This window comes from Tamandua tetradactyla, chromosome 10, assembly GCF_023851605.1.
Source record: "Tamandua tetradactyla isolate mTamTet1 chromosome 10, mTamTet1.pri, whole genome shotgun sequence".
In the NCBI taxonomy this organism is placed as follows: Eukaryota; Metazoa; Chordata; class Mammalia; order Pilosa; family Myrmecophagidae; genus Tamandua; species Tamandua tetradactyla.
Window position 1 is genome coordinate 38,973,697 of NC_135336.1, and position 144,179 is coordinate 39,117,875.

Genomic DNA, 144,179 nt, shown 5'->3' on the forward strand with positions numbered 1-144,179 from the left:
CAGCATCGTGACTATTTCATGCATTAATAGATTTAAGAGCTTGTAGCAGTGCTTGCAGATGGGCAGGCAGGTGGTTTATTAGGGAGCACTCTTGAAATCCACACTAGGAGCAGTGAAGGAAAGACAGCAGGATGGAGTTGGAGATGTTGATGTGTGATGAAGTCAGCCAAAGCCTCTTCAGGGACCCTCCAGACCTGTCCTGAGCTGGGGCAAAGGGGCTGGGCCTTGATACCCCTACATCAAGTAGTCACCCAATGAAGACCATCCCTGGAAGTGGGCGTAGCCTTTGTGTGGCACTGTGAGCGTCACCTCTTGGATCTCCTAAAGCAGACCCAGCCTATGAAAATGTCCAAACTAAGGCATCCATGGAAAGATAACTAAATTCAAGAAAGGCCAATGAGTCTGGAATACCTCTGCCATCTGGGAAGGCATGTGGTTGGCATCTGCTGGTCACTTGTTCCTGGACTCTGCTGCTTTTGGCCTGTTTCTCTGGGAGCTCCTCATTTTGCTTCTCTAGGGCTGGCTTTCATCTCTTGGCTTCCCTTGGCTCTCTCTAAGTCCTGGCTTAGCATCTAATGAAGATCTCTGCTGAGCTCCAAGCATCTCCAAACATCTTTGTCTCTGTTCTGCAAGTGTCGGCATCTGTGTCAGCTCTGCTCTGAACTTTCTTTTGGCTCTCTCTTCTGTGAATTTCTCTAAAGTGTTTCCTTTTGTAAAGGAGTTCAGTGAACTAATCAAGACCCACCTGGAATGAGTGGAGTCCCATCTCTGTCTAATCAAAACGTTACATCCACATTTCGGTGTATCACATCTCCGTGGAGTTAATCTAATCAGAAGTTTCCAATTTACAGTGCCGAATCAGGATTAAAAGAAATGACTGCCTGCACAAGGTTGAATCAGGATTAATACATGGCTTTTCTGCAGTACATAATAGATTCAAATCAGCACAGATGGCCTCTGGACTTTAATATGGGATGTCTTTTTAAAAAATATTTTTACTGGCAAATCTTCCTACACATACAGTCTATACATGGTTCACACACAATGGTTCACAATATCATCACATAGTTATGTATTCATCACAATGATTATTTTTTAGAACATTTGCATCACTCCAGAAAAACAAATAAAAAGAAAAAAGTAAAAACTCATACATCTCATACCCCTTGTCCCTCCCTCTTATTGACTACTAGTATTTCAATCTACTCAATTTGTTTCACCTTTTGTCCCTCCATTATTTATTTATTTATTTATTTATTTATTTATTTATTTATTTATTTATTTATTATCCTTGTTTTTTTCACTCATCTGTCCATACCCTGGATAAAAGGAGCAACATATACAAGGTTTTCACAATCAGGCAGTCATATTGCAAAAGCTACATAGTTATAAAATCTTCAAGAATCAATGTTACTGGAACACAGCTCAACAGTTTTAGGTACTTTCCTCTAGCCACTCCAATACACCATAAACTAAAAAGGGATATCTATACAATGCATAAGAATAACGTCCAGGATAACTTTTCGACTCTGCTTGAAATCTCTCAGCCACTGAAACTATATTTTGTCTCATTTCTCTCTTCCCCCTTTTGGTCAAGAAGGCTATCTCAACCCCATGATACTGAGTCCCAGCTCATTCCAGGAATTCTGTCCCCACATTGCTAGGGAGATTTACACCCCTGGGAGTCATGTCCCATGTAGTGGGGAGAGGGCAGTGAGTTCACCTACTGAGTTGGCTTACAGAGAGAGGACTCATCTGAGTAACAAAAGAGAATCTCTGGGGTTAACTCAGACATAATTATAAGTAGCCTTAGACTATCCTTTGAAGGGGTAAATTCCATAGGGGTGAACCCCAAGATCGAGGGCTCAGCCTATTGATTTGGCTGTCCCCACTGCTTGCAAGAATATCAGAAAATCTCCAAATGGGGAAATTGACCATTTCCTCCTTTTGCAATATGGGGTGTCTTTTAATTTTCAATAAAATTCTATACAGAAGAATTAAATACATGATTTGTGAGTACTTAGAGAAAGAAGAAATGATCACTACAAATCAACATTTATTCATTAAGAACAGGCCACACTATATCAGAATACAGGGTAAAGAACGATATCATCCATATTTTAAAACTTCAAATTCTGTGTGAGACTAAAGGGAGAGATGTTTACCGGGTGCAAAATTTATATTTTGGGTGGTGAATTTCCTAATTTAACTTGTATGGTCAGTTTGGTTGAACACCATAAATTCATGGAATCATGGATAGGGCATGAGATTTTGATGGTTTGTCCAGGTTAGTGTGCTGCCTTGATATATCCCAGAGTAATTTTAGCAGTGAATAAAAATGTTTTTGCAAAGTCCCCTTGGGGGAATGGGGAGAAAGGAGGAAATATTCAACTTACCCATTTGGAGAATTTTTTATATCCTTGCAAGCAGTGAGAATAACCAAATCAATAGGCTGAGCCCTTGATCTTGGCATTTGCCCCTATGAAACTTATTCTTCAAAGGATAAGCTAAGCCTACCTAAAATTAGGCCTAAGAATCACCCCCAGAGAACCTCTTTTGTTGCTCAGATGTGGCCTCTCTCTCTCTAAGCCAACTTGGAATGTGAACTCACTGCCCTCCCCCTTATGTGGGACATGAGTCCCAGGGATATAAATCTCCCTGGCAAATTGGGACAAAAATCCTGGGATGAGCTGGGACCTGGCATCATGGGATTGAGGAAAACTTCTTGGTCAGAAAGAGGAAGAGAGAAATGAAACAAAATAAAGTTTCAGTTGCTGAGAGATTTCAAACAGAGTTGAGAGGTTATCCTGGAGGTTATTTTTATACATTATTAGACATCCTTTTTTAGTTTATGGTATTTTGGAGTGGCTGCAGGGAAATACCTGAAACTGTTGAGCTGTGCTCTAGTAGCCCTGATTCTTAAAGATGATTGTATAAAAATATAATGTTTACAGTGTGACTGTGTGATTGTGAAAACCTTGTGTGTGATGCTCCTTTTATGCAGGGTATGGACAGATGAGTGAAAAAATATGGATAAAGAAACAGATAATTAATAGGGGGTACAAAGGGTAAAATAAGTTGGATAGATGGAAATACTAGTGGTCAATGAGAGGGAGGGGTAAGTTGTATGGTATGTATGAGTTTTTACTTTTTTCTTTTTAATTATTTTTCTAGAGTAATGCAAATGTTCTAAAAAACGATCATGGTGATGAATGCACAACTTTGTGATGATATTGTGACCCATTGATTATGCACCATATCTAGAATGTATGTGTGTGAAGATTTCTCAATAAAAATATTTTTAAAAACAATAAAAAACATAAAAGTAAAAATAAATTTAAAAAAACAGAATAGGCCACGCAAAATACATTTCTCCTCAGTGGTGAACTTCAAAGATTAATGTAATCTAATTACAACAAAGTATTTGAAAAAGTCTATCATATTGGTTTCATGGTTAAAATGGGGAGATATAAATTGTGTTATTAGTTGATTATGGCATAGTATTCTTTCTATTCTTCATTTTCATTTGTGCATTCATTCTTTCATTATTAATCATCATCTAGCACTGTACTAGACAACCACAGTATCCTATCAGAATTAATGAACATGCACTGTCAACACAAATGTATTGTCAACACACTCATTAATTTAGACTTAAAGGGGATTTCTAAAAACGATTATAACTTGTGATCTAGAACCAAAAGCATCAACATCATATGTGGTGCTTGTTAAAAAATGCATGTTTCTATGACTTTCAGGGATGTAAGTCTCTCTGGCAATGTGGGACACAACTCCCAGGGATGAGCCTGGCCCTGGCATAGTGGGGTTGAGGATGCCTGTTTGACCAAAAGCAGGGAAGGAAATGTAACAAAATAAGGTTTCAGTGGCTAAGAGATTTCAAATAGAGTTGGGAGGTCATTTTGGGCGTTACCCTTACGCAAGCTTCAGTCAAATATTACAAATTGCCAAAGTATGCCAAGCCCCAACCAACAGTATTCCTGAAAATTTTAAAGAAAACCCGGGCTCAATGTAAGACTCTATAAAAGTTTTACTTTTTAAGTTTATTTTTCGGAAACTTAAAACCTCCAGATGGTTCCTAGGCCAGATAAGCCCTGAACTTAAGAGGTTCCAGTCTCTCCAAGAGCATCAACCGGATGCATTCTCCTACCCCATAATGTCAAAAACTCTTTTCAACATGAAGTTAGAATGGTCATTGCCCAAATATCCTGAAGATTGAGAGAATGATCAAACGAGAGGAAGGAGTTATAACAGAGAAATTAGGATCTAACAATCATGACTACTGAAGCATTATATAGATATGTCTTTTCAGTTTCTAGTGTAATAGAACAGCCAGAAAGAAAAACCTAAAATTGTGGAACTATAACCCATATTATACTTTGAAATTTGCTCTGTAATTACTTGTTAAACTGTACTTTGAAATTTATCACTCTTCGGTATATGCTATATTTCACATAAAAATTGTTTATAAATAAATAAATACATTATGAATTTTTAATTAAAAATGCATGTTTCTGGAGTCACATCCCATGCTTACTGAATCAAAGTTTCTGGAAAATGAGACACAGGAAGATGCATGTATAATAAATGCTCAGGTGATTCTTTTGCATACTAAAGTTTGAGAACCACTACTAAACATGATTCTCTGCCTCTGTCCTAAAATCTGAAGTATTTAAATCAGCAAATTGGATGAATTCCAATATAAATTTTGCCTATCAAATTTGCAGATGACTGAAAGTCAGAGGTAGAGTCGATAAACTGTATTATAAAATCAAACTTGAAAAAGACCTTGACAAAGTAGAGGGATGGAATGGAATTAGAAATATACCACTTAATAGGGTTAAATGTTAAATTCTACATCTAAGTTCAAACAATCAACTGCTAAAATACAAGATAGAAAAGCTCTGGACTGACAACAGTTCATTTGAAAACAATTTAAAGTTCATTGAGAGTCAAAAATGTGATAGGATTTCCAAAAAGCTAACACAGTTTTAGGCTGTAATAGTAGAAACCAACTGCCTAAAAATTAAGAGGAGGGGCAAGGCTGAACCCACCTTCTTCTACATTGGCAGAGCATATCTATCCTACATTATTAGGTTTAATTATACTGGTTTAAAAAAAGGAATTAGAGTATGTCCAGGGGAAGGTGACTAGGTAGTAAAAAAAAAAAAAAAAAAAAAAGCCCACATCAGTTGAAGAATTAATGAAGGTATAGAATATATTACACATAGAAAAGTGAAGACACAATAGGTGTCATGATAGCTGATGCTATGGATTTGAAAGGCTATTATGTTGAGGAAGGTATAGACTCTTTCTGTATGGTTTCACAGGAAAGATTTGGGACGTTGGGGTGAAGCAACTTTTGGTTTAACGAAGAAAAAATTATATAATTATTAGAGGCCTTTATATAGAGAACAAGCTGCTCCCTAATGAGTTAATAGGTTCAGACACTTTTCAGAGATATTAGGGAAAGGATTCCAATCAATTAAGTGAAAGGTTTGCATAAGCCAATAATGATAGTGGGCTATAAACTAACAAAATGATTAACTCAACCATCTGTAACTGAAATACTAAACTTTTTTTGAAAAAAGAAAAATAAATAAGAAAGGTACTTTCTTCTGAATCACACAAGTCAGCATGCTAGTGTTTTAAATATATGTTGTTTGACAATAAAATTGAACACATGCTACAGAATAATGCAATTTAATGTTAAAACCCTACTATGCTAATTTGTAAATATTTTTATATCTTCCTGTATGTTAGAAGTAACTTTTAAAAATTTTTTAGTAATTTGTTTGTTGTTTTTCTTGGATCAGTTTTAATTTCCTTCCACTTTTTTCTAAGCCTGAGGAAGTTCATCTTTTTATCCATAAGCCTTACTAAATAAGTAATGGGGGAAAAGGGAGAGAAAGCAGCAAATAAGAACAATAAAAAGAGAACTGAAGGTGAGGATTAGAACTGAAACTTGGAGAGGGTGTAGAGTTTCCTGTAGAATAATTATGTCTATGATATTTTATTTTAAAACAAATCATGTTAAAAATTAAATGTTTTTATATGCTGACATCTCATTGGTATTTATTATTATTATTACTGAAATCCAAATAAGAATTGGACACAAATCAAATATTGACTCCTAATAAATTAAAGTAATTACGCCTAATATTAATGGAAAATGATTGTAAGAGGGGGGAGTCCATTGCAGAAATCACTTTTATAAAAAGTTTTGTATGTACAAATAATTTGCTAAAATACAATTTTCCAAGCCATGATTTTTTGCTATTGCTAGCTAGTGTCTACTTTCTTCAGAAACTGGTTTATGCCCCCCAGGTACTACTACAACCAGTGAAATTTACTGCAACCCATTAATGAAAGCACACACAACAGTTCTTTTGAAAATCCTTTATTGGACCAGACTATGTACGTGCCAGTCACCATGACAGAAGTGGACTAAAACATGCCTCTGCTTTCCAGGAGCCATGGCCTGGGGAGAGGGAGGGACTTGTAAACATAATCATAGTGCAGCATGATAATGCAAGAGGGGAAATATGTATAAAACATCAAATCACGTGGCTCACAAAAGTCTTTGCAGATATAGTGATCCCAGATAGGATTTTGGGAAGGCCTTTGACCATTGAATATTAGAGAGAAGGATTCCAGGCAAAAAAAGCATCAAGCCAGTGCAAGGTGTGAAGCAGCATGGTGTGTTAGCAGGAGAGATGTTGTTTCAGTATGACTGGCAGAGGTTAAAGACAATAGGAATTGCAGAGTCAGTAAGAAAAGAAATGGGGCCAAGGCTAGATTTGTCTTTTCTTCCCTCTTTGTGACCTTAGGCAGACTACCAGATTTCTAGCAGCCTTATTTTCTTCATTTATAAAGTTTCTTCCTAGAGTTACTGTGAACATTAAGTGAGACCAAGTAGTTTAAGAATATAGACAAGAATGGCCAATAGCACTCACAAAGACTCACAACTCATGATGTTTGCAGAGTTTGACAATTAAATACATGAATGGAACACCAGGCCCATGATCACATGGGACCAACTAAACTCACTGCTGTGTAAAGTGTATAAAGTGTAGCATAGCAGAGATCTTGTGTTCTTGTGTGTATGTGTGTGTGTGTGAGAGAGAGAGAGAGAGAGAGAGAGAGACTGACTGAGACAGAGACTGACTGACCCTGGGGCAGGGAATTCATTCAACCTGGAGCTTTTACTTTCTGATACCTACATACTTATACTACTTAAAGCAATTTGTAATAAAATAAAATAAATATATTAAGACCCCCCTTTCCTCCTCAATAACTTAACACCTGGACTGGACAATCATGGAACATGTGAGGTTTGTACATGTTCCTCTTTTACTCTCTTGGAGATCCATTTAAGCATGGGAAAAGAACAAACCTATTTGAGTGATGCCTGTTATAAGGGAAGACAATGATACACTCAATCAAAAAAGCTCACATTAAAGTCCAGTTGCTTATTGTTTTCTGATAGTTAAGGTACCTCAAACTAATAACTAAAAGTTAATCCCCCTAAACTTTCCCCACTACCTCCAAGCTGGCATCTCCTTCTCTGTTCCCTGTGTTGGTCGATGCATCATTACATATCCAGAGGTACAAACCAGGTACGTGCAAGTCATCCTTAATCCTCCCTCTCCATTATCACCCATACCCCATCAATCCCCAAGTCCTAGTAAATTTAACTACTAAAAACCAGGCCTGTGGGGGTGCGAGGGAGTTCAGTGGTAGAATCCTCATCTGCTGTCTGGGAGACCCAGGTTCAATTCCCAGCCCATGCACTTCCCAAACAAACCAACAAACAAGCAAACAAACAAATGAAAAAAACAAAAATTCAACAACAGGTGCCGCAATGAGGGGATACTCACTTGGAAAAAGAATGAAATGTGACCCCTGCCATACAGCATACAAAGAAAAACAAAACAAAGCACACAATCATAAAAAACCAGGTCTCTCTTCTTCTTTTCATTTTTTACTATGGTTTCCTCAGTGCAGATCCTCATTATTCCTTGGCAACATACTGGAAAAGCCTCCTAAGAGGACTTTGCCTCTAGCATAGCCCCCTCCAAGCCATCCCACATAGTGGCAGAGTGATCTCCATTGACATATCTCTGCTTAAAAGCCTGTCAGGGCACACCGTGGCCTACAAAATGAAGTTCAAACAGGGTAGACCAGCTCCTGTATCATGGGCGATCCTACCGCCCCCTCTGACCTCATTTCCCACGGTATCTCCCAGTTTCGGCTCTGATTACACCAAGTTACCTGCTGTCCCTCAGAAAAACTCTCTCAAGCCTCCAAGACTTCAAATCTGTAATTCCCTCTGCCCACAATTTTGCAACTCACAGTGTGGTCCAGGGACAGCAGCAGTGTCTTCCCCAGGAGAATTAGAATGCAGTCTCTCAGGCCTCCCTACAAGCCGACTGAATCAGAGCTCACATTTTACCAGATCCTCAGGTGATTCTTGGGCACTTTAAAGTTTTAGAGGTGCCACCTTGAATGCCTTTTCCACCGAATTTTTCCATCTCACAGGTTCATGGCTTTCTAGACCCAATGCCTCATTTCTACATATTTAAAAAAATGACCTGCTCTTTACCATCCTGAAATAAATTTTGTAGATAATATATGCTATCTATACTCATAACTTTTAAAAGCCAATATAGTGCTTTAATGGTTATATAATAAAAAGGCAAGTAATACAGAATAAAATATCTATTTCTGTATCTAAACTCCTGGACACAGCTATACTCAAGAATATAATGAAGTAATGAAATCCCACTGAGGAATGACAAATGCAAATGAAGGTCCATTCAGGTGTATCATACTGGCAACACAAATGCCACGAGCAATGAAACAGTGATGTGATTTTTCAAAGTGGTGAACAACTCTTGGAAAAGTTCCAAATAGAGCAAAGTACAATATTCTTTTGATTCTCGAGGGGGTTGTATTCCTGGAAAATGCAGTTTTCATTAAAACTGTGCAAAGCCTATTTTACGTTTATATGTGAAGTGAGTAAGGCTTTAGGGTAGGATCATTATAATCAGATTTTCACCTACATGAATGTCTGGTGGGACATTCAAGCATCAGGCAAGATGTAGGACAATTCTTTGTTGTTAAAACTGCACAGGAATAAACTACACACAGTAGGACGTTTAGCATCTCCCATTAAATCCCAGAGCTACCCTCCAATCAAATTAGCAATACTCCTAAATATTGTCAAGACTTCCCTGAGGGGACAACACCTCCCCTGAAGAGATTTGTCTGCCTGGTACACTCTAAGACTTCCTTTCAGACTCAGATTACAGGGTCACCTTCTCCATCACAGGTGCTCCTCTGGCACTTTCTCTTTATACCCTTGAATTAATTCAAGCCCAGCCCCTCTAGTGCAATAGGCCACTTGCAGGGCAGGAATGTTTCTTACTCACTTTTGTAACCGCAGGAAATTCACAGTCTGAAACTTAGTATATGATCAACAAAGGTTGTCGAATATACTACTAAAAAAAAAAAAAAGCAAAAAAAAACAACTCTCAGAGAATATAGATTGGCAATATTGTCATCCATTAAAACTGAATGTTTTCTAATACATTACCTTACCCTGAAGATGATATAAAAATGAACAACATTTTGGTAATCTTCCTTTTTAATAATTTCATGTGTTTCTGCAGAGTCTTTATTCTTTCCTTCAATGTATTCAGTGTAAATCATGTGCCCAGGTACTGAGCTACACAGCCCTCTGAGGCATTCATAATGCTTGTGGAACAGTTAAGTACATAACTTGGTATATTTAGCTGTGACTTTATGCTTCCCTGGTGGCAGCAAGGGATAGAGTAATTAATTCTGACCAGCAGATTTGGGGAGAACTTTTCAGAGGTTGGGATCTGTCCCTTCTATGTATATTAGCGCAAATATATATATTCTGAGACTCTCATATAAATGCAGTGTGAAGAAACACATGATCCATTAACTGATGGCACTGTTCAAAGTCTCTCAAAAATAACTGAAGATAAGCATTTTCCCAGTGATTCACTGTTATGGGTATAACCCACAAATCTTCTGTTGGGTGACTTGGGACTGTTCAACACACTTTATTTTTTTATTTTTATTTTTTTTACATGGGCAGGCACCGGCAATCGAACCCGGGTCCTCTGGCATGGCAAGCAAGCATTCTTGCCTGCTGAGCCACCGTGGCCCGCCCATGTTCAACACACTTTAGACCAACTATTAAAACTGGTCATTCCAAGGGGGATGGGACTATCATTGTCCTGTCCTCTAAGAAGCATCTGGAAATTAATATCACTGTTCTTCCCCACTAAAGTTTTGAGTTTGGTACATATGCCTTGAGAAAATTTATCACCAAAAAAATATTCTTCTTTAGTTCAAATAGTAAACAAAATAGGTTTTGAATATATTTGTACTCAGGAGTGGGTTGTGGGATGGTGGTAAAAATTAAAGCCAAAATACTTCTGACAGGTCTAGTACTTAAGAATTACAACAAACACATTTTCCCTCGTTTATCTTGTCGCCCCAGTGTTCCACAGTTCCTGTCATGTCCAAGGAATGTAACAAACATTTGTTGACTGAATGCATGCATGCATAATGAAATGCTCTATATTTTCATTTGTTCTGGGCCTCGGAATTATTAAGATTACTAAGGCTTTAAGGAAGTCAAAAGTTTTAAGGAAAACAACCTCGAAGTGTTTTTCCCTGCATCCTAGAGCGAATGCAGTCTTTGAGGGACCAAGGACTCACAGCCAGGGAATGCTGTCCCCTCCCCTAGCATAAAGACTGGCTTTTTTTCTCCTTCTCTTCTCTGGCCTCATGAACTGGTGCCAGCTGGGTCGAGATGGTACACACTTTACCCTTGAATGAAACATTCCCTGCCCTCCGTTCTGGGAGCTCCACTCCGCTGCTTCCATCTGCTGCTTCTGATAAATGCTCATATTTTAAATATATTACTATCAGCTCACTCCCAAAGTGGTTTGACAATTTTCCATACAGCAAACAGCCCCACTGGCACAGAGCCATTTTTTGGGTGGAAAGAATTTAGGCAGACAGAAGACATAAAGTCCAGTGAGGGGAGATGAGAGAGAAGAGGAGGAAAATTGCTAAAGCAAAGACCTGGGATTTGTGCTGCAGGCCTCCAGAGGCCACACAGGAAAGCACCCAGCTTGGGGCAGTCTCTGCGGAGAGGGAACAGGTCGGATGTATGGCAGTTCTGAGGGTGGAGCGGATGTGGGTTAAGAGGTTTTTTATCTCTTCCCCTGAAAAGGAGTTGAACATTTAGAGCCTGGTAGGTTGATAACCACCCATCATGAATAACCTCCAGGAAACTAAGAAACACCGGAACTTGCCTCCAGCTCTCAAAGCTTCCTTGGGCACACACCCCATTTATGTCATCCTTCCCAGACCCCCTGCTAGTTTCACCTGGCAGTTGCCTCCCTTTCAGTGCTTCCTCTTTCCAGCAACTGCTCTCTAGCCAGCACAATGGCCAACTGCATTTTGTAAAGACAGAGTAATGCAGTAGGAAAGGTCTCCCCGAAGAGCAAAATCACAGCAGAAGTCATTGGGGCACATGTTTATTCTCTCACAGTTGCAGAATCACAGAATATTAGAGCAAGAAGCAGAGTTAGGGAACATCTAATCCAATTCCTTCATCATAAAGGTATCTTGAATTTTCAGGTCCCACCCTGCCTCCACCCCAACCTCTTCATCAGTTTTCCTCATTTCAGTTAATGGTGACTCCATTTCTCTAGGTTAAACAGCTCAGGCTGTTTTAAAAAACTTGAGGTCATCCTTCGCGCCTTGGTTTCTCTCATATCCCACATCGGGTCCCATAACAAATTCTGTTGGCTCTACCTTCATAATGTAGCCAGTATCTGACACCTTCTCACCCCTTCCACTGCTACAACCCTAAGGCAAGTCATCTTCATCTCCTTTCTGGACCACTGCAATAACCCAAGGGTCACTTAACAAATCTGGCCTGTTGCCTGTTTTTGTAAGTAAAGCTTTTTTGAAACATAGCCACATTCGTTACTTTACCTTGTATGTGACTGTGGTTACTTTTGTGCTACAATGGCAGAGTCTACTAGTTGAAACAAACCATTTTTTTAAATATATATATATACATATTGCATACCAAATTTTACTATCTCTGGCCCTTTACAGTAAAAGTTTGCTGACACCTAAGTAGGATAAGTATAAATAGGATATCACTGCATTGCTCAAAGCCTTCGCACTCAGAGTAAAAGCTCAAGTCTAATAAGACTTGTGTAACCCAAACCCCATGATACCTCTGACCTCATCCTTGCTATTCCCCCTCTTGCTCACTACCCTCTGTTTAAGCTCACCATCCTCCCCTCACCACTGCCTATTTTATTTTGCAAACCCATTTTATTTTGCAAACAAGCCAAGCACACGCCTGACTAAGGGTCTTGCATTTGCCATCTCCTCTGCCTCAAATGATCTTTGTGTTGATGTCGACAAGGTTTGCAAACTTTTCACTCACCCATCATCATGTCACCTTCTTGTAAGCCTTCTTGACCATGTTATTTAAATTGAACCTACCTCCCACTCTTTATCTCTTCATTGTTTAATTTTTCTCCAAAACATCTATCAGCATTTAACATGCCCTATTTCTCTAATTTATCGGGTCTATGGTCTGTCCCCATCTCCCCACTAAAATGTAAGCTCCATGAAGACAGGGGTTTGAGAGACTTAATTTCCAATGGACAATGACCAAGAAACTCTGACCCACTATCAGCAGTAACCAGACAAGAAACTCTGGCTTACTACCAGCAACAAGTGGTCTAGGAAGCTGGGCATTATCTATAGCATATATCCTAGGAATTCAGACCACAGTCTGTGTACAATTGACCCAAACTAGACAGGACTTGACTGAAAACTGACAGCTTTCTTAATTTCACCCCCACTTCCAAATTAGGACCAACCAGAGAAAGCCAAATATGACCCCTAACCTATCACACAGGATGATCTGCTTCTAGTTAGTTACTTCTGGCTTCCTCATGCCAGCAACCTCCCATGAGGGCATACCTGAAGTCTTCCCTTTAAAGCCTTCCCACTTCTGCTTGTTTTTGAGTCTCTGCAAAACACAAGTGATAGTGACTGTCTCCCTTGCTAGAGCAAGCAATGAATAAGTAGCCTTTGTTCTAATCTGGGTATTCTTCATTTATTTCACAGGTTTTTCTTTGTTTGTGTTCTGATATATCCACAGTACCTAGATATGTCCTTAGCATCAAATAAATCAATCATCAATCAACCCTTGAAAGTAGTGATGCTACAGCAAAGATGAAATGTTATCAGTGTCTTGGCAAGTTTATATGTACCATTTAGGAAAGAATTGCTGGGAGCTCTAGGTAGAAACGTCCTGTGGACTTGTGAAGGAACTTCATTTCCCACTTTCCTCTTTTCTATCCTTTTTCTTGCCATGTAACCAGTGTCCTCATCCTAGTCCTTGACTCTATGGCTATAGTTTCTATAGTATTTCAGAACTTACTCTTTCTCTTCTGCCTATCATTATTAAAACATATCTCTCTGACCTCTATTACTAAAGGCCCTAATCTGTTCTCTTCTAAGCTGATAAATTCATTAAAGCCCAAATAGTAATGAATAATAATGTCCCTACCTCCTAGAAAATAATTTGCATTTAAACAACTTTCAATGTCTCAATCCAAAGAGGTAAGTGATGTGGGAATTCCCAGCAGGTACTCAGTCTGTATCAGCTGGAGTAGCCATGAAAGATCCTTGCAGTGAAAGCAAATCACAGCCCATTGGTACTGCCCACTCTGCTTCTCCAAGGTAAGACCAGCTATGTATATCCCCATCAGAGTGTGTGGGCATACAGATCTGCAGTGTGTGTCAATTAGTGGCATCTCAACTTGCATGAAAATGAGCCTGTCACTTGTGATATATGTACAAACACATACTACCATCGATTCCTTCTCCTGATGCTGATAGCTTTTCATCTAGTTTACAGTTTCACTGGCACAAAGCCACACCTTAGGAAGTAAAAGGAAACTGGACAGGCATAGGGCTCAGCCCAAAAGAAGACAAGGAAAGGAAAAGGGGGAAACTACTGGAGCACAAATCACAAATGTGTCCTATTGGCCTCCCTCCTTGCACCATACTTGCCACACTCCAAATTCCAGTGGGGGCTTCTGTATTAGTTTTTAAGCTGCCAGAATGCAATATACCAGAAATGGAACAGCTTTTAAAACAGGAATTTAATAAGTTACAAGTTGACAGTTCTGGTACCTAGAAAATGTCCAAACTAAGGCATCAACAAGAGGTTACCTTCACTCAAGAAAGGCTCATGCCATCTTGAACACCTCTGTCAGCTGGGAAGTCACAGGGCTGGCATCTTCTGGTCCATTGCTCTTGGGCTCTTTTGCTTTCAGCCTGTTCCTGAGGGGGGTTCTCACTTTGCTTTTCTAGGACTAGCCCTCATCTCTTGGCTTCCCTTGGTTCTCTCCAGGTTCTGCCTTGCTCAACTTCTCATGGCTCCAAGCACCTCCAAACATCCATGTCTCTGTTCTGTTGGCTCTGAAGCAACTGCCCTCCAAACATCCACATCTGCTATGCTCTGAGGTTTCTCCAAAATGATTCCTCTCTTAAAGGACTCCAGTAAACTAATCAAGACCCACCTTGAATGGGCGGTGTCACATCTCCATCTAATCAAAAGGTCACACCCACGATTGGACGTGACACATTTCCATGGAGATAATTCAATCAGAAGTTTCCATCCTACAAATTGAATCAGGATTAAAAGAAATGGCTTCCCCCACAGGATTAGATCAGGATTAAAACATGACTTTTCCAGGGTAAATAACAGATTGAAACTGGCATATTCTACCATCTGGACCAAAAAAAAGACATGTTCCATCCATATACAAAATATATTAACTCCATTACAATATCACAAAGTCTTAAAACATTTCAGTAACAATGCAAATACAGAAGTCGAAACAGTACAAAATCTCACCAAGGTCAGTTACAGGTATGGTCTGCTCTAAAGCAAAAATTCTCCTCTGGCTCTGGACCTGTGAAACCCAGAACAAGTAATCTGCTGCTGACATACAAAGGAGGGACAGCCATAGGATACATGTTTCCATTGCCATAGGGAGAAATTGAAAGGTAAACAAGGGACATCAGACCCAAATAGTCCTGAAAACCTGCAGGGCAAACTCCATTGCATTTCAAAGTCTGAGAATCATTTTTTCTCAGGCTTTAGAAAGTGGCTGTCTCACACTTTCCAAAGGCCTATGCAGTGGTCTTGCTCTCTCTCCAAACACTTGGGTGGGGACCACCTTTTTCTCAGCTCTACCCTCTGCAAACATTGGAGGAACACCTGGAATCTGTCAACTCTGGAGCACATGCTCAACCTCTCCAGCACAAAGGGGTGACAGCCAGGCTCCCCCAATCCCCAGTTTATGCGCACCACCCTCTCAGAGGTCTGAGGCAACACAACTCTTCCTGAGCAAAGCAATGGAAGGCCCACCCTCTGCTTCCAGAGCAAACTCACCCTCCCCATGTGAATGGGTCCATTTACTCTCCTGGCCCAACATTTCCTGGCTCGAGCCCTTAGCTTCCATGGTTCTGTCTCTGGAGCCATTTTTCCTTCAATCTGTCCCTTTTCTTTCCCTTTTAGTCCAGACTAGCAGTGGGGTCCATTCATACAGATCTTACAAAAAAATCTGCTGATCTTCCATGTAGTACACAAGGGTCAAAATCATCAGACAACAGGACTTACCACAAATCCTTTCTGTATAACTCCATTTCAAATCCTTTCTTGTCCTATAATGGCTGACTGCTTCCATGTTTGGTTAAATTCTCATATGAAGCCCTATTCACTGGGGAATCACTTTTGAGAAGCCCAGAATTTTCCACAATGCCAATTTCTGTTTTCTTTACACACAAGAGTTCAGTTCTCAACTAATCTCTTTCCTGTTGCATTTTAGTATAAGCTGCAAGGAGCAGCCAGACTGCATTTTCCACAGTTAGTTTGGAAATTTCTCCTGCTAAATATCCAGAATCTCAAATTTTGGTTTCCATCCATAAAGAATGTCTTCCTTCCAGTTTGCAATGACACAAAACTCATTTCTGTCTAAAGCCTTGTCAGGGTTATCTTTAGAGTCCACTTTTCTACCAACAGTGTCTTCAAAGCGTTCTAGGCCTTCTCTATCAAGATTATCACAACTCTTTCAGAATCATCCCTTTATCCATTTAAAAAGCTATTCCAGCATGTTTGGTATCTGCAAACTGTAGCAGCACCCCACTTCTCTGGTACCAAAATCTGTATTAGTTTGTTAAGCTGCCAGGTGCGATATACCAGAAGTGGAGTGGCTTTCTAAAAAGTGAATTTGATAAGGTACAAATTTACAGCCTTAAGGCCATAAATATGTCCTAACTAAGGCATCCAGAGAAAGATACCTTGGCTCAAGGAAGAGTGATCTGGGAAAGCACATCGCTGGCATATGTTGGTCCTTGTTCCCGGTTCTGTTGCTTCTAGCTTCTGATGCCAGTGATTCCCTAAGCATCTGTGGACCTTCACTTAGCTCCTCTGGGACAAAATTCTGGGTTTCATCTCTTAGGTTAGCATCTACCAAGTCCAGATATTTCTTCTCTTCAGGTTCTGGCTATTTCTGTGAGTCCTGCTTAGCACCCAGGCTATTTCTGCCTTGATCCCCAAATGTCTACATTGGCTCTCTCTGTCAGCTATGAGCTTTCTGCCCTCAAAATGTCCACATCTGCTATGCTCTGAGGTTTCTCCAAAATGTTTTCTCTTTCGAAGAACTCTAGTAACTAATCAAGACCCACCTTGAATGAATGGAGTCACATCTCCATCTAATCAAAAGGTCATACCCAAAATTGGGCATGACACATTTCCGTGGAGATAGTTTAATCATAAGTCTACATTTTACAATATTGAATCACGATTAAAAGAAATGGCTGTTCTCACAAGACTGAACTAGGACTAAAACATGGCTTTTCTGGGATATATAGGGTTGAGAAGAGCAAAGATCTTCACTTTTCACCACAAAAGGAAAAAGGAAATCTTGGTTCACAAGATTTTGTGCTATATACAGAAACCCCTGGACTTTCTCAGGGAATGCAGTACTATCAGACAAAATGAATAGAATCACTTGAACAATTGAGGAAGAGGAATTTATCCATCTTTGTCAACCAGGAGCCTCTCTTACAAATCCAGAGGACGTCACATACCCTGTTCATAAGCATACTAATTGTCTTGGAGGATAAAGTAGGTTAGGATGAGCCTTTACCTTAGCTTACCAGAACCATGTCCAAGCTGTCTAGCCCATATGAGTGTTGAAAATGAATAAATCATTTTCTTATGAATTATGATAGATTGTGATTCATTTTTCTTCTCTACCCCATGTTGACACATAGCCCCACTAAATTTTCCACCAGGTAAAATATTGATCCATCATCCCTCCAGGGAATCCCCATGTTTCTTTTATGTCATCCTCTAGACAAAGGGACAATTGTGCAAGCATATGGAAGTTTCTGACATTTGATCAAAATGGCATCCCGTAAGTGAAAATTCACAAGAGATTAACACAGATTTCAGACATCAAGCACCTTGACAGACAAAAAAAGGAAAAACAGGAACTTGTAAACGACAGTGAAATCTGTCTCAAGTTACTTCTAAGCACACTAAAGATAGAACTAAAGAGATTCTCAAGCCACTTTGAAGTATATATTAGTTTCTATATCAGAATGAAAGTAGAATATTTGCTCTTTGACGTGAGACATTAGAGAAATCCTGCTGCACACAAGTGAAGCCTCTTGTAAGCTGACTTGCCTCTGTCCCTTGGGCCCTGCCACAGCCCAAGTAACACTTGTGACATGCAGCTGATACAAAAGGCCCAGGAACCCAGTAGGCAACTGAGGTTCCAAGAGATTCCCCAATATCCTACAGGTGGGTCTTTCCCATCAAAGCAAAAGGACAAAAAGGATTACCTTCTGATGTCAGATGGTAAGCCAGTGGCTTTCAAGCCTGTGCATCAGAATCATCTGGAAGATTTGCTAACACAGTCTCCTGGACTCCACCCTCAGAGTTTCTGATTCAGTAGATTGAAGACAGGACCTAAGAGTTTGCATTTCTAATAAGTTCCCAGGTGATACAGATGCTCCTGGTCCAGGGAACAGCTTTGTATAACTTTTTCCTTGCTTCCTACTGCTGTGGGTCACTGTGCCTCTGCTGGATGTGGAGGGGGTGGAAGTTGCAGAGGCAGTAGGAGTTGCAGCTGTGGCAGCAGTACCTAGCATGCACGTGCCATCAAGTCCGGTCGACAGATAAGTAAGGTTAAAAAGACACTTAACACTTCCGGAGAAGATGGCGGCTTAGTAAGACGCGCGGGTCTTAGTTCCTCCTCCAGAAAAGCAACTAAAGAAACAGAAACAATACGAAACAGCTCCTGGAGTCACGACAGAGACCAAAAAGACAGCGTACCCCATTCTGGAACAGCTGAACGGGCAGGGAGAATCTGCTGCGGTGAGATACCCGAGGGGCGCGCGTTTTCCCAGCCGGGGCGGCTGGCAACTGGGGTCCCCTCCACGCACGTGGCTCCCCGGTCTGACTGGGAACGTTGGATAGCGGGGCCCTCCCGTCACGCTTGGCGTTTCGGGCCAGCTGGGCAATTAGGACCGGCACTCTCCCAAGCCGTGGCGGCCAGCGACCCCCGCCTCCACGCGCGGTTTCCCGGGTGACTGCCGTGCAGACAGACGAGCGCCACGAGCGCCACCTACTGGGCCAGAAAAGAAAAACAGAGCCCAGAGATTTCACAGAAAAAGCTTTCAACCAGCTGGGTCCCACACCCAGGGAAATCTGATCAAATGCCCAGACACCAGCAGAAAATAATGGATGACGCTCGGAAAATTGAAGATATGGCCCAGTCAAAGGAACAAACCAATAGTTCAAATGAGATACAGGAGCTGAGACAACTAATGCTGAATATACAAACAGAAATGGAAAAACTCTTCAAAAACCAAATCAATAAATTGAGGGAGGACATGAAGAAGACATGGGCTGAACAAAAAGAAGAAATAGAAAATCTGAAAAAACAAATCACAGAACTTATGGGAGTGAAGGACAAAGAAGAAAAAATGGAAAAAACAATGGATACCTACAATGGTAGATCTAAAGAAACAGAAGCTACAATTAGTGAACTGGAGGATGGAACATCTGAATTCCAAAAGGAAACAGAAACTATAGGGAAAAGAATGGAAAAACTTGAGCAGGGAATCAGGGAACTGAATGACAATATGAAGCGCACAAATATACGTGTTGTGGGTGTCCCAGAAGGAGAAGAGAAGGGAAAAGGAGGAGAAAAACTAATGGAAGAAATTATCACTGAAAATTTCCCAACTCTTATGAAAGACCTAAATTTGCAGATCCAAGAAGTGCAGCGCACCCCAAAGAGAATAGACCCAAATAGGCGTTCTCCAAGACACTTACTAGTTATAATGTCAGAGGTCAAAGAGAAAGAGAGGATTTTGAAAGCAGCAAGAGAAAAACAATCCATCACATACAAGGGAAACCCAATAAGACTATGTGTAGATTTCTCAGCAGAAACCATGGAAGCTAGAAGACAGTGGGATGATATATTTAAATTACTAAAAGAGAAAAACTGCCAACCAAGATTCCTATATCCAGCAAAATTGTCCTTCAAAAATGAAGGAGAAATTAAAACATTTATAGACAAAAAGTCACTGAGAGAATTTGTGACCAAGAGACCAGCTCTGCAAGAAATACTAAAGGGAGCACTAGAGTCAGATACGAAAAGACAGAAGAGAGAGGTATGGAGTAAAGTGTAGAAAGAAGGAAAATCAGATATGATATATATAATACAAAAGCCAAAATGGTAGAGGAAAATATTATCCAAACAGTAATAATACTAAAAGTTAATGGACTGAATTTCCCAATCAAAAGACATAGAATGGCAGAATGGATTACGACCCAGCAATACCACTGCTAGGTATCTACTCAAGGGACTTAAGGGCAAAGACACAGACGGACATTTGCACACCAGTGTTTATAGCAGCATTATCTACAATTGCAAAGAGATGGAAACAGCCAAAATGTTCATCAACAGACGAGTGGCTAAACAAACTGTGGCGTATACCTACGATGGAATATTATGCAGCTTTAAGACAGACTAAACTTATGAAGCATGTAATAACATGGATGGACCTAGAGAACATTATGCTGAGTGAGTCTAGCCCAAAACTAAAGGACAAATACTGTAAGGTCCCACTGATGTGAACCGACATTCGAGAATCAGCTTGGAATATATCATTGGTAACAGAGACCAGCAGGAGTTAGAAACAGGATAAGATAATGGGTAATTGGATCTGAAGGGATACAGACTGTGCAACAGGACTAGATACAAAAACTCAAAAATGGACAGCACAATAATACCTAAGTGTAATGTAACTAGGTTGGAACACTGAATGAAGCTGCACCTGAAATATGGTTTTTTGTTTGTTTGTTTGTGTGTTTGTATCTTTTGTTTTTGTTTTTTTCTTTTTCCTTTTTATATATATATATATTATTAGTATTATTATTTTAATTCTCTTCTCTATATTAACATTCTATATCTTTTTCTGCTGTTTTGCTAGTTCTTTTCCTAAATCGATGCAAATGTACTAAGAAATGATGATCATACATCTATGTGATGATACTAAGAATTACTGAGTGCATTTGTAGAATGGAATGATTTCTAAATGTTGTGTTAATTTCTTTTCTTTTTTTTGATTAATAAAAAAATTAAAAAAAAAAAAAAAAGACACTTAAAGGGATAGTGAAGCATGCCCCTAGGTTGGAGGAGAGAACAAAGGTTTCTCAATACATACTCCTGCTGCTGCTGCTGCTGCTGCTGCTGCTGCTGCTGCTGAGGAACTCCTCCGAAACCAGAGACAGACCTGTCAGCCTGAAATGCAGATAGCTAGTCCGCAGCTATTCTCAAAGAACATCTATCCATTCTAGCCTTCGTTTTTCTTTGTTCTAGAACAACTTGCTAATCTAAAAGATACAAAAGGCAGTCTTTAACATCTATTTCTTTCTACAGCTTGCCCCCAAAGACAAACTATACTGCAGTAAAATGTTGCCATTGGAAGTGGGACTAAGAGAAGCAATGGAGTCTTTCAAGGGTGTTTTTGTTTGTAAGGAAGTAGGGAGCCATCATGGATGCTGGACTGGGGTATCTAAATATAAGGTACATGGCATCTGTCAGGATAGGTGAGACGTGTATTTCTCATTCTTGTAACATTTCCTTTGTAGTTCAGCAGGAGCTCTGCTCTGCCTCATCCTTACTCCAGGAACAACAGGCTGAAGCAGCAGCCACCATCTGGAGCTGCTGACTTCCATGGAAAGGGGTAGAAATGGTGGCAAATTGCATGCTAGGTCTTAAGTTTTGCCCAGAAGTAATACCATTGCCTATAGTGGGAAGAAAAGTGTCACCCCAACCCCACCCTCAAATTCATGTCCATTCAGAACCTGAGAATATGACCATATTTGGAGATGCAATTAGTTAAGGATCTAGAGATGATATCTATGCTGGTTTGAAGCTGTTATGTACCTCAGAAAAGATCATGTTCTTTTAATCCATTCTTGTGGGGATAGACCTATTGTTGTAGGTTTCTGGAAAGTTACCCTAGTGCAGGAAACTTTGTAGCATCTTATATAATGCCCTAGGAGTTCTTTAGGATTGGCTGGAACGGTTTTGGTTGGGGGTTGGCAAGTTATAATAGGTAGCAATGTCTAACTGAAGCTTGCATGAGCATGACCTTTTGGTTAAATTATTTCAATAGAAATATGACCCAGCCCATTCAAGATGGGCCTTAATCCTTCTGCTGAGCTTCTTTATGAGGGGATAAAAGACAGAAACACCAGCAGAGAGGGCTTCAAGAGAAACACCCAGGAGAAGCTAAGAAAGGACCCACATTCTATAGCACATAATCTAACTCAAACTATCTGGATAGATCATTTAAACAATCCAAACACAGGGAGCCCAGAATAAGAAGGAGGGTCTTTAATTCTGTATAGCTTAATGTAATGCCTAGATACATCCCAGAGTATGTTAAGCAAATAATCAAAAAGTATTGGCAAAATCCCTTGAGGGATGGGAGGAAAAATATGGAACTATTAAATTTTACCACTGGGGAAACCCCTGATACTGTATCAAACATTAGGGACACCCAAATCAATACACCAAGCCCATGATCTTGAGGTTTGCTCTTGTGAAGTTTATGTATGTAACAGAGAAGCTTAGCCTACCTATAGACATGCCTAAGAGTCACCTCTGGACAACCTCTTCTATTACTTGGATGTGACCGCACACTCTCTAAGACCAACTCTGCAAGTGAAACCATTGCCCTCCCCCCTACATGGGACATGACATCCAGGGGTGAAAGTCTCCTTGGCAGTGTGGGAAATGACCCCCCAGGATGAGTCTGGCCCTGTCACTGTGTGATCAACAATGCCATCCTGACCAAAAGAGGGAAAAGAAATGGAACAAATAAGGTATCAATGGCTGAGAGAGCTCACATAGAGTTGAGAGGCTGCTCTAGAGGTCACTCTCATGCAAGTTTCAGTTGCACATTGCTACATATCATAACTAGCCAAACCCCAACCAAAACCTTTCCAGCTAATCCTAAAGAACACCTAGGGCAATATATAGGATTCTACAAATGTTCCTGTACTAGGGTAACTTTCCAGAAACCTACAACCTCCATGTGGGTCCCTGGACCAGATAAGTCCTGAAATGCAGAAGAGCCAGCCTCTCCTGAACATCAACTAGCTCTAGTTCCCCATCCCATATTACTGACAGTCCCTTCCAACACAAAACATTCAGAATGGACATAGCCCAAATACCACTAAAGAGCAGTAGAAAGATCAGAGGTGATGGTAGAGTTACACAGAGAAGATAAGGTTTAACAAATGAGTATGATTGCTGGATCATTACAATGATATTCCTTTTAGTCTCCTGTATCTTAGAGCAGCTAGAAGTAAAAACCTAAAATCATGGAATTGTAACTCATACCAAACTCTGAAATCTGTTCTACAACTAATTGTTGTGATGTGCTTTGATGTTTATTGCTTTTTAGTAAATATGTATTTTTCACAAAAAAAAGGAAAAAAAAGTCCATAGTGATGATAAAAAAAAAAATTCCTTCTAGCTGTCTATATTCTGGAGAAGCTAGAAGGAAAAATCTGAGATGATGTAATGGTAGCCCGTGGCAAACTCTGGGATCTGTCCTGTAACTACTTGTTGAAGAGTACTTTGAAAATCATTGCTTTTTTCTTTCTTTACTTGGTATATATGTCATACTACACAACGAAAAAGTTAAAAAAAAAAAGGAGAAGAGGTCACTGGAACCAGAAACTGAAAGCAACAAGACCCAGGAGTGAAGGATCAGCAGATATTACCACATGCCTTACCATGTGACAGAGGAACCCAGGTGCCAGTACCTTTCCTCAGAGAAGGTATCTTCCTCTGGATGCCTTAATTTGGACATTTCCATGGCCAAATTATAAATTTGTAAACTAAAAATCCACATTGAAAACACCAACCCATTTGATTGATATTGCATTTTGGCAGCTTTAGCAAACTGAAACAACATCACACTGGAAATAATGCAGGCCCTAAATCCTAAGACTGGTGTCTTTATAAGAAAAGGAGAGGGCAGAGAGACAAACAAAGAAGAAGGCTATCTGGAGGCAGAGGCAGAGATGGCATGATGTAGCTACAAGCCAAGGAATGCCAAGGACTGCCAGGAGCCACCAGAAGCCAGGAAGAGGTACGAGACCATTCTCCTCTAGAGCCTTCAGAAGGAGAATGACCTTGCTGAGGCCTTGATTTCAGACTTTTAGCATCCCGAATTGTGAGAACACAAATATCTTTCATATGAAGCCATACAGTTTATGGTAATTTGTTATGGCAGCCCTAGGAAATTAATATACTGGGCCAAACAAGTCATATTGCCACATACAATTTCAAGGAGGTGCTGTCCTGCAGTGCTGGATCTCCTCCCCTCAGGGACACAGTCCACCTCGGATAGTCCTGAAAAGCTAAACTTCAGGCATTGCATTCACAGGCCTCAGACTTCTGGTTGAGATTAGTCAGTAGTAGATCAGAGGGTGGGAGGAAAATGAAGTCAGAGAACATACTTTGCCACCTTCCTATCAGTCTGGTAGTGACTGTGTTCCACTGAAGGCCGCAGCTTCTGCCAGGCAATCTCCTCTGTCAGTTCCTACTTTCTGGTAACCTTTTCCTCCCCCTCCCCTTTCAGACCTAGAGCTAATAGCTGTTGCTAGTTTCAGCATTCCTTGTTGGTTTCTTAAACCCTACCCACACCCTTGTTAACAGTCTCTTCATTAAACTCCCCTCAATACCTTCACTTGAGGATGCCATTATGTTGGGACCCCAATGGATACATATATTGTGTACCCAAAGAGTCGGAAACCTTTGACAGACACAGTGGTAACTATCTCGCTAAGTTGAGAAATAGCATTAGCGGAAACCACAGTGGGAATTTCAGTGACAGACACCCATCCCACGATTGCCGTGACCTTTCTCTCACAGAGGAAGGAGTGTGAGCTCTGAAGCAAGATTCATCCCCAGAGCCACCATTTATTAGCTATGATATTAAACTTTCGGAACCTCAGTTTCTTCATATGAATAATGGGTATAACAATGCTTCCCTTATTGGACTACCTGTGAGGATCAAGGGAGATACCTATGTAAAAAAACAAGCTGAGGTGGGCAGAATGCCCCACCACCCCAAAGATTTCCAAATCCTACTTCATATGAATATGTTGCCAACTCATTTACATGACGAAAGGGACCCTGTGGATATGATTAAGTTACAGACCTGAAAATAGGGCAATTATCCTGGATTACCTGTGTGGGCCCAACCTAATCCCGGGAGCCCTTAAAAGTAGAAAGGGAAGGCAGAAGAGTATAAGAGTCAGTCGGAGAGATATGACAGATGAAGAGGAGGCAGAAGAGAAGCAGCAGCATGAGGAGGATTTAACACACTGTTTCTGGTTCTGAGATGTGGGGGTTACATGCAACTGACTTGAAAGAGGCCTCAGTAGCTAAGGGTGGCCCCCAGATGGTTGCCAGCAAGGAAATGGAGACCTAGTCCTACAGACACCGGATGCTGCCAACAGCTCCAATGAGACCGAAATCTGTCAGTTCAAGAAGGGAAAGAAGCCCATCCAGCAGCTTGAGTTCTTCTTTGTGGAACTCAAAGCAGAGAAATCAGCTGAGCCCACTGGACTTGTGACCTACAGAACTGTGAGATCATACATGGATGGTGTTTCAAGGTGCTAAATTTGTAGTAATTTGTTATAGCAGCACTAGAGGATGAATACACTAGCACAATGAGGTCTCGGTGCACAGCATCCACCTACACATGAAAGTTATCTGTTCTTAAAGAGGACAGGCAAGATACAAGGGGGCCTCCCCAGGGCTCAAAACATTATGTGTTCTCAAAGAAATAAGCCTGCTGCAATTTTACAACCTAACCTAGAAACTGCCTTTCTCCAGCACTTTCAAGCTGTCATTGGTATGGGCACTCTACATAAGTAGCCTCCAGAAGGAGCAGCAGGGGGAGGATTAAAAAAAAAAAACGCTGCATTTCTCCCTGGCTTTGGCAAAAGGATCCTGCACACATCTGACATCCAGAAGGAAATTCACACCAGACCAGCCTGTCATCTGTGTGGTAGGATACCCTTTCCTAAAATTCCTCAGTCCTACCACCCTCCTACCTGAAACAGTTTTTGCTTCTAGTTTTTGCCCCTAACTGAAGCACAGGCTGGGAAGAAGATCATTCCCTGCTGCTGGAGCCTTCCTTCTGTTCCCCTAAGCCAAATCCATCTCTCCAACCATGTCGATATCTGCCAGCTGCCTAACCATCCTAACCTAGTCTTCGCCCAGACTGCACAGATCCTCAGTGCCATGCTGCTTTATTTCATGATTAAGGCTCTGATGCATTTACAGCCGGGTCAAGTTGAAACAACTCTCCAGGACACTGGGCTCTGGGCCAGGTATCAGAGACATGGATTGCTCAAAATTCTTCACTAATGAACTGTGCAGATGAGCAAGCAGATTAAGGACTACCCGCCATGTACAGACACGTGCCTCTGGCTTGAATAAAAATTTTAGGCCCTTTCCCAACTCATGGTGCTCTTTCAAAGCTCCAGACCATGAACTGATTCTCCTTCGGATCATAATTTTCACAAGCCTTCTAGGAGACTCATCATAAGAAGACTATAATAGGGACTAATATTTATTGGGTGGTACTGTGAATGGGACACTACTGCACTATGTAATTGTAATAGTGTTAACTTAGTATATTCTCAAGGCAGTTCTAAGAGTTAATTTCTACTACTATTATCATCCTAGCTTAAAAATCAGGAAACAAGAGCCTAGAAAATTTATGTAACTTGTCCTATGTTAACAGGTAGTAAGTGACTTGAGTTGTAATTCAAACCTAGCCTAGAGTACCTCTCTAAACTATATACCACACTTTGGTTTCTCTTGATTTATTCAGCAAATGCACACTGAGCATTTGGGTCTCAACCAGGCACTGTGTTAGATCCTGGAACTACAAATATACATAAGACAATTTTGTTTTCTTTGAGCTATATGGTAGAAAAGGAGAAAGATATGTAGAAACAATCATAAAATGATACATTTAATTAGCAGTACGGACAAAGCATAAGAGAGGATATTAGATCTCCAAGTGAAGGGGAGTTACGGTAAAGAGGAAAAGTAGGCTTGAGAAAGGCTTATTGGAGAAGGCAACATTTGCACTAAGATGAGCTGGAATTCTCTGACTTAAGGAGGGAAAGAAGGAACAGCAGGGAATAGTGTATTAAGCAGAGGAAACAGCATGATTGAAGCATGGAAGCCTTAAAGTAGAATAGTCAGGGCATGAAATAGTCTGGTGTTGCTAGTTTAAAGTACCTGGTCATAGAACAGAAGTTAGTTAGGATCACAATGGCCAGAAGTGTTAAAAAAAAAATACAAGTTAAGAATCTTTGTTACAGAGAAGAAAAATACCTAATCAAAGATACTAAGAAAAAAAGAGATAATATCCATGAACTATTCCCAGCATGATGACTTAAATACCAAAAGATAGGGGGCGGGCCACGGTGGTTCAGTTCTCGCTTGCCATGCCAGAGACCCAGGTTCGATTTCCACTGCCTGCCCACAGCAAAAAAAAAAAAAAAAAAAAAAAAAGATAGGAATTTAATGATAAGAACCTCTGACATGTCAGATCAACTTCAGGGTTAATTCAGTAGTTCAGTGAGTGCACAGAAGTTTACTGAACACCCCTTTATGCTATTCACTTTGCCAGTGTCCCAGCCCGCAGGGGACTTTCCAGCTGCGAAACTAAAGAAAGCACCAGGTACGGACTGAGACATGACCTTTATTATAGGAATTTACCTACAGGAGTAAAGAAGAAAGCTAATCAGGGAATCACGCTGCTCCAAAGGTGGTCCATTCAGAGCTAGGTGGAAGTGCTCCACCCTTCGGCAGGAATCTACAGGACCAGTTATCGGGGCCTGAGACAGACATTCCGTTGAATGTGAGAGCATGGGTACAGCAGAGGGGTCTCGTGACACAAGGGTAGGACTGATTATAGTTTGTGTGCACAGGCTGCTCTATAGATAACAGTAAACATGATAACATCACAAGGGCCCAAGGCAGGAAGTAGGGGATAGATTAACATCCTACGCAGGGAAGGGTCTGGTCTCTTACATACGTTGACCTTTTGTACACTCCTCCTTCCACAGGGAGGTCAGTTTAAACACTAACTGACCCAGGGCATGCAAGCGCTGCGTGCTTTCAATCTTTATAAAAACCGAGGGAATGGCTCAGACTTGAGGTTCCCACAGCCAGATACTGATGGAAAAAGAATGCAAAAAGACACAGTTCCTGACCTTGAGAGGTTTACTTTCATTCATTCATTCATTCATTCATCTTTTTAACAACCGTTTGTTGAATATCTTCTATGTGCTATGCACTGGAATTAACAGAAAACAGGACTCATATGGTCTCTCCCCTTATTTAGTTTACAGTCTAGGAAAGAGTAACTATTAAATAGGGAGACAGCCCCATAAACTGGTACTTTCCATATAATATGGTAATTGATATGCACTGAGCATGACTAAAATACAGAGAAAGGGCACTTAATACTGGGGCTTATTTTGGGTTTTGGTGTACTGTAGGATCCTTTGATTTTCCACCAACTTATTTTAGCTATATAAGTAATACCTATGCAAAAAGAGCCTCTGGCCCTGCACAAAGCACAGACCATATAGGTACATACAGTTCTGAGCCAACTGACAAGGTTATGAGGAGAAAGTGTATATCCCATTGCATGGCATACTGACATGGGGCAAAAAAATACTCATTGAATAAAAAAGTATAAGGATACAACTGTCTATTTTTAGACAACATCTAATATATGGAAGGATGTAAATGTCATTGGGGAGGAAGTTAAAAGTAGATATGTTGTGGGACAGAAAGCAAAGGAAAGGAAATTGGCATGAACTGCAAAAAGAAGCTTGTGATTGATTTCACTGGAGTCAGGTAGATTTCAGGTCCAAAGGTAGCTCCTTCCCTAAGAGTGATAATATTTAAAAAAAAAGAGTGATAATAATAACTAACTGGTGGGGCTGTTTGGGAGTGTGCTGGTTTGAAGGTCTTATGTACCCCAGAAAAGCCATGTCCTTTAATCCTCATTCAATATTGTTGGGTGGGATCTTTATTCATTGTTTCCATGGAGATGTGACCCACCCAATTGTGAGCAGTAACTTTTGATTGGATGGTTTCCATGGAGATGAGTCTCCAGCCATTCAAGGCTGGGTTGCTTACTGGAGCCCTTTAAGAGGGAACCATTTTGGAAAAAGCTTTACAGTCCACACAGTCAGAGACCCTTGGAGATGAACAAGGAAAACACCTCCAGGGAGGCGTCACGAAACAAGAAGTCAGAGAGAAAGATAGCAGATGTCACCATTTGCCCTCCCAGCTGAGAGAGAAACCCAAAACTCCATCAGCCTTTCTAGAGTGAAAATAACTTCTTGTTGGTGCTTCTGGACACGGTCACAGCCTTAAAACCGTAAACTTGCAACTTAATTAAACTCCCCTTTTAAAAGCCGTTTTGTTTCTGGTATATCACATTCTGGCAGTTTTCAAACTAGAGCAGAGGGCTTTAAGATTATTCATCTATAAAGTGAAAACTATAAGAACTTCATAGTTACAGGGTGGTGAAATGAAAAAGTAGGGAAAAGTGGACGAGGAAGATAGTCATCAACTAGAGAGAGAACAGTATCAAAGCACATCCCTCTTCCCAGGTGTTTCCTCATCTCCAAAATGGAGATCACAAAACATAATCCTCACAAGGTTGCCATGAAGATTAATTTAGGTATTAGAATGAATACTACTTCTGTACAAAATATTATAATATGCATGACTACACTCCCTCCTCCCCCCAATCTCTTACCTAAATATACAATAAGCTTAAAAATCTAAATTAAAATGCTCAGAAATGTTAAAAGGTAAACATACATGGAAGATGATTAAAGACTAGAGAAAAGGGTCCAAGGCTATCTCAGAGACAGTATAATTAAACCTGGACAGGTTGCTTTGGATAATGTCTCCTAGAATAGGTCTCCCTGCTGCCCACCAAAACATATTCTGACTAAATTCGTATGAGCAGAAGTGGTAACCCAGGTGGTCTCTCATTCACCTAGCTTAAGCCATTCAATTTTCTGTACAAAGATACATTTAGTGTATAGCCATCAACAGCCTCCAGTGGAAAAAAGTATGTAAATCACACAATCTCTACTTCTAAAGGTTGGGGACAACCTTTCCTAGTCACTCTTCAGCTTTAGAGGGTCAGTTTCAGGGACAGCTGATGGCTATCCCCCGGTGCTGTGTATACAATGTCGCGGATGCTCCAAGTCTGGGGGATGATTTCCAGCATATTAGCAGCAGTTGGAGAAGAATCGATCAGTCCCTTTATAGCTTCAGGGCTGAAGACTGCCATTCAAATCATTACCACCATAATTATTAACCGCTATTTTAGTGAGATGTCTGCCAGACAAATGTTGTTCTTCCTTTCTTAATCATTAAAAAAAATAAAAATTCACTAGAGCAATGCTTGCCTCAAGTCATATTAACACATTTATTAAACCCCTTCTGTTTGCCTAGTTCAACAGAAAGTCTTGGAGAAATATTTAAAATGCTCTCTGGCTAAAAGCAAACAATGTGTAGGAAAGCGTTTCATACAAAAAAACAATTACAGGAAAGGGTTATATAGCATATAATACACTGCTACAATGTGTCACAGAGAGTGGCAATTTGGTTTCCTGCATTTTATGACTGTGAAGATGGGTGTGATGGAAAGGAAGCCCTGGGTAGATGGTTTGGAGAATATTGTGATAAGTTATTTTCTTTTCCAGCAGATGAGGGAAAAAACAACCAAGAGAATGAACAAGATATGCACCCCATTAGAGCAGCCACCAGAGCCTGAATTTGACAAGGGAGTTCATCATTTAGGATAAGCATTAAAGTTACTTTCAAAGGGCTTCTGCCTCAGGATGAGTGATGTGTCCTATGTGATTCAGTGAGAAATTCAAAGGCCCTGTCCACTCTGCATCCCAGAGTCGCATTCTGAACCCATTTTTCAATCATGCTAAACCCAAACACAACTCAACTGGCTGCACGCGATCTCATCAACCCTGGGGTGACAATTTTAAAAACATCTAAAAACGTTTATTAACATGGATGGAACTTGTCTGAATAATCCTCTTCAGAGAATAAAGATACTAAAGAAGAAAGTGAAAAAGAGGGAAGAGAACTGCGTAGGAAACAAATGAAGGTCGGGCAGGTGAAACAAGGGCAGCGCGGGGAGCCCACCGGGGCGAACCTTGGCTTCCCGTGGGCAGGGATCCGGCCACCGCCCCCACCCTCGGCGCGGCGGCCCCGTGGCCCACTGGCATGGGAAGCGCAGAGACACCCCCACGCAGGTGTGCGCTCCAGGGCCGAGCGGCGGAATTTATTGCGAGGAACTGAAGAGGACTGAGACGCTAGGAGGCGGCTAGATCGACGAGCGCAGATGATTTCGGACCCCGGAGAAGGCAGGAGAAAGACGCGGGGCTCGCGCCGGGGCGTGGAGGCTGCGCGGGACGAAGTCGGAGTGAGCAGAGAGGAGTCCTTGAGGCGTCAGGGAAATGAGAGTGAAAGCTAGAAAACAAGGGCTGGCAGGATAGTGTGACCCAGGGAGGTGCGAGTAGCAGAGAAAGAACTGCCAACAAGGAGGGTGCAATGAGCTCTCCCGAGAGCGCGTTCTACCTTCCGGACTAACGGGCTTGGAGCGGGCGGGGACACGAACCCCGGGAGCTGGCAGGTGCAGCGAGGCGTGACCAGGAAGCCAGGCACAAGCCACCACCTTCGAGTGAGCGCCGGGCCTCGGCGGAGCCGGAGGGAGCCGGAACTCCAGCCTGAGAGCGGGAAAAGCGCCGCGTCAACAGCCACGGCGGCGGGCGGGGGCGAGTGCGCGTGCGCGGCTCGCGCGGGTGGAGAAGACGGCGGCGAGAGCGCGCGTGCGCGCGGCCGGGCAACCACGGCGGCCGGTCCTGCCTGTGTCTGGCGGTGGCGTCCGGTCCTGCTAGTGACTGCGACGGCGGTTCCGGACACCTGCGGCGGCGGATTGGGCGCGCGGCGACCTCGCGGCGGACGCGGAGATGTGGCCCCTGGTGGCGGCGCTACTGCTAGGTTCGGCGTGCTGCGGTGAGTGGCCCTTTGCTCCTGGCCCTGCGGCTCCCTCTCGCCGCCCCCGCGGGCGCCCTCGCCGGCTTGTTGGTTGCGCTTCGGCTCGCCGGGCGCGCCCTGGAAAGGGTGGCCCGGGCGCTGGGCGCGCGGGGTGTGCCGGGCCTGTGCGCCCCGAGTGCGGACGTGAGAGGGCTCCGCGGGTAATCAGGGGCACCCCAACCCCTTTCTTCCCCTCCTCTACCTCCTCCCCCTGAGTGAAGAGCGGGGCTCATCTCCTTCACGCTGTTCTCAGCCTCCAGATGCACACACCGAGAAAGACTCCAAACCTCGCGGAAAAATTAACCGCGAGGAGAGAGCGAGATCGGAGGCTAGAGGGTAGCTGCTGTCAGGGTTCCCCTTCTTTCGCACTCCTCTCCCTTCTTAGTGCTTAGACGCATTCGGGGATGAAGGAGTGGGAGTGGGAGTGGGAGTGGGAGGGCCCGGGCCTCTTGCGATGAAAGTGCGCATTTTGGTGAAGTCGGTGAGACTGGGTTTCCGCTGTTTGCCCTGCCACATGAACATACAAGCGAAGGGGATGTAAAGGACACAATTTCATTTACAAGCTAGCATTTAATTAGAGGAATTTTCTGGCCGCCTCCCTTCCCCCCCCACACCCCGTTTTTTAACCCTAGAAACTCTCTCTTTCAACCCCACGCCCCAGCAACCACTTTAATACATCCTAAATTGTACATTCAAGTTTTCTCACTTTTCGAGGATGATCGTTTTTAAAGTAATCCAGGTTACGCTTGAAATATGAAGCAGTAACCTCTAGTCAAAACACATTTGTAGCAGCGTGGAATTTGTTGTCGCCAAGGGCGTTTTGGCCCCCCAAGATTTGGAATCCATTTCGCCTTTTAAAACTGTGTGCTTCCTATGTAAAAACTGAGAAAGGAAAAGGAATGAATATTCGTGGCTCTACAGTGCCCGTCTCATTTCACTTCTATATATTGAGGCTTTCGTGAACTTTTTTTGTCAGGTTCAGAATGCAGTTTGAGTACTAGTTAAGGCAATCATTACATTTAATTCCATTTTAAACTGATGGTTAGCTTAGTGTGCTGTTCATAAAGGATTTGCACTTCGATCTGTTTCCAGGATGCCGTTGAGTGCCTGCTTGTCACTTTTTTTCCCCTAAAGCATCCAGGGATGGTAGACCTGTTAATATACGTGAGATGTCCATTATCTGAAGGGTTGATTTAAGGTGGTTTCCTGTCAGCTTCATTAGTATGCTTGTTACCATCATCATTCTCATTATAACTAAAATAATACTGCTTTCAGATACCTGTTGTATAATCAGAAAGCCTTCTTATTAAATAAGACTATACATTGCTAATAAAATATCACTAATTCAGAATGTTGGCATGAGAGCTAGTCTGAATAGTAAATGTAAATCACATACTGTTTTAAAAATGGATGCTAATTTCAAGTTGATTAGAAAGAACTGCAGGAATGGTACTTTTGTGGACAGGGAGTTCTGTTAGGCCTCTCTTAGTAATAGTTAGGATCATATATCATTAGCACTCATTTACATACAATGTGAAGGTGCTTAAATCCCTACAGAGTCCTAGAATTCAAATTTGGGGTGTTTTACTGTACTTCGTTAATATTAGCCTGAAAAAAATAAAAGGCATTATGCATCTGAGTTCTCTTAAGTGTTGAATATAAAACAGAAAGAGATAGTGTCTATCAGGGTAAGATATAATGGATTTTTGTGTATGCTTAATATCTGTCTTTAAAAGGACATGTATGAAGAGATGCTAGCAGTTTCAGATCACAAGGATTTTGGAGACTGGATTTAGAAAAAAGGTCATGGATTTGGAAGTTCCTCTCTATTGAAGTTTGTATTTGCTTTCAGTTTCATTTATAAAGGGGATTGATAATCCAGGAGCTATTGCTTAGTAACTACTACAGTTTCAGTGATCTTTGTAGTAAAATAAGTTATCATCTCAAATACCCCTTCCATCTAATAACAGTCAAACTGCGACCCACTGTACTGGTTTACAAGATACAGAAACAATTACTGTGTTCCTTCCCCACCTCCCAATTACATTTTGTTTAAAACTGCATCAACTATTTCAATGTTATTTATTAACTGGTAAATAAAATGTTAAATAAATAATGACAGTGATATGAATGGGCCTTTTCAGTGGTTGAATGATTTTCCATTGTTCAATAAATGTTTTAAATTAGGGGTACACATGATTAAAAAAAATCTTATTTTCCAAGTCTAGTCGTAATTTGGCTTGCTAAATGAAAATGTTTTCTTTTCTCCTAAAGAATATATTCCTTTTAAATACAAGTTGCCATTTTAAGAAAGTAAATGCCTATTTAAAAGTACTTATTTATGGGGCTGCCCCAGCAGTCTAAAGGCAGTGTGTTAAAGCATTACACTAAATGCCTACCATTAGGACACTTGCTCATGCTGTCATCTGTGTTTTGGCAGATGTTTTGTCTTTGCCACTGAGTTGTTAATGGAGATTTGAAAGGCCAGGTTATAAAGATGAAAAATAGATGGGTTTTTTTTTTTACCCAAAATTGAAAATATTCTAAATCCAAAATAATCACTTATATTACTAAAACTAAGTTTACATTCCTTAATATTAATTCAGCTAAGCTAATATAGGCTTGCATTGTTTTTATAAATGTGTTCTTTTGTGATAATAATTTTCAGACTACCATTTTACCTATCTTTTTGGTTTTTCCTGTCAGACTTTTTAATATAACTTAAAATCTATATATTTATATTTTGTCTCAGCCTAATGTAAGAGTTCTGACTTTGTGTACAAGTGCAAATATGATTAAAAAAAATAAGAATAATAGTGTAGTATCATTTTTACTAAACTCATGGTAGTACTAAAGTAGAAAATTTAGAGCACCCAGCAAATTTGATTCTGCTATACCTAGACTAAGAAAATAGAACCTGGATTTTCCCTCTTTGTGCTTTTATCGTACTGAAACAAGAAATTAGAAACTGCACCCTCTGTTGAATGTTTCGTTCCAAGTTTAAGGAGTAGTTGCATAAGACTCAGCATCTAGTCAACCCCTGTATTGAGATATAGAATGTGAATATTTGACTGCATATCACACCTGTAGGTTAGAAGGGAAAACAAGGGGTTTGATACCAAATGGTCTGTCATTACGTTTTCCTTTTCAAGGAAATATGAATCCTGGTATGCTCTAAGCACTTTGTAAGGCTCCCTTGGGTATATAGACAAATTTCAGTGTATAGGCCTCTTAACAACTTAAAATGTAGTGTTTTCTTTTTTAATCCCTCTATGGTACTTAATATGTTTTAAGTGTTTGATAAGGCCATAGTTTTGGATGTTATTGGCTTTAAACTGCCCATGCCCTATAATTTTAGGTCAAATTGCTTCCATTTTTGTGGGGCCATTTTTAAATCAACTGGGTGGATTGATTGCTTTGAGATTTAGAACTAAACAATTTAGGGATGACCCACTTTACCCCAGTCCTTTATTTCACTCTCCCTTGAGGAGATAGCTCGCTAAACTTTCCTTTTTGTCCCTAATCTAACCCAATTCAATTTTAAACTCCAGTTATTTGTAACAATTAGGTCTGATGGCGGAAATTGATAGGACTCATTTTTGACAGCATCTGTACTCATTGGCTGTGCTTCATTTAACTTAGTGATTGCTGAAGCTTCTTACTTCATTCCTAAACACCCCTTCTGAACAGAGAATCACCTTCCTACTCAACTGAAAGCAAACAGACAGTGGTGTCTACTGTGAACTCCTTCAACTTTCCTGCCACCATTTCTAAACTTATCTATAATATGTTAGGCAATCTTAATCTCATTCTCCCTCATCCCATTGCAGAATACTTCTTTACCTCTCCAAGGCAAGGATAGCCTGTGTATTACAGCTCTTTCACTTCCATCATCTTAGAGACCTGCCCAGTTAGTTTGGGTCTTCAACATTGTTTCTTAAATCTCCTTCTCCATTGACTCCTTCCTCTTAGCTTGAAGAGGTATTCAAGCTATACCCCATGTTAGGAAAAACAAACCAAAAAACGAAAATAAAAAATAACCCACCTTGCCTTTGACCTTGCTTCCACATTCCCACGTAATCATCTCCTGTGCTGGTTTGAAACTGTTGTATACACAAGGAAAACCATGCTCTTTACTCCTATTGTTGGGTGGGATCTTTTTGATTAAGTTGTTTCTATGGAGATGTGACCCACCCAGTTGTGGCTAGGACCTTTTGATTTGGTGGTTTCCATGGAAATGGTCTCCATCTGTTCAAGATGGGTCACTTACTGGAGTCTTTATTAAGAGGGGACCATTTTGGAAAGTGCTTTAGAGCTGACATAGACAGAGGCATTTGGAGATGCAGAGAGAAAATGCCCCTGAGGAAGCTGTTTGAAACCAGAAGCCAAAGGACAAGAAGACGCCAGCCACATGCCTTCTGTGATAAGTCTTTCTTGAGTCAAGGTATCTTTTTCTGGATGCCTTAGTTTGGACATTTTTATGGCCTTAGAACTGTAAACCTGTAACTTAATAAATTTTCTTTGTAAGAGCCACCCTATTTCTGGGATATTTCATTTTCCAGCAGCATTAACAAACTAACATACCTTCTCTCTGTGCTTTTTCACACTGCAAATTTATTGAAAGATTTACTGCCTCTACTTTTCCCCCTTCTTTTACTTTCCAAATGGGATCTGATTTCTGATCCCCCTATTCTGTTGACATTGCTATAGATAAAGAGGCTAGGGATGTTATAATTTTTCAGTCCAAGAGATCTGTCTTCATTCATCCCACATAACATCATTTTATCCACAATAAGACTCCCTTGGAATCTATAATGATGTTCCCTGCTGGCTTTCCTACTTCTCTCTGCTTTTTCTTACTTTCTTAGCTTCTATTTAACTGTACTTATTTTCTCCATAAATATTGATGTTCCACAAGATTTTATTCTGTCACCTTCTTTGTTTGCTTTATAAGATCTCTCTGGGCAATCTTGCTTATGTTCATTGTTTCAATTACCAGCTATATTCTTGGTGATTCCCAGGTCTTTATAGTTCCCACCTTTTAAAATCCAGATCCATATATACTGGGAATCTACTGGACATCTCCACTTCATTTTGGGTAAGCCTGTTCAACATTGAAAGAATATTCACCCCAAATTGTCTAAATCTCTCTTCTCTGTAGTTAATCCATGATTTAACTAGTTCGATGCAATATTTTGGTGATTAACTTTATGCCCTCACCTTCAGCCTCACCTTCCACATGTGACTCCTGTTGATTTTGTTTCTTTGATTTTTACTGTAATTTTTAGTTCTCCTCTCCAGTGGCCATTGCCTGGACCACTGTAGTAGTCTCTCAGTGATTCTCCCGTTCTCCTTCCTTTTCTCCCCTCAATCCACCTTCCAAAGGTAGATGCAGCTGTCAGTGTTATTTTTCAAATGCAAATCTGAGTGGTTTATAGTTGCTTATGTTTACCTGTCCAAACTCCTCAGTACAATTTGCAAGGAAGGCCTTTTACAATATTTCTCAAGTGACCTTTTCAACCACATTTCCTAGAGCTCACCTGACTAATGTGCTCATTTTCTTCATTCCTCTGTATACGTGTGATTTACTCCACCTAGAAAGTCCTTTCCCAAAGCATTCCTATTCATCCTTCTCATGATGGAGAGTTTAAATTTTACCTTCTAGGAAGATCATTGTAACACACATTCATGTAATTTAAAATTCTTCTATCCATCCATTCAAACTGAATTGAGATTTTCCATTAAAATGCACAGTTTTGTAATTCCATAATCAGGCCTATAGAAATGAAAAGCAGTGGAGAATTATCTTAAAATATGGAAGTGAATTCTGTCCCATGCACTATTTAGATTTTCCTTTTGGAATTTATATTTTAAAATTTTTGTATTCATAAGAAACATCCTCTCTGCTGGACCCTGCAGTAGATTCTGAGTTTTTTGGCTTGTTAAAGCTGCTTACATATTATAATTCTAAGGCTATGAAAATGTCCAAATTAAGGCATCAGCAGGAGGATACCTTTTTCTGAAGAAAGCTGCTGGCATCTGGGACACCTCTGTCACGTGGGAAAGCACATGGCTGGTGTCTTCTGGTCCTTCTCGCCTAGTTTCATTGCTTTTAGCTTCTGGCTTCAGTAGCTCTCTCTCAGCTCCTCTAGGAACTTTTCCTCTTTTTGCTTTTTATGTCCTTTATTCTTTCATAAAGAGCTCCAGTAAAAGGATCAAGACCCACCATAAATGGGCCAGGTCACATCTCAGTTGAAATGCCTAACCAAAAGGTCCTACCCACAATAGGTGTATATCACAGCAATGGATGAAAAGAACATGGTCTTACTGGGGTACAGAACAGCTTCAAAACAACATGCTAAGGATGCCAACTGAAGACATTGTCTTTGCTTTTATAGCTTTATAAGCCTAATGGAGAGGACAGTTATTACAGTATTCTTTAATCAGTACAGTGGTAACTGATGAACTGGGGGCAGTGGGGAGAAGTAAGAAGGGGCATGAGTATAGCCGAGTGATGGTACAGAAGGGGGCAGGATTGTACATCTCAACTATTTTAGTATTAAAAGCAAAAGTTAGCCGATTGTAACTGCCATTTATTGAGTGCTTGCCATGTATGTGAAAGTCACTGAATAAGAACTTCATGTTCATTATCATTAAATCTTAACAAAATCTCCATAAGTATATACCATTACTGTTCACTTTTTTTTTTGTATGCTGTATGTCAGGGTCACATTTCAGTATTTTCCCATGTGAGTATCCTGTTATTGCAGCACTATTTGTTGAATTTTTGCTTGTTTGGTTTTTGTTTGTTTGTTTGCTTGGTTTTTTTGGAGAGGTGCATGGGCCAGTCACATTTTATAAACAAGGAAACGGAGGTACAGAAATTAGTAGCTTGCCAAAGGTTATACAACTAGGAATTGCTTAAGCTGAGACTTGAGCCTGGGTCTTACTCCACAGTTTGTGCACTTACCTACTACATACCCAGTTACCTAGTGAAGGGTATTGACCTTTTTAGTTTGGGGAAACAGCAAATGCAAAGGCCTTTAGATGAAAGTGTATTTGGGTATTTGCGGATTGCAAGAATGTCTTGTGATTGAAGCTTAGTTTGGAGATGGGGGAGTACAGGAGGTGGAACTGGAAAGAATCTTGAAGGACTTAATTTATAGTCCATGCTAAGGCACATAATATTTAGTCTGAAGGAGAGAAGGGGGACTTGTTAAAGTATATTAGGCAAAAGAGTGTATATTTGCATTTAGAACAGTTATTTTGGAAACAGGCAAGTTTATTGGGCCTGACGTGGGGAAGTGTTGATGCTCGAGGCAGAGGGCCAGTCAGGAGTGTATAAAAATGGTTCAAGGGAGACATGATGAGTGCCTAATTCATTTATTCATTAGGCGTTGGATTTAGGTTGAGCCTACTAAGAAGTCTCTGTGGGTAAGGAGATGGAGAAATCCAGCATTTATTCCTAAGTTCCAGGTCTGGTTGACTAATAGGTAATAGAAAATACTTTGAGGAAGTGAGGATTTGGATGCAGGGCAAGGTGAGGGTGAGTAGAGCTTTGAACGTGTTTGGTTTGGAGTAACTGTAGTACATCCAAGTAGAAATGCACATTAGACTGTTGACTTGCAAAGGTCTGTGGTTAAGAAAAAAGGTGGGGCCTAGTTCTTAAAAATTGTGTAGCTAGTTAAAACCAGTGGAGTAAGGGGAAATATTGGGTGGGGGTGGGGGAGTGTTGTATATGAGACTGTGAAGCCATAGAAACAGTAACATTTAACGTGATTCAAACTGGAAAAGGGAGGACAAAGCAACAGAAAAAAAGTCAGTGATATCAAGGACAAGAGAAGGAAGGGAACTGCTCACTGCTTGAGAATTGCAGAGAAGTTAAATGATGGTGAACAAAGACATTTGATTTTCCATATGGGATGGATTATGGTGACTAGCAAAAACTGTTGTAGAGAGGAGGTAGAAGTGGAGGAATGGCAGAGATTTAAGGGTTGAATCGGAGGTGAAAAAATGCTTAGATATTATTTTAGGATGCTTGGGAAGAAGAAGAAGACAATTTGAGGGATTTTTTGTTTAACTAGGTGATTTTTTCAAGCATCTCTTAAGAAAAAGCTAAGGTTAGAAAAACTAATAGGTGGAAAGGCTGCAAATAGGGAGGAAGCTGATATTAATAATTAGGGAAAGAGGAGATTGATAGATGTGAAGGCAGATATGGAAACTTGCTCACAGATTCATTTCTGAAGAGGGGAAAATGGGAGGAAAAGATGTGCATCATTGTGGTTGCAGCTAAGTTTATAGGTGGAAATATAAGACATTCTGGCTTCGCATCTGAAGAATTTAATTTTAATTAATTAGGAAGAGAGGGCTTCTTTGGGGAATATAGGAAAAGGGGAAAAGGAGAATAACTTAAGAGTTATTAAAATTAAGGGACAAGTTATGTGGAATGCACTAGTCAAGTGGTGGGTTTTCTGTCCATTGTGCTGAAATGACCAATTCCAGAGATACTGGGGTTTCACAGAGAGAATTTATTGCTCAGAGTGAAGCAGGAAGTCAGATGACCCATTGACCTCAGAATTGGTCTCACTAAACTCCAGTAAATCCAATAGTTTTATATTTTCAAAAGATGAGCAGGTTTTGGGGTAATGGGCACAGTGGCTTGAGATGATAAGATTACAGGTGATCTAATTATCGAACATGTGCAGATTGATTACATGCTTGGTCACAGAAGGTATGTAAGAAAATGGCAGCCTTAATATGATGATGAATGTGTAATGTTTAAGCTACTGCGCATGTCAGGTGGGCCAATTTTGGTTAGATCCAGCTCTTTCTAGCAAGATGGTTTTGGAATTGGGGTAAGTTAATTCTGGGCTTATTCAAGTCCCTTCATTAATAAATATTAGGGGCTTTAGCGATCATAAGACTCCAGAGGTGTGAGAAACAAAATAAGGGGCTACAAGTGGAAGTCAGCCACAAGCTTTTTACAATTACAAGATAAAGGCTATATGGTTCTCCAGTCATTATCAGAAATCAAGGCAGCTGAATTACAGTTCAGAAATTTCAAGTATTTCCCTCTGGCCACTCTAAAACACCATGAAGTAAAAAGAAATATCTGCATAATGATTCAGTATCCTAATCATTTATTAAATCCTAACTTATCAGTTACAGGAACATAGAAAAAAATAAAAGATTGGAGGACCAGATGGGGTTGCAGTCTTCATTTGTCTTGGGAATTCTTAAGACTCAATTACTCTTCAGTCATCCATAATGCTTTTTTTTTCCATACAAGAGGGATGGCACTTTGTAAAAAGTATGTTTCATTCCCCAAAAGCATGGCAGGGAATGAAATTACCTAAAAGGTAATTCTTAGATTTTTTTTCATCATCGTATCCCAACCCTAGCATGTTTCATATGGGGTAATTCTCAGTAAACGTTTATTGCATTTTTAAATTTCTGAGCTGCACCCATCTTTGTGACTGCTATGTATGATCCCTTCTCTGCAACTACGTAGATACTTTCAGGACTGAGGTATAAGATGTTTTGATTGGTGGCCTGTATGTATTCATAGAGGCTGTAAGTTTCAATATTTTTGGCCTTGATGTAAAATCATTTTTTCCATCACAATTTATCCATAACTAGCATCACTGTTCATTAAATATGTATCTTGATTATTCAGAATTTCCTTATTCATGTTATCTGTGGTCCTTATTTGTTCCCTGTATTCTAATCTTTCCTTCATTTTGCTATTTCATCAGAAGGCAGTAGGCAAAGGAGAAAAGAAGTCAAATCAGATATTTTCACTATTCAGTAGTTCTTTGTAAGTGTTTATGGAGAATGAAGTTGTGGTTAACAGCTGGAGCGACATTTTTGGACTGCCCTTATTTGTTAATTATTTGCGCAAAGATTATTCAAATTATGGTTTATTCAGGTCAATTTTACTTTGAATTTTATTGATAGCATTTATTCTAGCTATTAAACTTTTTATTACAACAGATAATCCAGGGAAATTAGTGCTTTCCTGCATTCTTTAGAAAATTCATTCTCTAGATGTAAGTTATGAAAGTGGGGGGTGTTTGCAGACCACTTCTTACTTATCTAGAGCCTTCTAAAAATCGAAGTTAGAAGGGATAGCTAAGCTCTTCACTTGGATCTTTTTTATTAAAAGATAACTTCTGAAAGGTAAGATCATGCCACATACAAATATAAAATGAATACATGTCAAAGGATATATTTTACTCATTACTTAAATGAGTGGAAACAGTAAGATGGTAAAACCCTCTCAAAAGAAAATTGAAAGAACAGGCCCATTTAGAGACCATCAGGAATGTTGAAATGGATTTGCAAATAGATGCAAAACTGGACACTCTCAGGGCAATAAAATGGGATTGTTTTAAATCTTCTCTTCCACTGGGTGGAAATCAACCGCAGAACAAAATTTATTTGCATCTCTGTAAATATGACTTATTTGTATTACCTTTAGTTTCCTACAATGTACAGAAATGTTCAGTAGCCCAATTAAAGACAATGAAAGGCACAGGCCCCTGTGGAATCCATTGTCTGATAGACAGTGCTCAGCTTTGCATTGAAAGGAAATCTTTTTGTCCATTGCAGGACTTTTCACCATATTTTCCAACACTTTTCTTCCTTTCTAATTTAGACATAGAGCCCCTTTGTTCTCTCCTTGTTGTGCGCTATAGTCTCCCCTTCAAGGCTTCTCTCTCAGGGGAAATAATTCCTTCTCAAACCTAGAATTTGCTATGAACTATGAGAAGTTCACAATTCCATGGTTTTGGAGACTGCAATTGGAAGTCCAGGTTTTGCCTGGGGCTTTTATAACCAGAAATTAAGAGTTAAATAAATACGATTATACTCAGTCGTCATACTGATGCTTTTTTCTTATTTTCTGGTATATTACAGAGTAGCCAAAAAGAACTACTTGAAATTAAGAAACTCACTGAACCGTACGTAACCCAGATGCCTTGATCTTTGATAATGATTGTATAACTAGATAACCTTTATCTCGTGGTTGTAGAAATCTTGTGACTGACCCTGCTTGTACCCTCATTTTCTGTTTTATAACTTTGGAGTCTTATGATCACAGACAACCCCTTAATATTTGTTAATGAAGGAACAAAAAATTGAGCCAGCCCAGAGCTAGCCTTCCACAATCCCTACGCTATCTTACTAGATGTATTGGCTAGGGTTCTCTAGAGAAACAGAATCAGCAGCAGATATCTGTAAATATAAAATTTATAAAAGGGTCTCATGTAACCATGGAGAAGTAGAGTACAAGGTCTGTAGGGCAGGCTGCTAGCTGGCGGCTCCAATGAAGGTCCTCCACAAACTCTCAGGAGAGGCTGGCTGGCTGAAGCAGGAAGAGTGATTGTCTCTTCTGAATCCTCCTTAAAACCCTTCCAGTGATTAAATTAAGTATCACTCATTGCAGGACACACTCCCCTTAGCAGATTGCAGATGCAATCAGCTGTAGATATAGCCAACATGGTCATTATTTAAGTCCATGAAATGTCCTCATGGCGACAGACAGGCCAGTGCTTGCCCTACCACTAACCAGGCACCACCACCTGGCCAGGTTAACACATGAACCTGGCCATGACACTACTAGATGAAGCCAGATCTAGCAAAAATTGGCCTTCTTAATAAACCTACCTATCTATGGATACTATGAAATTGTCAGAGTGTAGTTGGGGAATACAGATTTTAGGCCCATTGGCCAGTTGTTCTCCTTGCTTCATGTAGAAGTAAACTCTTTCTCCTTTGAAGTCCCTGGTGCCATGGATTGGATGGAATGTGCTTCAGGCAGAGAGCCCCACATTTGATCAGTAACAATTCCTAATATTTAAGTGGCTTAGAAATTTAGGGAGTGGGAAGAGGTCAGCTGAAGATGCCCACAAGATTGGTTCAGGTTGCAGATTCCTGGAACTGTAACAATTTGGATCTGCCAGTCAATGAAGAGCCACATCATTACATTAAAATGCCATGTTGTCCAGTTTTTATAGATCACCCTACATTTTTATAGCACAGTGTAGTTTACAGAGCAGTTAACCATGTATTTTCTCCTTTGACGCTCACCACAGTTCTGTGTAGTGACCCGGTAGTCATTATTGGTTTTCATTTTTAGAGACAAACCAAGGCATTGAAAAAGTTAGTTGAGTTGCTTAAATTCATGTTCTAAAGAGTAGCTGAAATAGAGTTTGGACTCAGGCTCTTGCTGAACACTGCCCAGTTCATGTTCTACTGTGCATTTTAGCATTCAATTCAGTGGGCATTTATTAACTAATAATTATATTCCAAGAATAATAATCTCTTATGCCTTTGATTTTTATTCCATTCTGTAAAAAGGTAGAAATATTAAGGATGGACTGGTAACAAAATTGATAGTTCTTACTTATATATATGAGTCCTTTGTTTTTTTTCTGAGGGAGAAGTCAACTAACTATTTAGATAAAAGAATTGATAAAACAGATCTCTACCAGTGGTCCTTTAATGGCTGAAGAATGTAGAAAACAACTGTGACTTCCCTGCATTTTTGCGCTTTTTAGATGAATGAGGATCATTGCATTCACTCTCTCACTCCTTTTATAAGAAAACATGTGATAATTATCCTATTGAGAAGAGTTGGTGGTATATTTATTAGCAGTACCTTTTCTTGGTTTTATCTTGTTTCTTAGCTTAATTTTGAGTAATCTATGCTATCGTGGATGAAGGAATCATTCTGTAGTCTCAAAAAAATGTGGGAGTGGGAAAATGTCATTCAATTGTATGTAACCCTTTATAAAGCTTGCATTAAAAATGTCTACTGCTGTCTGTATTCTGCAATGGGAAAACAGCTACAGAGAATATTTTATCTTATTAGCATTCTTAAGACTTTCCATCCTAGTGGAAAGATGTGATGTGATTCATCCAATTTATTTTGTGTATTAAAGTACAGTTGAACTGACCATTTTTCTGAGAATGTAGAATAAGGGTAGAGAGACGCTTCAGATCTGTTTTTCAAGTTCTATTTAGAAGTGTATAGTTGTTGAGAGTGAATATATTTGGTTTGATTTTCTCATTAAAATTTTCCCATGGTAAGAACAGTTTTTTTCTACATATACCAGTAGGTAGTAAAGACTGCCTCAAAGTTTCCAAAGCCAGAAACCACACCTGCATATTTTAACACAGTGGCTGAATTCATTCCCAAGATGCATGGTAATATATGCTTTGTATTAATGAGATTAAATAAGAAAAAGTTAGTCTCTTCTACCAGCCTTGTATGTTAATATTAAAATAATTTTTTCTGCTTTTTACCTTGCTGATCTCTTCTGTATTACTGCACTGCTTATTTAAGTGAACAATTGAAGCATGTTTAATGGTTTAATGGTTTTTTTGTTTGTTTGTTTTTTACATGGGCAGGCACCAGGAATTGAACCCAGGTCTCCGGTGAGCCACCGTGGCCCACCAGGAGCATTGCTCTTTATCTTAAGAACTCATAACATATACCTAAGAATTTATGGTATAGAATTCTAAAAGCTAAGTGAAACATTTTTTTCTCTTTCTTTTCCAGGTTCAGCTCAGCTAACATTTAATGCAACCAGATTTGTAGAAGTAACCATTTGCAATAAAACCGTTGTCCTCCCCTGCATTGTTAATAATATTGAGTCAAAAAACATTAAAAATATATTTGTTAAGTGGAAATTTAAGGGAAAAGACATTCTCATCTTTGATGGAACTGAACAAAAGCCCACTTCCAACCATGATTTTAAGACTGCAAAAATCACACCGTCAGAATTACCAAATGGAATTGCCTCTTTGAAGATGGAAAAGAGTGATGCCGTCTTTGGAAACTATACTTGTGAAGTAACAGACCTAACCAGAGAAGGGGAAACCATTGTAGAGCTAAAATACCGTATTGGTAAGTGTCTATAAAAGCTTCTTTTATTTGTTCTGCAGCAACCTGATTCTACTAAAAAGAAGGCAGAATGGGACTAGGAACTCCTTTAAATAAAAAAAAACAGCCTTTAAGAATAAATGTTGATGCAGTTTTTAGCAGCTCTAAGATCATGTGTTTTATCTTATTTAAAACTTTTGTACTTTCATGGAAAACTCATTTGCTATTTGTTAATTTGTATAGAATGTGATTCTCAAACTTTTTAGTCTGAGATCATTTTATTGGATTGAGTTTGTTGCTATTCAAAGTACTCTCTTTCACGACATTAATTTCCAGTGTTTTCTTTCCAGTCATTTAGCCTCTTTTTATCCTCACGTTTTGATGAGTAACCTTACATCATTGACAAGTCCCAGCCATGGTACTTCCAGAAAGAATGGATTAGAAGGATATTTAGATTAAAGACCAGGGTATCACAGGTGGTTGTTTTGAGTTTTCCTGTGCTTAACCTTGCTTTGGTGTTCTTTCCCTTTGCCAGAGTGTGGGAGAGCTAGGGATCCAATTTAATTTCTTTGAATTCAAACTTGGTTATAGTACCATTATTCTGCCTTCTGTTCACAAGCTTTGGCTGATAAATTGAATAAAGCAGTAAAGTTAGCTTAAGGAAACTGACTCCCTTCTTTTCTGTTTCTTGCTCTACTAGCTAATTTCTTCAACCAGATACAAGTGCATCCTCACTTTCAATTTTGAAAGTTCTATTTAGAATCATCAGTTTATTACTGATCTTGAGATTTTAGAACCTTTGCTTTAGAAGGGTCAGAACAGTTCAGTTGGATCAATTACTTGCCTTCCATTGTTGTATCATTAATTTAATGTTGCAGAATGTCTGTTAACAGATTGGGAATGGAGTACTTGGTTTGATGAGATATTTTGACACTATTTAGGACTGGGAGTCAGAAGATCTGTGTTATATCCCGTCTACAATTTATTGTTCACCTATATGACATTGAGAAATTACTTCACTAAGTTCAAAAATTACCTCATCTCTAACATGAGGATGAAAATAGATACTGTCAGTCCTCGTTATTCATGGATTCCGTATTTGTGAATTTTCCTGTTTGCTAAAATTTATTTGTAACTCCCAAATCCATACACGTGGCTAATTTCATGGTCATTCTTGGGCGTACAAAGTAGCAAAAAACTGGAATTGCGTGACCTCTACATCAGATGCTCTGCTTTCTTTTTTTAGCTCTCCTAAGTTTAAATAAATATCCTTTTGGGGGTATATTTACTGTCATATTTTCACATTTTTTATACTTTCCCTTGGTGATTTCAGTTTAAAATAGGCCCTAACCATAGTGCTGAAATGCATTGTTCCTGGATGCACAAAGACTGTAATTTGGCTTCTAGAGAAAGTACATGTGCTAGATACAAGCTTCATTCAGGCATGCATCATAGCGTAATGTAGGTCACTAAGAGGTAAACTCAAGGTAGGAGGCTTGAAAAGCCAGGAGATGGAGTGAAGATGGGTGAGAAAGGAGTACCAGGATATGTGATAAAGAGATTAGAATGTATATAATTTTGTGTGTGTGTGTGTGTTTTATCTTTCTTTGTTTTCAAAGTACCTTATCAAAATATGAACTATGCTTACTTTTGGGGTCATTAAAATAAGGAAGTATTGTTTTATTGTAGAGAATGTAGAAAATTCTACCATGGGGTTTCAGATATTTGGGTTTTACATCCATTATTCTTTTTTGAAATTATTATAGATTCATAGGATGTTGCAAAGATAAAGCAGAGAGGTCTTATGTATCCTTTACCCAGTTTTCACCAATTAATACCTCTTATGTAACTTAAGTACGATATCAAAACCAGGAAATTCACATCGGTATATGGTTTTTTCATTTTAACACATGTAGATTTGCGCAGCTAGCCTCACAATTGAGAAATAGAACTGTTATATCACCACAGAGATTTCTCTTATGTTACTCCTTTTTAGTAATACTCATCCACTACCCACCCTGATTCCTAACTTGACAAGGACCAATTTATTCTTTTTCTGTATAATTTGTTTTTCCAATAATGTTACAGAAATGGAATCATACAGTATGTGACCTTTCAGCATTGGCACTTTTCATGCAGCATGACACCCTTGAGATGTATCACATTGTTGCATGTGTCAATAGTTTCCGTTTTATTGCTGAGTAGTATCCCTTGGTATGTGTGTACTATAGTTTATTTATTGTAGTACATTTTGGTTGTTTATAGTTCTTGGCTATTACAAATGAAGCTGCTATGAACAATCATGTACAAGCTTTTGTGTGGACATAGTTTTCATTTTATCTGGATAAATGCCCAGGAGTGTAATTGCTAGATTGTGTGGCAAGTGTGTGTCTAGTTTAAGAAACTGCCAAAGTATTTTCCAGAGTTGCTGCTCCATTTTATATTCCCTTCAGCACTGTATGAGTGATTCAGTTTCTTCACATCCTCACCAATTTTTAGCGTTTTCATGTTTTTGACTAGAAAAAAACTTCTCTATACAGAAAGGTTAAGTGGTTCAGGACTCTTACTGTGGAATACAAATTTATTGTAATAGTGATATTTACCCATTATGTGGACTTTAGGGATTTGGACACTAGAACCCATTTTCTCTGTGTTGTACTTTTTTTTTTTTTTTTTTTTTGCAAATATAGCCATGAACAAGAAATAGAAATTGCTTGTAAAAAATTCCACTTAATACAGTGCTGGGTAACAGTGACAGATTTGTGCTTTTTTTTTTTTTTTTTTTAGAGTTGTAGGACTGAATACTATCCATGAGATATAGGCTTATAAATCTCTGATGCTTCTGTATAGCATAGTACCATGGAAAGGGCACAGGACTGAAATTTAGAAACCTGCTTTTCTATATTTTGTCATTTTCTAGTTTAAGAAAACTTGGATAAGAAACTTGACCTAGAAATAGGGATGCCATCTCCATTTCAGGATTGTGTGAGGCTTAAATAAAATAGTGTCTCTCCTGCTTAACACAGTATTTATTAAGTGTCTACTATGTGTCAAGCACTGTGCTGGGCACCATGGATTCAGTGATGATAAAATGTGGTCCTTGCTTTCAAGGAAGTGATAGCAATAAAAAAAATGACCTAACATGCATTAGAGCATGTGCCAGATGCTTTATTTATGTTGCATCCAGTGATCCTCCCAAGAACTCTGGGAGATGGATAATAGGCATTACATTGAACAGATGAAAGAACTGCAAGAGAGATTTAGCTAACTTGTTCTCATGTTTTGACAGGTCAGTTGTCATGGCCTGTTTTTTAACCTAGCCCCGTCTGTCTTCTAGAGCCACTATTTTTACCACTATGTATATAGTTGCTATAAAAACATTTAGTAAATAGGCAAATGCTAAATGTAAATAATAGTAGTTACCATTATAAAGTTTTATTAATATTTATGTTTGTATTATTAATAATGTACCAATGTAGAAGCATAAAAATTTACCTTTCTCCCTATGAAAAATAAACTAACAATTAAGTAAGGTATTAGGGTTTTATTTAAAAAGGACAGTTCAAGATCAGCAGAGTTGCTAAATCCATCCTTACGAACATATATATATATATATATATATATATATATATATATATATATGCACATAATGATGACATGAAGGTGCATTGCAGGATTCTTGTATCAGTTTTTAATGTGGTATAACAACCACAAACGCAGTGGCTTTAAAACAACACCCATCTGTTAGTGTACAGTTTTGTAGGGCAGAGTCAGGACATGGTATGACTCTCTTCTTGGAGTCTTACAAAACTTAAGTCAAGGGCAGGCCACAGTGGCTCAGCAGTCGAGGACGCTTGCCTGCCATGCCAGAGGACCTGAGTTCGATTCCCGGTGCCTGCCCATGTAAAAAGAAAAAAATAAAAAACTAAAGTCAAGGTGTTGGCTGGGCTGTGTTTTCATTTGGAGCTCAGGGTCCTCTTCCAAGGTCACATGATTGTGGCAGAATTCAGTTCCGTGTGATTGTAGAACTGGAATCTGTTTCCTTGCTGGATGGCTGGCTGGGACCATTCCCACCTCCTAGTGGCCACTCCCGTTCCTTGCCACGTGACCACTTCCACCTTTAGAGCCAGCAAAGGAGAATCTCCCTCTTTTTGAATGCCTCTCGTGAGGTGAATTTCTTTTGCCAGAAAGAGCCCAGTCCCATTAGGACACCCCTGATGAGGCCTGCTCTTGCCCTCCCAAGGTTAATCTTCTTTCTTAGTTGATTAGAACCTTAATTATATCAGCAAAACCTCTTTTGCCATGTGATATAACATAATCATGAGAGTGAAGTCTCACCCTTCTTGGAGTAGGGAATTCTACAAGGCTAGTATGTTGAGGCAGGGATTTGGGGGGGCCATCTCAGCATTCTGGATTTAATTAAGTAACTGGGACTGTCGCATAGACAAGATTAAAGCAGCCATCACAATTCTGAAACATCAAGTAAAAATTGAAATTCCAGAATTATAAATTGTATTGTGACTTTTGTGGAAATGGTGTTCTCTCTGTGTGGAGGTTTACTTGTTTATACTTGAGGGAGAGACATACTTAGTAGATTAGAATGGTCCCATCACTCTTTTTCAGATTGTCCTATGTTGAGCAAGGTCATAAGAGTAATGAGACCCTGGTTTTAATAATACTTGGTCTTGGAAGCAAAATTTAAACGCATCCATTGGCTACACCCTCTTAATATAATTTCTCTGTTTCTTCACAAATGAGAAGTTTATTCTCCTGGGATCCATCTCCTAACCGGGAATTGGGAGAGAGTAAGGTACAGAGTATCAGCCATATCTTGGGTAGTGTAGATGTCCTTGGCTTATCCTTCTTCATCTGGAGGTGAAAAAATATCTCATATTATTCTTAGTCTGTTTTAAACTTAATTATAATTTTTTAGTGCCATGGAAATTCAGAGCTGAAAGGGGTCTTAGAAAATTATCTTGTTTTCTTCTCCTCTTGAAACTCAAGAGTTCAAGACATCTGATGATATTGCCATAGCAAATCAATGGCTTATTGGGCATATGAGAGTTTTTATATAAAACATTTGTTGTTTTTTTTCAGCATTTCAACTGGTTCTTGAATAATCCAGTGCAGTGATCCTCAAACTTTTCCTGCCATGACAGATTAGAGAGAGGTAGCACATTCTCTCCAGAAGAGGTAAACTTTAACAGAAATATACAGCAGTGATTTTAAACTGAGAGAATCGTGGGCCCCCTTTCACTTCTTCCTTAAGTCAAGGTAAAACCTGTTACCCTGCAATTATTCGCTCACTGAATATGGTTTATAGTGTTTCCCCTGAGTTTTCTCTTTACTAGGGTAAAAATCCCCAGTTCTTTTGCCATTGCTCTTGGTTTCACAGTCATCATTCTAGTCACCTTCCTTTGGAACAATTTCTTATTCTGTCTTTACATGTGATGAGTAAAACTGAACTGTGTTTGTGAAACAGTTCCCTCTACCTCCCTGCCACTGCCCTCGTCAGAACCACCATCATTTCTCTCAGACTGCTGCAGTAAGTTTCTGACAAGTCCTGGTTCTCTATAATCCATTATCCACCTAACTACCAAAGAAAATTTTAAATGAATCAGGTTATTTTTCTCCTCTTTTTGAAGCCCTCTAGTCATCTGTTATTGCTCTTAAAATAAAATGCATACTCTTACACCATCAAAACCCAATATAATCTTGCCCTAGTAAACTTTTCCCATCTCATCTTGTCTCATTAAATTCCAGTCACAGTGACCATTATTCAGTTCCTTGAACTGGCTCTTCCTATGCCAGCCAGGCTTATTTCCATCAAAGGCTCAGCTCCAGTTCCTCTCCTCCCAGAACTTTTCTTACTACCCTTGAGACAGTGTTCCTCAACTCCTCCCCCTCACCTAGCTCCAGGCTCCTTTGCATTGTTCTCTGCTGTACTTCCCATGTGTGTAGAAGAGTGCTTGACCCCTTGGGATTTTCAATAAATGTTTGTAGAATAAGTGAAAAATGAGTGGTCAGACCAAGGTCAAATATTTCTCCTATTTTGATTAATAATTTCTGTTGATACATCTGGAGATTGATTAGTTGAATAGGGAGAAGGGCAGGTTGGAACATTTCATTCATTGTTGACTTGTCTTGAACTAGACTCCTTGGATTTTTTTAATCAGTGAACTGCTTTCAAAACAAACTTTCTTCATTCTGACTTGGGTATTTCATATTTTTAATTTTTGAGTAGGATTTTATTTTTATGTGAAATGTCATCTTGGTTTTTTATAACCCCCCACTCCAGTGAACATTTTCTTTTAGCTGAGTTTTATTTTTGATGGTTATAAGCCTAGCAAATTTTCATTGCAAATAAGAGGAGAGTACCACACAGAAGATCATTTAAAACATCCAGATTCTACTGTCATGAGAGAATTGCTTTTTTAAAAAAAATTTGATATGTATTTTAATGATTTTTTTAAAACTGTACCTTTTTTAGTGTGGATATATTGTTATACATACTATATTACAATCTGCTTGCAAAATTTTTCATATCATTAAACACATATAAAGTATAGTGCTTAATAGGCATGAAATATTCTGTTCAACATTGTTTCAGTTTGCTAAAGCTGCTGGAATGCAATATACCAGAAATAGGCCTTAAAAAGTAGATTTATTAAGTTACAAATAAACAGTTCTAAGGCCATGAAAATGTCCAAATTAGGGCTTCCAGAGAAAAATACCTTAACTCTGAAGAAAGGACGCTGACATCTGGAATACCTGTCAGCTGGGAAAGCACATGGCTGGCATCTGCTCATCTTTGCTCCTAGTTCATTGCTTTCAGCTTCTGATTCCAGTGGTTTTCTCTCTAAGTATCTGAGGGTCCTCACTTAGCTTCTCCAGGGCAAACTCTGGATTTCATCTCTTAGCTTAGCATCTCCAAACGTCTCTGTCTATTGGTTTCATCTCTGCCCTCTGTGTCAGCTCTGAGGTCTCTGTGTGTTTTTTGTCTTTTATTCTCTTTATACAGGACTCTAGTGAAAGGATTAAGACCCACTTGAATGAGTGGGATCCCATCTGCATCTCGCAATAGGCCCCACCCACAATTGGACGGATCACATCTCCAGGGGAACAACCTTTTCAATAGGTCCCACCCAGCGATAGGTCTGCCCCAAGATTGGATAAACAGAATGTGATATCTACACCCAATGGATTATTATTCAGCCTTAGAAAGGATTAATTTCTGATACATGCAACTGCATGGATGAACCTTGAAGATGTCATCTTGAGTGAAATAGGACAAATAATGTATGATCTCACTGATATGAAATAATCAGAATAAGAAAGCTCATATAGTCAGAATCTAGAATATATATTACCAAGGGACAGGGTGGAGGGAGGGAAAAGGGAATAGGGCTTAAAATGTACAGTTTCCATTTGGGATGACAGATGTTTTCATATTGGATGGTAGTGATGGTGGCACTGCATGGTGAATATAATGAACAGCCATGATTGTACATTCGTATGGGTTTAAAAGGGAAAATTATACATTGAATATATGGTACTAGAATAAAAATTTAAAAATAATCTATGGAACTGCACAACACAATGAACCCTTAATTAAACCAATTACAATTATAAAAATGTATTTTCATCAATTGTAACAAGTATATCACACCAATGCAAGGGTGTATATGGGCATAGGGTAGTATATGAGAACTCTGTATTTTATGCATGATTTTTCTGTAAACTCATAACTTCTTTTTTTTTTTTTTCTTTTTTTATATACATGGGCAGGCACCAGGAACGAACCCAGGTCCTCTGGCATGGCAGGCAAGCATTCTTGCCTGCTGAGCCACCGTGGCCCGCCCTCTTATAACTTCTTTAATAATAATAACTATTAAAATAAAAACTCTTTGTGTGCATTAACTCATCAAATCCTTGCAGTTATCATATGGAGGTTTATATATATATAAAGCCCTCTTTAAGACTAAGGAAACTGAGGTACAGGGAATTTAGTAACTTGCTCCAGGTCCTTATCCTTTAAGTGAAAGACGTCTCTGCTGGTTTGAAGCTGTTACATACCCCAGAAAAGCCATGTTCTTTGAATCCAATCCAGGTCATGGACACTTGTGTTGCTTCTATCTTTATGCAGTTGTGAGTAATGCTGCTGTGAACATCGTTGTGAAAATATCTGTTGATTGCCTACTTTCACTTCTTTTGGGTATATACCTGGATATGGGATTGACAGGTTGTAAGGTAATTCTATACTTAACTTTCTGAGAAATCACCAAACTGTCTTCTACAACAGCTACACCACTTTATATTCTTACTAGCAATGATTGAGTATTCCTTTTTCTCCACATCCTTTCCTACACTTGTACTTTTCTTTTTTTTTTTAATGGTAGTCACTCTAGTGGGTATGAAATGGTATCTCATTGTAGTTTTGATTTGCATTATCTAATGGCTAATGATATTGAGCATCTTTTCATGTGCTTTTTGGCCATTTGATATCTTCTGTGGAGAAATGTGTTTTGCATTTTAAAATTAAAAATGAAGAAAATTGGTTGTCTGTCTTTGTGCTGTTGAGTTGAAAGATTTCTTTATATATTTTGGATATTTAACTCTTATTGAGTATGTGGTGTCCAAATATTTTCTCCCATTTTGTAGGTTGTTGTTTTACGTTCATGATAAAGTCCTTTGAGGCATAAAAAATTTCATTTTTGCTGCAATCCCAATTAACTATATTTTCTTTTGTTGCTTGTGCTTTGTGTGTAAAATAAAAAAAAACTTTAACACAGGGTCCTGAAGATACTTTTCTACATTTTTTTCTAGGAGTTTCATAGTTTTGTCTCATATGTTTAGGTCTTTGATCTATTTTTAGTTGATTTTTGTCTATGGTGTGAGATGGTGTCCTACTTCATTCTTCTGCAAATTGAGATCCAATTTTCCTAACACCATTTGTAGAAAGACTATGTTTTCCCAATTGAGTGATCTTTGCCCCTTGTCGGAAGTCAGTTGGCTATTTCTGAACTCTTAGTATGATTCTATTGGTCTTATGTCTGGTCCTTGTTCCAATACCATGCTGTTTTTATTACCATGGTGTTCTAGCTTGCTAACTGCCGGAATATAATATACCAGAAATGAAATGGTTTTTAAAAAGGGGGAAGTTTATAGTTCTTAGGCCATGAAAATATCCCAATTAAAGCAAGTCTATAAAAATGTCCAAATTAAGGCACCAACAAGAGGTTACCTTCACTCGAGAAAGGCCAGTGAAGTCCAGGGTTTCTCTCTCAATTGGAAGGGTGTATGGCGATGTCTGCTAGCTTTATCTCTGAGCTTCTTGTTTTGTGAAGCTCCCCTAGGAGCATTTTCATCTCCAGAGGTCTCTGGCTGCATGACCTCAAGTGGTTCTCATGGCTGTCTTGTGGCTGTCTCTCTCTCCAAAATGTTTCTTCTTTTAAAAGATTCCAGTAAACTAGCTAAGACCCACCTGGAATGAGTGGAGTCACATATCCCTCTAATCCAAGGTTATATACCCACAATTGGACAAGTCACATCTCTGTGGAGATAATCAAATCAAGTTTCCAATGTATAGTGCTAAAGAGGGATTAAAACCCATATAATGGATCAGGATTAAAATATGGCTTTTCTAAGGTACATAATCCTTTCAAACTAGCACACATGGCTTTGTAATAAGTTTTAGAATTAGGAACTGTGAGTCCTCCACTTTCATTCTTCTTTTCCAAGATGGTTTGGCTGTTCAGGGGCCCTTATCCTTCCACATAAATTTTATGATTGGCTTTCCCATTTCTGCAAAGTAAGCTGTTGGAATTTTTATTTTTATCGGGATTGTGTTGAGTCTGTAAATTTTGTTGGATAGAACTGACATCTGTTTCAGTTTGCTAAAGCTGCCGAAATGTAATATACCAGAAATGGATTGGCTTTTACAGAGAGGATGTATTAAGTTACAAGTTACACTTCTAAGGCCATGAAAATGTCCAAGTTCAGGCACCTTCTTGGAAGAAAGGCTGCCAGCATTCCGATCAGGGACACCTCTGTCAGCTGCGAAGGCACGTGGCCGTTGTCTACTGGTCCTTTGCTCTTGAGTTCCGTTGCTCCCAACTTCTGATTCCAGTGACCTTCTGAACATCTGTGTCTGTCTGCCATCTGTATTGGCTTTGAGCTCTTTGTATGTTTTCTTCCTTAGGTCCCACCCGAACAATAGGTCTGCCCCCATAAGACTGGATTAAATTTAGAAGGACATGGCTTTTTTGGGCTACACAACAGTTTCAAACCAGTACAATGTCTTAATATTTAGTCTTCCAATCCATGAAGTGGGAATGTCCTGCCATTTATTTAGGTCGTCTTTGATTTCTTTTAGATGTGTTTTATAGTTTTCTGTGTACCAGTCCTTCCCATCCTTAGTTAATATTATTTGTAGATATTTAATTCTTTTAGCTGCTGTCATAAATGGAATTGTTCTGTTGATTGCTGTTTCTGATTATTCATTACTGGTATATAGAAACTGTTATTTTTACATGTTGCTCTTGTACGCTGCCACTTTGTTGAAATCATTTGTTACTCTAGAAGCTTTTTCTGTATGTAGGATCATATTATTTGCAAATAGTCCATTTTTTCTACTATTAGTATAGCTATCCCAGCTCTTTTTGTTGCTACTGGCATAGTATAGGTATTTTTTCCATCCTTTCACTTTCAGCCTACTTGTGTCTTTGAGTTTAAGCTGAGCGCCATGTAGCCAAAAAATAAAAACACATCAAACTTTTGATTGATTCTGCCAAACTCTGCCTTTTGACTGGAGAGATTAATCCATTCACATTTAAAGTCAATTTTTCTTTATGTTTTTCTGTTAAGCCATGTTTATCATGTTTATCCTGTTCTCTGGGTTGCTTGTATGTATATATTCACAACTTTTGCTAAGTTTGGGAAGTTCCCTGTCATTATTTCTTTGAAAATTTCTTCTTGCCCTTCCTCTCTTCCTTCTGGTACTCCCATAGTGTATATATTGTTACACTTAGTGGTGTTCCTGAGGCCTGTTACGCTCTTTTCACTGTTTATAATAGTTGTTTTTTTCTGTTCCTCCACCTGACTTATTTCAGTTGTCTTCTCTTCAAGTTTCCTAATTCTTGCTTCTCCAATCTGCTGTTGAAACTCTCCTGGGAATTTTTTTTTTTTCCAGTTACTGTGGTCTTCATCTCCAGTGGTTCTCGCTGGTTCCTTTTTAAAATTGATGTCTGTTTATTGAGACTTTCATGTTATCCATTTATTGTTTTCCTGATATCCTTTATCTCTTTCTTATTATTTTCCTTCATCTCCTTGAACATATTGAAGACCGATTGTTAAAAGTCTTTGTCTGATACGTTCACAGTCTTGTCTTCATTGATGCTGTCTTTATTTTTATCCTTTTCCTTTGGAGGAGCCATCATTTCCTGTTTCTTTGTTTGTCGTGTAATCTTTTGTTGCACACTGTATAATTTAATGTTTTAAACTGTTACCTCTGGGATTTATTCCCTGTAGATGTCTTTTTCTTGAATTTATAGCCAGCTGGTGATAATTTTGTCAAATAATTGACGTATTTTCTTGAGTGTCAGTAGCTAACAAAACCAACCAAATAAGTGAAAAACACTTAACCATCCTTACAAATTTGTTTTGCATAGCCTGGTGCTCTCGGTCAGAATTCGACCCTTCTATCAGGAAGGTCAGCCCTAGGTGAAAGCAAAATATAGGATCCTCCCTCTCTTTGCTGGCCTATGTCTTGTCCTGTCCTGGGCTCGCTGGGAGCGTCAGGAGTTCCCCTGTTTGTAGAAATTAGAATGCTCCCTCCTCTACCCAGGACTCAGACCTTCTTTCTCTCTAGGGTTTTTCATTGCAGAGTTTAGAAACAGTAAACTTTTGCCCTAGGATGCCTTCCTCTATTGTTTTTTAATTTACTTTGTTATCTCAAATTACTTTTGCCTGGAGGACAAATTTTGGATTGTGGGCATACTATCCTAGAGAGAAGTCTCTCAAGTCAGGCTTTCTCAGTGGGAACAAGGCTAGGAGCCCACAAAGGCTGACTAGGTTCACAGCCTTGGGAAGGGCCTGAGGGGCACCAGGAGCTTCTTCTTTGGCTCCCCAGAACCACACATTTGTGACTCGGCACCTGGCATGCAAATGTAGCATCCCAGCTGTCCTTGTCAGCTCTGAGGGAGGATACTGTTTTTAAGTCTCTCTCTCCCACCTTGGTCCAGGGTGGATTGGACCAGTGGTCTCTGTCAGCCAGGACCCTAATGTTCCAGAGTAGCTAATCAGGAGTGCTCCAGGATCAGTCCATGCCTCTTCTCCACCTCGATCTTGGAGAACTGGATTTTTATGTCCCTTTGTGGCAGCAGCAACTTACACAGTGGCCACACCCTGCAGCTGCCTGTAGTGACAGTGGGGAATGGTAACAGCCATGCAGAGGGTAATTTACTGTAATTTATCATAGTTTACTACTCTCTTCCTCCTGTTCCTCCCTGGATGTTGTACAATGTTTGACTAGACTCTGGAATTGCAAAATAGTTGATTCTGATGGTTTCTGCCTGTTTAATAGTTCTGATGGAGGGATTGATTCCTGGAGCTTCCTATGTAGCCATCTTCCTGGAATTCTCTCTACAAAGAGCTTTAAAAACTACCTGGTACCCTGTAAGCACTCAGTTAAGTGTTAGGTGCTATTGTATGAATGTACAAAAATTTATACTGCCATTTCCTTATTCTTGCTTAATTAGGTTTTGTCCATTTCTGCCATTTCATAACTCTCTGGTAAACTTATTAGAATTATTTTGAATCTTAATTTTGTCTTCCACTTTTTCCATTCATCCTGAATCCGCTTTGAGTAATCTGTGTAATTGATATATGTTCTTAAAGTGTTTAAGTTATTAATAATATTGCTGCATAGGAAGACATTTTGGCATAACATTGGGGACCATTCTCCAGATTGACGGCGATGCATTAATTAATGCTCTTTTAAAGGATTTTGCTGTTCATTCAGCTGCACTTCTCATCTATAGCTTTCTCATGTCTCCATCTTGTCCACAAAAATACTGTGAGAGATTTTGTCAAATACATGGCTGAAAAAATGGTTCTTTAATCTTCTAGTTTTAGAAGTACTATCTTCACCCCCAAAAAAGAAGAAGCATATAATGTGCCTTTCACCAAATGATGTCCCAGGAGTGAATTTTTAAAATAGAAAATAATATCTGATAACATAGATAGCAGATTTATATTGTAATGTCAAATTTGAATACATTGAAACATCATTTAGATAAGTCCTTAATGTTGCAGGATAAAGCAGCTTTCTAAGTTAAGAAAGTTTTGTTTAAAGAAAAGAAAGATTTAACAAAAAAATGTTTTTATTAGCTATTCACTAGGTGTGTGCATTGAAAAATAAGCTCAATTTTACATATAAGTAGTATTGCCCTAAACAGTTCAATCTTAAATGTATTTTATCTTATTTAATATTTACTTTATACGTAAGCATTTCCAACATTGTGATACAATTAATTTTGTGTTTGCATTTCACCCATCCTCTCATGCATTGTTTCCTTTCAATGTAGACTTCTCCTTTAGTTCTTTTTTTTTTTTTACATGGGCAGGCACCGGAAACGAACCCGGGTCCTCGGGCATAGCAGGCAAGTACTCTTATCTGCTGAGCCACAGTGGCCCTCCTTTAGTTCTTAATCCTTGTTCATTTGCTGTTTTCCTCTTAAGTCCAAATGGATGAATGAAATTGTTAGGTTTCATAAATACGTCCTCTCTCTCTCTCTCTCTCTCTCTCTCTCTCTCTCTCTCTCTCTCTCTGTATGTATAGTCATTCTACTAAAGAAAAAATATTTTTAAATATAATGACTTACAGATTAAAAGATTGATAAAATCCTGTGTTGTCCAAGCTGTGGTAGCAGTCTTATATACCATCGGTGTGAATGTAAGTTGGTACAATCTTTTGCAAATGAATTTTGGCACTATCTGTCTAAAATTTATAATGTATATAACCTGACTTAATTTCGCTTTTATACGTTTAGCAAGTAAAAGTACTTGCACAAGTATGCAGTGACAATGATTTATTTTCACTTACATTTATCAACCAAATTGTTGATAAAAAATGAAAAGTAGTAAATAACCAAACATCCATTAATTGCAATTTGTTAAATAAATTATGCAATTTAAATAGAATATGAGTTTCGATAAGAAAGACCAGGGTAGAGTTATATGTACCAATTTGGAATGATGAGTAATATATTTAACAGAAAATTTGAGAAGAACAGGTTATAGAGCAGTGTGGAAAATCCTTAAAGTTTTAAAAATTTTTATTTAGAGAATTATAAGAATAAACAGAAATGTATACTATAATATTCTAAGTTCTAGAATTCTAGAGGCTAGAATTTTGAAGAATATTCACTTTTTAAACATATTTCTGTATCATTTCAATTTTTATTGCAATTTTTTTCTTTCTAATTCAAAACTAAGAGGAAGCAGTTGTGGAAAAATAAATTGATTATGTTTAATCTTTAGGTCATAGAGTTTCTACTAAAATCCTTTTGCAGATTTTACATCTAGTCAGATAAGAGAACCTAAGCCCATTTCGTATTTTTTTTTCCCTGATAGGATTTTATTCAGAATTGAAATGGGTTTTCTTTGGTATGGGGAAGATGCTCAGTTATGCAATTGGAAATTCAAGTATTGAATCACTGTAGTACCTAAAAACCTCTATTTCTTGGTAAAGATTGACAGCCATGAGAACATCAAAAACTGTCTTCCATTTACTCACTAAATTATCATGGTTAGTTTAACATTCAACAGCAAACTTATTGAGTCTCTATTATATATAGGACAAGATACTTGGTTCTGAAAAGCTAGTATCTGTAAGGTAGAAATTATAACATTATATTCTGGAGGTTTATATGAGCATTTGACCTGGGTTTAACATTTTAAACTCAGCACCAAGACATACGTGGCTATCATGATGGTATGGAAGCCCGCAAGGGTCCTCCTACACAGATACTGCGTCAGGGCGGTGATGGATGGTAGATTCGAGTGGATAGGGTTGATTTCAGAGGCATGCCAGTGCTTGCTTGGGCAGTATTCAGAAGTGTGCTTCAAAGAGCAGATCTTTCTCCCCTTCCCAGGAGACTCTGAAGTGCTTTCATTGTATTTACTAAGCTTTATAATTAGAGAAGAAATTTCATTGATAAAATTATCATCTTAAGGATTTACAAGGTACAATTTAACTTGCTCTTTAAAAAATTCTCAACAAATCTTACTTGAATTTTTAATGTTACATTATGTATAATGTCTGATGTGTGGCTATATTTTCACTTAATAGGTGATATGTGACCCTTCCTGTTATTTTACATGTAAACAATTCTTTTGAAGCCTAGTTATTCACAGATAGGTCTTCAGTTCCAAGGTAAATTCAAGAAAAGGCAGAGCTCCCATCCAACCAGGTCTTAGTCACAGTAGGGTGAGGGTACCTAGAGGTGCAGTTTCCTTGTCTAGGTCCCCTGAGTCATTCTTTACAGAAAGACATCATTGTTGCTTTAAGGGAAGTTCTTGGCATGTTGGACATACAGGTATTCACCAGAAGCTCAATAACCTGTTCTTCTCAATATTTTCTATTATTACTCATCACTCCATATTGGTGCGTATTGCGTAGTCAGGTACAAGGTACTTTGGGTATTATCCATCTATCTGCTAAATAGACTACTGCTGTTAAAATTAATTCTAGTTAAAATTTGTTGAGCACTTGGTAAGCATGAAGCTTTGCTTAAAGTCCTTTTGTATATATATATGAATAGTTACAACATTCCTTTAAAGTATAGGGACAGTGTTATTCCATGTAAGAATTGAGAACACTGAAAAATAGAGAGGTGTCAAGAGAATTGTCAAAGGCACACAGCTTATATGTTAAGTTGTGTTTTGAACCCAGGCAGTGAGGTCTCAGAGCCCCTTTCTCATCTTCTGTACCATAGTCCTGCCTTCCAGTAGAGCATGGGTTAGCGACAATGTGGTGAAAAACACTTAAATAACTAGTTTTTTGTTTCATGAATAAAATTGTTATTTAAGTAAATCATATCTACTATATACACACAGGTATTTATATGTCTATCTCTGTACCTATCTATATCTTCAGGCCACAATTAATAAATTATTTTGATTGTCTCCACAGTAAAACACAGTAGAATGTTCATTTGTAGGACTCAGAGTGATCATAGTAAATGTTAATTGTGATTTTTGTTTTTTTCTTCCCTAGTTTCATGGTTTTCTCCAAAAGAAAATATTCTCATTGTTATTTTCCCAATTTTGGCTATACTTCTGTCCTGGGGACAGTTTGGTATTCTGAGTAAGTATCTATTTCTATTTTTTGTTTATGTTTTAATGATGAAATTGTTATTTCTGGGGGATAATATTAGTTAAGTACTTCGCTTAACTAAAGGGTTGTGTTATGAAGAGTATTAATGTGATAAATAAGAATATTCAGCTTGAATATTAATATTCTCTTTGAATTATACATCATCCCCCATACTTTATTACAGTTCACTTTTAATTACTAAGTTGCTTGTTATTTTTTTTATGTATATACATATTCAGGATGAAACCACTATTCACTTATAATATTTTCAATGGACTAAACCAGGAATATGAATAGTATGGCTAATTTAGTTCAGTCTGTTCACACCACTCATCAGTAATAACAATATCTGAAATTCATGTAGCACATTAATGTTTATAGAACATTTACACATGCTATTTTATTTGATAAACACATCTTACGTTAGTGTTTGAGACGTGGCATTATGCCTTTGAGCTTTAAGGTTCCTCTCGCTTTATTTTCTCAGTTTGAACTGTACTCCTGTGTTCATCTGCTTGTGTGCCTGGGTTCATTCATCCTTGGAAAAGCCTGGTTTAAGCCATAGTTTGTCATGCTTACTGTGCAGTGCTGTACCCTCTAAGGAAGCAGCCACCGGAGAAGGAGTTGTCGTTGATCACACTTTGCCTGTGATAATCACATGGCCAAACTTTTTAGGGTAAATCTTGATGTTGTATCAGATTTAGTACCAACAATATAGAATTGCCACTATTAGGTGACTAGGTAAAATGTATTTACAAAATTTGTGAATCCTGGGATGACATGTCTAAACTTTTAAAATGTAATACTTACTCCTATAGTACAATGAAATAGACAGTCCTTGAAGGCCAGTGAACATTTGTATAAAGCAAGGAGTAATTAATACTGCATCATTTATTCTGTAACCTTTCAAAAAATGAAAGCTAGTAAAATATTGTAGTGGATTGGTCTCTTGTTTATTTCACGAATCTTGCTTTTACCCTGAAGTTTAATCCATGTATATCTGTAGTAATATATAAAAGTTCAAGGAAGAAGAATGATTATATATTTCAAGGACTTGTCTCAATGTGTGGTGCTCTGGGAATGCTTTGTGATTTCAAAGATGTTCTCAACTTTTGTCTAAAACGAAAAAGGGACAAGAAAGGGCTGACAGTGGTAACTGTCAAGACATTTCACAACTCTTACTTTCAAGACAGTGTCTAGACCTCTGTTGGAAATTCTCTTAGAATTTTGGTAAGCCTTTTAAATCAAGAAAAGGACTAGGATAGCATCAAGGCTATCATTTTTCACTGATGCTAGGGAAAGCCTTAAACAGTGTTGGCAGACCCAGATTTTAAGGGCTAAGTCATATGATTCGTTCAACTAAGAAACAGCCTCTTTTTATGATCATGAAATTAGTGCGTTTTGTTGAATTTGGATTGATAAAAGTTTATTGATCATCATATAATCCTAATATCGTTAGTGATATTATTTCTAGTAGAATGAGCCAGGAGTGAGTATTATGACTGATTTAGATTGGTATTTTTGCCATCAGCTGTGTTTTACCAAGGAAGCGTTACAGTTTTTTTTCCTGACTTAAAAAGTAATATTCATCATTTTAGAATACCTTATGCAATACAAGAAGAGGTACAGAAAAAATAAAAATCACGTAAAAGTCTCACGACCTAGATATAAACTATTGATGTATTTAGCAAATTTCCTACTTCTCTTTCTTTTTCTATGTATTCCTGCCATCTTTCTTAAAAAGAAAAAAAAATTGGATTCCTACAGCTTATATACATGTACGTATGGATTTTTACCCCATGTCTTCAGAAAGCTTTTCATAGCTGCCTTCGCTCTACCTTTATGGAGACACTATAATTTACTTAACTCTCATCTTGATGGATTATTAAGCATATTTTCAGTTTGTTTGGTTTTTTTTTTTTTTGACAGTATGAAAATAACTCTGCTAAAGATATATGAGACTGGAAATGGAAGAAATATTTTAAGGCCCTTTTTACTGCCAAAATATTTTCCAGTAGCATTATATCAATTACAACTGCAGAGAATTATCTCCCTTTCACCTCACAATCCTGACATTATAATTCTAAAAATCTGTACTAATTTGCTGAGAAACATGTGTTTTAAAGCAGTTTTATTGAGATATATTCACCTACCATTCACCCCACCCAAAGTATACAATCAGTTGCTTTTGTTATAATCACAGAGTTGTGTATTCATCACAACAATCAGTTTTAGAACATTCTCATTACTCTAAAAAGAAAAACCCCAACCCCCTTAGCAGTCACCTCTCAATCCCTCTGTCCTTCCCCAGCCCTACATAACCACTAATTTTATTCTGTCTTATATTTACATTTTATATAAATGGAATCATACAATATGTAGTACTTTGTGTGGTTTCGTTCATTGATCATCATTTTTTTTAATAATATATTTTTAGAGAGGTCTGTGTTTACAGAAGTCATGTAAAGAAAAACAGTGTTCCCATATTACACTCCCGTTGTTGACACTTTGCATATGTTGACACTTTGCATTAGTGTGGTATCTTTGTTACAGTTGATGAGAGAATATTAAAATGTTATTGTTGGGCGGACCATGGTGGCTCAGTAGGCAGAATTGCCGCCTGCCATGCCAGAGACCTGGGTTCAGTTCTCAGTGCCTGCCCATGCAAAAAAAAAAAAAAAGAAATTGTTAACTGTAATCCATAGTTTACATTAGGTATATTTTCCCATATACTGCCCTAATATTAACATCTTGTAATAGTGTCATACATTTGTTAAAATTGAAAAAGAAATTCTTATATTTGTACTTTTAAACACAGTGCATCATCCACAACAGGGTTCACTGTGTATATAGTCCCCTGTTTTCTGTTCTAACTTTCCTTCTATTAACATACACAACTCAAATCTTGCCCTTTCAACTACATTGACCAACATACTACAGCACTGTTAATTGCACTCAAAATATTGTACTATCACAACTATCCATTTCCAAACATTTACAATCAACCTAAATAGAAATTCTGTACAAATTAAGAATCAGCTCCCCATCCTCTACCCCCATTCTATCCCCTGGTAACCTGTGTTCTAGATTCTAACTCTATGCATTTGCTTATTACAATTAGTTCACATCATTGAGATCATACAGTATTTATCCATTTTGTATCTGGCTTGATATATGTCCTTAAGGTTTAACCATGCTGGTGCATGCATTGGGATTTCATTCCTTCTTATAGCTGAATAATATTTGGTCTGTATGTATATACCACATTTTGTTTATCCATTCATCATTTGATAGGTATTCAGGTTGCTTCCATCTTTTGGCAGTTGTGAATAATGCTGCTGTGAACATTGGTGTGCAAATGTCTGTTCACATCCCTGCTTTCTGTTCTACTGGGTGTTTACCTGCCAGTAGGATTGCTGGATCATGAAGTAATTCTATACTTCCATGAAACTATCTTCCACAGTGGCTGTACCGTTTCACATTACCACCTGCAGTGGCTGAGTGTTCCTATTTTCCACATCTTCTCCAACAATTGTAATTTTGTTTTTTTTTTTAACAGTGGCCGTTCTGTTAGCTATGAAATAATGTTTCATTATGGTTTTAGTTTGTATTTCCCTAATAGCTAGTGATATTGAGCATCTTTTCATGTACTTTTTAGCCATTTGTATTTCTTTGGGAAAATGTCTATTCAAGTCTTTTGCCCATTTTTTAAATTGGGTTGTTTGTCTTTTTATTGTTGAATTGTATATAGAGTCTGGATATTAAACCCTAGTCAGATATGTGTTTTCCCAATGTTTTCTCCCCCTGAGTAGGTTGCCTTTTCATTTAATTGACACAGTCCTGTGAAGCACAAAAGTTTTATTTTGAAGCATCTCATTTATTTCATCTTTTGTTTCTTGTGCTTTGGGTATAAAGTCTAAGAAACCATTGCCTACTACATGATCTTGAAGATGCTTCCTTACAAATTCTCCTAGGAGTTTTATGGTCCTGGTTCTTATATTTAGGTCTTTTATCCATTTGAGTTAGTTTTTGTGTAAGGTGTGAGATAAGTTTCCTCTTTCATTCGTTTACATATAGATATCCAGTCTCACAGCACCATTTTTTTTTTTTTTTTTTTTTAAAGAGAGAGGGAGGAAAGGAAGGAAAGACAGAGAAGGAAGGAAGGGAGGAAGAAAGGGAAACATTTTTAAACATTTTCTTGTTTTATTATATTTTTTGTTTGTTTTGTTTGTTTTTTACATGGGCTGGGGCCGGGAATCGAACCGGGGTCCTCCGGCACGGCAGGCAAGCACTCTTGCCCGCTGAGCCACCGCGGCCCGCCCCAGCACCATTTTTTGAAGAGACTTTTCTATCCCAGTTCAGTGGACTTGACAGACTTGTCGAATAGCAATTAGCCATAAATGTGACAATCCATTTCTGAACTCTCAATTCTTTTTCATTGGCCAATGTGTCTGTCTTTATGACAAAAACCATACTATTTTGAATGCTGTAGCTTTTTAATAAGCTTTTAAATCAGGAAGTGTGAGTCCTCTAACCTCCTTCTTTTTCAAGATGTTTTTGGCTATTCAGGGCCCCTTACCCTTCCAAATAAGTTTGATAATTAATTGGCTTTTCCATTTCTGCAAAGAAAGTTATTGGAATTTTTACTGGGATTCCATTGAATTTGTAAATCAGTTTGGGTAGAATTGACATCTTAGTTGTATTTAATCTTCTAATCCTAAATAAAAAGATGTCCTTTCATTTATTTAGGTCTTTGATTTCTTGTAGCAATGTTTTGTGGTTTTCAATGTATAAATCCTTTACATCCTTGGTTATCTTTATCCCTAGATATTTGCTTCTTTTAGCTGCTGTTGTAAATGGAAATTTTTTCTTGATTTCTCCATTAGATTGCTCATTGCTAGTGTAAACAAGCACTACTGATTTTTGTATGTTTGCATGTTGATCTTGTATCCCAGTACTTTGCTGACCTCATTTTTTACCTCTAGTAGCTTTATTGTAGATTTTTCAGACTTTCTGTATGTAGAATAATGTCTTTTACAAGTAGTGAAAGTTTTACTTCTTCCTTTCCTCTTTTATTTCTTTTTCTTGCCTAACTTCTCTAACTAGAACTTCTAGTGGGGACAGTGGGATTCTTGTCTTGTTCCAGATCTTAGAGAAGAAGCTATCAGTTTTTCACCACTAGGCATAATCTTAGCTCTGGGTTTTTCAAATATGCCCTTTATCATATTGAGGAAGTTTCCTTCTATTCCTATCTTTTGAAGTGTTTTTATCAAGAAAGCATGCTGGACTTTGTCAAATGCCTTTTCTGTGTCAACTGAGATGATCATGTGGTTTTTCCCCTTTTATTTGTTAATGTGGTATATTATTTGATTTTCTTGTGTTGACCCACCGTTGCATACCTGGGATAAAACATATGTGATCATGGTGCATAATTCTTTTAATGTGATGTTCAAATTTGATTTGTGAGTATTTTCGTGAGTATTTGTGAGTATTTTGTATCTATAGTTATTAGAAAAATCAGACTGTAATTTTCTTTATATATAGTATCTTTATCTAGCTTTGGTATTAGGGTGATGTTGGCGTCATAGAATGAGTTTAGGTAGTGTTCCTCCTTCCATTTTTTCCTCCTCTAGTTTCCCTTCAATTTTTTGGAAAAGTTTAAGCAGGATTTGGTATTAATTCTTCTTGAAATGATTGGTAGAATTCACCTGTGAAGCCATCTGGTACTGGGCTGTTCTTTGTTGGAATATTTGTGATGACTGATTCAATCTCTTTACTTATAATTAATCTGTTAAGGTCTTCTATTTCTTCTGGAGTCAGTGTAGGTTGTTCATATGTTTCTAGGAATTTGTCCATTTCATATGCATTGTCTGATTTGTTGGCATTCAGTTGTTCATAGTATCCTTTTATGATGCTTTTTATTTCTGTGGGATCAGTAGTAATGTGTGTCCTCTGATTTCTGATTTTATTTATTTGCATCTTCTCTTTTTTTCCTTGAAGTATAGCTAAGGACTTGTCAATCTTATTGATTTTATTAAAGAATCCGACTTGTGGTTTTGTTAATTCTTCCTATTGTTTTTTTTATTCTCAATTTCATTTGTTGCTACTTTATTCTTTGTTATTTCTTTCCTCCAGCTTACTTTGTTATTTCCTCCAGCTTACTTTCCTCCTGCTTGCTTTTACTTCTGCTTTGCTCTTCTTTTTCTGGTTCCTCCAGGTGTGCAGTTAGGTCTTTGAATTCGGGTCTTCGTTTTTACTGTAGGCATTTAGGCTATAAATTTCCCTCTCAGCGGTACATACATTTTGATGTATAATGTTCTTGTTTTCATTCTTCTCAAGATAGTTACTGATTTCTCTGCCAATTTCCTCTTTGACCCACTTATTGTTTAAGAGTGTGTTGTTTAATATCCATATGTTTTGTGAATTTTCCAGTTCTCTACCTGTTCTTGACTTCCAGTTTCTTTCTGTCATGGTCAGAGAAAGTGCTTTATATAATTTCAGTCTTTTAAAATTTATTGAGTCTTGTCTTGTGACCCAACATATGATCTATCTGGAGAATGATCCTTTAGCATTTGAGAAGAATGTATATCTTGCTGTTTTGGGGTGCAGTGTTCTGTATATGTCCATTAGGCCTAGTCCATCTTCATATTATTCAAGTTCTCTTTCTGATTCCTTATTGCTCTACTGTCTAGTTGTTCTAACTATTGATGAGAGTGTTATTGAGGTCTCCAATTGTTATTGTAAAGTTGTCTCTTTCTCCCTTCAGTTTTCCCAGTGTTTACCTCATCTATTTGGGCACCCTGATTGGATGCAAAAATGTTTATGATTGTTATTTCTTCTTGGTGGTTTGCCCCTTTTATTAATATATAGTGTATTTTTTGTCTCTTATAACACTTTTGCATTTAAAGTCTATTTTGTTTGATAGTATTATAGTCCCCCCAGCTCTTTTGTGGTTACTGTTTGTATGGAATATCTTTTTCCATCCTTTCACTTTCAACCTATTTGTGTCCTTGGGTCTAAGGTGAGTCTCTTGTACACAGCATATAGATGGATCATACATTTTAATCTATTCTGCCAAACTGTCTTTCGATTGGCAAGTTTAAATCTGTTAACATTCAATATTATCTGTAAAGACTATTTATTTCAATCATTTTATTCTTTGATTTTTATACGTCATATCTTATTTTTGTCTTTCTTCTTACCCTTTTAGTTACCTTTACTGATAATTTTTCCTTTCTAAACCTCTCTCTCCTGTCTTTTCTTTTAGCCTGCAGAACACCCTTTATTATTTCTTGTAGGCTAGTCTCTGAACTCTCTCAGTTTCTGTTTATCAGTGTGTATTTGAAACTCTTCCACATTTGTGAATGACAGTTTTGCCAGATAAATAATTCTTGACCTGCAGTTTTTCTCTTTTAGTACCTTAAATATATTATAGCACTGCCTTCTTGCCTCCATGGTTTCTAATGAGTGATTGACGCTTAAGCTTACTGCATTTATCTTGCATGTGATGATCACTTTTCTTTTGCTGTTTTCATGATTCTCTTTATCTTTTCCATTTGACATCCTGATTAGTATGTGACTTCAAGTTGGTCTATTAGGATTTCTTCTGTTTGGAGTATGTTGTGCTTCTTGGACACATATATTTATGTCCTTCATAAGAGGTGGGGAATTTTGGACCTATATTTCTTCACATGTTCTTTTTGCCCCTTTTCCCTTCTTTTCTTCTGGACACCCATGACCTGTATGGTTTTTTGCTTTGAGCTGTCATTTGGTTTATTGAGAGCCTGCTCAGTTTCTTTCCATTCTTTTCTCTGTTCTTTCTGTGAGATTTTGATTGTCTTATCTTCTAATTTGCTGATTCTCTCTTCTGCCCATTCAGATTGCTGTTGTATGTATGCCTCTGGGCAGAAGAGGCATACATACAACAGCAGTCCAATCTGCTATTGTATGTCTTTAGTATATTTTTAATCTCTACTGCTGTGCCCTTCATTCCCATAACTTTTGTTAGGTTTCTTTTCATACGTCAAATACTTCTTCTTTATGCTCACCCAATGTCTTCTTAGTATTCTTTATCTGCTTAGCCATATTTTTCTTTACCTCCTTGAACTGATTTAGGAGATTTGTTTGATCGTCTGTGATTAATTGTTTCAAGTTCTGTATCTCAGGAGAAGACGAGTAAAGGGCTAGGAAGGATAGTTGAGGAGATAATGGGGGGAAACTTCTCAACCCTTATAAAAGATATAAATATACACATCAAAGAATCCCAATGAACCCCAATAAATGAAATACAAATAGACCTACACCAAGACACATACTAGTCAGTCTGTCAAATGTTGAGAAGCAGAAAATCCTGAAGGCAGCAAGAGAAAAGCAACTCACCACATACAAGGTAAACCATATAAGACTGAGTTCAGACTACTTCACAGGCACCGTGGAAGCAAGAAGATAGTAGTATGATATATTTAAGATCCTGACAGAGAAAGACTTCCAACCAAGAATTCTGAATCCAGAATTCTCTATCCTGAATTGTCCTTCAGAAGTGAGGGAGAGGTTAAAATTTTCACAGACAGAGAAAGTGCTGGGAGAATTTATCAACAGGAGACCAGCCTTATAAGAAATACTAAACGGAGTTCTGTCGGCTGAAAAAAAGAGAAGAGAGGCAGGTCTGGGAATGCACAGAATTGAAGCGTACCAATAAGGGTAACTTAAAGGAAATGATAAAGAGGGAAAAGAACATATAGCTCTGACAAATAAATTCCAAAGGATAAGAAGGTAGATTTAAAAAATGCCTTTACAGTAGTAGCTTTGTTAACAGACTAAACTCAGCAATTAAAAGATGCAGATGGACAGAATGGATTAAGAAATATGATCCATCTGTATGCTGCTTACAAGAGATTCATCCTAGATGTAAGAATACAAATAGATAGAAAATCAAAGGATGGAAAAAGATGTTCCATGCAAGTTGTAAACAAAAGAAAGCAGGAGTAGCCATACTATTATCTGTAAACTAACAACTTACTAAATTCCCCTTTTAAAAGCCATTCCATTTCTGGTATGTTACATTCTGGCAGCTAGCAAACTAGAACAATGTAAGGCACAGATTTTTGACTTTGGACATTATCCATGATGCCAAATGGATGGAGGTGGCTGAAGGATACACTGACTGAGAGCAGAGTGGCAAACTGTGGTGTATTCATATGATGGAATATTGTGCGGCTGCAGAAAGGAACAAAGTCATGAGGCATACAACAAGGGAATGATCCTGGGTGACATGTGATGCAAAATAAGCCAGAAACAAAAGACTGAATATTGTATGGTCTTGCTTAAAAAAAAACTTACCAAATTCTAAGGTCTCACAGCAGTTGAATTTAGTCTGGAGCTGTAATTGTTATTTCTAGATTTTGAGATGCTATGCTGTATATGTATAACCTATCTGGTATTTCCCTGCAACTTTGGGTACCTATATGACACCTAAGACCCAGAGTAGGAGTTCTGCAGGTTTGAAGGTCAGCGTTGTCACATGCAACTGTTAAAGAAACCAAAAAAGAGATCAGGCTTCAAATAGAGATAAGAACAAAAACAATCAGGTCAGGACTAAGGTAAATCAGAATACAGGGGTAAGGATGACATTCTCATTAGTTTAGAACTTCATCTACTATGTGAGACCAAAGGAAGAGAAGTTTATTTCATCCAAAACCTAAATTTTCTATAGCACATAATATAACCCAGCCTGTTTGGATAGAGCCTTTAAACAATCCAAATACATGGAGCCCAGAATAGGAATGAGGGTTTGTAATTTTATATAGCTTAATGTGATACCCGGCTACATCCAGAGTATGTTGAACAGATCGTTGAAAGGTATTAGCCAAATCCCTTGAGTGATGGGAGGAAAAATATGGAACTATTAAACTTTTCCACCAGGAAAACTCCTGATACTGTCTCAAACATTGGGGACTCCCAAGTCAATAGACCAAGCTCTTAATCTTGAGGCTTGCTCTTGTGAAGCTTACTTATATAGTGGAGAAACTAAGCCTACCTATAGTAATGCATAAGAGTTACTTCTGGATAACCTCTTTTGTTGCTCAGATGTGGCCTCTCTCTCTTTAAGCCGAGCTCTGCAAGTGAAATCATTATTCTCCCCCCTACTTGGGACATGCTATCCATGGTGAAAGTATCCCTGGCAACGTGGAATATGACTTCCAGGGATGAGCCTGGCCTTGGCACCATGGGGTTGACAATGCTTTCCTGACCAAAAGGGGAAAAGAATTGTAATGAGTAAGGTGCCCGTGGTTGCAAGAGTTCAAGTAGAATTGAGAGGCAACTCTGGAGGCTACTCTTAGGCAAGCTTCAGTTAGATATTGCTATTTATCATTGTTTGTCAAGCTCTAACCAAAACCATTCCTGCCACCTTGAGGAACACCTATCACTTTGTCTGAGATTCTACAAATGTTCCATGCACTATGATTACTTTCCAGAAACCTACAACCTCCAGATGTTTTCCTAAACCAGGTAAATCTTAAAACCCAGAGGGGTGAGCCTCTGCAGAACATCACCTAGCTCCATCCCCCTATCCCATATTATCAGTAACCCTTTCCAACATGAAAAAGTTAGAATGGGCATAGCCCAAATATCTCTGAAGATTGGGAGAAAAATCACAGGAGAAGGTGGAGTTATAACAGAGAAGATAGGATTTAACAAATGAGTATGACTACTGAATCATTATATTGATATTCTTTTCAGTCTCCCGTGTCTTTAAGCAGCCAAAAGGAAAAACCTAAAATTTTGGAACTGTAACCCATACCAACCTCTGAAATCTGTTCTATAACTACTTGTTGCAATGTACTTTGAAATTTATTGATTTTTTTGTATATATGTTATATTTCACAATTTAAAGATGTTAGAAAGAATTCATTCTCCTCCAGATTTTTAATTTGTTCCTTTGAGTGGGCCATATCTTCCTGTTTCTTAGTATGGCTTGTAATTTTTTTGCTTATGTATAAGTATCTGATTTTCTTGATTTGTTTATTCTGCAGGTCAGTTTCTCTTTCTTGCGTAGGGTTTTATTGTTTTTGGGTTTGTGTTCAGGCTTTTCTTTGACACTTACTCTAGACCTGTTTAACTTATTCTAGACCTTTACAATTACCCATTTGTAACTGATCAGATTTTTCAGTTCTTCATATGATTCATCAGTGGGTATGGTATAATTTTTAAGATTGCACTGTTTATGCAATTGTTTTATCCCCAGGGGAGAGTTTCCTTTCCTCTGTTCCTTCTCCTTGATCTGTTCTATTTGTTTTTGTTTTCCCTCTGGTGTTTGTTTTAACTCTCCTATCATTACCTCTCCCTGTTTTTGCCTGGAGGCTGAATTCTTTGGGGGGGGGGGGGTCACAGGAAGGTGTCACTCCAGAGAGGACTTTCCTAAGTCAGTATTTCCCAGCCCTATCAGGGCCAGGGACCCACAAAGTGGGTGCAGACCACTTCCAAAGAGCCTTGGGGAAAGGGTCAGGAAAGATGTCAGAAAGCCTTTTTGTCAGCCCAAACCTACACTGAACTGGCAGATGGTGCTCTTCAGCAGACTTTTCCTCCTAGCCTTAAGGGGCTCCTGTGTCTCTGAACTTCCACTGTCTTTGCCTTGTCAGGGGCACTGTTGAAACAATGGCGATCTGTCCGAGGTGGGCTGAAAGTATGGCTCAAAGCCAGGACCGGCGATCCCAGTTTGCCAATCAAAAGCCATGATAAAAGTAGTCGACCATGCCTCACCCTGTTCTTGGGAAAGAGGGCTTCCACATCCCTCTTGGTCCGCAGCAGCCAGCCAGGAACCAGAACCCATCTGCTCGCCTAGACAGAGGGGGTTGGTCTCTGGTAGTCGCCGCTTTATTCATAGTCCTTACTGCAGCGAATGTCTCAGCCTCTTCATCCTGCTCCTCCCTGGATGCTGTATGATGCTTTCCTGGCCTCTGGACCCCAGAGCAGTTGTGTCAGACAGTTTCTTCTTGTCCACCAGCTGTTTCTGGAGGAGGTGTGAGTACTGCAGCTCCCTACACCACCATGTTTCTGGAAGTCACCCAGGAACATGTTTTAATATTCACTTTTGTATTAATGAAGTTAAAAGTTCTTTTTTTTTTTTTTAACTTTTTTATTGTATAATATATATACAAAGCAAAGAAAGAAAAAAGTGGAAGTTTTTCTTCAACAAGTAGTTACAGGACAGATCCCAGAATTTGTCGTGCTACAATACCATCATCTCAGATTTTTTCCTTCTAGCTACTCCAGAACATAGGAAGCTAGAAGGAGTACATATTTCTTTATCATCACAATCAAATTTTTTTTCTTTTTGATAAAAATAACATATATACAAAACAATAAATTTCAAAGCACAGCACAGCAGTTAGTTGCAGAACAGATTTCAGAGTTTAGTATGAAACTCTGAAATTCCACAATTCCACAATTTTAGGTTTTTACTTTTAGCTGCTCTAAGATACTAGAGACTAAAAGAAATATCAATTTAATGAGTCAGCAGTCATATTTATTTGTTAAACCTTACCTTCTCTGTATAACTCCATCACCTTTGATCTTTCTGTCCCACTCTTTAAGGGTGTTTGGGCTAAGAAATATACTTTTTTATATGTATTATATGGCTCATATTTTAAGGAAGGTGGTTATAAACCTATAGAAATAGTTTGTGGAAATATTTATGTAGACTTATTTTAGGATAGGTTAGCTGCAGGTGAGGTAGGTACCTATGTTCTTGATTAACCTAGACTGGGCTTACATTTTAAAATATTGATGATAATTGTGACCAATCAGTTGTGGAGTTGTTGCTCTGTTTGACAGGTACAGTATATAGCATTTTACATCTGAAATCACCTTTACTTCTCCCAGGAACTCTCTTGGGGAAAGGCAGTCTTACTATCCTTCCCATTTCATAGATAAGAACCAAGGTATAGAGAGCTGAGGCAATTTGCTCACAATCATCCAGCTGTTTTTTGGTGCTGCTGGGAGCTGAACAGTGCTGTTCACCACTGCCACCTCTGTAGTATACTACTCTACTGTCTCCCTATCTTGAATTTATTTTGAGAAGTTTTTTTACGTAAAGGGTGAACCTGCTACTTAATTGTGGATACTTACACTGAGTAGATGAAACTGTAACTGATAGAGTACAGTATTGACCTAATATGTTGATTTATGTTGATTTATGTAATAATCTGTGTAGAGTGCTTAGTGATTGCTAGGCACTGGGCTTAAATGCTAGAGACTTGTATGAATATCACTCACGGCATTATAGCACTCACAGTTTAGTGGAGGTTGCATATTTATATGTATACTTTAAGTATATATTTGGAGTAGATACGGATTTTAATTTGCTTTCTTTTGGTACTGTCTGTAAGAGGCCTCCCTTTATGGCCTGGAGCTCACCTCTAATTTCCACTAGATGCTGGGTTATGCTTTTTTTTTAAAGATCCAGAATATTAACTAAGGTATTAATAGTAGCTGAGACCTGTTACTATTACTTTCCACATTTCTAGTTCCTCTTAATTTTTTAATTTTATTTTATTTATTTTTGCATGGGCAGGCACCGGGAATCAAACCCAGGTCTCAGGCATGGCAGGCAGGAATTCTGCCACTGAGCCACCGTCGCACCACCCTAGTTCCTCTTAATTTTCAAATTATTATTTTTATGTTCCATACTTGACTACGGGGTGTGTCTCAGTGGTTTTTCTGGCTCTACATGTGAGTCTCTTTTGGTCCAAGATAAACGTGGATTTTTGGTAGGCTAAATTCTCAATAACGTCAGCAGGTGATGTGTTCGTTTGAATGTAAAGAGTTTCTGTTTAGTAGGCTGTGTCTTGAGCTGTACGTCAGGGTGCCGTTCATCTTGTTGAGGAAGAAGCCTGAGAAGACCTCTAAACTCCTGAAGCCAAGCCAGAACTTGGTAGGCCCTAGACCATGTTTGTAAAACGAAGGTTCTAATGGGGAACAAATATACGTTTGTCCTAAACTTTAACTTGGAAACTTTGAGCAGAATCACTACCTAGCCAAACAGCTCAGAGATTACCAGAATCAAACTCTTAGCCTTAACTAAAGAAAATAATTCTCTAATTTTATTGCATTTTAGACACACTATTGTTCTGAAAACTATACCAACTCACAGTTGCCCATTCCACTGACAGTTATGTTCCTGGCTGATTTTCAGGGTTCTTCTGTATCACTCTTTGATTTCATAACAGGTTTTTTCCATCATTTACATAGTTGATAAATGATTTTTAAATGCTTCCCACTAATCCTCTATTTCCTGCAGAACTTAAGGTTCAACTTTACATCAAGAACTGACTAATATTTTGAAATTCTTTGGTCTGTTCTTACTTTTCCTTTCTTTGAACTTTTGGTTTTATACAGGGTCCTTACTTTGCACAGAAATGTTGACCAAAAAAATTACCATGTAAGAGAGGGGGCCAAGATGGTGGCTTAGTAAGGTACGTGCGTCTTAGTTCCTCCTCCAGAGCAACTACTAGGTGAACAGAAACAGTGCAGAACAGCTCCCGGGGCCACAGCAGGGAATGGACACACAGCGTACCCCAGTCTGGACTGGCTAGTCTGACTGCGAGACTCGGCTGCGGTGAGATCCCCGAGCGGCGCACGATTTCCCGAGCAGCGGCAGGTGTGGCAGCCAGAGCTCCTCCCTCCCTCCTTCCCGGGCCGGCTGAGAGTCTCGGAGAGGCAAGTTTCCCAAGCCGCGGCGGCCGGCGCCCCTCTTTTGCGGGCGCCTTCCTGGACCGGCTACGAGTCTCGGATCAGAGGGCTACCCAAGCCGCGGTGGCCGTCCCCCGCGGGCAGCTTCCTGGTCCGGTGGGGAATTCTCCAGGCCGCGGGGGCCAGTGACCGACGCCCCTCCCCCGTGGGCGACTTCCTGGTCCGGTGGCGAATTCCCTGGGCCCGCTGCGGCCAGCGACTGATACCCCTCCAGGGAGAGGAGGGAATTTCCGACAGTGGCAGGGACTGGGTCCAACCAAACACCAATAGGGGAATTAATAAAGGAGCCACAGGGTCCCCTCAAGCCGCGGCGGCTGATGCCCCCACCACACGCGGCCCCCCCGAACCAACTGAGAGAATGGGATTGGAAATCCCCAGGCCGCGGAGAACGGTGACCGGGGGGGATCCCTTCCAAACACATGAGACAAACGTGTGCCACGAGCGCCACCTACTGGGCAGAATAAGAAAAACAGAACCCAGAGATTTCACAGAAAAATCTTACAACTTTGTTGGGTCCGACACCCACGGAAATCTGACTAAATGCCCATACGCCAGCAGCAGAAGATAACGGTCCACGCTCAGAAGATTGAGAATATGGCCCACTCAAAGGAGCAAACCAATAGTTCAAATGAGATACAAGAGCTGAGACAACTAATGGTGAATACACGAACAGAAATGGAAAACCTCTTCAAAAATGAAATCGATAAATTGAGGGAGGATATGAAGAAGACATGGGCTGAACAAAAAGAAGAAATAGAAAAACTGAAAAAACAAATCACAGAACTTATGCAAGTGAAGAATAAAGTAGAAAAGATGGAAAAAACAATGGATACCTACAATGATAGATTTAAAGGGACAGAAGATAGAATTAGTGATTTGGAGGATGGAACATCTGAATTCCAAAAAGAAACAGAAACTATCGGGAAAAGAATGGAAAAATTTGAACAGGGTATCAGGGAACTCAAGGACAATATGAACCGCACAAATATACGTGTTGTGGGTGTCCCAGAAGGAGAAGAGAAGGGAAAAGGAGGAGAAAAACTAATGGAAGAAATTATCACTGAAAATTTCCCAACTCTTATGAAAGACCTAAAATTACAGATCCAAGAAGTGCAGCGCACCCCAAAGAGATTAGACCCAAATAGGCGTTCTCCAAGACACTTACTAGTTAGAACGTCAGAGGTCAAAGAGAAAGAGAGGATCTTGAAAGCAGCAAGAGAAAAATAATCCATCACATACAAGGGAAACCCAATAAGACTATGTGTAGATTTCTCAGCAGAAACCATGGAAGCTAGAAGACAGTGGGATGATATATTTAAATTACTAAAAGAGAAAAACTGCCAACCAAGACTCCTATATCCAGCAAAATTATCCTTCAAAAATGAGGGAGAAATTAAAACATTCTCAGACAAAAAGTCACTGAGAGAATTTGTGACCAAGAGACCAGCTCTGCAAGAAATACTAAAGGGAGCACTAGAGCCAGATACAAAAAGACAGAAGAGAGAGGTATGGAGAAGAGTGTAGAAAGAAGGAAAATCAGATATGATATATATAATACTAAAAGGCAAAATGTTAGACGAAAATATTATCCAAACAGTACTAACACTAAATGTTAATAGACTGAATTCCCCAATCAAAAGACATAGACTAGCAGAATGGATTAAAAGACAGGATCCTTCTGTATGCTGTCTACAGGAAACACATCTTAGACCCAAAGATAAACATAGGTTGAAAGTGAAAGGTCGGGAAAAGATATTTCATGCAAATAACAACCAGAAAAGAGCAGGAGTGGCTATACTAATATCCAACAAATTAGACTTCAAATGTAAAACAGTTAAAAGAGACAAAGAAGGACACTATATACTAATAAAAGGAACAATTAAACAAGAAGACATAACAATCATAAATATTTACGCACTGAACCAGAATGCCCCAAAATACGTGAGGAATACACTGCAAACACTGAAAAGGGAAATAGACTCATATACCATAATAGTTGGAGACTTCATTTCACCACGCTCATCAATGGACAGAACATCTAGACAGAGGATCAATAAAGAAATAGAGAATCTGAATATTACTATAAATGAGCTAGACTTAACAGACATTTATAGGACATTACATCCCACAACAGCAGGATACACCTTTTTCTCAAGTGCTCATGGATCATTCTCAAAGATAGACCATATGCTGGGTCACAAAGCAAGTCTTAACAAATTTAAAAAGATTGAAATCATACACAACACTTTCTCGGATCATAAAGGAATGAAGTTGGAAATCAATAATAGGAGGAGGGTCAGAAAATTCACAAATATATGGAGGCTCAACAACACACTCTTAAACAACGAGTGGGTCAAAGAAGAAATTGCTAGAGAAATTAGCAAATACCTCGAGGCGAATGAAAATGAAAACACAACATATCAAAACTTATGGGACGCAGCAAAGGCAGTGCTAAGAGGGAAATTTATTGCCCTAAATGCCTATATCAGAAAAGAAGAAAAGGCAAAAATGCAGGAATTAACTGTCCACTTGGAAGAACTGGAGAAAGAACAGCAAACTAATCCCAAAGCAAGCAAAAGGAAAGAAATAACAAAGATTAGAGCAGAAATAAATGAAATTGAAAACATGAAAACAATAGAGAAAATCAGTAAGGCCAGAAGTTGGTTCTATGAGAAAATCAATAAGATGATGGGCCCTTAGCAAGATTGACAAAAAGAAAAAGAGAGAGGATGCAAATAAATAAGATCAGAAACGGAAGAGGAGACATAACTACTGACCTCACAGAAATAAAGGAGGTAATAACAGGAACTATGAACAACTTTACGCTAATAAATACAACAATTTAGAGGAAATGGACGGGTTCCTGGAAAGACATGAACAACCAACTTTGACTCAAGAAGACATAGATGACCTCAACAAACCAATCACAAGTAAAGAAATTGAATCAGTCATTCAAAAGCTTCCTAAAAAGAAAAGTCCAGGACCAGACGGCTTCACATGTGAATTCTATCAAACATTCCAGAAAGAATTAGTACCAACTCTCCTCAAACTCTTCAAAAAAATCGAAGTGGAGGGAAAACTACCTAATTCATTCTAGGAAGCCAACATCACCCTCATACCAAAACCAGGCAAAGATATTACAAAATAAGAAACCTACAGACCAATCTCTCTAATGAATATAGATGCAAAAATCCTCAATAAAATTCTAGCAAATCGTATCCAACAACACATTAAAAGAATTATACATCATGACCAAGTAGGATTCATCCCAGGTATGCAAGGATGGTTCAACATAAGAAAATCAATTAATGTAATACACCATATCAACAAATCAAAGCAGAAAAATCACGTGATCATCTCAATTGATGCAGAGAAGGCATTTGACAAGATTCAACATCCTTTCCTGTTGAAAACACTTCAAAAGATAGGAATACAAGGGAACTTCCTTAAAATGATAGAGGGAATATATGAAAAACCCACAGCTAATATCATCCTCAATGGGGAAAAATTGAAAACTTTCCCCCTAAGATCAGGAACAAGACAAGGATGTCCACTATCACCACTATTATTCAACATTGTGTTGGAGGTTCTAGCCAGAGCAATTAGACAAGAAAAAGAAATACAAGGCATCAAAATTGGAAAGGAAGAAGTAAAACTATCACTGTTTGCAGACAATATGATACTATACGTCGAAAACCTGGAAAAATCCACAACAAAACTACTAGAGCTAATAAATGAGTACAGCAAAGTAGCAGGTTACAAGATCAACATTCAAAAATCTGTAGCATTTCTATACACTAGCAATGAACAAGCGGAGGGGGAAATCAAGAAACGAATCCCATTTACAATTGCAACTAAAAGAATAAAATACCTAGGAATAAATTTAACTAAAGAGACAAAAAACCTATATAAAGAAAACTACAAAAAACTGCTAAAAGAAATCACAGAAGACCTAAATAGATGGAAGGGCATACCGTGTTCATGGATTGGAAGACTAAATATAGTTAAGATGTCAATCCTACCTAAATTGATTTACAGATTCAATGCAATACCAATCAAAATCCCAACAACTTATTTTTCAGAAATAGAAAAACCAATAAGCAAATTTATCTGGAAGGGCAGGGTGCCCCGAATTGCTGGAAACATCTTGAGGAAAAAAAACGAAGCTGGAGGTCTTGCACTGCCGGACTTTAAGGCATATTATGAAGCCACAGTGGTCAAAACAGCATGGTATTGGCATAAAGATAGATATATCGACCAATGGAATCGAATAGAGTGCTCAGATATAGACCCTCTCATCTATGGACATTTGATCTTTGATAAGGCAGTCAAGCCAACTCACCTGGGACAGAACAGTCTCTTCAATAAATGGTGCCTAGAGAACTGGATATCCATATGCAAAAGAATGAAAGAAGACCCATCTCTCACACCCTATACAAAAGTTAACTCAAAATGGATCAAAGATCTAAACATTAGGTCTAAGACCATAAAACAGTTAGAGGGAAATGTAGGGAGATATCTTATGGATCTTACAATTGGAGGCAGTTTTATGGACCTTAAACCTAAAGCAAGAGCACTGAAGAAGGAAATAAATAAATGGGAACTCCTCAAAATTAAACACTTTTGTGCATCAAAGAACTTCATCAAGAAAGTAGAAAGACAGCCTACACAATGGGAAACAATATTTGGAAATGACATATCAGATAAAGGTCTAGTATCCAGAATTTATGAAGAGATTGTTCAACTCAACAACAAAAAGACAGCCAACCCAATTACAAAATGGGAAAAAGACTTGAATAGACACCTCTCAGAGGAGGAAATACAAATGGCCAAAAGGCACATGAAGAGATGCTCAATGTCCCTGGCCATTAGAGAAATGCAAATCAAAACCACAATGAGATATCATTTCACACCCACCAGAATGGCCATTATCAACAAAACAGAAAATGACAAGTGCTGGAGAGGATGCGGTGAAAGAGGCACACTTATCCACTGTTGGTGGGAATGTCAAATGGTGCAACCACTGTGGAAGGCAGTTTGGCGGTTCCTCAAAAAGCTGAATATAGAATTGCCATACGACCCAGCAATACCATTGCTGGGAATCTACTCAAAGGAATTAAGGGCAAAAACTCAAACGGACATTTGCACACCAATGTTTATAGCAGCGTTATTTACAATTGCAAAGAGATGGAAACAGCTAAAATGTCCATCAACAGACGAGTGGCTAAACAAACTGTGGTATATACATACGATGGAATATTATGCAGCTTTAAGACAGGATAAACTTATGAAGCATGTAATAACATGGATGGACCTAGAGAACATTATGCTGAGTGAGTCTAGCCAAAAACTAAAAGACAAATACTGTATGGTTCCAATGATGTGAATCGACATTCGAGAATAAACTTGGAATATGTCATTGGTAACAGAGTTCAGCAGGAGTTAGAAACAGGGTAAGATAATGGGTAATTGGAGCTGATGGGATACAGACTGTACAACAGGACTAGATACAAAAACTCAGAAATGGACAGCACAATAATACCTAATTGTAAAGTAATCATGTTAAAACACTGAATGAAGCTGCATCCGAGCTATAGGTTTTTGTTTTGTTTTTACTATTATTACTTTTATTTTCTTCTCTATATTCACATTCTATATCTTTTTCGGTTGTGTTGCTAGTTCTTCTAAACCGATGCAAATGTACTAAGAAACGATGATCATGCATCTATGTGATGATGTTAAGAATTACTGATTGCATATGTAGAATGGTATGATTTCTAAATGTTGGGTTAATTTCTTTTTTTCCGTTAATTAATTAAAAAAAAATTACCATGTAAGCTGAAACTCTGCAAAAGAGTCTTAATAATAAATTTAAAAAATTTAAAAATTTAAAATAAAAGCTAAACGGTCTTGTGCCATGACCTTTAAAATTTTTTTGTCAAAACATTAAAAACTCTCTTCCTTTTAGTTATGAATGATTGAAATATGAGAAAATAGATAAACTGTACACTGTAGTTTAAAGCATTAGAATAATAGAGAATTGAAGTATTTTATTATTTTGTAAAAATCCTAATAGTAGTTTGAACATTGCTTGTCTTCATTTCATCTTTTAACTTAGGACGCAGAGCAAGCATCTTTTCACTGCCTTGGTGAACTGTCATAGTCCTTTCTAAGTTTATATCAGCTTGCAGCATTTTATATTTTGTATTTCTAATGTGAAATATCTCCAAGAATTCCTGTATTGTAAAGGTTTTTCCCAGGGTCACTTTTTCTGGGATATCTTCCTTTTTCTTATCACAACTGCTTCTCTCAATTATGCTGGGATATCTCAATCAAAATTATTTGATGCTTGCCTTCAGTAAAGTCCTCTGGCTGCGTAACGTGAATGGCACTATCTTCAGCATTCCCACAATCAACTATTTCTTCGGTAACTCTCTATTTGAGTTTCACTTCCAGCATTATCACTTTTCATTTCTTTGCTCTTTCATTATTGTTGCTGTTTCCTGTCCCATGATCCATTGTAAAAGTCACATGGGTTTATCACTGGGTGGCAAAGAGGTAACACGCTTTGCTGTCTGTGAGTGTATTGAACAACCCGTGTGCCGGGATCAATCACCAACAGTTTTGAAAGAAGTGAGTTACTTACTGATCATGATATGCATCTGCTATTTATGTAGTGATTTGTGAACTGAGAGATAGCAGTGTAGTTTGTCCTTTATGAAATTATAGTTAATATGTTGTGGTAACTGAAGTTTATGTAAAACAGAACCATCCACAGTGAGGACTGCCAACGATGTACATTTAAGTTTATGCAGTTTGGTCATCATTCATTTCCTCTTCTAACTTTCTGGTCTCTAATCAAGCTTTTCAGTCTTGAGGACTAGGTTTATATTGAAAGCAATTAGGACATGAAAGCACATTTAAAAGAAATAATGGAACAGGGAATTTCTTTGTAGATTAGAACAATCATTCTGAAGAACTGAAGGTATATATTTGCCGTGGACTGGGAAAATTCTATACAGTAAGGTGAAATATCATTGCAATAGATATTATTACAAGGTTCATTATACCAGCTATAATTGCAGAGTAGTTTCTTTCTGCTGCTTTGTTGATTGCCCTATTAATAGGACTTTGTTATTGAGTTTATTATGAAAACTAATAATCTTGAAATCCCAGTGCTTTCCCTTGGTCCTGTCTACATCATTATCACATTCTATTTCTAACAATATATTATTAAATAATCTGATTTTGTCGTAGGAGAAGCAAACAAAACTGTAGCTCAGTGTTTTACTTTTTTGTAGCAGTTTAGTTGCTACCACCTTAGACCCTTTCCAAATTAAAATGTCTCAACTTCTTAAAATTGTGAAATCCTGAAATTTTGAATCATCTGCAGACAAGGGAAGGTCTGGAACCAAGACTAGGAAGTTAGTATGTTGTACATCTTCTTCTTTAATCTTTTATATTTAAGGTATTTGCTGCAGAAAGGCTGGACTCCTTTATTTCTGTGCCCTTAGAAACTGGAACATTTACTACTGAGTATTCATTTTAACAGAATTGTTTCATCAAAGCAAGTTGGATAGTATATGGAATTCATTATAAAATTATTTTAGTTGGCTCCTGGTAAGTAACCAGTTTAGTACTGGTACCAGTTTTCATTTATCATCAGCACCAGTTTCATAAAGGCTTCATTTTTAAAAGAGTGTGTTAAATATTTTTTAAATAGTTGAAATTTAAATTAAAATTTGAAAATTTTATTTTAAAAGTTATCAAGTGTACTTTATCCTCCATTGAAGAAAATATTGATTTGCAGTCCAATAGATGCCAAAAAAATCCTAAAATTATTTTCCTAGAGTTTTAGTATTAAAGTGCTATAAAAACAAAAACAAACACGTCTCCCTTTATGATTTGTTCCTAATTTGATATGCATTAAATGTCATTAGTAAACCTTCCTGTCTCTACCTACTAATCACTTAAAAATGGACCATCTAAATATCATATCTTAAGGCATTGAATGCTTGGATTTTTGTTTTTATTGGTATAGATTATCATCTGTATGGGCCTGTATGGGTTTATCAAATCCATTCTTGATAGTAGCTTGAAAACTAAGGTGATAGATTTGATTTGATTGCCATGTTGACCCAGTTATTTCACTAGATTTCATCAGTCACAACCTGCAATCTGTTTTATGTGTGCTCTGTATCAATTGCTAGGAGATGAGAAAACCTTAATAAAGTAACTACTCATAATATTAGCTGTTTCTTCAAGTGAATACTGAATTTTGTTGTTGTTTTTAAATACACAGAAAACTTTCTTAGGCTAGAGTATACCCATATCTTTTATTTAAATGCAGTAGAGGATGTAGAAGTAACAGCCCCCTTTCCCAAGCCCCAGCTTACACACTCATTCATTCACACATTAGAATATAAGGCCTTGAGGCAGGAGTGTTTGTCTTTTTTTGTTTACTGCCAACATTTAAAATAGTGATTGGCACCTACTAGGTGTTTAATAGATAATGTTGAAAACAGTGAATCTTCCGCTTGTACCTTGATTTGGACTAATAAAAGGCCTGTACATTATATATACACAGTAAAGCTTGAAAAAGGAAAGAATGAAGTAGCCTAGCTCATTTCTGAGAAGTAGCCTGCTAGATTGAATTATCTTATAGAAGATACGAAAAAGAATGACTTTAGAATTCCTAATGTGTTGACAAAAATGTGATATTGTCTACTCCTATATTTGGTCTTCCTGTGTCAAGCAGACCTGAGATTATGAGTTTCTGTTGAAAATGTAAATGCTATTGTTTTTCATATATTTTATTTTGTCTGTTGATTTTCAATACTGTTAGCTGAGGGAAATTTTTGAAAATGTAGATTTTAATACACAAAATAATCTCATTTAAAGATTTTTAAATAGATTATTTTGCCAAGCAGCCAGAAAAAATTATACCAGGAAATTTGAGAGAACCTGCTGTTAAGAGCACATTAAATTATCTTTATCTTAATCCTAAGTATTTTGGGAATTACTTGAAATTGTTTGTTACATTTAATATTTTGATAAAATTTCATTGCTAAGATCCACTTATTAAAGGAAAAGAAAAGATTACCAGTAAAGAGTCTAGGGTATCATTGGGCTCTGTGACATTTGTATCAAATTCTGCCCTTCAGCTACAATAAAGAAATTGACAACTAGGCTAGACAACAGGATACCTACCCACAGTTGCTGTGGGACCTCCTGAAATATGGCCATTGTGAGCAAAGAAAATGAGTGGAAAAAAATTCTTTATAAAGGTTCACTAAAGAAAACATGGCGATACTGTTCTATAGCCTCTGGTTAATTAAGTAGATCCCACTAATATTTTTGTTGGAAATGGCTGCTTAATTTAAGAGTTTAAGACAGCCTTGAATATAAATGGTAGTTGAACCAATCAATGGCAACCTAAAGCTACCACCAATATGACATGTACTTATATTCAAAGGGAAAAGGCCATTTTATGGTAGAATATTGTCAGGATTTTGTGTTGTTTTGTTTTTGCTGTTATTGTCAGCATTATTTTTTGCAGATAGCTTTTTTAAACCTGAAGTGATTGAATGTTATATGAGGTTCAAACTCTTATTGTTGTTAAGAATGGCATAAGAAAGCCATTTTTGTATGTATTCTTCTTGTTTGATCTTAGTAGCTCTTTAATGTGTTGAATTAAACCTGAAAGAGTTGCTTATGAATGTTTGATTGAGAGGTACATTTGAAACAGCCTCTGTTTTATCAACTTTTGCAGAATTTTGAAGCTCTATTTAGATAACAGTGTTCATGGGATTGCAATGGAAAATGTGTAATATTTTCTCTACTTGGAGACGATTCCTTTCTCTGCCTGCGTTTCTATGTCTTTTATGACTTACAAACTCAATTGCATTCTAACCAGTGTTTGAGCCTAGGAAATAGGAGAGCTGTGAAAACTTATTCTGTGTCTCATAAAAAAGCAAGGATATGACTGAGTAGTAGCCACATAAGTTCCAAAGTTGGAAAATGGCAGCAGAACAAATAAAAAATTTTGGAAACTTGCTATATGAAGTTTCTTACTCTTCTTGGCATTAACATAGATTTCAGTTATTCAATTTCAGATTTGATAATTGCTTACTTCCCCTTACTCCCCCTAAAGAGATTAAAGTTGAAGTTACAATCTAAAGTATGGGTAGGTAGATGTTTTAAAAATATCTTCTGGTGCCCATAGTATACCTTAAACGTAGATTTTTACCAAAGTCATTTAGGATTGTATCTGTTGTTCTTACTATATTTTATATGTTTATCATTTTAGAGAAATAAAATTAAATACTAAATTCAACATTAAAATTCTGTTATTTTTCATCAGAACAGTCACCCATTGATTACTTGCATGTTGAATATCCAAAAATTTTAATCATGTTCTCTGTTTCTCTCTGCTTCTTAGCCTGCCCTTAGGTTAATCTTAAATGTCTTGGTGAAAAATTGATTTTAATATTAGCCAAAACCCAGTAGCTGAATATGTAATAAAAGAAATAATATTTTAGGTATACACATTCCATTACCCTTTCAGAGAATGTACAGTAGAGCTAGTATCAGAAATAATAGCATGTATGATAAGTTTTATTGCATCTTTATAGTTTATTATTATTAAATTAGTTGAATCAATTTAAGCATTTTTCTTCTGAAGATTTCATGAGGGTATGATTTGTCCAGTGTTTATCCTCTTTTCCAGAATAAAATATGTCAATCATCTAGATATTTTACTAATTTTCTATAATGTGGGGCAAAGCTCTCTTTTTCTTGATCTTGCCAATTAGCCACTTATTTCCTATCTGGATTATGTCTATCTGTACTATCAACCTGGAGAAATTTTGCTTCTCAGGACATTTGACAATGTCTAGAGACATTTTTGATTGTCACAACTGGCATCAAGTGTGACATCTAGAGATGTTGCTGAAATTTCTATGATACACAGGACAGCCCCTACAACAGAGAATTATCTAGCCCAAGATGTTTAGTAATGCCAAGATTGAGAAAACCTCATGTATGTAGTTCCACTCTTTAAAGAATGCAGCATGTGCCTAAATATACTGTCATGACAGTGTTTATCCGTTGGCTTACTATTGAAAAGATTTGAGGTAGCTTGATAGGAAGTGGAGTTACTTCTTAGAAGTTACTCAATTATAGTAAATTTTCCATTTGCATTTAGAGAAATTGCTCCATTCCTTGTGATTGAAATCTTGTATTCTTTGTTTCTTTTTAAGCACTTAAGTATAAATCCAATCGCACAAATGAGAAAACCATTCTTCTAATTGTCGCTGGACTACTCCTCACCATAATTGTCATTGTTGGAGCCATTCTCTTCATCCCAGGTAAGAGATACAGTTACTGTAAAGGAGGGGGAGGATGGATGCAGATGAAGGCGCTCCAAGGTAGGGTGTATGGTTTCCTAGGTTTGCTGTAACAGATTATTAACAAATTGTGTGGTTTGAAACAACAAAAATTCTCTCACCTTTCTGGTGAAAGAAAGTCCCAAAATCAAGGTGTCAACAGGACCCTGCTCCCTCCTGAGGTTCTAGGGGAGATTCCCTTCTTTGCCTCTTTTAGCTTCTGGTGGCTGTATCACTTTAGTCTTTGCCCCCATTGTCACATTGCTTCCTCATCTTGTCTTGTGTCTTCTCCTATGTGTTTGTGTCAAATAGTGTCAGATTTCATCCTACCTCTGCCTCACATGAACAGTTGTCATTGGATTAGGCCTTATCCAGAAAATCCACGTAAACACCTTGCTGAAGATCCTTAATTTAATCATATCTTTTGCTCTATGAGGTAGTATTCATTTTTTTGCCAGTTAAAGTCACTTTCATAGGTTCTGGGGATTAGGACATGGACATATCTTTGTGGCCACCATTCAACTCGCTACAAAGGCAAACATTATTGGCCAAGACATGGAAGTGGCGATGAGCATGGGAAACCAGTCCATTTGCAATGGCAATTGAATTTGGGTACAGAAGTGTGCAGTGGTAAATAAGGGTGTAAAGCACATGGAAAGAAAAGCAAAGTCTAGGACTCAAAGTGGTCGTCAGTACAAAACCATCATTGTTTCTTGAAAAAATGCAATATAGGTGTAATGTTTTGGGGACATAAATTTGGCCAACTGTATTTGTAACTGGAATTAATGAGGGAATGGGAAGGAATGAGGTGAATTCAGACGATAATTTGAAAGAAAACTGATTTGACTATGGGACAAAATGAATATAATATGAAAGGAATGGTTAAGAAAAAGACTCCAGAGTTTTTCCCTTTGGAATTAGGTAAGGCAGGTAGGAGGTAGAATCAAATTAGAGTTTTGACATGTAGAGACATGGATATTGAGATTTAAGTTGAGATTAAGTTTGGTCTTAAATAATAAAAAGTAACCACTTAATTTTGGCTGAAGTTTTGGCAGGGAAATGTGTATTTTTAACTCTTTCACAATCTAAAAGCAGTATTGAGATTAATATATTTTAAAAATAAAGTACTTTACCTTACCACAGAGTAGGATATATGTAGAGAATTATTTTAAATACGATTTTTATGTATTAACAGGTGAATATTCAATAAAGAATGCTTCTGGGCTTGGTTTAATTGTAATTCCCACTGTGATATTAATATTACTTCAGTACTGTGTGTTTATGACAGGTGAGTATTTGTTATATTATGGTTTTTTTCATTTATGAAACAGCATTTTTGGTGAAAATATTCTTATGTTTGTTTTTATTGTTTTTGTATTTTGTTTTTTTGTTTTTGCATGGGCAGGCACCGGGACTCTAACCCAGGTCTCTGGCATGGCAGGCAAGAATTCTGCCACTGAGCCACTGTCGCACCGCCTTCTTAGATTTGTTTTTACAACTCAATAAACGTGTATTTACAAAAAGATTTTCCAAGCTGTTCTTAGTGACATTTTTCTTGTATAGATTAATTTTAAGGTTATTTTAGGCATTCGATTATTTTATAAAAAGTGATTTTCATAGGTATTTTATGATAATTAGTGGATTTTATGTTATACTGTATATTTTGAGTTCTACAAACAGAGTTATAAATCACAAATAGTGGAAATATATTTCTTTATAGTTACTGGCAAACTTTAATATTATGGTTTTAAAAGATGTTATAAATATCCAAACTATAATTAATATCATTTTCCCGGCATTTTGGGAAAAAGTCACCAACATCTATTTGTTATCATTAGAACCTGTTTTCTCTAATTGCACATTTATGTATTAGTCTTAGAGTCTGTCTATACGTTGGAAAGGGGTTAATTTGTTGTAAGATCCCAAATCTACTAGATGTAGTGGTTGTTACTATGTTTACAGTGGCATGTTTGTATGGTGGTTCTCTCCACCAGAGCAATTTTGTATTCATGTGGAGAAGCCATGTGCAATAGCTACATTGTAAAATACACAAGTCGGGTAAAAGCAGCATTGTTCTAAGAAGATTTGGGGTAAAAACTGCGAGTCCAGCTGGCTGACCGTGAAAATAAAATGCTGCTGAATGAGTATGAATCTGGAGCTAACTATTTACATGGAAGATTTGGATCACTGGAAAAAGTATCTACCATCTGACAAGGAATTCTAGGATCATTCTTTGGTCACTGGATATTATTCTTGCTTACACAAAATGCAAGTAGGAGTGATTGCTTCTTAACTACTCTTAACATGCCTCTGTTATATCCTTTTCCTACTCCAGCTTTTGGGATGTCCTCCTTCGCCATTGCCATATTGATTATCCAGGTGCTGGGTTATGTACTTGCTGTGGTTGGACTAAGCCTCTGCATCTCAGGTAAGGGTCACATTTTTCTGTATCCTGTTTCATTTACTCTAGGGATTCTCTTAGGCACAGCTTTTCCTTTTTAACTCTTCATCTTTTCTCCACTGAGAAGAGTGCTTTCCGTATTGCTACTAGAGTTTTGGCTGTATATGATTTGTAGCCTGATTGTCTTAGCAGCCAAATTGCTACACTTTTATCTATGGGAGAAATTTTTAGATAACCAAACCCCAGTTGGCACCTAAAACAGGAGCCTTAGACTTTACCACTATTTTCCATCTGTCTTGATGGGATAAGATGTGTGTTGTAAAAACAAGGGCTTTTTTTCTTATAATATTTTAGAGTCATTTCACTGACTCACTTAATAGTAATGAAAATACTGAGATAATTTTTGTTTCTTGATAACTAGAAAAAGAATTACTTTCTTTACAAACTTGATGTTATTACTGTTATTTGTAGAGTCTTTAAAAATGTTCAGTTGTTTGATGTGAATTTCTAATGTATATTTTATTTGTTTCTACAGAGTGTTCCCCCATGCAGGGTCCTCTTCTGATTTCAGGTTTGGGTATCATAGCTCTAGCAGAATTACTTGGACTAGTTTATATGAAATTTGTGGGTAAGTTAATTTTATTTTTGCTGACCTATGCCAAGAATGTATATAATTTGGAAAATGCTTTTCACTGGTTCTTACAGTTTAAGACCAATGAAATATATTGATAATTCAAAGAAATGAGAATGTGAAATAAATGCTACTGTATTAAGTGATAAAATTGGAATAATTTGGAGGTAAAGAGAGCAAAGGCATACAAATTATGAAAAGTTTGGATTATAAATTATTTTAGGAACAAACGGTTTTGTTTTAAAATGTAGATTTCTTATGCTAAATAAATTTCTTATGCTAAATAAAGGTAGAGATCTTTGAGGATCCATTTTTAATTAATAGAGAAATTATTTTTAATTGGCCTGTTGTTTCTATGGTAGCGCTGTTTTACAGAAAACCATTAGTCATTTCTTCTTGTCGACTGTTTATAGACTTGGATTCCACTAAGTGGGTAGGAATTAAAATTCAAAATTAGTAACTTTTGTTCATTTAAATAGCAATGACATCTGAAAAATGACTTTAAAATGTTTTCAGTTAAAGCCAAAATAATAAAAACATTGAGTTTTAAATTTTGGGCTTTTCCTACCTTTTAAAATCAATTCTTATGGTAGAATGCTCACCTTCCATGTGGAAAACCCTGGTTCCATTCTTGGACCATGCATTGGCCCCCCCCCCCAAAAAAAAATTATTCTTAGTAGGTATGGAATTAGCTTTTATTATTTCTAAACTTTATATTTAATCTGCCAGTTTCCAAATAACAGGTTTCTGCATATACAGTCAATCCTCATTATACATGGATTCCTATTTATGAATTCACATAACTTGGTAAAATTATTTGTAACCCTCAAATCAACACTTAGTACTTTCATGGTCATTTGTAGCCATGTGTAGAGTCATTCTCCCTCTTTCTCCAACATGTAGTTCCCTGAGACTTTGAACCCAGTGTAATCACAAACATTACTGTGCTCACCTTAAAATTAAAATTAAGTTTAATTTTGAGATGCCTGTTGAGGATGAATAAGGTGACATGCTATGTCCTTGTTATAGCTCTCATCACGTGAGCTAAATATTGCAGTATATTTAGTGTAACACTTTTCACATTTTTGTGCTTTTTGTTGATGATTTTGTTATTTGCATGGGCCCCAGATGTAGTACTGAAGTGCTGTCTAGTATCCCTAAGTGCAAGAAGGATATGTGCATGTGTATGTAATAGAGAAAATATATATGTTAGATAAGCTTCATTCAGGCATAAGTTATAGTATTGTTAGCCAAGAGTTGACCATTAATGAAATAACAGTATATATTTAATAAGGTACCTTTAAATAAAAACACTCATAAACAAGTTTATGTGTTGGTCAGTTGACAAAAATGTTATGACCAGAGGCTCACAGGAACAGAACCTGTATTTCCCCTAAGAGTGATGGCTCAGTATTCACTAATTCAGCATTCACCATACCTTTATAGAACATATATACCACAAAAAATAAGAATTGACTGTATTCTTATTGTTCATAAATTTATAGAAAAATATGCTTTTACCAGTACTTGAAACTACTTCGTTATCTTACCTAAGCTAAAGATGTTCCTTACAATTCTGGTTTATACATGTTTCCTTTTTTGTTTAAGCAAGCTCCTTTTTTTATTTATAAAGTAATACAAATTTTCAATGCCTGTCAAAATAATCCAGTACTTCAAATTAGTTGTAAAAAAAAGTCAGCATTATATCTTTTCATCTTTAGATGAACTTTATGTGTTGCTAAAAATTAATATAAAAAAATTATCAGATAATTTCCCATATGATTTGTATAATACTCTCAAATACATTTTATCTTTATTTCTGAACTTTAACCCTTGTTGATGGATTATTGAGTTTGATTCTGTCATCCATTCTTTGTCCTCCTTTAATTGCTGATTATTAATCAATTAAAATAATTGATTTTTTATAATCTACCTGTATTTATGTTCCATAATCTCAATGAAATTTTCTTATTTTATACCATGTAAATTCATAGAACACAATTAAGTCTTCTAAAAGAGAAGGGCATTCATCTGGTGGCTTTGTGAGCATCATGAAAGTTGAGGCATATCCTATTTTTGTTGAGTCTTCTAGTCTCCATGAGTCTGGTTATTAAAGACACTGCTGATCTGGTTGTCACAATAAGTGCCTGACCTGCAGTATCCACACAGCAGGTTGAAGGTAGTGTTAGGTGTCTTTGACTGATGGTCAACCTTTTTTTTTTGGTCTCTTTATATATGTGTGTATCTATACATGCACACACACAGAGGCAGATATGTGATATGTATATCATAGGGAGTTTTGTTCACAACATTTGTGTGTGTGCAGTTTTTTTGGGGGGGAATGCATGGGCTGGGACTCAAACCCGGGTCTCCCACATAACAGGCGAGAATTCTACCACTGAACTACCTGTACACCCTGATGGTCAACTCTTTGTTTTTATTTTTTCTCCATTTTCTGGATTGCCCTCCTTTTCTTCCTATTCTTCCACATGCCTCCAATGTCTAGCAAAGACTCAAATGCAGTGCAGTTGCCATCAGTCTGCAAATTTCCACTCAGTTGGGAACAGGCATTGTCTAGCTGCCCTCCTCTTAAACCTATGCTCCCTCCTTCTCCATTATGTTCATCCCTGAGACTCTGAACCTGTGTAATCACAAGCATTACTGTGCTCACCTTAAAATTAAAATTAAGTAACATTCTGAAAAGTTCCTCAAATTATTTTTTCTTTATCATAGTTTAACACATAATATACTATATGTAAGTTAAGAATTTCATCCAGTTTTATTGACATTTTGAGAAGACCCAAAATTAACTTTTCACATCAACTTGTCTGACACCAGAGTTGAGAGGCACACCTTCGGTCAATTGAAGGGCAACAAGAGAAAAGGTACAGGAAAGCTGCTCTTTAGATAGTGTGGTAGACTAAGAAAATGGATGTGCTTTTCTTATATAATCTAAATGTGTAATTGTGAGTGTAAGTAACATTAAGGTTGCAAATTTGAACATTTATATCAGGAAGTAAAAATTGCAAATATTTCCTAAATAATTTTCACTCATCGTAAATGCTTTGTTTTAAAAGAAACCTATTAATGTGTGTTGAACTAAATGTAGGAAAATCCAAATCCTCTGAAAGTTAAAAAAAAAAATTCAAAACTATCTCTTTAAGAGCAATGTCCATCCCCATGAGAATTTTCACTTTTATAATTTTCATTATTCCAAGTTTAAATGTGTAGCCTTAATTGTTACTTTGAAGGGTAGGATTTTGCTTTCATTTTCTGTGGTCTCCTTTTTTTTTTTAACTGTTGCATCAATTTTTTTTTCCTAGAAACATTTTAATTTTATAGAATGAGATAAAGCCTTGGCACAATAACCTAATGTGAGAGAGGGCTATAAAAGATGAAAAGGAACCAGCTAAACTCACTAACTTGGGCTTGTTACTTGTATAGGGTTTTTATAGCCATCATTTATAGGGTCACTTTTTTCATTTTTTTATAGCTATTGCTAATTCAGCACAGGCCCATATAATGTGATCAGATCAACCTAGTAGAATGATTTTATATATATATATAATAATTTTATAAATATATATACTTCAGTGATATTTTCTTGCCCATTGCTGGGGAGAAGTGAATCTGGTGCCACCAGAAAAAGTGTCCCGGAAATTTCCAAACCTGGCAGTGCATTTATGGCACATGATCAAGCATTTCAGGGAGAGAAGAACAAATCAAGTGCTATGACAAGGAGAAGCTTTGTGGAGAGGCTCAGATGGGATGATTACAGCTTGTGGTTAAAAAAAATCATGACTGTTAGTACCTTAGGCTATGGTAGCAGCAGATAGTCAGGATCATTCTTTTCTTGCATGGGTTTATATCCCTATGGAAGCATATTAACTCAGGTGAAATTAATTTCTGTACTATTTTATTTTATAATATTAGAAGGGTAACAGCTGAGTTCTAAAGATCGGCAGTTGTCTCTGGGTCTTCCTGATTGGCATCCCTTTGAATCACTATTCTTCATAAATTCTTTATTTCATAATGAGCTAGCCAAATGTGATGTTCCTTGGACCTGAGAATTGGGACTTACAATTTTTTAGACCTTATTAGGGAAGAAAAGGGTTACTTGGTAGTTCTTATACTAATTTGAATGACATTGAGCTCCGAAATATAACTAAAATCTTATCTCTGACCCTTCACATTACCAGTTATATTTTACATAGTGCTTCAGTTCTCTGTTCTTTTGTAGGGCATCGATATAGGGCACAGTTTATTTGAAGTGGGCCGTATGTACATGTTAAAGTTCCATGCATCTGCTTGGTTTATTTGGAAGGCTGTTAAACTTGGTGCTCTGGTATTCCCAACCCATTTTACTCTACAGAACTCTAAAAAGAGATTCTTATTTGATTGCAAGGACCAAACCTCCTCCTTCAAGTAGCCTTCATTAAGAGCCATTTATTTTAAAGCCATGGATGACAGTAACTGAAGTAGGAATCTCATGAGAACAAATAGGTAACTGGGCCTCACAAATAGTGGAACTGGTATCTAGTTTAGGAGTTGGAAGAATCCAGTACATCTCTAAAGACTGAGTCGGTATATTTACCTCTTGGTAACAAGTTAGCTGATGCCCTTTTGTCTGTTCCAGTTACTTAGTTTCTCTGTTCATACCTGCCAGCCAACTAGCTCACCATCTTCTTATTTTTTATCTTATGTTTTATCCTGAGAGCTTACCCATAGCTCTCAGCTTCTCCTTGCCTGCTTTCCATCTGTTTCTTTTCTGCCTTGTCTTCTCATTACCAGCTTTCTTTATATTTCTCCTCTTCAGATTCCAGTGGGGAAGAGAATCTTATCAGGCCAGTGATTTGCCATTTTCCCTGTTTGAGAGAGCAGTATAAACTTCTGGCTGGCCAAAAATTGGCTGCCCTCGATTCAGGATCCACCCTGTTTCCAGTCAGCTCTGGAAGCTTGGTAGGATGGTGTTTTGGTTTGTTAATGCTGCCAGAAATGCAGTATATCAGAAATGGGCTAGTTTTTATAAAGGAATATATTGTTACAAGTTTACAGTTCTTAGGCCATAAAAAATGTTCAAACTAAGGCATCCAGAGAAATATACCTTGACTCAGGAAAAGGCCTTTGATGTTTGGGATTTCCCTGTCAGCTGGAAAGATACTGGCTGGTGTCTGCATATCCTTTGGCTTTTCATATCAAGCAGCTTCCCAGGGGCATTTTCTTCCTGCATCTCCAAATGTCTCTCTCTGTGTGGCTCAGAAGCCTTTTCCAAAATGGTTCCCTCTTAAAGAACTCTAGTAAGCCCCTACCTTCCATGGCTTCCATGGAAGCCACCTAATCAGAGATCCCACCCACACTGAGGGTGATTACATATCCATGGAAACAGCTTAATCAAAAAGATCCCACCCAACAATATTAAATGAGGATTTAAAATGTGGCTTTTCTAGGGTATCCAACAGTTTCAAACCAGCACAGGTTGGAGAGGAAATTTTTTAAATGGAGAGCTATTGGGTGGGGGGTGGGGGGTGGGACCGCGCTTTGCTGTCTCCATCTGGAAATCTCGTGCCATCTATTCCAGGTTGCAGTGGAATTGACTCTGGCCAGCAGCATCACACTCCTACTGAATGATTCACTGCAGGTTGCTGGTCCATACTTTCCTGTGTGTAGATTCTGATTTTACATTTGGGTTGACTTTAGCTGTTCTGGACCCTTCCCACTTGTTTTTTGTAAAGAAGTCATCTCTTTTTCCCTACCCAACATTTCCTTTTCCTTTTTCCTTTCTCTGCGTGCTACTGTATTCTCTCATCTTCATTAACCAATCTATTCAGAAGCTATGAAAAGGATAACTCCAAAAATTAAGAAGGAATACGTATAAAAGGGCTTAATTGTGTCTATAACCAATTGCCTAGGATAATTCTTTAAACTTATAGGGGTCTGAATATTATTTTTAGTTTGTTAGTGTCTGGAGCTTTTTTTTGCTATCTTGAGCAGTGAGCTAAGGACAGTGGAGCAGAAGTGGTGACGGTTTGTTCATATTCTCTCACACACTGTCTGGCTTAAGTAGGGAAGGGTGTAGAGCCTACAGTGGGAGGCTCACCAAGAAGCCTTCTTGTATTTTCTCACCAAGAAGCTTAACAAATATCTGATTTGGTTGGAGAGACAGCACGCATGAATGAGAGAATGTTTGTGTTTATTACTTGATGTAGGTGGATTATTTGCATCATTGTATTCTGTCAATGCATATAATCAAGAATGTTCTGTATTTTTTTAATAGACTATCAAAGCTGAAACACTCTCAGTGAAGTCTCTGGCACCTCTGATTTTTAGCCCTGAACATTTTATCTTATAATTAAGCTTTATAATGTGTTATTTATTTCCATTATTAAATGCATATCTTTATTTTTTTAATTATATCAGCTGCCAATCAGAAGACAATACAACCTCCTAGGGTAAGTTAAAATTTCTTGATTGAACTGAGGATGCGCACTTAATGGTATAGACTGAGGACTGCTAGTTGGATTATTGAGCCCATTTACTGTCTGTGCAGAGTAACACCAACTTAAGAGAACATTGAAGTCATTTCATGATTTTTGCATGAATAGGTCCAATTCTGTATTAAAACCAATGTTTGTTTGTTTTAGTAGAAAAGGGATAGAATAAGGATTCCTTAAATTGTGCTGACTCCTCACGCCCAGAGCTGTAGGAATAATGGTCTATTACTTGTGCCTTGGAAGGAAGCTGATTCCAATATATTGCCCTCACCTGATGTGCTTACACATACTACAATTTCACCTGAGTTAATATGCTTCACTAGGGATATAAACTACAATTTCAGGCTTAAAAACAAGGGGAAGAGGTTTACATTCGCTGAATTTCATTAAAATATTATAATCTATAAAATAACTTAAATATTGCTGAAAATATGTTTTGAAATTATGATTCATTCTTGCTCTCTCCCTCCCCCATTTTCATAAACATTGTTTCCTTAAAATTGTACTATTTCACTGTATCTTGGATACCTTAATAAGCTATCTGAGGAAATTCCAAGACAAGGAGCAAATTGAGGATGATGGATGGGAGGAGGGGGCCTTTATAAATAGAAACTCATCCTGGTGACAAGTCTAAGAGCTCTTTTATGGAAACAAGATCTGACAAGGACTGTATTGTATTCAGCTTCCTCTTAAGGTTTGATGATGGCTTAAGAGCATGTTTGTTCCTAACGCACAATGCTTGAAAACAAGAAGGTGGCAAAAAGTGAATATTACATATTCTCCTTAATATGATGAGCCCCAGCATGCATGCTTGAACGGCAGTAGGAAGCTTGTTTTACCACAGGTGCTTATTCTAAAAAGACTTGTGCCAATCCACGTTGATTACTAACAGTCAGCAGTTTTAAAGAGCAGTTAAAGATAATCCAGCCTCTATGGACCTTTAAATCCTAACAAATTTTCTTTCTGTGTTTTACAAATTCAATCTGCAAGACTGTCACATGATTCTGTTTTACTCCCATGTGTTGTTTACCTGTACTATTTAGTCTGTTGCTATTTATGTTTGCCTTTACTAATAATACTTTCAGATGTTAGGATTTCTTGAACTGGGGTAGACAAGGTAGGGTTGGAAATTCTGCATAGGAAAGAAATGTTATGATAATGGTACAGTTATTAAACTACTAACTAGACTTGGAAAGCTTAGCTTTGACCTTTACTGCCTTATTTTAGTTTCATGATGTAGAATTCACTGCCTACTATATGGTCTAAAAGTTAGTGTACATAAATTTTAGCATAAAAAGACATGAAATCAATTTGATTTTTATGTATATATTTTAAATATTTTCCAGAAAGCTGTAGAGGAACCCCTTAATGGTACGTGGTTATTACAAACTTGTATATTCTTCTTGGTCACCTACCAGATTATAATTTAAACTGGCCTCCAGAGCAGTAAGAATGCTCTATCTGTGCCTTAAGAAGAATCTAGTTTCTTCTCCTACCTTGTCCTCTCTTTCTTGACTATTCATCAAGAATTTAAAACATTGCTTTGACACTGTTCTGCATCTCCCAAGGATTTGCTTGCCCCAGCCAAGTGATATGTGGACAAGGATACCACCCCTTTGATGAAGTGTAACACCCCAGTAGAGAAAAATCCCAGTTAATTTCCCTTTCTGATTTATAAGTTTCAGAAAGATACAGGCTATCACCACAGAATCAGTCCAAAATTTCTCACTTCCTTTTAACCTAAATCTAGGTGTATATTCTCAGCTGATTCTATTTCCTTTGAAGGATGACTGTGGGTATGATCCACAGAATGACTTTTGTAATAAAATGATAGCCTTAAATTAATTTGGCTTTTTTGTTGTGGAGTAGTTGGCATGATATTACTACATATTTGTTTATTATAACTGATTTCTAATTGTGGAATCTTACTAACTGCCTGCTTGGCTTACTAATTCTTAGCATTTAAAGAATCAAAAGGAATGATGAATGATGGTAAGTATAAAATGTGTTGCACTTGTAGATTGTATGTAAAATATGGGTATTGAAAAAAATAGCTTCTTGAAATTATGCCTTTTTTTAAATAAAAGCTTTACTGTCAAATCGTAAAGATCCAAATTTCTTGATTGATGAAACGTAAATCTACTTTACTAAAAATTACAAAACTAATAGTATAAAAGTTGTAGGACATCATTAATCAGATTTTATATTCCTGCAGCTCACAGCAAAGAGAAATTACTGCTTTTTAAAAAATAATTTTTCAGATTCTGTATCTGATAATTATAACTTTAAAATGCTTTTCATGAGGCACATATATATATCTGGCAGAAATCTTTATGATTTGGCAGAGGTTCTTTTGTACCTGTATTGGTGTCTTTGTTTCATTTAACCCATGGGGACTTAGTATCTCTGTTCTTCCAAGCAGAAACTTGGTTCTCATCTTTTGAGAGAGGATTAAAAAAGAAAGAGATGTTTACTACTTCCAGCTTTTGCTTCCTTTTTTTTTTGAACTCAAAATTGATAATAACTTGTAATGGTTATTGGCTATTTCAAAAACACATTTGCTGTTAAAGCTGAGATATTTAGTGCAACAAGCATTCATTTTGATATTACCTTAACATGCTATGATTCTTCAGAATTTATGATTCTAAATTCTGTTAGCATTTAAATAACCATGTTTGTGTTTTACCTTATCAAAACTTTCTTCATTCTTTTGATATTTTACAGTCATTCTTTGATCATGTTAAATAGTTGCTTTATATTTTAGATTATCAACTTTCCTTTTACTGTTTTAAAGTCTGTGACCTAACTGCTCACTTCCACAGCCATGTACAGTATTTGACACAGGAGGCTATATTCTCCTGAGAGCAATTAATTTTTGCACAAGATTAAAAGCACTCTGATCATGTGTTAGTAGATTAAATTTAAAACAATATTTAAGCTTGTGTTCAATAACGAATCACAAAATCCTGTTCCTTTTGTACATTAGTGTCACAGCCTTTATTATAGAAATGCATGTTTTGTCATACAAGGCACTGCCCTCCTAAAAAAAATGTAGTTGGTAGGAATAAACCAAAAGACATTTAAAAAAAAAAAAAAAAAACTACTACCTGGAATTGTGGCATGGTTTGTCTATGTTTACATTCTGGTGTTCTGTTTTTTAAATTTCTTTGTTCTTTCTTTTTCTATTCTGATGTCATTCTTCCATAGTTGTATGAAAAAACTAAACTTCTTTTCTCCATTTTCAGAAAACCAGTATAAGAACCTTGAATTCCTCTTCCTTTGTCCCTTGCTAATTTCCTTTAAGACGGGCCTTTTTTTTTTAACCACTGTTCCAGTAGATGTTATAAAGCAGTTTTTGCTTTGAATATTTTTATGTTCGTAGCACATGAATTCCATAATGACCTTTAAAATTCCATTAATTTTACTACTACTAATATTTACTAAATGTTTGTCTGGTGGGTTCTTCCTACTGACAGTTGCTTGATTCTCACAATGGGTTTGCCTTGACGGTGAATGAGGTTCAGGTACCTTCCTAGAGACCAAGTTACCATTTCCTCTTTCACCTGCACCTGCTCACATGTTTATTTCATTTACATTGAAGGAATGATGTTGATCTAAAGTGAATGTAATAGACTATTACTCTGGGATCTGTATCTTTAGCTTTGATAAATCACAAGTCTCTTGACTTTTCCTCAGCTAATCCAGGAAATGGAGATTCTCAGACAGTGTTGATTTGTATTTTCATTGAGTATTGCTCTTTTTAATGATTTGTCTGGTTTATGTCTCTGACCTTTGTAGATCTGGGCTAAATGTGTTTCCTTTATTTTTAGATACTGTATATCTGAAACAATTCAAAAAATAATTTTAATGCATCAGCTTGTTAATTTGGCTTTTTGTGTGTGTGGAATAGTGATTATATGTTCATTTTTCAACTTTCCAGAGTAACTGAAGTGGAGTGATGGACTCTGATTTGGAGAGTAGTAAGACGTGAGAGGAATACACTTGTGTTTAAGCACCATGGCCTTGATGATTCACTCTTGGGGAGAAGAAAACAAGAAATTTAACTGGTTTTCATCTATGGAAGAAATTAAATCATTGTATACCCTTCAATGATTGTCACAAGTTAAGTTTTTTTTTTTCAGAGCAGCTGTACTTTAGTTAATAAACGATCATGATCTGTGCTGTGTGCCCAATTGAGATCCAGTTTTTTGTTATTATTTTATTCAACTAGGGGCAAAAGTAGAGTGGGCAACTTCCAAGAATGATGCCTTTTGTATCCTAAGTCCTGTTCACTGTTGGTCACCTGTTTAACTTGGGTCAAGGTGAGAATTAACTAGCACCAACCTGGTGGCTATCCAGGGATCTCTGAAAAACAGTGACTTCCATCACACCTTAGCAGACTTGGGTTTGCAGCAGCTTGGGAAGATTTGATGTTCGCTGAATAATGTTTCTGTTACTTCTGGATCAAGGGAGTAGTGAATAGGTAGGAATTGCTTGGAAACATCTTGTGTGCGACCTACATGTAACGTGGCACCAGTGGAGATAGTGTCTTCATTCTTGGGGGTTGCCATCCACACATCCCTCCTCCAGCGTGCAATATAGCAGATCCTTTCCAGAGTTAGGTAATTTACTGAGAAACGTGTTTTTCTTTAATTCACACAATCTTTACACCCTGTCTTGTCCTCCTGTTATTTGCTTCTGCTCTACAAGATGTAGCACCTTTCCTCCTCTTTGAACATGGTCCAGTGACACGGTAGCATCCGTTGCAGAAAGGAGCCAGACTTGTTCTCAGAGAACTAAGTTCACACTCTTCAGCAAAAATAGCTATGGCTGTAACATATGTATTCCCTTCCTCTGATTTGAAAGCAAAATCTACAGTTTCTTCACTTCTTTTCTGATCGGGGGCATGAAAAACCAAGATTGAAATTTGAACTATGAGACTCCTGCATGGCAACATAATGCGTGTCACCGTCAGGCCCTCGAGAGGGTGGTTTTATGACTGTTTATCTGTGTTGCATGAAAACACTCATCACCCTCCTCCTGTCGTCCTGCCTCGTGCTCCCCTTACTCTAAGATTGAAAAGTAAAACAGAACCCCACATCCCCTACCCCAGTTAGAAGAAAATTAACATTCTGACAGTTGTGATCGCCTGGAGTACTTTTAGATTATTAGCACTTGTTTTTACCGCGTTTGTGGGCGTGTGTTTGTATGTGGGTGTGTATAAGATAGGCACGTGCATCTTCTGTATGGACACAGTGGGGTACCTACAGGAGAGCAAATGTTAATTCATGCTTTTTTGTAAAACATTAAAGACACAAAAATCTTTATTGGATGGAATTATATTTAATTTGACTATTTAATCACTTAAAACTTAAAAACTTCTAGGAAATCTGCCAAGCTTTTTGATTGCTCACCAATACTCTCCAAATATACTAGTAATTCTTCCTGTTTGCCTAATAATAAGACATTTCATATTTGTAGTTGCATTAATAGTTATCTCTCAGTCCACCAAATTTCCTATGTGCCTCTTTTATGCCAAACTAATTGTCATATTTCATGTTGGGACCAAGTGGTTTGTCCACGGCAAACCTAAATTTTATGACCTGATTCCTCTAAGAAAATGGAATCGCTATAAAGACTGCTCTTCTTGGAAAAAAAGAAAGGATAGTTTTCTTCCCTATCTGTGTCGCTGTCTAAAATATTAACACATGTAGAGGGAGCTGTATTCCTTTATGTAAATCTAATGGCTCCTGCTGATCTATTTCTTTCTGAAAATATTTACAGTTTGCCAATATTTGTTACTTTAGACATCTGGTTTGATGGAAAGAGGGAAAAAGCAGATGGACTTGAAAAGACCCAAATTCCTATTCTCTATTTTAAAAAATCAGATAAAAATGTCTTTATAGTAAAGTTTTTTATAAACAAAAGTTGTACTTTTTAATATGCTGAAAACTCTCATTCTGGGGGGTTCAGTCTTGAGGATTATCCATTCTTTGTGTTCTCTTTAATGCTGCCTGCCTTTTGAGACATTCACTGCCCTAAACAAGGCCACCAGAAGGTAGCAGGGGAAATGCCAAATTAAATCAACTCTTATTCCTACTAGCTGTCACCTTCTCTGGAAAAAGGACCAAAGCAGCAGGAGTCATCTTGCTTGGACATCATTGGGCCAGCTAATTCTCTTTAAGTTAGACTTGTAATGGCTCCCAACCTTCTGTCACATCAAATTAAAATTGTTAACAATGGTTTGAGCATCATATATCTATTTTCCACCATAATTTGCTATTTTACTCACTTATCCCAATTTTTTCTATCGACTCTTCCATTCAATTTTATTTACTGTATGTTCTCAAAGTAATATCTTTGTCATTTTCTGCAACAACACGTCCAGCCTTTTTGGCCAAATCAAAAATTTCCTCTCCTTTGAAACATTTTTCTCAAGCCCCTTTTCCTCCCCAACTGGCTTTCCTTTGCAGCCTGCAGCTGTCCCCTTCTGTCTAGTTGCCTTATTCATTTCTTACCTTTCCTACTCATTCATATATCTGTGTTGAGCTCTGTTAGTGTTTTATTTGTCTAGCATTCCCATTAAATTTTTGAATACTTTTCACAGCAAGAATTTTTTTCCCTTTCTCTCCTTTTGCAGTGTTTTGTATACATTAGACTCAAATACTAAGTTTGATAATTGAGTTGACCAATTTAGATTAATTTCTCACTATTTTTAATAGGGTGAGTAGAGTGTTTTCTGTTTTTTGACAAATTTCACATGTTCATAAAACCATAATAGGTGATGATTTTCCACCTGAAAATTCCAAGTCCATTCTGTTTAATTCCTGAGAATGTCAGAATTTTTTAAATGGGGCTATACCATAATTGGGAATGTCACTCTTTTCAGGATATAATGTAATTGATGACCAGTCAAACTTGGTTTGAGTTAAAGCTTCAAAAGTAATGTTTATTCCTCTGTCTCTTCAGTATAAATTAAGCTCTATATCATTATTTAAATTTCTCTTGAACTAAGGTGGATAATGGAGATGTGTGGTGTGTATTTATAGAAATACATCTATCTGTTGTTGGAAACTGGAGAAATGATTGTTGGGCAACAGCTTTATTTGTTTTATTTGCGTGAAGGTTTGTTTAGAAACATTAGTTTTATATACGTATCATACTTTCAAAATCACTAACAGCCATCACCTACTGGGGGTCCTTTGTTAAAGTCATTTTCAGTGGCTCCTAGGGATAATCCAGGTAACTTTTAAGAGATGAGCAGTGAACAATAAGTTTTCTCTAGCCTTTGGTTTTTTGATAGCTCTTAATTATGATTAAGACTGTTTCCCCTGTGAATTTAGCTTTTTTTGGAAAAAAAATTGTAAAAGCTTCTCTGTATGCAACATCAGTGTAAGTGTTGTTATCATGGTTGGTGAGAGAGAGGAAAACATTTTTGTTTTTATTATACAGAGCATTATTTACAAAAAGCCATTGTTGCGAATTGGATCCCACATGGTATAAATATCCATTAACCATTCTAAATAAAAAAAACTCCAGTGTTGCTGTGTGCAAGATCCTCTCTTGGGGACTTTTTTGCATAGCAATTAAAGGTATGCTATTTGTCAGTAGCCATTTTTTTGCAGTGATTTAAAGACCAAAGTTGTTTTACAGCTGTGTTGTTAAAGGTTTTTTTTTTATATGTATTAAATCAATTTATCACTGTTTGAAGCTTTGAATATCTGCAATCTTTGCCAAGATACTTTTTTTATTTAAAAACATAACTTTGTAAATATTACCCTGTAATATTATATATACTTAATAAAACATTTTAAGCTATTTTGTTGGGCTATTTCTATTGCTGTTACAGCAGACCACAAGCACATTTCTGAGTAATTTGGTTTATTCTGTTTTCAATTTTATAAACAAAAGTTGTACTTTTTAATATGCTGTAAACTCTCATTCTGGGAGGTTCAGTCTTGAGGATTATCCATCCTTTGTGTTCTCTTTAATGCTGCCTGCCTTTTAAGCCATTCACTGCCTTAGACAAAGCCACTAGAAAGTACCAGGGGAAATGCCAAATGGTAATGATGCAAAAAATGACTTAAATATGAATTTATAACCCCCTTTTTTATAAGCCCCATTTTATAAGTATAACATCCAGTAAATAAACTTTTAATTGAGGCAATGATTTCATTTAAAGTTTTAATAAGTCAAAGGTATTTTGTAATTTTTTTTTATTAACATTTCCCATGGTATAGTGGAAGCATCACAGGAGAAAACAAGAGACCCAGGTTGTATTTCTGGCAATGCCACTAACTAGAAGACCTTAATAAGTTACTTACCTGTGACTTGGTGTCCATCTGATTTTTCTTCCAACACTAAAATGTATGGTTCTCCATTTTCCTTGATTATCAATTAAGGTTATTTTTATTGCAAATGAAAGAAAACCTAAATGTGAGAAAAAAATGGGCATTGGATTTATTGGCTCATGTATCTGAAAATCCAGATCTACAATAGACTTCTGGGCCTTAAAACAGTGTCATAAGGACCCAGGATGTCATCATCTTTCAGCTTTTCTCTCCTCCATGTTGCCTTCCTTTGCAGTTTGCATGTACTGGCACAACAGCTGTCAACAGCCCCAGGTCCACTTTGTCCCAGGTTCCAGGCAAGCAGAGGAGAGGAAAAAAGAGTACATATCCCTTTCTCTATAGTCCTCTCCAGCTCAAGAATGCACCTGAATGGGTCATATTTCATCCCTGACCTACACTGAGGCCAAACATATCTGATGCTCTGAGTGAGCCAGCCTGAAACCCATATCTAGCCTGGAATGCAGGTCATCAGCTCCACCTTGCAGCACATAAACTGGGGGATGGGAAGTTCACCCAAAGCAAAACCATGGGATCATTACCAGATGATGGGTTGCACACTTAGGATTTCCCTACTACAAGGCTGTATGCCTTGTAGGTATCTACTCTGAATGTGGCATTATATATGGATTGTAGACTATTTGAAAGGAAAAGAATACTTGGTTGCAAAGTGCCATCTCATTTCTTACCTCATAGGCAATTTAATTTTTAAGCATTTCTGAGGACTTTTTTACTCTCAGCAGGAGTAACTAATGAAGTTCAGAAAGCATTTAATGGCCTACCACCCTGCACTGAAAGCTGCTCTGTGCAGTACAGAATTGTACTCAATCTGATTAGGACTCCCACAGGTGTGAACCTCCAAATGCAACTGGATTTCATTTTTGCATGACACCTTTCTAGCTCAAGGTCTCAAGTTTGACAGCTTTAGAAAATAAAGCAACACAATCCACATAGGACGTGATTTCATCAATAGCTCAGCAATTTCAGCACAATTAGTGTTTGGTGTTAGAACTGAGGTTGTGTCAGGACTGCCAACACCAAGTCTTTATTTTGTGTAAGCTTCATGGTGAAGTACCCATCAATCAAATCAGAAAGATTTGTAACTCCAAGGTATGTATAATGGGATGCACTGTTTGGTAGTGAAAATGGTACTACAGACCACATAAAAGTAATAATGGACTTGATTGGAACTCATAGCCTATTTACTGACTTAGCAATTATTTACTTATTTGTTAGTCATGTCACTAGAAGGCAGTAGTTTTTCAGCTCTAGAAGTCACTTGTTGGGGAAGACCAGGTATCTTTTCCCAATTCGAGTGATGAGAAATGCTTGATAAGGAGTCTGATTTGAGTAGAAATTATTTGTAAGTCTGAAAACCAATCCAATATCAGTCTTGATGACAGATGGCATGCTAGTTCTGTGCATTTGAAAAATGGCTATTTCCCTCTTAATGGACAGACATTGCAAAACCATGCTATGCTAGTAGGCTTTCTGGGATCCTCTGCTTAAAATAATCTTACTTGAGCATAGACCTGCCTCTCAAAAAATATAGTTTTGCTTCTAAATTTTCTTTGGATTTCATGAGAAATTCCTCAAGGTTAAACCAACAACATGTTAACTAATAGACTTTCTAAACAAGTGGGTTGTCTGAAAAATGTATAAGTGTATTGTTTAAAACATGGACTTTATCTTCCACTGAAGCTCTCTATTTTTTCTCTTTTCTTTCTTTCTTTTTTTTTTTAAATGAACTATAATTTAGTTCCTAGGTCAGTCCACAAAAACTTCTTTTACTTATTGTTTTAAAACACTATTTGTTTTGAGGGTATCATGGTTAAGGTGTTTTGTAAACTTTTGTATATGTACTGACTGTCATCTCTGTAACCGATTCTGTTAGAAATCTTGGCAACATTTGTTACAAATGTTGGCAAATACATCACCAGCATGCTGAGGCAACTAGACAATACTGAAACCTTTGCTCTTCCCACTGCCACAGCCCCCTTACCTAGCAGGTGTAGAAAAGCTGCCCCAGCACCATGAGTGAGCTAGTTCGTAGTGCCTTGCTCAACCTCTACCTCCCAGCCAAAAAGAGAATGTGAAACTTGGTCTAGGAATGCTTCTTACTCTCCAGAGAGTCACCACCCCCAGCTCAACCAGACATTTTTAGAATGTAATGTTCATAAGTCTCATTTCTGCAAGTTAGAGGATGCATATATTTGGTTACCTGAAGAAACCTTTCTTTATTGCAGTGTTATATTCAATTTCCACACTTGAATTGGCTACGAATGTATCATGGGTTTTTAAATTTGATTATCATGGATTCAGTAGAGCACATGCCTAGCCAACAACAGGGATTTTTTTAATAATAACTTACTAAATGGAGCAGAAAAGGTTGCTCTGGATTCTATACAGGAATATATTTGAAAGAATGAGCAAATATCTTTTTTTTTTCCTCAATTCTGTTCAAAGAATATCAGAAAACTACAAAATTTTTCTTAATGGTTTAAACCAATTGATAGATGGAGGATTTCTATTCTAAAAGTATAGAGCCTAAAATTATACAAAAAAGGTTTCTGTTAAATTTCTTCAAAAGCATCATTTTTAGTAAAATTAGATACTCTTGTATTATAATTATGTCTTCGGAAAAGTATAAGACATTCTCCTGGAAAAACATTTGGCCAAAGAGATTGACTGGAATAGCTCACCAAATGTCATCCTTGGGCCCGGCAAGTAGAATCATTTTTCTTTATTATATGGATAGAGTACACTTAATAGTGTACAATGACAATCTCTTTTGCCGCCTCTGCAAGAACAACTGGGATTCTTCAAACTAGCACACAAAATAAAATGATAGAAAGGTCTCAGAACAGATTTTTCCTGAGTGGCGGAGCCTCCAGGGAGACCACTCAGCCGGCTTTCACAAGTGCTAATGAGGCCAGCATTGTCAGTTGATCCCCACCTGGGCCAGTTACTTACTTATTTATGCTACTATCTTGTTCCTCAAAGGGTTTTAAATACCCCATTTGGGTCAGATGTTCTTAACAGAGAAAAGCTTCTTTTCCCATCTCAGCCAACTTAGTGCTCTCACCTTTCAAGGTGGGGGTGACCCCAGAGAGGGCAGAGCTATGGTGAGGAAATAGCCCCTGCAAAACCTTGTCTCTAAAGCCTTGCTCAAAACAATCCAGCACAGAGGTCAAGAGATTGATCTACTCATATAAAGAACAGTTCTTTATTTTTGCCCCTGGAAGCAAAGCCACCACAGTGATTTTCTTTATATGTGGAAAATGAATTTTGACCAAACCAAAAAAAAGAAATCTAAAACAAACAAAATTCCTGAACAACACATTCTTAGACCCTGGATGTTATCCAAAATAACCTGGCAATGACACAGGTGCTGATGAAAACAGTATTTTATAAGTCTACCTTCTCTGGGCCTCCTGGGTGTTTTTATACTCCAAATTGGAGATTTAAAAAAAAAAAAAGAAGTTTCATTTCTCAAGGTGAAGAAAGAAAGAGCAGCATGTGTTCTTCAAAAGACTCAACAAGATAATAGATTTTTTTAAAGCTATCTGCTGAGTGTAACTTACTTATAGTTTCAAAGGGCCTTTTTAAAATTAAATCTTTACAAGCAACAGTAAAGAAATCTAGAACCCCCTGGGGTGATGGTTAAAGTCCTGTCAGGGATTTAAATCTAATTATTAGCCTGAAATTGAGGAAGAGAAAGAACTGGCCAAGAATCAGCCTGGAAAACAGTAATAGCCATGGTGGTGTTCAGCAGCCGGGTCATTAGTGCCTTAAAGGATAGTTCAACCCATTTATTCTTGCCCTAAAAGAGGCCACAGAGGTTCCAGTGTTGTCTGATAGCTTCCTTTTCTAGAGTAGACATGCTGTCTAAGCTTCCACATATCTCTTCCGTGCACCTGGTAGGAGACCTTGGAGCAGGCACAGGGTGCAAGCACAAGAGCAGTATGATGGGGGTCAGACCACCCTGCAGCCCTCCATATCAATAGCTGTGTGATCTTGTACAAGTAACCTAACTTCTCTGTGCCTTGGTGTCTTCACTGATAAAATGAAGATTAAATGTGACAATTAAATGGGGTCATGCGTATAAAGTATTTAGCTAGCACCGTGCTTGGCCCAATGTAAGCACTAAGTGTGAGCTATTTCTCTTTTCTTGTTCTTATTAAACATTGGCTGAAGAGGGAAAAAAACAAAAACAAAAACATAATGCAGCCTAGAGATGAGCCTAACACACTGAAATATGCATTTTCCTCTGCTGGGTCATTGCCAAAGAACCAAATAGAACTCCCATAAAATGACTGAGAACAGAATAATATAACAAGTGCAGGTTCACTGCCAACATATTTACTCCAAGCACGTATTCCCATCAGGACACCCTCTTGTTGCCTTAGTGAAACCAGAGGGCCAGGAGGGGACATTAGGGATGAGGATCTTTTCATCGTATTTCTCCTTCCTCAAATGGAAAAAAAGGATGAAAGGGAAGGAACCCTTCCTCAGAGCAGACCGAGGGTCTCTGGAACTCTACTCCTCCTGCCAATGCTACTCAGCTCAATTCATTTATTCCCTCATGTCAGTGATAGATTCTCAAGACTTCTGAAAATGTATTAAGAGCAGACCCTCCAACCACAAGACAGACTATGATTAAGAAGTTAAAGCTGTTTTTAAGCTGATGAAAAGCAGAAAGCAAATTCAAGTTTATGAGAGTGAAAATGGGTGTTGAAAATATTGAAAACCTAAAAAATATTGTTTGACAAATGAAGTGCTTTTTGGTTGGGGTTTTTTGAAAATGCTTAGGTTATACTAAAATTTGGCTGTTCTCTTCTCTAAAATTGAGTCTGTCCCATCAGTCCTTGTCGGTGGCTGTAGAGAGAGAGAGAGAAAAAAAAGCAGCAGGAACACACAGAATTGGCAATGGCTTCTATTTACTACTTCTCCCGCCTACTCATATACCCAGTTCAAGTAGTATTAAAATGCCAAGCAGGGCTCACTAGCATAAATTCTGTGAGCGGAGTGCAGAAACTTGCTTTAGAAAGCACATGTTTAAAGGCCCCAAATTTATTTTAAGGCACAATTTTACATTAAGGCTTTAAGGCTTATGATATTATATACTTTCCATAGAGAGAAGCTGAACTGTTCTAATGTGTCAGTGTTTTAACTTCTGTCTCTCAGTCAGAGATGCGTGGTGGATCAAGACACCCAATCCATTAAAAGACACTTCACTGTTGATGTTTATTTGGTGTTTAGAAATGCAGTGACCGTACAGGAATCTCTTCTTTGTCTTGTCACCTACCTCTGAGGGATCAGAATATGATGCAGAAAGTCAATCATAATTATATTAAAAAGCTGGCACTTTGTTTCTTAAGGAACATCATCATTCTATGCTGCCAATTGAGCAATATCTTATTTCCCTCTTGTTTCTTCCCCCAAACCTATCCTTCACTTCCTTTTACCCTGAAATAAACTTATGTGGGGAATTGTGGCATTATCAACAATTTTCAGTAGGAAGGATGTACTCAGTGGTGAAAACTATAAATAAATTGGTTCTTTGCTAGAATTAACTGTGGAACCAGAAAGATAAACACAGCACAACTAATTCCATCCAAGCAAGATTAACAAGAATGTTGTTCAACTCAAAAAAAAAAACAACTCAACAGTATTAATGAAACCTAGGCAATACCTTAGTGGAACTAGTAAATAAATAAATAAATGTATATTTAATTAAAAGCAAGGCCCAATTATGTCTCGTTTCTCACTGAGCCATTTAAATCAAGAAAGCCTAATGTTAAATGAGAAAAATCAACTCAGGACATCTTATCTGCATTTAATCAAGACTTCCATATCTCATATAAGCTTGATGGGTAGCGGCAAGGTGTATTTAAAAGACGAATGCAGACTTCCCTATTGGCTTTCACTATACAGGTTTATAGCTCTCTAGTTTAGGAATAATTTCCTAGAAGTGTTGTGACCATTATACCACTTCCCTTATAGCTTTAATGCTACAAGTTTGATGAAAAGATGCCATATTGGGCTAATGTAAGCGAAGTTTATATATATAGTTGTAGTGATGGTTATTAGGATGTTGCTATTTTTTTCTGATCATAAAAGTAATACAGAAATGATAAGCAAAGCACTTACTTGAGGTTTTTCTCTTTTCAGCTAAATTTCCTGTAATATTGTAGGCATTGTGGTATGCCTTAAAGGCCAAATTTGAGAGAAGACAGATTTGGGGGTCTGGGGGTTATTGCCATCTGCTTTGTTTAAATACCTCAACCACAGTCAGTTTTCTAAGCTGCTCTCTCTCCACCTAGCCCGTCGACTGAGAGCCCAAGGAGAAATTTGAGCTTAGCTTTCTTGCTGAGTGTAATGACCATAGGACCCTAGGCGATGAAGCTAGAGTAGGAAGTGGAAGACCTACTCCCTAGAGGTGCCTCAAGAGAGAGTGTGCCCCTATTATAACTTGCCAAACCCCAACCAAAACCATTCCAGCCAGTTCTAAACAACACCTAGGGCAATGTACAAGATTCTGCAAAGGTTCCATGCACTAGGGTAACTTTCCAAATCTTTGACCTCCAGATGGGTCCCTGGACCAGATAAATTTGAAACCTAGAGAGCCCATCCTTTCCAGAACATCAGCTAGTTTCATCTCCCTATCCCACATTATTGCCAGCCCCTTCCAACATGAAAATGTTAGAATGGACATAGCCTAAATACCCCTAAAGAGTGGGATAGAAAGATCAAAGGTCATGGTGGAGTTATACAGAGAAGGTAGGGTTTAACAGACAAATATGACTGCTGAATCATTAAATTGATATTTCTTTTAGTCTCCATATGCTAGAGCAGTGTATTAGTTAGGGTTCTCTAGAGAAACAGAATCAACAGGGAACACTCACAAATATAAAATTTATGAAAGTGTCTCACATGACCGTGGGAATCCAGGGTCCAAAATCTGCAGGGCAGGCTGTGAAGCCAATGATTCTGATGGAGGGTCTGAATGAACTTCACAGGAGAGGCTTGCCAGCTGAAGCAGGAAGAAGGCCTGCCTCTTCTGAATCTTACTTAAAAGGCTTCCAGTGATTAGATTAAGCATCACTCATTGAAGAAGACACTCCCCTTGCCTGATTACAAATGGAATCAGTTGTGGATACAACTGACATGATCATGATTTAATTCTATGAAATGTACTCATTGCAACAGACAGGCCTACACTTGCCCAACCAGACAAACAGGTACCACCACTTGGCCAAGTTGACACATGAACCTGTCATGTAGCATGACAAGCAGCTACAAGTGAAAACCTAAAATTGTGGAATTGTAACCCACACTAAACTCTGAAATCTGTTCTACAGCCAATTGTTGTACTGTGCTTTGAAATTTACTGCTTGTTTTGTATATATGTTATTTTTCACAAAAAAGAAAAAAAAAGACAATTGTTATGACAAAAAAATATATTTATTCCTTCTAGCCTCCAATGTTCTGGAGCAGCTAGAAGGAAAAATCTGAGATGATGGTATGGTAGCCCATGACAAAGGCTTGGATCTGTCCTGTAACTACTTGCTGAAGAGTACTTTGAAAACTATTGCTTTTTCTTTCCTTGCTTTGTATATATGTTATATCAAAAAATTAAAAAAGTTAAAAAAAAAAGGAGACTGTGCGTTGTATGCCTTAAAGTCTCCAGTGATGCCCACATGAGCTATCCCAGGAGAAGAAAATACTCCAGCTAATGCTTGACTTGTGTGTTTGGCCCTTAACGTGTCACTACTTGCTTCAGTTTCCATTCACTTGCCAAGATTATTGCCAGGATTGGTGAAAAGACAAATAAGATGGTATATCCAGTATCTCAAAATCCTTGGAAAAAAGATGTTAATAAATCAGTCATTTCTTATTTCTCTGAATTATGCAACCCTTTTCCTTCCCTTGTTCATCCCACAAGGTCTTGTTACATCTTTCATGGATATCTCATCAGTTACTGACCCTTTCATCCTGGGAAGTAAAATCATCATCAACCTTTTATTTAGCACTTGTTCCATGCCAGATACTGTGTTGAGAGTGTGTTGTTGAGCCTCCACATATTTGTGAATTTTCTGGCCCTGTGCCTATTATTGGTTTCCAACTTCATTCCTTTATGATCTGAGAAGGTGTTGTATGATTTCCATCTTTTTAAATTTATTGAGACTTGCTTTGTGACCTGGCAAATGGTCTACCCTTGAGAATGACCCATGAGCATTTGAGAAAAAAGTGTATCCTGCTGTTGTGGGGTATAATATTCTATAAATGTCTGTTAAGTCTAGTTCATTTATTGTATTATTCAAATACTCTGTTTCTTTATTGATCCTCTCTCTAGATGTTCCATCCATTGACAAAGGCATCAATGATTATGGCAGATGTATCTATTTCTCTTTTCAGTGTTTGCCGCGTGTATTTTGGAGCACTCTGGCTCAGTGCATAAATACTTATGATTGTAATGTCTTCTTCTTGAATTGTTCCTTCTAATAATATATAGTGTCCTTCTTTGCTTCTTTTAATTGCTTTGCATTTGAAGTCTAATTTGTTGGATATTAGTATAGCTACTCCTGCTCTTTTCTGATTGTTGTTTGCATGAAATATCTTTTCCTAGCCTTTCACTTTCAACCTAAGTTTACCCTTGGGTCTAAAATGCATCTACTGTAGACAGCATATAGATGGGTCCTGCTTTTAAATCCATTCTGCCAGTCTATGTCTTTTGATTGGGGAGTTTAATCCATTAACATTTTGTTTTATTACTATAAGGGCAGTACTTTCTTCTACCATTTGCCTTTTGGATTTTATATGTCATATCTAATTTTTCTTCTTTTTACCTTTACTGATAGTCTTCATTTCTACACTCTTCTCTACACCTCTCTCTCCTGTCTTTTCCTATCTGTCTCTAGTACTCCCTTTAGTATTTCTTGTAGAGCTGGTCTCTTGGGCACAAATTCTCTCAGTGATTTTTTTGTCTGAAAATGTTTTACTTTCCCCTCATTTTTGAAGGAAAATTTTGCTGGATATAGAATTCTTGGTTGGCAGTTTTTCTCTTTTAGTATCTTAAGTATATCATACCACTGTCTTCTTGCTTCCATGCTTTTTGCTGAGAAATCTATGCATAGTCTCACTGGGCTTCCCTTGTATGTGATAGATTGCTTTTCTCTTGCTGCTTTCAAGATTCTCTCTTTCTCTTTGACATCTTACATGGTGATTAGCAAGTGTCTTGGAGTACATCTATTTGGATCTATTCGGTTTGGGGTACGTTGCACTTCTTGGATCTGTAATTTTAAGTCTTTCATAAGAGTTGGGAAATTTTCAGTGATAATTTCCTCCATTAGTTTTTCTCCTCCTTTTCCCTTCTCTTCTCCTTCTGGGACACCAACAACACATATATTCATTTGCTTCATGTTGTCATTCAACTCCCTGAGTCCCTGCGCATATTTTTCTTTTTTTCCCTATATTTTCTTTTGCTTGTCAGATTTCAAATGTTCTATCCTCCAGTTCACTAATCCTATCTTCTGCCTCTTGAAATCTAACATTGTAGGTTTCCATTGTTTTTTTCATCTCTTCATTACTATGCCTTCCATTGCCATAAGTTCTGTGATTTGTTTTTTCAGACTTTCAATTTCTTCTTTTTGTTCCTCCTTTGCCTTCTTTATATCCTCCCTCAATTCATCGATTTGATTTTTGATGAGGTTTTCCATGTCTGTTTGAACATCCTGAATTAATTGTTTCAACTCCTGTATTTCATTTGAATTATTGGTTTGTTCCTTTGATGGGTCATACCTTCAGTTTTCCTAGTATGATTCATTATTTTTTTGCTGACATCTAAACATTTAATTTGCTTACTTAATTTATTCTGGAGATTGTTTTCACTTTTTTTACCTAGGATTTTCTTGCTAGATGACTTTGTTGTCTATCTGTTCTTTGACATTCAGTTCAGCTTATTCTAGACCTCTAGCTTAGATTTTGTTTAACCGATCAGAATTTTTCTGTTTTTGTTTTCTTGTTTCTTGCCCTGCCTGTATGGTGCCTGTTCTAGTTTGTTAGCTGCTGGAATGCAATATACCAGAAAAGAAATGACTTTTTTAAATGGGAATTTAATAAGTTGCTAGTTTACAGTTCTAAAAGGCCAAGAAAATGTCCCAATTAAAGCATGTCTATAGAAATGTCCAATCAAAGGCATCTAGGGAAAAATACCTTGGTTCAAGAAGACAGATGAAATTCAGGGTTTCTCTCTCAAGTGAGAAGGCACATGGCAAACACAGTCAGGGTTTCTCTCTCACCTTGAAGGGCACATGACAAACATGACATCATCACTAGCTTTTTCTCCTGGCTTCCTGTTTCATGAAGCACTCTAGGAGGCATTTTCCTTCTTCATCTCCAGAGGTCACTGGCTGGTGGCCTCTTTGCTTTTCATGGCTATGTTGTTCTTCTCTGCTCTCTCTGAATCTCTCATTCTCCAAAAAAATTTCGTCTTTTATAGGAGTCCAGTAATCTAGTCAAGACCCACCTGAATGGGTAGAGACACATCTCCATCTAATCCAGCTTAACAACCACTCTTGATTGAGTCACATCTCCAGGGAGATGATCTAGTCACAGTTTCAAACATATAGTACTGAATAGGGATTAGAAGAAACAGCTGCCTTTACAAAATTGGATTAGGATTAAACATGGCTTTTCTAGGATACATACATCCTTTCAAACCAGCACAGTGCATTTTTTCCCCCTTAGGAGGGTCTACTTAGGTATTATAGACCTCAGTCAGATTTTCCAGTCAGATTTTCCAAGACCAAACCAGCCTCCTCTCAGGAGCAATGGGTCACCCATGTCAGTTTTCCCTGAGGGTGAGACTCAGCAGGTTGAAAGACTTTCCTATAAAGCCTCTAGACTCTGTGTTTTTCCTATCTTGCCCAATATGTGGTGCTTGTCTGCCTGTAGATCCCACCAGCATAAGGTGATGTGGTACCTTTAGCTTCAGCAGACTCTTCCTGCTGGGGGCATGGAGAGCTTGTAGGCTGACCTTAATTGCTTCAGTTTTCCAGACCCTGGGGTCTGAATTCCACCTGAGGGAGGGATTCCACCCACTCCTCTCCTGGGGAAGGCACAGCCTCCAGACAAGCTCTCAGACAAGTTTGATTCCACCATTGCCTGAGGCAGTTGGAGACTGAGAAGTCTTGCAGTTGTATGCAGAGAGCAGTCAAATTGCATAAACACAGCAAACAAAAAAGAGGAGAAAAAAAGTCCTTTTCAGAGCAGGACCCCCATTCCTCGGGTTTGCCAACCAAGAGCTTAAGTTGATATGTTTCTCTGTAAATCTCTAGGTCCTTTGTGCCCCCTCCTTTCCTTTAGGGCCCAGACCCTTTCAAGTATTGTGGGCTGTCTGATATGAAAAAAAAATTATGTTGCTGTTTTTGTTTCTTTTTCCATCAGCACTGGCCCCTCTGTGCCAGACAAAACCCAGCAACCTCAGCTTTTACTTTAGGTTCAGCTGAGCTGGGGCCCTATTTTTAATAGTCAGAATTTGCAATTAATTCTACAATTGGAGCTTGGTTGAGCTCAGCCCCTTGTTCAAGTAAAGTCTCTTTCCTTTCCCCTCTGGGAAGCAGTCTGAGGGGAGGGGCACCATCCACTGCAGCTTGGGGGACTCACGGTTTTGGGTGGAATTGCAGCCTGTCCAGCTGGTCCAGACTGGCGTATGCTGTGTGTCTGGTCACTGACATGGCCCCAGCAGTTGTTCTGTACTTTTTCTGGCTATTTACTAGCTGCTCTGGAGGATGAACTAAATTCAAAACCTCACTAAGCCACCATCTTCCAGATATTATGTTAGGCCCTAAGAATCTAGACAGGATAAGATAGACAGTTCCCTCTAGATGGGATATATAACTTAGTAAGGTGTTGTATTTTCTCTGGGTCTTGAAATGTGTTTCTTAGGAAAAAATAAAAATAAAAATGAAAAATACCTAATATCCAGAAGTGTTTTGTGGACTCAATAAGGTATGTAAGAATGCCTAGTAGAGTAAAACTAGGAGCTTAATACTTGTTACTTTCTGCTCCCTACTCCCATCCCCAATCATAAGGAGGAAATGAAAATATAATTCTAAATTCATTTCCCTTTTTCTTAACAGTTCTTTTAAAAAATAAAGGTCTTATTGGATAGACAGTGGAAGCTTTTTAAATAAAAATGAGATAAATTAAATAGTAGATCACAAGACAGAAATCATGGACAAGTATTTCTGTAAGCCAAGCTTTCCCTGTCAGGATACTTCATCTGGAGTGGGAAGTGGGCAGATTTCAATCTCAGGCAAGTGAGATCCCTCCAGGCTGGAGGAGGAAAGGAAAGACCATGGAAGGTGGAGCTGAGAGTGCTAGGCAGCCAGCACTCACCTCCAACTCTCATCTACTGGCTGAGGAGAAGCTCTGGGAAAATTTCTTTGGTGATAGCTCATAGAAATGCCTCTGTCAGGTCTGTCCTCATGTTGATTTGCTGGGTAGAATCTAATAGGGACAGAGGTATGGGTAACTTCAGACTCTGATGACAAAATGGCAACAGACCCTTGGTTATATGGTTCTCAGGTGAATTCTGGTCACATCCAGAACACAAAGAGAGAAAGTATTCCAAATTATTCCCCATCTCAATTTTCCCTCTGGCTTGACCTAGTTCCCCAAGGTCTAAGCTGTGAGGTTTAGCCTTTTCCTTGTACCCACTGAAATCCTAGAGATGGTCAGGAGGTACCAAGTGTATACAGCAGAGGTAGGAGCAGCAGACAACAGCATGTACAGCACTGTACAGTGAGGCTGCAGACCTTAGATCTTATCTTTCAACTGTCATGATGAGCTGTGGACCCCAGACAAGACGCTGCAGTTTTCTAAATCTCAGTTTTTTTTTTGCATGTGAAATGTGAGGCTTGGCCGAGATGGCTCGAAGGCTCACAACAGAGCTACTGGTAGGCTGACATCTCTACAAGGAGTGTGTCAGGATTTCAGGACGATGTTTCTTCTTTAACCTCCACACAGGGAATGAGCATGGGAGGGGTCTGCAGAAGGACACGGTGTCTGAGCTCTTACTGCCGGGTAATATAAATACCCTGGGAAGGAAATTCTGCAGAGAAAAATGAGATTGTGCCTCTGTCCAGACTGCACCAGCCTCTGGCCTCTCCTGGGGACACAAGGCCACAAGTCACAGCCAAAGACATGGACTTCCATTTGCCATCAAGGATTCTAATGATTCCTGGCTTCATGAGAAGGGTTACCAGAAAAGCAAAAGTTAGGAGTGATATGGCAAGGACTCTTCAACACTTAGAATACTATGTAGAATGTGGGGTGCAAGAAAGCCACAAGCAGGTAGATTTTATTTGATGTACATAAAGTTTATAAAAATATTTCTACTATTAAAAGAAGAATGAAGGTGTGTTGGTTTGAAACTTAGGGATAGATCTATTATTGGGTAGGACCTTTTGATTAGGTGGTTTCCATGAAGATGCGGCACACCCAATTCAAGGTGGATCTTAATCTGCTCACTGGAGTCCTTTAAGAGAGAGACATTTTGGAGAAAGCACAGATGCTTGGAGAACCAAGGCAGACAGCAGACTCTTGGACACAGAACTCCCTTGGAGATGCTAAGGAAGGACCCACAGGAGCTGAAAGAGCCATTTTGAAACCAACCCAAGTGGGCCAGCAGACATCGCCATGTGCTTCCCATGTGACAGAGGAGCCCAGATGTTGCCTTTCCTCCAAGAAGATATCTGCCTATTGGTGCCTTAATTTGGACATTTTTGTGACCTTCAAACTGTAAATTTGTAACCTAATAAATTCCCTTTGCAAAAGCCAATCCATTTCTGTTATATTGTATTCCAGCAGCTTTAGCAAACTGAAACAGAGAAGGAGAAGAAAAGTAAAATGGAAGATTCTACATATTTTTTAAAATCCAGATTTCTAGTTTCTGTTAAAAAAAAAAGTGGAAGATCTGGCAACACTAGGCCCACATCTCCACCCTCTAACAGCAATTAGCCCAAGTTGAACAGTTTCTGCCCTCCTTGGATGGAGCACCTACCCCCTAGTTTCCCTGCTCCTTTCAAGGTTGCTATTTGAGTCTATGTTTTAGTTTCTTATTGTAGTAGAAAAATATTTCCCTGTTCCCACAAATCTATGAAAAGTGGAAAAACAAAACATATACCCAAAGGACTGATTGTTTCACCAGCAAATGGGAGAAAGCATCTTTGCTGAAGTGAAGAATATTGCTAATGTTTACTATGCAAACCCCTGACATGCTTCACTCATTTTCATTACCTGCCTGGCTCTTAAAGCCATTTTATTTCATGGACTCTGTCTGAGAAATGTGGAGGATGGAAATCTGCAGATAGCCTGCAACTTTCGTGCACCCCATCCTCCTCTCCAGTTCTGTAAGGTCATGAAAGGCATTACCTTGGCACCTTAACCTGGCAAGAGTTCTGCTGTCTGTAGCCCATGCTTGCTTCACCACCTGCAGCAAACTTAACAAATCTCATCCATCAGTCTTCAAGGAAGTAGGAATTTGGGAAATTAATCTTTTGAGCATTTGTTTGGAGTGCTAAGAACACGAATTACTATTATGATCTTCTACATCTTTCATGTAGATGAAGAAATTCAGGTTCAGACAGGTAAGTAACTTGCCCAAAGGATGGAATTCAAGCATCAATTTGTCTAGAAAGGGCATTGGGAAGGGAGCTTTTCCTTGCTCTGTTTCCTTGCTCTGCCCCCTTCCGGGCTCTCTCAGCATGAATACAATGTGTTCACACTTTAGCCCTCTGGTTATAAATTGGCCAGCTTCCTAGGATCACCCTGATCTAGCAGATGGGGTGGTGCAGGAAGATGAGCCAGCTGGTGTCTGCACTGTGGGCTGCTAGCTGATGGGCTGACCTTGCCAACCAAGGCTGATCATGAAGGGCCAGGGCTGGGCATCCTTTATAGAGCAATGGCCCTGTGGAGGCAAGGGCAGGAGCTGGAAGCTTTCCCAGTTTTCTGCCTGGTACCCAGCAGGAAGGGCATGGAGAAGCAGGTAGGAAAATAGTCACCCCGGATTTGAAGAAAAACTGACACCACTATTTCAAGGTGGAGAAAGGGCTGATGGTAGGAAGTGCAAGATATTCTGATGGATGAAAGGGAAAAATAAATAAAGAGCAGCCCATAGCATTGGATTGGCTGGGCTAAAGTACAGCCCACAGTGTGGACTCCAGAAGGTTTTCCTTCAGTCATAGTCACCCACCCACTATTAGATGTGCACCTACTGTGTGTCAGGAACAATGTTTGTGCTAGACAACCATTCAATCCCCAGCATCCATGGCTAAGACCACAGGATCCACAGAAGAGCTTTTTTCCAACCATGAGGCAGATCTGGAGAAAATCCTGAGAAAGTCCCGAAGCCTGAGTGTCTGAAGTCCCAAGTCAATGTAGAAGCTGCCAATTCATCCAGGACCAATTCTTTAATAGTGAACTCACCAAATGATTGCTTGGCAGAATGACCAGTTAACTGTGGCTACAAAACAAGCAATGGGGCTTAAGGCTTCCACCCAGAGTATATACCAGTTGGTTACAGAAAAAATTGTAAGAGTAACGCCTTGAATTTCTACTATGCCCTAGCACTGCACTAAATACTTCATATACTGTTATTTCCTTTAAATCCCAGAGCACTTCAACAGTATGTTTCTTTGAACATATTTTATTGAAGACTCGTGGAAGGCTCAGAGAGGGTAAGAAACATACCCAAGTTCATATGGCTGCTAACTAATCAGCCAAGTTTCAACCCAATTCCTTCTGACTATAAGTACCAGCTCTGCTCTCTATGACTGTGCCAGGAAATGCTGTGCTGGAAAAAAAAAAAAAAGGGTTTTGGTCTCAGCAGTTTGAATTCATCCTAACTCCTTGAGAGCAGTTTAAACTAGCAGCAAATATACTTTCTACAACTACATCCCTAAGGATCATACCCATAGTTACCTCTTGTGTTAGTATCTTCTTTTGGATGACCGCGGCACAAATGCTGGTGATGAGACCAGATTCATCTATTTCAACTTGATGACTAGGTTCAGACACACACAAGGATGCATACAGGGTCAAAACACAGATGCACTGACTATGATAATATTTACTCTTAAGAAACCCTTAGGTTTTACAACCAAGTATTTCCTATACAACAAAAGGAAAATAGAAATTATCATTCCTCCTTGATTCTAAGACTTATAGCTTAGATAGTCTGACATTAGGATGGTTCTTAAAATCAGTGTATAATTTTAATGTAGCGGGTTTATTTCTTCTCCTCGACCCCAAATGAGTACTGATGTTCAAGTCAAGAGACATCAAAAACTGCAATGAAAACAGAAGTGTGGCTTAAAACCAATGGTATCTTAGAAAAAGGAAATGTGCAGGAATGATAAGAAGCCTGGCCAGAAGAACACTGATCTGTTTTTATATCCCCCAAACCTAATGAATAACATGATATCAATATATGTTTATTGAAAGTAAGTACTACCCTAAAACAGAAACTGATATTTTTAAATTTTTTATTGTATAGTATAACATATATACAAAGTAGAGAAATAAAAAAGCAATAGTTTTCAAAGCACTCTTCAACAAGTAGTTACAGAACAGATCCCAGAGTGTGTCATGGGCTACCATATGACCCTCTCATATTTTTCCTTCTAGCTGCTCCAGAATATAGGAGGCTAGGAGTAAATACTTTTTTTATCATCACAATTGACTTTTGTTTTCTTTTTTTGTGAAAAAATATATATACAAAAAAAGCTATAAATTTCAAAGCACAGCACCACAATTAGTTGCAGAACACATTTAAAACTTTGACATGGGTTACAGTTCCACAATTTTAGGTTTTTCCTTCTAGCTGCTCTGAGATACTGGAGACTAAAAGAGATATCAGTTTAATGATTCACCAATCATATTTATTAGTTAAATCTTATCTTCTCTGTATAATTCCACCTTTGATCTTTCCATCCCTCTCTTTAGGGGTCTTTGGGCTATGGCCATTCTAACTTTTTCATGTTGGAAGGGTCTGTCACTAATATGGGGGAGGGAAATGGAACTATCTGATGTTCTGGGGAGGCTGGGCTCTCTAGGTTTCAGGACTTATCTGGTCCAGAGGTCCATCTGGAAGTTTTAGGTTTCTGGAGAGTTACTATAGTGCATGGAACCTTTGTGGAACCTTATATATTGCTCTAGGTGTTCTTTAGGATTGGCTGGAATGGTTTTGGTTGGGGTTTGGCAGGTTATGATAGGTAGCAAGGTCTAACTGAAGCTTGCGTAACAGCAACCTCCAGAGTAACCTCTCGACTCTATTTGAATATTCTCTGCCACTGATACTTTATTAGTTACACTTCTTTTCTCCATTTTAGACAGGATGGAATTGTTGATCCCACAGTGCCAGGACCAGAGTCAACCCTGATAGTCATCTCCCACATTGCCAAGGAGACTTTCAGCACTGGATTGGGCACCGATTTTATATTAGGGAAAATTATAAACATATAAAAAAGCATAGCATTATATCATTATAATGAACTCCTGTCATCCAGCTTCAATATTTTCAACCCATAGTCAAACTTGTTTTCTCTGTCCCCAGATCACTCCCTCCCTGCCCCAGATAATTTTGAAGCAAACCTAAGATATCAGAGAATTTCATCTGTGAATGTTTCAGTGTTTATGTGTAAAGACAGGGTCATCCTTTTTTAAAATACCACTATAATAGCATCATCACAACTCCCCTAAAATTAATACTAATAATTCCTCAGTGTTATCAAATAGCCAATGAGTATTTACATTTCCCTGATACTATATGCATAATCTCTCTTCTTTTTCTTTTTTTCTTTTTGGCAATTAATTTGCCTTAGGATTCAAATAAGGTCCATATTCTTTTCGTCTATACCTACCCCCTCTACTTTCTTCCTACATGCTGTTTAGTTTTTTTATTAGAAAAATTGCAGGTTTACAGAAAAATTATGCAGAAAATATTACGTTGCCATATACACCACACACACACACATACACAATTTTGCCTATTAAATACACTTTGGATTAGTGTGGTAGCTTTGTTATAATTGATGGAACAATATTATAGTTACACTGTTAATTATAGTCCACGGTTTACATTAAGGTTCATTGTTCGTGTTGTATAGTCCTATTTCTTTTTAATTTTACTTGCATTTATATATATAGCCTAAATTTTCCTTTAACCACATTAAAGTATATAATTCAATGATATTAATTACATTCACAATGTTGTGCTACCATCACTACCATCCATTACCAAACTTTTCCATGGCCCCATTATATCTCTATAATATTATATGTTAATATATCCATTGTACATTAACTGCTCATTACCCGTGATTCCCACCCTGGTAAGCTGTATTCTAGTTTCTGACTCTATGGATTTTCTTATTCTAACTATTTCATATCATTGAGATCATGTAATGTTTGCCCTTTGGTATCTGGCTTATTTCACTCAACTTGATGTTTTCAAGGTTCATCCATGTTGTTGCATGTATAGCATTTCATTCTTTTTTGGGGGCTGAATCAATTCCATTGCATACATATACCACTTTTCTTCTATCCATTCATCCGTTGATAGACACTTGGGTTGCTTCCATCTTCTGGTAATTGTGAATAATGCCACTATGAACACTGGTGTGCAAATATCTGTTTGAGTCCCTGCTTTCAATTTTTTAGGATAAATACTTAGAAATGGGATTACCTGGTATTAGTAATCCTATACTTAACTTTCTGAGGCACTTCCAAACTGTTTTCCACAATGGCTATCCTATTTTACAGTCCCACCAACAATACATGAGGGTTCCTATTTTTTCCACATTCTCTCCAACACTTGTTATTTTTCACTTTTAAATAGTACCCATTCTATTAGGAGTGAAATGGTATCTCATTGTCATTTTGACCTGCATTTTTCTAATGGCTAATGACATCAAGGATCTTTTCATGTGCTATTTGGCCATTTGTATTTCTTCTTTAAAGAAAAGTCTTCAAATCTTTTGTCCATCTATTGGGTTGTTTGTCATTTTGTTGTTGAGTTGTATGATTTCTTTATATATTCTGCATAGTAAACCCTTTTAAGATATGTGGTTTTTAAATATTTTCTCCCATTCTGTAGTTTGTCTTTTTACTTTCATAATGAAGTCTTTTGATGCACAAAATTCTACATTTTTAACAAAGTATTATTTATCTATTTTTTTTTCTTTTGTTGCTTGTGCTTTGCGTGTGAAGTCTAAGAAACCACTGCCTAAAACAAGGTCATGAAGATGCCTCCTCTTGTTGTCTTTCATGAGTTTTATAGGTCTGGTTCTTATATTTAAGTCTTCTTTTATCTATTTTGAATTAATTTTTATATATGGTGTGAGGTAGACTTCCATTTTCATATTTTTTTCTTTTTTACATATGAATATTCAGTTTTCCAAGTACCATTTGTTGAAGAGACTATTCTTTACCCATTGAGTGGACTTGGCACCCTTATCAAAAATCAGTTAACTATCATACACGTGTCTCAGTGCTTTCCTTCTCCCACAATTCTTCACACAATTTCTCTCCAAACTGGTATAAGTAGAATGGCTCCTACAAAGAAGGATGGCAAGAAGAAGAGCCATTGCCATCAGTAGGTGGTGACAAGGAGCATACCGTCAACATTCACAGGCATATCCATGGAGTGACTTCAAGAACCTGCCCTCACCTCTACCCCGGGCACTTAAAGAGATTCAGACATTTGCCATGAAGGAGATGGAAACAACAAATGTGCACACTGACACAATACTCAACAAGTCTGTCTGGGCCAAAGGGAAAAGGAATGTTGCGTGGAATATCTATGTATAGTTGTCCAAAAGAAATAATGAAAATGCAGATTCTCCAAACAAGCTCTATGCAGTGATTATCTATGTACCAGTCACTACTTTCAAAAGCCTACAGACAGTCAATTGGATGAAAACTAACAATTGAAATCAAGTAAAATTATAAAATGATCACAAATTCAATTGGTTATAGACATGAAGGTTTTTTTCTGAAATCTCAATGTGATTCCATTGGTTTATATATCAGTCCTTATACTAGTAGCAAGCTGTTTTGATTCCTGTAGCTTTTAAAATAAGTTTAAAATCAGGAAGTATAAGTCCTCCAACCTCATTCTTCATTTTCAAGATGGTTTTGGCTCTCAGGGCCTCTTACCCAATAAATGTTATGATTAACTTTTCCATTTCTGCAAAGAAGGCTGTTGGAATTTTTATTTGGATTACATTGGATCTGTAAATTGCTTTGGATAGAATTAACATCATTAACAATATTTAGTCATTATCTCTATGAACCCAAAATGTCCTTCCATTTATTTAGGTCTTTAATATTTTTTTAGCAATGGTTTGTTTTAGTTTCCATATTCCAGTCCGTTACATCCTTGGTTAAATTTATTCCTAGATATTTGATGCTTTTAGTTGCAATTGCAAATGGATTTTTTTCTTGCTTTTCTCTTCAGATTGTTCATTACTAGTGTACAGATACACTACTGATTTTTGTGTGTTCATTCTGTATTCCACTACTTTGCTGAATTTATTATTTCTAGTAGCTTTGATACAGATTTGTCAGGATTTTCTCTGTTTAAGGTCATGTCATCTGCAAATAGAGAAAAATTTCTTTCTTTCTTTCCTAGTTGGAGGTCTTTTATTTATTTTTTAGCCTCATTGCTCTGGCCAGAACTTACAGTATGATGTTGAATAACAGTGGTGGCAGTGGAAGTTCTTGTTTTATTTCTTATCTTAGAGAGAAAGAGTTCAGTTTTTCACAATTAAGTATGATGCTAGCTGTGGATTTTTCATATATGCCCTTAATCATGACAGGAAAGTTTCCTTCTATTCCTAGTATTATGAGTATTTTTATCAAGAAGAGGTGCTAGGTGAGGACAACAAATTCAATAGGCTGAGCTCTTGATCATGGGTTTCGCGTCTATGAAACTTATTCCTGCAAAGAAGAAGCTAAACCTGTTTATAATTATGCCTAAAAGTCATCCCTAGAGAACCTATGTTGCTCAGACGAGAGCTTTCTCTCTAAGCCAACTCAGCAGGTGAACTTACTGCTCTTCCCTATGGGGGACATGACTCCCAGGGGTATAAATCTCCCTGGGAATGTGGGACAGAACTCCTAGGATGAGCCAGGACTTGGCATCATGAGATTAAGAAAGTCTTCTTGACCAAAAGGGGAAGAGAGAAATGAGACAAAATAAAGTTTCAGTGACTGAGAAATTTCAGAGTTGATAGGTTACCCTGGATATTATTCTTAGGCATATAGATATCCCTTTTTAGTTTATGGTATTCTGGAGTGGCTAGAGAGAAGTGCTTGAAACTGTTTAACTGTGTTCCAATAGCTTTGATTTTTTTTAAATATTTTTATTGTCAAACCTTAACAAACATATAAACATTCTTGACATACAAACATTCTATACATGGTATACAAAAATGGCTCACAATATCATCACATAGTTGTGTATTTATCACCATGATCATTTTTTTTAACATTTGCTTCTCTCCAGCAAAAGAAATAAAAAAGGAAAAACTCATATATACCATACCCATACCCCTCCCACTCATTGGCCATAAGTATTTCAATTTATTCAATTTATTTTAACCTTTGATCCCGCTATTATTTATTGTTTATCCATATTTTTTACTCATCTGTCCATACCCTAGATGAAAGGCGCATCATACACAAGGTTTTCACATTCACAGTCACATTGTAAAAGCTATATCATTATGCAGTCATCTTCAAGAAACATGGCTAGTAGAACACAGCTTTACAGTTTCAGGTACTTCACTCTAGCCACTCTAATATATCATAAACTAAAAAAGGGGATATCTATATAATGCTTAAGAATAACCTCCGGGATAACCTCTCAACTCCAAAATCTCTCAGCCCCGACACTTCATTTTGTCTCATTTCTCTCTCCCCTTTTGGTCAAGAAAGTTTTCTCAATCCCTTGATGCCATGTCCCAGCTCATCCCAGAATTTCTGTCCCACGTTTCCAGGAAGGTTTACAGCCCTGGGAGTAATGTCCCAAGTAGAGGGGGAGAGTAGTGAGTTCACTTGCCGTGTCGGCTTAGAGAGAGAGAAAGGCCACAACTTAGGCCTAATTTTAAGTAGGCTTAGTTTATCTTTTGCAGGGAAAAGTTTCATAGGGGTGAACCCCAAGATAGAGGGCTTGGCCTATTGATTTGGCTGTCCTCATTGCTTGTGAGAATATCAGGAATTCTTCAAATGGGAAAGTTGAATGTTTCCACCTTTCTCCCTATTCCCCCAATGGAACTTTGCAAATACTTCTTTATTCACTGTCAAAATAACTCTGGGATTTATCAGGGCATCACACTAACCTGGACAAACCAGCAAAATCTCATGCCCTATTCAAGGTTCCATGTACTTATGGTGTTCAATCAAACTGACCATGTAAGTTAAATTAGGAAATGCACTAGTCAAAATATGAATTTTGCACCAAATAAACATTTCTCCTTTTAGTCTCACACAGAAGTTGAAGTCTTGAAATATGATCATCTACTTTCAATACCCTGCAATACTGACATTCCTTTGTTTTTCTGTAAGCAAAAATATTTTTTTAATTTGTACAGTTAATCACCATCATTGTACACTCTAGGCATTCCTAAATTATACCATCTCAGTCTTTATTGTCTATCTTTCCTTCTGGTTTTATACGTGCCCCAGCCCTTCTTCCTCTATCATTCTCGCATTCAGCTTCACCCAGTGTACTTACATTATTGTGCTATCCATCTCTGAATTTTTACAATCAGTTGTAAAAATTCTGTTGTACAATCTGTATTCTTTGAGCACCAATTACCCATCTCTACCTTATTTCTCTCTTGATAACCTGTGTTCTTAACTGAAATTCTCCAAGTTCACTCATTAATGTTAGTTCACATCAGTGAGACGATACAGTATTTGTCCTTTTGTTTCTGCCTAATCTCACTCAGCATAATGTCTTCAAGATCCATCCACGTAGTTACATGCATCATGACTTTATTCTGTCTTACAACTGCATAATATTCCATCAAATGTATATGCCACAGCTTGTTTAGCCACTCATCCATTGATGGACATTTGGGCTGTTTCATCTCTTGGCAACTGTAAATAATGTTGCTATAAACATAGGTGTGCAAATGTCCATTTGTGTCCTTTCCTTCATATTCTCTGAATAGATGCTGTTCTAGTTTGCTAGCTGCCGGAAAGCAACACACCAGAGACGGATTGGCTTTTAATAAAAGGGGATTTATTTTGTTGGTTCTTCAGAGGAAAGGCAGCTAACTTTCCACTGAGGTTCTTTCTTACGCGGAAGGCACAGGATGGTCTCTGCTGGTCTTCTCTCCAGGCCCCTGGGTTCCAACAACTTTCCCCGGGGTGATTTCTTTCTCCATCTCCAAGGGCCCGGGCTGAGCTGCAAGTGCTGAGATGAGGAATGCCAAGCTGCTAGACTGTGCTACATTGCGTTCTCTCATTTAAGCACAAGCCAATTAAGTTAAACGTCACTCATTGCAGCAGACACGCCTCCTAGCCGACTGCGGATGTAATTAGCAACAGATGAGATTCACCTACCATTGGCTCATGTCCACAGCAACAGAACTAGGTGCTTTCACCTGGCCAAGTTGACAACTGAATCTAACTACCACAGATGCCTAGCAGTGGGATTGCTGGACCATATGGCAATTCTATACTTACTGGTAGCTTTGATTTTTGAAGACAAGTGTATGACTATGTAGCTTTTATAATGTGACTGTGTGACTGTGAAAAAAAAAGTGCTTCTGATGCTCCTTTTATCCAGGATATGGACAGATGAGTAAAAAATTAAGGATAAAAAAATAAATAATGGTGGGATAAAGGGTTAAAAAATAGGTAAATTGAAATTCCAGAGGTCAATGAGAGAGAGGGGTAATAGGTATGGGATGTATGAGTTTTCTTTTCACTTTTTATTTCTTTTTGTGGAGTGATACAAATACTCTAAAAATGATCATGGTGATGAATCCACAACTATGTGATAATATTGTGAGCCCCTGAAACTTCGGGTATCTGTATAATACCTGAGACTCAGAGCTACAGTTCTGCAGCTATGAAAGTCAGCATTACACCAGACAGCAACTGTTTAAGAAGCTGAAAAAGTGATCAGACTTCAGTTATAGTTATGAATGAAGTTGCTCTGGGTGGGGCTACTGTGTTTTAAAACTTTGACTTCTGTCTGAGACCAAAGGAAGAGATGTTTATTTGGTGCAAAACTTATATTTTCTGTAGCACATTATCTAATTTAACCTGTATGGTCAATTTATTCCAGCACCATAATTACATGGAACCTTGAACCAGGAGTGAGGTCTTGTTGGTCTCAATAGATAAAGCATAGGAATAAGATAAATAGGACAAAGGAAAAAAGCATCTGATCATCTCAATTGACTCAGGGAAGGCATTTTACAAAATCTAGAACTTCTTCTTTTTATTTATTTATTTTTATTTTATTTTATTCCTTTAATGTAATTTTATTGATATATTCACATACAATATAATCATCCACAGTGTGCAATCAATGGTTCACAGTATCATGATACATTTGCGCTTTCATCACCACAATCAAGTTTTGAACATTTTCTTTACTCTGAAAGCATATATATAAATAAAAATAAAAATAGAAGGACTGGGGGAAAATGTGGAAATACTAAACTTCCTCACCTGGGAAATTCTTGATATTCTCACAAGCATTGGGGCCTACCAATTTAACTGCCCTCCCCTCTACATGGGACAGGACTTCCAGGAGTGTAAATGTGCTGGGGTGAGCCGGGCGGTGACATTGTGAGATTGAAAAAGTCTTCCTGACCAAAAGAGGGAGGAAAAGTGAGGCAAAGTTTCAGTGGCTGAGAGATTTCAAATAGAGTTGAGAGTTCATTCTGGAGGTTATTCTTATGCATTATATAGATATACTTTTTTAGTTATCAGTGTATTAGAATAGCTAGAAGGCAATACCTGAAACTGTTGAACTGTAATCCAACAGTCTTGACTCTTGAAAATGACTGTGTAACTATATAGCTTTTATGGCGTGACTGTAAAAAATTGTGAAACCTTGTGGCTGACACTCCCTTTATCCAATGTATGGACAGATGAGTAAGAAAACAAAGACAAAAAATAAATAAGTAATAGGGGAGGGGGGATGTTATGGGTGTTCTTTTTTACTTTTACTTTTATTTTTAATTTTATTTATATATGCTTTTGGAGTAAAGAAAATGTTCAAAATTGATTGTGGTGATGAAAGCGCAAGTATGTGATGATACTGTGAATCATTGATTGCACACTGTGGATGATTATATTGTAGTGAATACATCAATAAAATTACATTAAAGGAATAAAATAAAATAAAAATAAATAAATAAAAGACGCTGTAGATTTTGTAAAATGCCTTCCCTGAGTCAATTGAGATGATCAGATTTTTTTTTCCTTTGTTCTATTTATTTGGTGTCTTATATTATCTCTATGTTGAACCCCACTCCTTGAGGTTCAACATGGAGATATATATCATTAATTATTAATTAATTTAATAATGCCTAGAATAAATCCAACCTGGTCATGATGTGTAATTATTTGAATGTGCTGTTGGATTCTGTTTGTTAGTACTTCATTGAGGATGTTTGCATCTACATATATAATGGTTATTAGTCTGTGATTTTCTTATCTTGAGGTATCTATATTTGGCTTTGGTGTTAGGGTGAAATGGAGGCAATGGTAAATCAATTCAGTGATTTGTATTTGAAAAAAGTGAGAACTAAATGTTTTACCAAGACAAAATCTTCAAGATGATTTTTTAAATGATCAAAGAAAGCAAGACAGTTTTATTACTCCTAGTATAAAATCAAACTGAGACCTGTCTAAGATCACATGAGATTATAAACTCTATGGGTACAGGTACTATGTCAATCTTACCTTCATATCCCTAGTGTTTAGCGAAGTACCTGGCAACAGTAGGTGCTTCATAAATGTTTCTTGAGTGACTGAATTAACCCAGAAGCAGTCTCCAACCAAAGAGACCAATCTTATTGGAACCCATGCTTTCTTAGTCTTCAAACCCATAACAAAAACAGGACATGAATGTTAGCAAAACAAGCACTCCAAATTGAAATTTCCCTGTGATGCAATAATGTTCTTAGAAAATATCAAAAACATTGCTTGATATGTTGCATAGAACTGGTACTTTTTGTCTGGGTCACAGAAAAATCAGAATGCTAGGAAATATCATTAGCCCAAATAATGAGTGACCTTAAGTATAAGATACCTACTGGTCTTATCACTCAATGGTATTCTCATTTAAAATTTTTGAATGAATGAGAGAAACTATAAAACAAATCACTGTGCCACGGTTATTTATTTATTATTTAATCTTAAAGACAAACTCCAAACTGGCTTTGAGGTAAATCAGATGTGGTTTTCATTTGTATTAGTTTCTTTATTAGAAGATCTATAAATGGGGGGTGACCAGTCTCACTTCTAACATTGTCCTAAAAAAAACAACCCAGAACATCTTATTTCAGCTGATGAATAGCTATTGTAAATCTGTTGTATGTTAGACATACTATGAACTACCTCTTCGCTTATTATGGGGAAGTTTCCTTAATAAAAGTGTGACAATTAAAAAAAAAAAAGAGTATATGAGTTTAAGCTGGGAACTGCTGGAATTTCTAAATCATTATTTATAGTTTTAAGCATGTAGCTATAATATAAAAATATACCCATAAAAATGCAGCACATGATCACATCTAACTCTTGCTCAAGAATTTTTTTAGGCCATTACCAGCACAGCTGTTCTTACACATTCCCATAACCTTTAGTACAAGAAAAGGATTGTGACTCTTAAACAACAGGTCTTCCCCTCTGCTCACACAATCTACCTCTATATTGGTTATAGAAGCCTATATATGTTCCCTAATTAATCAGTCATTATTTCCCATTTATTGTATGGAAACTCACACCATGTACATATATAGCAATAGGGGGAAATAAGGATCTCAGAGGAACACCTCTGGGAAAAGAGCTGTGGTTATGGGCAGACCTCAAAGAGACCTCAACTGCTTCCAGGGCACTGGCAGGGTCCAGAGTAGTCTCTAAAAATCCTCTATGGCTCCTGTCGATGTATCCTGTTGCTTTTGACTTTATTAATCTCTCTTCAAACTAGCTTCCTCCTGCTTTACTCATTTTTTCTTTTCTTGGCTTCTGAGGTACAATTTAGGACTACCCTCTTTGTAGGGATGTGGGTAAACATTTTCAGTTTAGAAGCATCAGTTAATGTGATAGGCATTAGAATGGCCCAATACATAGAGCGAAGCTTTCAATCTTTTTGTGACTGTGACACTCAGGTTCATATGTCAACTTGGCCAGGTGGTGGTGCCTGGTTGTCTGGTCAGGCAAGCACTGGCCTGTCTGTTGCTGTGAGGACATTTTATGGACTTAAAACATGACCATGTTGGCTGCATCCATATTGGATTGCATTTGCAGTCAACTAAAGAGAGTGTCTTCTGCAATGAGTGATGCTTAATCTAATCACCAGAAGGCTTTTAAGGAGGATTCAGAAGAGACAATCAACTCTTTCTGCTTCAGCAGCCAGCCTTGCCTGAGAGTTCACTGAGGACCTTCATTGGAGCTGCCAGCTCGCAGCCTGCCCTACAGATGTTGGACTCTTCATCCTCAAGTGTCTGCATGAGACACTTTTATAAATTTTATATTTACAGATATCTCCTGCTGGTTCTGTTTCTCTAGAGAACCCTAACTATTATAGTGACCATTACTTAATCATTTTTATTTCAATTAAGTAACTAAGTACACTTATACATGTCCATATATAGGGTGTGTGATTATATATATATATATATATATATAATATGTAATTGATGTATTCATTGATTACATATATTATGTATATATAAACTATAGTTTCACACACTATCATTCTTGTTATGTATTCTATATTCTATTTTTTTCAATTCTATTCCTTTTTTTTTTAATGCTGTTTGCAGTCAACTAAGTTGATGGGTCATCACTTTCATCTTAAAAGCCACAACCTAGAGTAAAAGTAAAGATTGAAGAGTATCAAAGAACAGTTCTTGGGAACTTGACAAATTCCATATGTAAGAGTTAAAAATATGAAGAGTCTGGATTTTCAGTATACTATGAATTATATCAGAAATCACAGAACGTTTCCATTTGTCCCATAGTAGGACGTTGCTGTCAACCTTAGATGAACAAACAACTATTTGGTTGTAATTTGTGATCCAGTTAATCTTGGAAGAAAGGAATTCCCTTCCAGGATGTACTGGGGGAGAGAAGCCCACTGGTAGGCTGAGGGCATCCAGGAGCCCTGCTTCTCCCATTCTTGCCTTGATGGATCTGTATTTCTAAACAATTATCGTCCATCACACCAACCCAATCTTATTTTCCTAGCTCCACGGGCACACTGTGCACTCTGGAGCCACAAAAGGAAGAAAATATTCCCTCTAACACTGTCACATGATGAATTCTTCCACCTCAACATAAAGCCTGCTTATAGGGCATGCCTTTTTTGCTTTTTAAATGTCTGCACCGTGACAGGAGAACTGGGTTGAAAAGCAATAATGCTGCTGCCCCAAACAGCTCATATCACCCTGCATTTTTCAACACTTTTCTTAACAGAAAGCACCAGGAAAAAAAAAATAAAATATAAGAGAAAAGGAGAACCCACACAATAGCAACAAGTTTACCCTTGAGATTAAGTCACTTTCTCAGATAGTGTTTTCACAATGTAAATTTTTTAAGCATTCTGCTTAGATTTTAAGATATTTGGGCAGAAAGCCAATTTCCCCCTGGATTTTATTCAATACTAAGTGCTCAGCTTCCCCTACACACAAACACACACACCAGCATTTGTGGAAAGTGATTTCTATGACAGACCTAATTTCCTATTTCTTGGGACCAGGGAGCTCTTCTTCTAGAAGATAATTGACACAGAGGTGTTAGTGCATGAATTTAATAATATTTTTGGTAACTGGGAAGGAGGAAATAACTTATGAGTCATGGAAACCCTGAAAAGATTATTCTGATGTTTGTTTATCTTAAACTAAATTTGCAGGGAAATAAAATCACTCTGGCAGCTAAAACTGCACACTCACATTCTTTTATATGAATTAATTATATTTAACTGTTCTGTAATGTCCTGATTAATTATTTCCTGTTCCAGTAGGTTGATTGTGCATTTGTGATACTAAATCTGCATCTTGATGAGAATCTGGGACCTATTTCTCATATTGCTCGAGGCCCCCATAGAGTTGCTCTGAACAACTAACTTCAGGGGAAACCCACATCTTCATCAGCACCCTAGGAGGGCTGTGTTAGAGCAAAGGCAATGGCAATGGAACTGTATTTTAGGCCCAGGGCTCAGATACACCGCTTACGTGTAGGCAGCAATGAGCAAGAGATTTTAACTCTGTACTGCTTGTGAGAAAAATAACTCTCTGCCTCACACAAACACTGAGTGACCTGTTTTCCACCATCGGGCTCTGAAGTGATTGAGGTTCTAGAAAGAATGGCAGAAGGGGTATTGCTAGATAGATCCCGGAGATGGGAGAAGCTATCTATTTATTTTCTTTCCCTACTGTAAAGTGACTGCAAATTCAGGGGCATAAAACACAAATTAATTATTTTATGTTCCGTAAGAGAGAGAGAGAGCCTAAAACCAAGATGTCTTTCTTTCTGGAGGCTCTAGGAGAGAATCTGTTATCCCACCCTTTCCAGTTTCTGGAGGCCACCACATTTTTTGGTTCATGGCTCCTTCCTCATCTTTAAAGCCAGGGAATAGCGTCCTCAAATCTCTCTCCTTCTGACCTCTGCTTCCGTGGTCATATCTCCTGCTCTCACATGCCTGCCTCCCTCTTTCCCTTATAAGGACCCTTGTGAATACATTGGTCCCACCTTGATAATCTAGGATAATCTCATCTCAAGATCCTTACCTTAATCACATCTGCAAAATCCCTTTGCCATGTAACCTAACATACTCACAGGTTCTGGGGGTTGGAGGCTCATTATTCTTCCTACCAGCTCAAGTATTCAGACGAGCAGAAACTGGTGCAGGGAAGGCTAGAACTTGGTTGTTCTCCTACCTGGGCAGGACAATGATTAACTGTTTAATGGAATTTATATAGGCACTAGAAGAGCTTGGAGCAGGAAGTCTGGAGGTGTGAGTTCTAAACCTTGATGGGATATCAGTTACTAAGACTAAAGTTATACCCCAAAGCTGCCCTGCAGTTTATCTGTTTGAAGGTTGATTTGTGTTCAGCTTTCCCTAAAGCCATGGAGCTGTTGAGACAACCCAAGATACTGCATTAGCTTGTGAATATGGGAAGCCATGGAGCTGTTGAGACAACCCAGGATACTGCATTAGCTTGTGAATATGGGCAGGAAGGAGGACCACAGAGAGAACCACTCACAACCTCAGCCATGGGTGTGCCCTAGAGTTAAATTACTAATATAAACACAAATGATTGATAATGTAAAGATATGCAGTGAATTGGGTTAATTGCAGGCTAGAGCAAGCATTCACACATTTAAAGGAAGAACAGGAGTGTCAGAAGGGTTAACTAGCCTTGGAGCAAAGCAGTCACTGTAAGCCTTGCTCCTACATCTCTCTTCTCCCCTGAGAAGCCCACTGAGCCTGTCCCAGCCAAGAGATACATGTATCAGACAACCAGAGCCCCAGGTCCTGAAATCTTCAGATCAGGAAACTAACTGCCCTTTCCTCTGATTCCAGGCACACCAAGAAACCCTGAATAATTGAACTTTCCAGGGAGCCTCACACACAGGGAGAGGACTGGCTGTCAATCTCTGGTCTGCTTGACAGATCTACACTGTTTCTCATAGAAAATTAACAAACCAGTATGCTGGCTTGCATATATTAATTCCTTGGGAGTTAGTTAGCATGAATCATCATCTCAAAGCTGTCAGTCTCTGGTTTGCGTGACAGATATATACTCTAATTTCTCATAAAAATTAACAAACAGGTATGTTGGTTTATATTTATTAATGTCTTGTGAGTTTATTTAGTATGTATCACAATTCTGTATCTTAATTCTGATCAAATCTGGAGTCTCTGCACGACCTGAGCAGCAATGAATCCTGTAAGATTTCCCTCCTAGAAAAGTACAAGCCCACAATCCCCCTACCATATTTCCCAACCGTCATTCTGGGCCCCCTCCTTGCACATCTGATGTGAGTGGCGCCCCCTGGAGTTGTGCCACTCTGCTCCTGAATAACCGTAAGTATCCTTCAAGGTGCCACTTAAATGCCACTGCTTCTTGGAAAGCCTCTCATAACCACTCAGAGTTCTTCAGGCACTCATCACCCCATTTGGTATCTATCTTCCCCACTACAAAGGGAAGCAGGTTTGTTTTACTCACTCCCAGATGCCCAATGCCTATCATAGTACCTGGAACAAAGAAGGTGTGCAATAAATATCTGCTGAATAAATAAAATTAATGAATAATGACTTGGCCTCCTTTGTGCCTCTTTTCCATTTGGGAAAGAGTGGGAAATGAATGCTAACACATCAAATGACTCAGAACTAAATTGGATAAATTAAGGAAAGTTTACATTCCAGATAAGAAAGAGAAAGACTTCGTGGAGTTAACAGGAAACTGTCTTCCCAAGAGTAACCTGGAGACAGCCCATCAGGACAGACTGTGACAGGACAAAACTGTTGCAGTAGGAACCATCTCTAACATTAGCTGGATATTTCTATTATTTGAATGTCCTGACATTACCGTTAACTCAATATATCCCAAAGCATGCTCATAGTTTTAAAAATCTACATTTCTAAGTAGTCCCGCTTTGGGGTATTTCCCAGACTCCTAGATTTAGAATTATTTGAGATCCTTCTCTTTGAAATTCACATCAATTAATGAATCAACTCATATAGATATTGAGTATCATTGGTACCCTAATTCCAAACCCTATCTTGTCACACATTTGAGCAACTGCAAATACTGTCTTAAGTTGGTTTCTGATTTCTGGTCTCTCATCCTTTTCTTATCCTGTGCCTTGAATACTTCCCTAAAACAAAGAACAAACCACCACCACCACCCCACCTCAAAATGCCACATTTATCACCTCATCTCCTATCCAACGCTCCTTTCTGAAAATCCTTCAGAGGCTCTATGACTCTATACTGTCGGCCAACTGGTTTCTGAGGCCTTATATATCTGCCCTCATTTATCCATCCTTATGTCCTACTGTTTTATTTTCCAAACCTTGCTTTTCTATTCCCCAAACAGTTTCCCCTCTTCCTCTATGTTGGGCAAATCTTATCCATCTTCCTCTAGAAGCTCGTGCCTCTTCCTGCCCCCTTACTTTTATTCAAGCTGGAGGGTCCTCCCTTCCCTTCTCTATCAGGAAGTTTGGCTCCAGAAGTTGAGAACCATCTATTAGGCTTCTCCTAGAGCAACCTCAGCATCTCACTCAGTGTGACTGGCTTAAAAGGGTCTCAACAAATACTTGAATTGATGGAAACTCAGAGGAAATGGGTTATAGTGCTACAGAGAAATGAAGGTGAAGGAGAAAGAATTTGGTCATGGGTATTTACAGTTAGTACCAGGTGACAAGGAGGCCTAGTTTTCAATGACCCATCCCAATTTTCAACAATCATGTCACCAGATCTAACATGGTTTCTCTTGGAGCTGATCACTCAGACCCTGAAGGAACTAACAGCTGGAGGCTGTTTGCTGACTAGACAGTACCCTCCCCATAGTTGATGCAGTGGGCTGAATCATGGCTCCACAAAAGATATGGCCACCTGCTAATCCACAGAACCTGTGAACGTGACTTTTTTTGGAAAAAGAATCTTTGCAGATGTAATTACATTAGGGATCTTAAAATGAGATCATCTGGATTACATGGGTAGAATCTAAATCCAGAGGCAAGCATCCTTATAAGGGACAAAAGAGGAGAAGACAGAGAAGAGAAGAAGGCCCTGTGAAGAAGAGGCAGAAGGGGGTGCAAAGGTAGTTCAGTGGTTGTGTTAGTTAGATTCAGTTGTCAACTTGGCCAGGTGAGCATACCTAGTTCTGTTGCTGTGGACATAAGCCAATGGTACATGAACCTCATCTGTTGCTAATTACATCTGCAGTCAGCTAGGAGGCATGTCTGCTGCAATGAGTGATGTTTGACTTAATTGGCTGGTGCTTAAATGAAAGAACGCAATGTAGCACAGCCTAAGCAGCTCGGCATTCCTCATCTCAGCACTAGCAGCTCAGCTCAGGCCTTTGGAGATGCAGAAAGAAGTCACCCTGGGGAAAGTTGTTGGAACCCAGGGACCTGGAGAGAAGACCAGCAGAGAACATCTTGTGCCTTCCACGTAAGAAAGAACCTCAGTGGAAAGGTAGCTGCCTTTCCTCTGAAGAACCAACAAAATAAATCCCCTTTTATTAAAAGCCAATCCATCTCTGGTGTGTTGCATTCCAGCAGCTAGCAAACTAGAACAGTGGTAGAATTCTCACCTGCCGTGCAGGAGACCCGGGTTCGATTCCTATCCCATACACTCCCCAAACAAAGAAACCAACAAAAACAAACAAAATTCAACAAAATGAGGCTGTAATAATGGGCTACTCACATGGAAAAAGAATGAAATATGATTCCACCATACAAAATACAAAAAAAAAGGAGACAGAAAATGAAATTATACAGCTACAAACCAAGGAATGCCAAGGATTGCTGGAAGAGGCAAGGAAGGATTCTCACCCAGAGCCTTCAGAGGATATAAGGACTTGCTGACACCTCATTTTGGACTTCTGCTTTCCAAAGTTGTGAGAGAATAAGTTCCTGTTGTTTTAAGCCAACTGGTTTGTGGTAATTTGTTATGGATCTGGGATTTCCATTGTGTTTACCACAACTGTCCTTAAATATATCAGTGGTGCAAGTAGGTATGAACAGGTAATTGTAGCTTGAGATGATCAGTACTGTGATAATATTTCCAGGGTGCAGAGTGACTGTGAGAAGAAGCACTTCACCAATCAGTGCTGGATTAGGGGCAGAGACAAAAGGAAAGGACAGAGAGACCCTGAACTGATTCTTGGGAATGAGAAGGAGTTAACTGGGTAAGGAAGTCAGAGGAGAGCTCATAAGGTAGAACACAGTAGCACAACATTTCACAGAATAGAGAATCAGCTGTGTGGTAGGAGGGCCAAAGGTTAGAAATCTAGGTAAGGATCAGGTCTTGGAGGCTTCTATAGGCCATATGAAGAAGTACAGACTTTTCTGTAGAGATGGTTGTCTACTGGGGTGGTTACAGGACTCGTTTGGAAATGTGTATGTACATCTTTTGATTGCCACACCTAAAGTCTATAGGCATTTAGTAGCCTGTAGCTAGGGATCCTTAATGTCCTACAGTGTGATGGACAGTCCAGCACAATAAAGCGTTTCTCATCCCACCCAGAATTTCAAGATTCCCCATTACCTGGAGAAGTACTACTGATTGATAATAGCAACCACTGAAGACACTTCAACAGGGAAGTAACAAGGTAAAAATTGCAGAAAGATCTTTGTGGTACAACAGTAGTGTGGGATCCAGGAGTGAAGGCTCAAAAAAAAAGAGAAGAGCAAAAGGTGCTGAAGATAATACCTGAGTCAGGGTAGGGCAAGGAGGGTGTTCTAGTTTGCAAGCTGCTGGAATGTAATATACCAGAAATGGAATGACTTTTAAAAAGGGGAATTTGGTAAGTTGTTAGTTCACAGTTCTAAGGCCATGAAGATGTCCAAATTAAAGCAAGGGTACAGAAATGTCCAATCTAAGGCATCCAGGGGAAAAGAAATCTTGGTTTAAGAAGGTCAATGAGTCCAGAGTGATCCCCCAATGAATCCCAGAATGATTTGATCAGTGACTGGAAAAGTATTTGCAAGCCCCCTTCAGGGAATGGTGAGAGTGGGGAGAAATTCAACTTCCCCAAGTTGAATTATTGATATTCTCACAAGCAGTGTGGACAACCAAAGCTATAGGCTGAGCCCCCAGTCTTGGGGATTGTTCACATGAAACTTAACCCCACAAAAGATAGGTCAAGTCTACTTAAAATTTAGGCCTAAGAGTTACCCCCAAGAGAGCCTCTTTTGTTGCTCAGATGTGGCCTCTCTCTCCAGCCAATATGATGAGCAGTCTCACCATCCTCCCCCTCTCTGTGTGGGACATGACTCCCAGGGGTGTGGACCTTCCTGGCAATGTGGGACAAAGATCCTGGAATGAGCTGAGACTCAGCATCAAAGGACTGAGAAAAACCCTAGAATGAGCTGAGAATTAACATCAAGAGACTGAGAGAACCTTCTCGACCAAAAGGGGGAAGAGTAAAATGAGACAAAGTGTCAATGGCTGAGAGATTCCAAACAGAGTCGAGAGGTTATCCTGGAGGTTATTCTTGCGCAGTGAGTAGATATCATATTGTTGTTCAAGATATAGTGGAGAGGCTGGAGGAAATTGCCTGAAAATGTAGTGCTGTGTTCCAGTAGCCATGTTTCTTGATGATGATTGAACAATGATATAGCTTTCACAATGAGACTCTGTGAATGTGAAAACCATATGTCTGATGCTCCTTTTAGCAACTATATCAACAGAAGAGTAGAACATATGGAATAAAAATAAATAATAGGGGGAACAAATGTTAAAATAAACTCAGTTTGAAATAGTGGTAAATGAAAGCGAGGGGTAAGGGGTATGGTACATATAGTTTTTTTTTTCTCTATTATTTTATTTCTTTTTCTGTTGTCTTTTTATTTCTTTTTCTAAATCGATGCAAATGTACTAAGAAATGATGAATATGCAACTATGTGATGATATTAAGAATTACTGATTATGTATGTAGAATGGAATGATTTCTAAATGTTTTGTTTGTTAACTTTTTTTAATTAATAAAAAAAGTTAAAAAAAAAAAAAAAAGAAGGTCAATAATGTTAGGGTTTCTCTCCCAACTGGAAAGGCACATGGCGAACATGGCGGCATCTGCTAGCTTTCTCTCCAGGCTTCTTGTTTCATGAAGCTGCCCTGGGGGCATTTTCCTTCTTCATCTCCAAAGGCTTATGGCTGCATGGGCTCTGTGGCTCTCTCCTCTCATGACTCTGAAGCTTTTCCTAAAATGTTCCTCTTTTAAAGGATTCCACTGAACGAATCAATACCCATCTGGAATGGATGGAGTCACATCTCCCTCTAATCAAAGGTTAATACCTACAATTGGGTGCGGGACATCTCTATGGAGTTAATCTAATCAAGTTTCCAAGTCACAGTGCTGAATAGGGATTAAAAGAAACAGCTGCCTCTACAGGATGGATCAGGATTAAAACATGGCTTTTCTAGGTACATAAATCCTTTCAAACCAGTACAGAGGGGAAAGAGTGGTGGAGACAATTGGGAGTCAAGAGATGTTTAGGAAAAACAGCAAGACACTGTATTTGAAAGACAGAGGAAGAGTTAAGAGTGAATCTCTGATTTCTAGTGCAGAGGTGTCCTGAACAGATTTTAAGAATAAAAACCCAGGTCATAATTCAATTTGGGACATGTTGATACTGAGTTGCCCATGGAGATATCTAAGTGGAAATGCCCATTAGGCAATTGGAACTCAGTAACATTCAAAGGACACTGAACATAGTAAATCTTAAGGAAAGCATTTTCAAGCTAGACTAGCAGAAGATGGAGAGTGTTCATAAATGGAAAATTTGATGGCTGGAAAACTGTGGTCTCACAGTAAATGGATTGGATGCCTATAATTGAGGCCATTTCGCAAGAATTCATCCCCTTTAAATAAAGTATCAAAATAACTTTTGATCTTTAAATGAAGGGCTTTGTTTGCACCCAGATTAATTTATGAAAGAGGATGACTTTTCAGGTGCTCATTGTTCTCATTATAAAGAACCACGTTGTTCCTTGGGAATCAAACAATTTGGGAAAAACAAAGCATTACAGTGGTTTATAAATTAAGACTGAAACAAAAATCACCTTACCCTTTGAAAGAGAAACTTAACCTAAAGACTCTGGTATCACATTTTCACTTGGTACACTCCCTGGAACTATTAAAAATATTTCTTTCATTTTATGTTTGATGTAATAACCACATTACTATTTTACTTTCTGGGGAAATTCCCAGTCATGTCCATTTTCTTTAGCTATGGCAAGTTCATGGGAACTCCCCAAAGTTCTATGAGCACATTCTCACTTCTCAATTTGGTAACTTCATGTAAAATCTATTTAAAAAGGGACTAAATCTTTCTGGTTGACCCCTGAATCCCAACAGTCAGCACTCTACCATCCATGCATGTTATAGGCACCCTTTAAATATTTGTGTGGTAGTTAGATTCAGTTGTCAACTTGGCCAGGTGAAGGCACCTAGTTCTGTTGCTGTGGCCATGAGCCAATGGTACGTGAACCTCATCTGTTGCTGATTATATCTGCAGTTGACTAGGATGCGTGCCTGCTGCAGTGAATGATGTTTGACTTAATTGGCTGGTGCTTAAATGAGAGAGCTCAATGTTGCACAGCCTAAGCAGCTCAGCATGCCTCATCTCAGCACTCACAGCTCAGCCCAGGCCTTTGGAGATGCAGAAAGAAGTAACCCTGGGGAAAGTTGTTGGAACCCAGAGGCCTGGAGAGAAGGCCAGCAGAGACCATCCTGTGCCTTCCCATGTAAGAAAGAACCTCAGTAGAAAGCTAGCTGCCTTTCCTCTGAAGAACAAACAAAATAAACTGCCTTTTGTTAAAAGCCAATCCGTCTCTGGTGTGCTGCATTCTGGCAGCTAGCAAACTAGAGCAATTTGTTTTTAAAAAAGCCCTCCTTCCAGTTAAGTGAGATGGACATTAAAAAACTTACTACAGCAGAAACTCCTGAGTTGCTTTTTGATGAAAACTTACTAAGGAGAACATGAGGTAACTATGAGAAAGG

At 38.0% G+C, this 144,179-nt stretch overlaps 1 protein-coding gene across 5 annotated transcripts; it reads left to right on the forward strand.

The window, feature by feature from the left end:
- The first annotated feature begins 31,701 nt into the window (after positions 1–31,701).
- Positions 31,702–105,643, forward strand: CD47 (CD47 molecule). Of its 5 annotated transcripts, XM_077118474.1 has the most exons (12): positions 31,702–31,877; positions 45,463–45,810; positions 59,412–59,447; positions 62,066–62,155; positions 88,177–88,284; positions 89,498–89,590; positions 90,638–90,730; positions 91,239–91,331; positions 97,752–97,783; positions 99,172–99,196; positions 99,785–99,817; positions 101,766–105,643. In XM_077118474.1, exons 1-12 carry the CDS (start codon positions 31,832–31,834, stop codon positions 101,768–101,770), a joined length of 1,002 nt encoding a protein of 333 aa, XP_076974589.1. In that variant the 5' UTR covers positions 31,702–31,831; the 3' UTR covers positions 101,771–105,643. The 5 variants fall into 5 exon arrangements, with proteins under 5 accessions (XP_076974589.1, XP_076974590.1, XP_076974591.1 ...); XM_077118475.1 differs by lacking the exon at positions 99,785–99,817; XM_077118476.1 differs by lacking the exon at positions 59,412–59,447.
- Positions 105,644–144,179: the final 38,536 nt, after the last annotated feature.

Excerpts from the sequence above, each read along its gene's own strand:
- CD47 (XM_077118474.1), top strand. The coding sequence starts at position 31,832 with ATGTGGCCCCTGGTGGCGGCGCTACTGCTAGGTTCGGCGTGCTGCG. Across the intron at positions 31,878-45,462 it reads GCTAGGTTCGGCGTGCTGCG|GTTCAGCTCAGCTAACATTT; the intron begins GTGAGTGGCCCT and ends TTTCTTTTCCAG. Across the intron at positions 99,197-99,784 it reads TGTAGAGGAACCCCTTAATG|CATTTAAAGAATCAAAAGGA; the intron begins GTACGTGGTTAT and ends ACTAATTCTTAG.